The sequence below is a fragment of the Erithacus rubecula genome, assembly GCF_903797595.1.
Source record: "Erithacus rubecula genome assembly, chromosome: 3".
Taxonomy (NCBI): domain Eukaryota; kingdom Metazoa; phylum Chordata; class Aves; order Passeriformes; family Muscicapidae; genus Erithacus; species Erithacus rubecula.
In genome coordinates, this window is record NC_136689.1 from 75,176,477 (window position 1) to 75,320,655 (window position 144,179).

Here is a 144,179-nt window from a genome sequence, read left to right on the forward strand (position 1 = left end):
GAGATTGTCTCCCTGCTCACAGCTCCAATCCTTCCAGCCAAAAAGTTCTCCACAGAGGGAACCTCTCTCAGGGGACTGCTGCAAGGCTGTGCTTGGCCATCTGTGCTTTTTTTTTTCTTTATGTTTTCCCTTGGGGGATTTATTATTGTTGTTGTTGTTGCTGTAGTTTTCTCTCTCTGACTCCATATCCCACCACTCAAATAAACAGCCCTGTGCCAGTCGACCCTGTACACAGTCCTGAGAGGTGCTGGGCACATTTTTAGTTTGGAGACCAGTTCCATGCCATAAAGCAATTTGAGTTTTTGCACTCAGTGGGTTATTTGCACTTACCTACTTCTGTCTGCCTGAGCCTTGATGCTGCTGGGGTGGGGATGTGCAGGGCATTTAGCAAACACTTGCACAGGTCCCTTCCAGGCTACAGGTACTGAGCAAGCTCCTTCAGATCCCCCTTCCCCAAGAGCTGCCTCTGCAACCAATGTGCAGCTCTCTGGCCAACTCTAGCTGCTTTCAGAGCAGTCAAAAGGATTGCACACACAGGTTCTTTAGCATTCTGCAGCTTAACACTCTACCTGTAAAGCAGCAGTCATATACCTCAACCTTCCAAAGGTTGTGGGACAGTAGCTTAAACAATATTTGTGAAGCACACAGAAATGCTATTATCAGCAGCAGAGCCCACACAGAAATTAATAATTGTTTGCTCAGAAAGGCTTAGCTCTGAATGTACAGAAACAAAGGGCTTTGTAAAATGAAGGCTACTGATAAAGGGAAAAAAAAATATGGCCACTTCATCACCATCTCATGCACTGAGGCATGAGGAGCAAAATACCAACTGATTAATAATTAAAACATCTGCTATATCATGTATGTCCTGGGATAAATTCTAGACTGAATAGAGGCTATTTTTTCTTAAATTATCTTACTTCTACAGTATATAAATTTTGCAGCTATTGTTTAAATGCAATGCAAATATTATTTGCAAAGTATATTTTGCAAATTCAATTACTTACTAATGGATTTCACCACCCAGAGTGTCAACCAGTAGTCTTGCAGACTCCCTTTTGCAAGAAAGTCTTACAAGTGCCAGATAGTCATATTCTATTTCCTACATTGGCATAGTTAAGACTGAACATAACAAACCATTTGATAATCTCAATAAATATAAAAGAGCTCAATGAAGAAGAGAAACAGCAAGAAAAATGTCAGTGTCTGAGGGAGAAATTAGGGGAGAACATTGCAGCAGAATGGGGGATACCAAGTAAGCAAGCAAACCAGAAAGTCAATTTTTTCCTCTTCCTCTGCCAGCTGCATGCCAGCTCTAATGAGAGCAGAGCTAAGTAGTCCTGCCAGCCCTCCAGGTTGGAGACAGCTATGGTGACAAGGAATGTGAGGAATGAAGCACTGCGACTGCTGCTACATCTGTTTTAAAATCTGACATCAGCCTTCCTTCAAAGCAAACTAACCCAGGGATTTTTGCAGCTATTAACAGAACACATTGGGTATTATTGATCTTAAGGTGCTGGAAGAATCAGGCCCAAATCCATCCAGTCTCACAGCCAGATTGTTGTTATTTTACCCCTTAAGATTTTGCCCTCCATACCTTTTGATGGAGGTGGTTGTTTGTCTTTTTTAAATTAAGTCCAGGCCATTAAAAATGGTAGAAAACAACAACTGTGAGCACAGTCTCCAAAAATGTTGAAAAATTTTTAAAAATTGGCCTCAGTAAAAGACACCAAAAAGTACAAAGAATGAGCACAAAAGGTGGGAAATGAATGGCTGTGAGTGGGAGTCCCCAGCCCAGGATGCCTGTCACTAGTCATGCATAATGTCATAACAAAAAAATCAGCAAACTGGAAATTCCTCCTGCTGTGCACAAATGAAGCCAGAAATTACTGTCCCTGCTGCCTGTACAGAAAACATCAACTTCTATGTGATTCTTCACAAGCTTGGTATGTTTGGGTATCTCTAGACAACAGAGAATGAGCAGCAATTTTCATTATTTAGCAGCACACTTAGGCACAAAGTGGTTTCATTTCCATTCTGATGTGGATCCTGTTAAAAGATCTGTTTGTAACCACAGGAGGATCTGAGATAGCCAAGGGGAAAATAGTAATTTTTTGAAGTTCCAGACAGAAAAGGACTGGATGTCACTCACTGATTTTGAGCAAAAAACTAAGGCAAATTACCATTTTTATAATGCTCTTTTCTCTACTAGTTGTTCATGTTTTACCCAGGGCTTTTTAGAGGCAGAATGCTGCCTTTATGGTCAACAATTCTACATTTCCTAATCTGTACATTTGTGTGAACAATTGTTATTGACATAACTATAAAACATCACAGTCTCTTCTTATGATGTAATTAAGTATTAGGCATGATAAGAGTATTAGTAATGAAAATTTATTGCCTTTCAGTATTGTTACCAAAAGTGAGGTTATTGAACTCTCATATTACCTGACTGTATAAAGTGCAACAGCAAGCTTTATGTTTTGTATAGGCTCCATGAAGAATTAAACAGAAAATTCAAACTATCAAGCAGAAACTGGTATTGCAATGTTACCCACTCTGTGATTTAGTGTCAGACTATTATCTGGAAGAGAAATTTCAAAGACTTTTTCCTTGATCTAATTAGAAAGTAGACTGTTTTTACCATCTGGCAACGTTTATCCCCAAACAAATTTCAAATAGAACCAACAGAATGGCTGACAGTAGAAACAAATGGAGAAATCACCATTTTTTTAAAGCAAGGTAGAGGATATTCTTAAGTAAGGGACAACAGGAGAAACTTAAACAGAGCAAACCAAAAAATAAACTAAAAAAAGTAAAAAATAAATGACCAGGATTAAGATGATATTAACCCCAAATTTATAAAGGAACACCAGCAAACTGCTGGGGGAAAAAATTGCAGGTTTTAATTTGTCTTCTATTAGTCTTTTCACCTGAGGAGTGAGAGGTAGAAAACAGGATGTCAATTTTTGAAAGAATTTTCACAAGGCAGCTGCAGATTTCTGACTCTGGCCATATCTATGCTGGGGAAATCAGTAGAAATTATACTAAATAACAGAATTAGTAGATATGTGGATAAAGATTATATATTTGGGGGGGGGGGGGGGAACAGCATTTTTCACATGGTTCTGCCTAGCAATTTATGGGAGTTCTTCACAGGGTCAGCAAGTACATTTATCTGCTATAAACTACCTGGCTTTCTAAAGGTGTGCTTTATAACAGTGTCCCTTCAGCACACTTTCAGAAAACTAATTAGTTGGGGCATTGCATGGTGAATACCTCATTAAAAGTCAGGAAACACAAAACAGAATAAAAATAGAACAGAACATCATTAAGACAAAAAATCTTATGTTGATGCTGCTCCATACAGTGACAATTGAACAGAAAGGATGTGAGCAACAAGTTGAAAACATCTGCTGATGATATGAACAGATTTGAGTAAGAATAGGAGAGAATGGAGGTGAAAGAGTGCAGAGGTGCTTTGCACACTGCATAATGAAAAGACAGTTTTAGTTTTGTGGAGATAAATGTAAAGGAATGTAGAGAAGCGCACAAGGGCAAGAAAAATCCTAAATTTGTATATAAAATCATGGGCTCTGAGCTGATTATTAGGAACAAAATAGAGCACAAAACATTCCACTGTAAGGAATCAGGGTTCCCTACCTAAGCTCTGTAATTGTGTCTCTGCATTTTAAAAAGGACACAGCACAACCAGAACAAATGCATGAAGAAGATAATTAGAAATGTGAAAGGGCTTCAGTAGTGGTGATGACTAAGTAGAGTGAGACTCTCATATGGCTCAGAGGGAATCCTGGGGAATTAAGATAAGAGTCTCTAAAACCACAGGCAACAGGAAGAAGAAACATAGAGATCAACCATTCATATTTTCTTTTAACTTAAGTACTAAATGTCATTGAGAACATTGAAGGAGCATGCTTCAAGACATAGGTAGTGCTTCACTTAGGTGTTGTTAACAATTGGAATTCCTTGGCAGGACAGCTTGTGAACCCAGAGTTTACCTGTCTTGATGAGAATATTAGTCAGGTTCCTATGTGGGAAATCCCTCAAGAATTACTGTCTGTCCAGAAACAACATCTAGCTCATGTCTTTTTCAGGTTATTCAAGGGGGAAAAGTCCCTTTCCCGTTACCACTTTTTTCAGACAACCTGGAAGTTAATAATAAACAATTTGTCTGAGAGGTCTCTCTAGAGACTAACATTGGCCAAAAAAATGTCTTTGGAGAGCAGCAGGAGAGGAGAGGGATTTTGAGATATATAACACTCTAGTACTGAGGCAAGGATATCACTGGATTTGTGATAGAATAAGTTGAACAAATTAATGAACTCTGGTAATATTAGAATTTTCTATGAAGTCAAGGGAAGATCAGACTAGTCCCTGGAGAAATACCACTGCATGCATGTCCTCTCTTTACATTCTTAGCAGTAGATATCTATCATGGATATAGCAAATGGAGCTTGACAGCTTTGGTCTGACCCACTACAGGTATTTAGTTTGATGTAAACTCTGTTTTTATGGCATTGTGCAAGCAGGCAGTGCCATGGCTTAATGCTCATCCTTGTACTCCTGAGGCTTTGCCTGCTGGGCTCAGCTTAGAGAAAGCAGAGCTGCTGACTTTGAAAGCTGTTGCAAAGAACAATAGAAGAAGCTCAGGCAGACACTGCCTCTCCTTCCCTTAGGAGCTGCTTTTAGCTGTTGCTGCCCTTCACCTCTGCCTGAGCTTTGCTGCAGCTGTGTTATGGCCATCCTGCACCTGGCCGTGTACCCCACTGGTCAGAGTTCCTGCTCCTGGCCCACAGGCTGACTGCCCACTGCACCCCAGGAGCTGTCTCATCACTGTGGCTTCACCTGGTGACCACTGGCCCCCAGGTGTCCCAGCCCTTCTGTTTGGCTTGTGGTCAGGGTGAATCTGCACCCAGCCAGGGGCACAGCCCCTGCAGCCTTGGGACACTGCCCATAGCCCATGGCCCCTGCTGCACCCCAAATCACAGCAGCAGTGCAGAAGTTTGGTCAGCATCTCCTGTTAATTTCTACCCTGGGGCAGAAGAACTCATAAATAAAACGTGAGAAATCTGAACAGCCAGGAAGACTCTTTCTTTTGTCTTTAAAAGAAGAATGAGCTTCTAGCACACTGTCACAATTCAGAAGAGCTTCATTTATGTAAAGATATCTACTGTGAAATTCCATTGATTGCATAATACAGCATTTCCTTTTGGAATTGGCAGCTGAAATATAAAAAGCCCTTTATTGTAGGAGACTTGTGTCCAAAGTTAGTATAGAGGAAAAGTGGAAAGAAGGCTAAATACAGGCTGTTCTCTTTTTCTTTGCGTACTTTTAGAATAATGTTCCTCATTCCTGTGCATTTCTTCCTCCAGAAGTACTGAGAGAAATAACTGGAACTGTCTGCTCTAGTAGGGTAGCAAAACTGCAAAACTCTGGCTCTGAACACAAATGTAAAAGTACATTGAAAAAAAGCCAAGAAGAAAAGAAAGGAAAGGGTGAAAAAAACCCTCAACTGACATTTTCTTATTTTCTTGTTTGCTTGGTTCATGGCAGTACATATTTCATTAAATAATAGAATGCATTACATTTTAAAATACTACAATTTTCAAAATGTTGGATCCTTCCTACTGGTTTGCACACCACTTTTATTTTTTCTATACTTATGAAAATTTGAATTTTCTTTTTTATTTTTATCATGGCATCTTAACTCATTTAGTCAGGTGAATCCAGGAACCGAGGTTTTAAAAGTAGAACATTAAACATTGACCAATTAGCAAGAAAACTGTAAGAGCTATAATAATTACAATTGCAAGGACTTTTGCTTTTTAGCTCTTAAAGTTTTACAGTTTAAAATTAGTATAGTTCTATTATCCATAGTAGAAGACTTTTGGTACTCTCTCCCAAAATCTCTCATTTTCAAACTAGGATTCCCACAAAATACTGCCAAAAAATCAAAAGAAGGCTTTTATGCAAAATACCTGTTACGTGCATATGTACTTTAATCCTGATCAGATATTTCATATTTCTTGCTTTCCCCACTCCTTTTGATCATTTGTTTAATTGTCTGTTGCCATTAGGTTTTTTCATGTCTTGGTAAAACATATTGCCAGCATTCAGCCAGTGAGTCTAGAGTTCAAGAATTTTCCTTTACAGATGACTTAAAGTATTAATTCTGTGAAGTCAGGTCTGCATATTTTATAAAGACTAGAAGTTAAAAATAGACATGAACAATTTCAATTTCCCTCAAAAATTTATTTTGTGCTCAAGAAAGTGAAAAAAAAAAAACAAAAAACAAGAGTGACTATTAGGAAGAAAATTAGAGAAGACAAAGTTCAGAATAGTCTTTGTTTTAATACCTGGTATCACCAGAATTAATTCCACTTGAATCCTGTCAAAACCAGAAAGAGATTTCAGGTAAATCTTTCTAAAATGAAGTTATGTATGTAATTATGATAAATTACGAAAAAGGAAAAACAAAGGTTTGTATTTGTAAACCTTGGTCTCCTTCAGGCATTACTGCAGATCAGAACTAAGACTTGTCTGGGCTCAGGAAAAGCTGCTGCTGCTAACTCAGATGAGGAACACAGATTGCTTTCCAGTTACATTTAGATGAGAGTTCACCTGTGGTAGCAACCTTCTGTTTTTGCCTTTTGTCTTCTGTTGCTAAGTGATATTTGGTTCTTTCCTTTAGTCTGTCTCTTGAGTTCAAATGAGGAAGATAGGCTAAACCTCTTGTGAGCATAACTGTGAAGTGTTTAGCAACTAAGGTTTCCTTGTCATTGCCCTGCAAGGAGAAATTCACATACCTGATTTTCCATTCACAATGCCAAACCCTGAACAACATGCCCTCATATAGTGTCTCTCACTCACTATCTTTTAAACCACATATTAACAAGACTAAAAGTTTCTTTCCAAAGAAGCCTGGGAGCATTTTGGCTGGCTCACATAGGGGCTGATTTCTTCACATGTAATAGAAATACCATAGTAATTAATCCACTAAGGGAGAAAAATTAAATATTCCCCCAGCTACTCAACTTCTAAAGGATTCCAGCAGTTTCTGAATTTAATTACTGACAAGTTTAGATATGCTGGGAGATTCCGGGGCTGATTTTATGCACTTTCCCTTGAACCTCTCTTGTTAGACTTTCTCACAGTTCTTCATAAATGAAGGCCCCAATTGTTTAGACTAAATTGGAACACTGTGTTTATGTCCATACAGTGTAATACTAAACATAAACAAAATCACATGAAAATTCTTGGTATGAGAAAAGAACACATATCTCCAGTGTAACTGTTTCATCAAAGAGCACATAATTTATCTTTACATCCAGAAAACAATGTTGTTATTTAAATTCAAACAAATTATACTGCAATGTGAAAGAACATACAGATTTTTTCTCAATAAAGCAAGCAAGCAAGCAAGCACTGATTTTTTCCACCAATTATTCAGACAAGTTACTGTGGTACAAATATGTTCGACACTAACTGAAAATTCAAGACTACTGCTGAGGTTCAATTGCATATAACAAAGAAAATTGAGCAAATTTGCACAAAGTCAGCTATACCAGTGCATGTATTTCCAAGCTGGGAGATGTTTGTATGTACACAGGACCTTTGAATTTGAAACCAGAGTTCCCAGCTACACAGAGCTGGCAGCTCTTTTCTTATGAGTACTGTAGCCTGAAGTCAAATAAATTGTTCAAAGACAGTGTAGCTGCACTTTCATGCTCAGCTACAAAGGTCACATGCTTGAGATGCAGAGATCCAAGAAAAAGAGTGAACAAGATCTTGTGGTTGGAAGGAAAGTTCTTGAAAATATTTTGCCTGTACATTGCTAGCAGAACACTCTGAGTAGAGCCATTTCCCTTTTATTGTTATTTAAAACACTTCGTAATGAAATACCTGAAGTTTCTTTAAATTAAAAAGTAAGATTATTAAAATATTCTCTTTACCAGAAAAAATTTACATTTCTTTTCACTCTTTCCAATGTAATTATAGAGCAGTCCTCTTTATTCTTTTCCTTGTACTTAAGTAAAAATGCCAAGCAAAGGAAGATCACAACTAAACAGATACCCAACTGTAAAAAACTGCAAAAATCAAGGACTGATTTCCTGATCCCTTCTGCATTCATCCTTCCACCTTCCTTCTTACTAAAGCTGTGGTCCACACATCACCAGTAATTACATTTGTGGTCTACTGGTGTTTGAAACGCCAACTAGGGACAATGATACTCAGGAAACATAGAAAGGTTGGGGTTGGATGTGTTTCTGTTAGATACTGTTTAATTTGCCCTGTCTGGTTAATAAATTGTCAGCAATCACAGTATTACCAGTGAGCTACTGAAAATACTAGGAATAAGTGCAAAAATTTACGTAGCTTGAACACAGGATTTAAAAGTGTTACCCTTTGCTAATGCCAGTAGTGATATTTTCATTACTAGGGACAAGAGGTCTAAGTGGATGTCTCTCAATGTCACTTGTGACTTGCACCAAGCCATAATTAAAACCAGCACTTTCAACTCTGAAGAATCAATGGAGCATGCAGACACACACCACAAGAGAGAAACCAAACCATGTCTGTATTTTGAGGCATTTTCACAAGATGCTTGACATATCTACTACGGGGTTATTACAAGGAAACAAACAACCGAACACAAAAGGATTTTTTTGTTGAAAGAGTAAAACTCAAATCCTTGGCATTTCTTACATTCCCATGTGTGAGAACTCATAAATCATTGCTGTACTTCCAAAAACCTACATTTTCATCCTACTACACTGTGTCTTACCCTCAGTACACAAATGCACCCATGAATCTATTTGGAGGCATTGGAAACACGCTTACGCATGTGTAAGCATGTTTCAGATTTAATGAGCAGTGAAATATTGAGTGGCAATGATAATACTTCAACACAGTTTATAAACTGGTATTCAGGAATGTAGATGCACTGTAAGGGCAGTGCTATACTATTAATTGAAACAAAAAAAAAAAACAGCTCTAGTACTTCCCCACACAAAAATACCTCACTGACAGCCGTACTTAATGTTGCGTAAGAACACCGTATTTAGAAAACAGCAAGCAGCAGAGAGCTACTCTGCAGAGGCAGGTCCTCTCAGGAGTTAAATTAGATGCAAAAGGAAATTATGTTAGCTAGGTCTTACCTTGTATACCAGAACTCCTTCACTGTTGACGGGAAACAAAGATTAAGTTTCAGTTTCTTTGTGAAGCTAAACTGCCTTCAGCATGGAGCCCTGAGAAGGAGAGTTGACTCAAATGGAAAATCACCCTTTCACCAGTAACTGCTAGCTAGCTGGATTCTTATACACATCCTAAGTTTAATTTTTCAACATCATTAAAATTCAACCAGTGCATGGCATGACCTCTCTTCACTGTGCTGTGCTAATGAGGCAAGAAAAAGTAGGAGCTTCTCCCCGCTGACCCTCATCACACGGATTACTTGGCTAGGTTTGAGGCCACCAGGTGCTCTCTCATAAAAAGGACTTTAAACAGGTGTTATCATGAGGATAGAGCCAGACCAGAAGATGAATTAACTTTACTTGAAATGCATTAATTTTATATAAAGGAGGTGTAAAATTGAGAGAGCCAGAGTTGATACAGGTTACTGAGGTGAAAGTGGAAAAATACTGCAGGATAAAGAAATCAATTTGTTAAATTTAAGAACTGGTGAATGGAAGGGAAAAAATACTGTACAAATGAAAAAATGCACAGTCAAATGAAAGAGTTAACAGAAGACTTGAAATGGGGAACTACGAAAGTATTTCCTACCGGGGTTAGCTGGGGAGGATATTATTCTAATTCAGAGAAACATGATTATGTTCTCTTTTTCCTTTTTTTTTTTTTAAACCCAGCATAAAACAAACCACTGGACGTTTTCATTGTCCTTGAATGTAAATAGAGAAAACCCCAATGAAAGATAAGGGAACCAGCTAGTATATTCTTTAGGGGGAATCCAAATTACCATGGCTGGGTGGTTCAGCATATATAGCAAAGAGCAAGTAAGGTAGATTGCTTATTTAAACAAAAGGGTTTGGAACTCTGCATGATCCCAGTTTTGAAACTGTAGCTAGGAGACATGAGCTAGCATTTTAACTAAACACAGTAGCTGTTTTCTTGATGGCTTCTCATGGACTGTGACTTAGAGGGAACCAGATAAAAACTGAGCACAATACAACCTAAGAAATAGTGCATTGGGATTTTATTGTAAAACCTCTATGCCCAAGCTTAACACCAATAAAAGAAAATAATAAAGGTGTTGGATGAAAATGAGGTGGAACTCTCCAGTAGGCACGTACTACAGGACATCTTAGCTAAAGAAATGGGAATGGGCATTTCCAAAGATTACAGAAAGAGAGGTGTTTGTACACACACCAACTAAGGTTTCCTTTTACAAAACAAAAGCAAGAAACAGGGACAGGAAGGAAATCACAGGGAATAACTTGAGTAATAGCCAAAACACAGTTTTAGATCTGTGTAAATGTCAAGGTAGAGGAAAGAAAGCAGGGAGTTCTCAGACAGAGAGCTAAAAATCAATTCTCCAATCAAACAAAATTATGTGAGAAAGAGGGGGAAAGAGAGAAAAAGGAACAAGTACTTTAAATAAGAGTTTTTCTTCCAAAGTTATTCTTTTCACCTGTAAAAATAAAACCCCGAGTCCTAGCAGTGCTGGTATAAACGAATAACAAACTACAAACATTAGCTTAAAGAGCAAAAGTGTAATATGATAACTAAAACACAAGGCACAGGAAGAAAAATATTCAGAGTAAAAAGTGGTCAGATGGAGAACACTCCCAGATTAAAATTTTGTAATCTTTTTATCTTTCAGTTCCCAGATGAAAAAGGTTGACTGAAATATTAGAACAAAGAAGGAGGAAGAAACACTAACAAATACTCTTTCCTCCATTTTCACTGCAAGTAATGAAGACTAAAGAAAAATAACTGCCAAAGGCAGGAATTAATGCAAATAGGAGAACCATTTTTAAAGGAATATAAATAATATTAGAAGGAAACACACAGTGTGAAGTCTCTCAGGTGTTAGAGAGACAGAGTGCAGTAGATTCATTAATTTCCTGGGCTCCTTTTAATTTGGGTTTATCAAACAATATTTTAAAACTTTTCAGGCTAACTTTTCTATTTCTGAATTCTTTTGCATGCAGGATTTGTCAGATGTCAGGAAAAAACTAGCCTCAGAAATCATAGCATCATCTCTCATAAGAAACTTTTCCCATGACTAGAAAAACGAAGTTTTACTGCAAGGTAAGAGAAAGAGAAATTAGTAATTATAAAGTGAATATGTGCCACATGACTGTGGTGGCTCTGGTGCTTCCTTCAGTAATAAACAAGAGACACAGAAAGAGCCATTTCAACAAGACCAGGCTGTGTATGTTGCACAGAAACCTCATCCAGAGACATTCTTGTGGAGTGCTGGTGTGGGAGTGCTGTGCTCAATGTATCCTTCTGATTCTGTATCCTTGTCCAATATATAGCTGCTGGCATGCTGAGGCAAAATCTAAATATGGAGAAGAGTTAAAGGGGAAGTACTAGAAATAAGATTTAAAATGAAGGCAGAAGATCTCTTTTACTAGATCTGCCTTTTAGACTTTCAGGGTTTAGCTTTCAGCACAATTGAGAGCCTGAAGCACACTGGATAATCCTTCTCAGGTTCATTCAAACCATAATGAACAAATATAATAATGACCAATATTATGCCAATTTATGTTGCTTATCAGTAACCATATAATATCAGAGGCAGACTATAAAAACCGTTTTGAAGTCTAATTTGAGGAATAGATTTTTGACAATGAGCTCTTAGGATTAACAATGTATGTATGTATGTATGTATGTAACTCTGTATGCCTAAGGTTTCATCATTCTTACACAGGAGTAGGTAGAGTACAGCTTTTTGTTCCCTTAATTTTCATTTCACTATGTGATCCAAATGGTTTCTCTGGAGTGGTCCACTGGGGGATGCACTAGGTTTCCAAATGATATCAAAAGATGTAGAAAATGAGGGTGTGTTTACACACTACCTTCAGAACTGAAAAAGGAGGTTGGCAACGTGAGATGAACATTTGGGCAATCTACACCTTTGGCCTAAATTAGGAGCTCTTTCTGACAGCTGGAAGAAAGTCTGTCAAGAAGCTGAAATCTTCTCATTTCAAAACATTTGAAACTTAGGTGGAAAAAACCCTATGTTTTCTGGAATAGGAATTTACATATGTATTCTTTTCTTTACAAGTATAAGCTTAGAAATTGCCCAGGAACTAGGAACACAGGAGATGCTTAAATCATATTCACCCTTTCTTGAAAATTCAGGTCAAGACCAGTGAAGAAGACTGTATAGATAGCTATTTCTATTTTGAAAGAAAAGATGGAGTTAACAAGGCACTGGACAGAAAACCCTTCTGCTGGAGTTAAGATGGCACATAGGCACATTAATAAGCTTGATTACTTACAGATTTCCTCAGTGAAGAAACCAGATTGGGGCCCACCATAGGTCTCCTAACATGATGCATTTCTGTGATTTGAGAAGGCTGATCCTGACACCTCTGGAATGGCTGCATTGAAGACACAAGCCATGCCCAATTAAAGGTCCAGGCCTGGCAATTTTTAAGGCAAAAGATAAAAGGATGCAATCCTTTCCTGGAAAAAAAAAAAAAAAAAAAAAAGGAAGCTCTTTTGTCAATTAATGTGAAGAATAGTTGTCCTTAAAAGCCTAAAAATGTGTGATAGAACCACTGACTTCCAGGTTCAATTACAGGTGGAACAAACATTATGTGGTGGGAAAGAGGAGTTTCCTTTTCTGCTGCCTCTCCTTTCATAAAGGCACCAATAAATGAAATCAGAATATGATGCACAGTTTTTCAACATTTGTTTTTTGTCAGTAAAAGGTAACATTTTCCTCAATTTTGTAGAACAACACGGGCTAGAGATTTTCTACTCAAAAAAAAAAAAAAAAAAAAACAAAAAAAAAATCTTAAATCTTTTTTAAGCACATACAAAAGTTAAAATAAAGACAGTCTGGAAGATTCTTTTCCCAGAAAGGACACACAGTGGCTAGTGCTACTTCTATCCAGTGAAAGGCTGAATTGTGTCTCCACGTGAAACTGCTCCTTGCACACTACATTTCTTTCCCTTTTCTCCTCAGAAACAGAAAGAATCTACTAAATTTTCTCCAACACCTCTGATGAAATATGCTCATTTACATGCCAGTGTCCCATCCTGATCTATTTTACCCAACCTTGGTGTCTCAGCAAGGGTTATTCCAATGCCTAATAACAACAGCACTTCAGAAATTCTGGTGATGGCTGAAATGGGATGAATGGTCTTTTCTGAACCTTATATAATAAGGAAAGAAATTGTTGATGAGTCATGCCTGTCTGAGTATAATTTGATATTATACAGATATGAACATGAGCATTTATGGCTGTTTTGGCATTAATAGCAATTGAGCATCCTCAGGAAAATGCAACCTACTATGGGAAAGTAAGGATCACAGGACCTCAATCTCTTTTTCATCTCTGGCTGACATATTCCAAGTAATATGGGTTTGTAAATTCTTACTGATCTCCATCAACACGTCTCTTTGATGTTTAAAGTCTCAGCTGGAGTCACATTTGTAAGCCAATAGCTCCTTTCAAAATATTTATTCTAAGTTCAAAACAGGGCAAGATTCACTTTGCATAATCACTTTGAGCAAGCACAGTATTTCTTTTACAACAATTTGAGGGACAGGCATATTGAGTATTTTAAGACATGATACCTCATGCAAATTTTGGCACCGGTGCCAAAGAACTATAAGCTTTAGTGAAAGATAAAATAATGCCCAGTTCTTTGCAGTTTTGTCTGTGCTGAAATCTGCTTCAGTGATCTGTAAGTTTTCCATTACAAGAATCAAACTATAAAAACATTCTGAAAATGGTAATTGTGTGCCTACTTCACTATTGCTCCAATCTATACAGAAACTATCTATGAAAAAAATACACTGGAAAGAGATGGTGATTAAGTCAATGGGATTCATTAGGCCTTAATCTCATAGAATTTTCTAAATAATGACATCCTTTCTCCAGAATTTTTTAAGCCACTTGTACTTTCTCTAGTAGGGAACAAAATGGTGGATTTCAGTTTGTAGAGCTCTCTGTAGAATATATATTTTATGTATATCACCACAGGATTTGCTTTGCAAGACTTAGATTTATGATTCCAGTGCCCTTCTGCTTCCTAGGTATTCTTGGCAAGATGCTGAAGCACCCAACAGGATGTCAGTAATTGGGCTAGATGATCCAGAGAGGGTGTGAGACAGATAGAGAGGAGGAGTAGTTCCTTCATTCCTCATCTATTTGCATAGCTCATTCTGTCTGGGCTGCAGGGCTCAAACCAGCTGCTACACAAGAGATGGCAATTGCTGCATAGAAAGACACACTCCAAATCATTCCATAACCCACATTCCAGATACCCCTGCTCTCAAAGCCAGAGTCAAATAGAGGATTATGTTAAACATGGGTGTCAGTTTCAACCTCTTTGCAGCTGAGCCCGAGAGGTGCTGCTGTCTTCTCTCTCTCATTTGCATTCTCCCATCTGTTCCTGCTTCATTTCCTGACATCCCTCACAAATTATTACACTCTTTTTTCAGTCCTCCTCCATCTCCTTCCTTCTCCCACTACAGCCTCTGTCACTGCCTTCTCACTTGCCCTTGCCTTTCCAGACTGTCAGAATCCTTCCTCCTTCTCCAGCTTCAATCACCACAAGTCCTTCCCTCCCTTGCTCTGCCTTACCTGTCCCCATCAGCAGTTGTGCCAGAGTCCAAAGCTTCCTGAACCTGCTGACTTTATGACAAATCTGTAAAAATACAAAAACATGATATTCTATAATACCTTTATAATACCTACTGCCTTTTGTGACAGTACATTGCAGTTTCATCTCTCACCAAGCATATATATAACCTTGAAAATGGTGGTATAGATAAAAGATGTGTCATTTAAATGAGATGCGTATTTTCTTTCCATTTCAGTTAATTATTTTTTCATTCATTGCAAAATGGAATAAATATTTGGGTGTTCTCCCAGCCCCAGAAATTTTGCAGAAAATTCAAGTGAATTTCTGGCTAGGCTATTTGAGGAACATGGGAAATTACCAATTATCTTCAATATTTCAGTTTTTTTCCATTTGAGAACAATCTACCACACACAAAAAACCCCTAATGCAACATGGCTGCTTATTAAATAAATACCTCCACATTGTCTTTCCTATATGAAAATCCATTAAAGGCAAGCAGAAAATGCCTAGATGATGCAACAGAGATGTCATGATTCACAGAGGTGCCAGAGCAGGTCCAGATGTACTACATTGACTGCTTTACATTGAAACCATCCCCTACTCTCACAAGGGGCCACCTTAGAAGACTGCCCAGGCTATTGAGGATTTACCCTGCCATGCTACAAGACAGAGCTTTTCACCACTGGGAAAACTAAGCTGACAACTACAATGCTGTGTTTCTCACATCCTACATACTTCATCCAACAGCAGCATCCACAGACAAATCCACTTTTCAGGATCTGCTTATGCTTCTGTCCTGTTACATCCATGTTCTTAATGTTTCTAAAGTAATAGCATGACACAAACCCACTGTGAAACCAATGGGCAATTTTTTGCAGTGGGCAATTCCTGTCATGCAAATTGCCCCTGCTGTATTTCAGGAAGGCTTGTTTGAATCTTGTGATCATGTGGGAAGGGCCAGTGGATTGATGCTCTGTGGAACAGGTGGCAAAAATAGAGGAAAAAAATGTCTCTTCTTAAGAAATTTCTTCCCTCTGTGATCTGAAGCATTATTCCTGGTCTTCAAGGGTCTAAAGACTATTAGGAAAAATTAATCACCTTGGGCTTCACTTCATACCAGGATTTTACTGCTCACCAAAGAAAGTTGAAAATCACTGCTTTAGATCACTTACAAGTAGGTTTCGTCTGCATGGTTGCATTCTGCCAGAACAGCTACATAAGAGGAATTAACTGCATTTTCACAGCTTATTTCTCTGTACTGCCCTATATCTGTGTGTCACTATTCTTACCTAATTTTACCACTAGCAAACCCTGACTTCAGATAGGGTCCAATGACAGTGTGCAGAATCCACCCACACAGAACTCCAGCAAGTTTGCTGGGATTCCCCACACTGAATCAGGAACAGAAAATGTATGTGATGTGCACAGCTGGATGTATTTATACTCCTCTGACCAATCACACATTTGGGGATTTTGGTGTTAGAGAAGTTACTACACTCTTTGGTTTATATTAGGTATCAAGGAAGAAATTTGTGCTGGGTTGTAGAAATAAGATGGCATGAGCATCTACACTAAAAGCACAAAAACAGATCCATTGTCAGAGAGCAGCCTTGAATTAGGCCCTCAAAAGTAATTCTACTTTGACATCTTGAATTTTTGCTTTGATTCCAAGTGAGGAAAAGAGGACTAGCATGCATGACATAATTTGACTATGAATGCCCCAAAAAGAATTTATTCTGGCTATTTACTTGTATGCAGTCTTGCATAGGTTTATTTTTATATTCTGTGACATCTTTATTTGCTGGTGCCTCTTCCTAAAAACAATAATCATTCCTGTGCTTTTGCAGACCATTGTAAGAAAACAATTTCTCCTTTTGGTTTTTAAAATCTCTTTTGCACAAGAACATTTGTCTACATAACAGTCAGTTATAACAGCCATTAAAGAGGATGTAAGTGGGAGATAATCTGTGTATAATACTATTACAGAAAAGGTTTTATAACTTCCTACATTGTGGACTTCTCTACTATTTACTGTTGTGGGCACAAGCTATTTCTGGAGTGATCTAGAAGCCAGAAACTTCTCAAGTGTCATATTGACAAAAAGAAATTACATATGCATTTAGTGTGTATGTAGATCTGGACCTTCCTCACTTCCCAGTCTCTTCTTCCACTGGGTTATGGACATAATTTTCAAAAGAGAGTGAACATGGTAGTAGCCTGTCTTGAAGACCTGACCAACAAACCATATAACTCTTGGAAGCTAAAAAACCAAACACCAGAAACTTGGAAATCCTTATTCTATATTCTATATATTCTAAATCGTATATTCTTATATTCTAATCTTATATTCTAGGCTATCTCTTTTTGGAAGTTTTCAAAATTACTTGCAAAATCTCAAGGAAATTGTTGAAACTGTTTTTGCATAAGTCTTTCTCCAGCTATATGGGATCTTTATTGTAGTTGAAGAAAAGCAAATAGATTTATCCAAAATTGCAGCCAAATAGCTGTTTGTGAATTATTTCTCCTTAGGGTGTTTCTCTTTCCTGCATCCTCACCAGCTTTCCACCCACTTTCATCCTTCTATTCTTCCACTTGCATCATTCCCTCGCTACCTACATACTGATAGTTCTCATTTTCAGCCCACATTTTATTAAGTCCTTTACTAATGTATTTCCTCAGATTTTAACAACTGTCATTACAGTCTTTAATTTCTATCAATCAGGCATGAAAGGGACAATTCTGCTTGGTTGAATATGGTGAGGAAGAAATATTTGCTCTTCATCTTTCATTCTCCTTTCTGCACATGTGGAAGTGGAGAGACATCTCTGATCCATGCTTTGTGCTTGTTACAAATGCTGTCCCAGTTTTTTCCAGTTTGAATAATAGCAGGTTTGCTGTGCAGGAAGAGACATGAAGGCAGCCTTGTGCTTAGAAGAGAGACAGAGGGTTATGAGACCACTGGAGATCAGTTTTGTTCTGATTTAAAAAAGCTTGATAGAGAGACAACCTGTGAGCAGAGACAAGGCAAAGACAGGCTGACAGAGCCAAGCAGACTGTTGATGTACAGAAGCAATTATCAGAAAGACTTTGTGAAGAACATAGATCAAACAGAACATGCAGGGCTGGGAACAGAGAAATCAGGCAGTGAGCCTGGGTGAGAAGACAAGATGCCCACTGGCCAATTCCACAGGTTTGTGCTCAGGGGTTGTCAGCACAGATGCAGACCAGGAGTGACAATACAGACACTAGCCATGGAAACTTGACTTTCTAGGGCTCTATCAAAATCACAGAAGGTTTTTGCTGACTACTGGAAAGTAGCTTCTGAAAGAGCCATGCCCTCTCATACCAGCCAGCTTGAGCAGGGGGTGGGTCCTGGCAACATATCAGGAATTCAAACTTACTGCCTATATCTGTGACTTTTCAGAACAAAAATCCATCTTAACATATCTGTCATGGCTTATCACAACATACTCTGTGGTAACACACCAACAGTATAACAATAGTCAGTCAGCACTGGTATTTTATCAAGAACTTCTTTCAAGCATTAATTAGGTGGGGAAAGGGAGAGGAGAGTTGCAAAAAACTGATGCATTTGAAATTTTTGTATTATTTTTGTTGCCTTTGAATACATTCATCAGCTTTTTACTTCTTCCAGTTTTGTTCTCAAGTGCAACTTCCCTGGTACATATTATCACATACTGTGGTATGGAGTCTGAAAGTTTTTGCAGAATTAAAAGTCACGAACACATGCAAGCCCAGAACACATAAGTTAAAACTAGAGGGTTGTATGGGGAAGAGAAATGAAACATGAAGAGATATGTAAGAAGGATACACCAGTTTGAACAGCTCTGGCCTTTTCTGTTCATAGTTTACTGAAAGTCCATCAAACTGCATGTGGTTTACTAACAAAAAAAGTAAGAATGTCACAGCTTAATGAAATAATGGTCCCAGCTTCAACTGGATTGAAGCCAACTTCATTTGTCCCTGGAAGCCTGACTGACAAGAGGAGCAGCCCCTTGTCCAGGCCAGCTACCTGATCCATTTAGACCTGCCCTATGTTAGTAACTCAGACCAGAGCTTAACCTCTGGCACTGAAATGGCAAGGGGCACAATGTGACTGACCTTCAAATGGCTAGCCTGCCTTCCCAACACACAGCTCAGTCCCTCATCCATACTATTGTCAGAAAAAGACCTCAGCATATGGTCCTCTCCAAACCATGCCATGGGTCAGACAGGGACATGGACACAGGTATGCACTGCCAAAGCTGGTCTCAGCACTGAAGTAGTCTGGTACTCCTTTTACAGAAGAGCAACAGGAGCCCAGCTGAAATGTGACACAAGGGAGGCAATACAAGAATTGGTAGAAACTGATTTGGCACAACTGAAAAAAAAAAAGAAACAGCTGTGAGACCAGGGATGCTCTTTCCATTATATGTTCCTGTGACAGGCTGCTATCATCATCTTATTTCATGTACCAAGTTTCCAAAATAGAAAAAACCAAACTAGTCATAAATGCAAAAAGTGACACATTCCTTGCAGTGAGTGCATCTTTCCTACAAAAAATATTTTGCCCGATGCAAATTTCTTTCCTCAAAGATCTTCTGTTGCCTTCCTCCTGTGAAATATATTCTATGAAAGTAAAATGGGGCCAAAGGGAAGAAACAAGCAAACAAAAATTAATAAAAACCTATTTGGGTCATTTATCCTTCAGATTTCTACAAAGTCCAAAATAATGTAATTTTTCATTGACTATCTGCATACAGTAAGCCACTTACTTTCACATAGCCTGAGGTTCTTGAATGTTGAAAGCAACAATTCCCAAAGCATTTCCCATTAATTTCATCTGATGAAAAGGAGTTTGAAGTTGTGGATGTCCCATCTCTGGAAGTACAAGACCACATTGAATGGGACTCTGAGCAACCTGGTCTAGAGGAAGGCATCCCTGTCCACAGCAGGGAAGTGGAAAGTAGACAATCTTAAAGGTCCTTTCCAATCCAAACCGTTCTATGATTCTATTCTTTGACTGTATCAAATGGGCCCTACATCAAGGACAGCAAACCACCCTGGGGTAAGTCTGGAATGAACTTGTAAAGCCTGCACATTAGTGTAAAACCTAGATAATCTGTATAATGGTGTTATCTAAGAGGCAAACTGTTTTCTTTAAGCAGCTGAAGATTTCAAGGGGAACAGAACAGAGGGAATAGTGCAGGGGACAAAGTTTCAAGATTTTTCCTGGTTCAGGCAGAGCCTTTTTATCTGTGATTTCTCAGTCAGAGTCAATGCTCAGAAAATACTCTCATGTTCTCACTCCATTTCATACACAGTGAACCTGCCCTCAATTTGTATCCTCTCTTAGGTTTAAGCAGTAGTGTTACTAAACAAAACAATTATATTTTCTTTGAAAGTTTCATTTAACAGCAGAAACTATGAAATGAAAAGGTAATGGCCTTTGTATCAGGAAAATGTGCTTTGCAAATTTGCATTAAGATGGATTGTGCTACAAGCCTTCTGGTGCTGGGGGAATCATCCCATTTTCCATATGTATAGTAGAGGTTACCTAGGGTTCAATAGATAAAACTGCTGTTCCACATTTTTCTGGGATAAAGCGACATCTTCTTTGCTACCCCAACTTCACCCCAGCATGTGCCAGATCACAAGGAAGGAACAGGAATCTATCTGAGTCCTACACTAAAGAATGAAACGTAAGGTAAGTAGATATGGCAAGAAGAGGTGACAAGAGAAGGAGCAAAAAGGTGAGTAAAAGCAGCAAACCTGCACACCAGCAGAAAGATGTCCTAAGGGACAGGTGAGACAGATTTGATAAGTGTAGATAAATGGGGCATGGATCTGATAGGGCAAAGATACCACAATACAAAATGGAGAGAGAAAGAAAAACCACAAGAGGAGCAGATGGGTACAGTTGTCATGGGTGAAGGGTGTCTTATACTTAAGTGACATCCCACTACATCAGCAGCAAGCAGGGATACATCTTAATGCTCCTGAGCATTTCAATTCATTAAAAAATCCTGTTACATGAAAGACTCCTTTCTGCATAAATCAAGAACCATCAATGCAGAACAAAGGGTCAGAGCTTTGGCAAAGTACACAAAGATGACTGATTCATGCAATTAGCAAACTGTATGGGCTGAACTAATTGGTGATAGAATAATGACAGGACAAAAATCTAGGCACTCAAATGTGAATGCTTAGAGATCCTATTAACTCTGCAGAGAACCAGAGATGTGCACAGCTAGTGAACAAACTCATATCCAAATAGAGAACACAAACAAAGCTGTCACAAAGATATTTAAGAATGCAGAGAAAGGAAAACATGAAAATGTACTGAAAATTCAGCAAACAAAGATACGCAAATACAAATCAGAAGAGATTAAGAAAATCCAAAGGCCTATGGTTATTGAGGTGGGTAAAAAGATAATAATGAAATTCCTTTTGCATTCAAAAATTCTGAAGAGTCATTATGCAAAGGAGGGCAGACAAGAAAGAAATGCCCCCATAATGAGAAAGTCAGTGACTCAGAGGTTTTTGCATGTGACATCAGTGAAGCACAAAAGAGAAAAAAAAATGGACTGTGAAGCTCAGACTAACACCAGATACAAAGACAGGGCAGCAGAAGAGAGTAAGAAAGAGAATGTGAAGGAACAGTGGGCATCAGTGTGTGTGAAAGGCACAAAGATCTCTTCAGAAGTGTACATAAAGAGACAGAAAAATTGCAGAACCAAGTTTTTGACATTCTGATAATATAACCACAATTCCATGAGAACAAGTAAATTAAGATAGAAAATCAACTTAGAAGCAGATAACGTGAAAGTTCAGGTAGTACACACATCAGGAAGACATTTAGCAAAAATGAGAGAGTTATTACACCTGCTCATGAAACCTAAATTACAGATGATTCCTGTGAGACACACGCCAATAAAAACCCCATTTTATGTGGCCAGCACCCTACTATATCCATGCAATGAAGCAATAGACTTCTGAGACGTGAATTGAGATGCTTAGAGACAATAAATTATCAAGTGGCCCCTCTTAAGACAATAAAAAAAATCTTTTTATTTATTTCAATATCACATATAAAATAGCAAAATTTCAGAATATGATAGATATCAGAAACCCAAACATATATAAAAATTCAAAGAAAGAGAATAATTAAAAGAATAATTGCCCACAATTTAGGAACTTATGCTAAAGCAAAACTTCATAATAAAATCAGCACAGATTGCCAAATGAGAACAGCCACCTATTTTGTGGTTGCCAGCATAGAAAAGAACAAGTGCAAATTACTCAGTGCATAAATTCTGCCCTTTCACTTGGAAGCTCAGAAACTTGCAGGAAAGCTTATGCAGGAGTCAGTGATGTACCACAGGGCAAAAAGATCATGCTAGAGCAGAGAAGTCTCTGTCTCTGAGCACCCCAGCCTCTGAGAGTGAAGGAGTGGAGCCAATATCAGGAGAGTGTGGGGAGCACACAGCCTCCGAACCTGGTGGTGGGGATAGTGGGAGGAAATAAGATAGTGCTGAAAGTAGGAAGAGAATTATATCAAAGTCATTCATTTTTACTTAAAACATGAAACAGTAAATTATGCCTTTTATCATTTTCTCCTACATGACAATCATCTGTAATTACACACCCAGACAGCACATTTGCAGTGGAGGGAAAAGGCATGGTCCAGGGATCAACAGCAGCTGGCATCCCTGTGAGGGGTGCTGTGGTAACCCCACCAGCAGTGGGAGCTGAGAGGGAACATGGTTCCTGTTATGACATATCGCTGACCTATTAACAGGTTCTCATTAATAGATCCCTTTGGGCAGATGAGAGTGAAATGACACTGCATCGTTGGTGCTTATAAACAAATATATTTATATTTATTTATATGCATATACACACACACACACACACATATATATATATATATATATTATTTATATGCATATACAGGATTTACATTGCCCAGCCATGATCCATGACTGTGATGAGACAGACCACCCCTTGGGTCCATGTTCCAGGCTGGTCTTGGCCCTTCCTCAGGGATGCCCTCAATGCCAGGGCTGTGGCTGCCCCAGTGCCCCCAGATGCCCAGTTCCTGCCTGGAGAGGTGCATCATAAGGCCTGTTTAATTTACCACTACCAGTGAAAGCCCATTATGTGCCACTCAGGTGGGAAAAGTTCAAGCTGTGTGTTCAAGGGGAGGGACCTATTTAAATAACCGTGACTACAGATCATTTTTAGACTGGTGCCTGTTATTCAATCAGTGTTAGGTATTTGATGCATGGTACACAACAGGTATGTGTTTAGCAAATTATGCAAAGCAGCCTTACACCACAAAATAAATAGCAACTGAGTCAGAGCATGAGATCTGCCAGCTAGTATTCTTTCTGTCCTTCTGTAACACAGAAATACAAGATGTAAGGCTAAGGAACTATTCTACCATGCTGCCAGTGCAAGGGGATAGAAAGAGTCTAGTAACAAATCCTCCAGAGCAAACATGAATACACATTCACAGTTGTTGTGTTCGACACTTGCAGAGCAACCTCACCTGTCTCTCCAAACAGTAGGATTTCATGCAAGACAAATGTGGAGTATTTTTCCCCTATATATTCTCATAATATCCACACTAATGAAAGCAGAAGATCTCCTAAGAGATCAGAGCCTTCTGAAAATAGGCAAAAAGAAGGACCATGCAGAAGCCAACAGTGGAATTCATCTTCCCCATCTGTAGGCATAGAGAAGTTACACATGTCCTCTAAACTACTTGGTTACTCTGATATTGGAGTCATAGATAGCTGTCTCTGGATGAGGTAACTGTCCTGAAGGCCCCTATTTCTTCCAAGTGATTTAAGGAGGAATCTTATAGTTAGTTAAGAGTACAGAATGGCCATTTTTCAAAATAAAGAATCGGCAAAATCCCATTCTCCCAATGCCAGTCAGAAGAACAAGCTAATTAAAATTTATTATCTACTTCCAAATGAAAGGTAAGAAAGCAAAATTTGCAAGATCACAGAATGGCCAAGGTTAGAAAAGGTCTCTGAAGGTGAACTGGTCCAACCCCTTGCTCAAGCAGCTTGCCCAGGATCATGTGGTTTTTTAGTACCTACAAGGGTGAAGACTCTACTCTTGCCTCTGTGAAACCAGTGCCACTTCTCAGGCAACCTCACAGTAAAGAGATGTTTCCTGACTTTCAGGTGAAAACATCATATGGTATCTTTCTTGTATTCCGAGACATAATAGTAAAAAAATCATGGGTCAACCGCTTTGTGACAAACTCCCTGTAACAAATAATGGCCTTGATGAAACAAGGTAGTATTTGATTAAGCCTCAATTTTTTTTCTTCACTGCCCACTGCACCAATGTATCACAGCTGATTGTTTGAAATGCTTGAGGCAACTTGTGGAGTTCATGGGGAGTTCATGCCATAGTAATTTATAAGACTGTTTATGAAAGAAATTTTGCACTGAGCAAGAAGAGACTGAGTAAAATAGGACAAATGGCCTAATTAAAGACAACAAGTAAAACCAGAGTAAACTCTCGGGGAAAGGAAAGAGACCACGTTCACTATACACGCTCTGTAAGAGAAGGGATTTGATGGCAAGTGAAGATAGATCACTTTAAAAGGAAAGCAGTACATTTATATTCACAAAGTCTCCTATATGAGGCAACCCAGTATTAAATCTGTATTTTCACTGGCAAATAAGACTGCAACATGACTGAGAGGAATAGTGGGAAAAGAGAATAGTAGGCTTTAAGGTGTTTTTCTGAAATTCACTTTCATTTAGTCTTTAGCAATAAGAAGGACATCTTCAGTAAGTCATGATTAAAAAGGGATCCAGACCTGCAAACTAAAAAAAACCCCACAACAAACAGGAAACTGTCGTCTCAGTAGGACTACTGATAGACAGCATCTCAGAAAATATATTTCCAAACAACTCACCAAGTTCCAAAAGCTTGAGGGAATACTTTCACTTAATCTTCTATAGAAATAAGACCTTTCTTAAAATGGGCTCACAATTTCCAGATGTTACCTTTTTTCCCATTAGCAAATGACTCTGATTTGAGGAGGGCACAGATACAATCCTGAAACTCTTCTGCCTTACAGGTCCATCTTGACAACCTATAAAGCAGGAGCATGGGACAGCTCTTCTTTTGCTGCTTATGAAGCTCTTTGTCAAAAAGCAACTGACAGCTGTTAGTTTCTAACTTTTAAAAAACCCCAAACATCTAAGCACAAAAACTGGGTATCAAAGAACTATAATAATGGAAAACAGAGCCCAGAATTTAAGGAGGACAACAAAAAAAAGGAAAGTGCTGAGCTCTTCTCCCTGGTATCCTGCGATAGGACATATGGGAAAGGTTCAAAGCTGTGTCAGAGGAGGTTTATACTGGACATAAGGAAGCATTTTTATTACAGAGGGTGTGGTCAACCACAGGAGAGGAATTCCTAGAGAGCTGGTTGATGCCCCAAGCCAGTGTTGCAGAGGCTTTTGGACAATTAATAATACACTTTAACTTTTGATTAGCCCTGAAGTGGTCAAGCAGTTGAACAAGATGTGCATTATAGATCATTCACAACTTCAAATAATTTATTATGTTCTATTCTAAAAAAACACATTCTTCAGACAGTCCACCAGTCTGATGAGAACAGAACATGAGACAAAAAGCAATAGATGGCAAAATAAATCTAACATACCCCAGCACAAGATGAAGCAAGTAAAAAGCAGTAGCTAGTCCCCAAAAGAAAAACTTGATATTTTTTGCAACATCTTGCTGAATAAACAAAGGCTTTGTACCAAGACATAGAAGATATTATTCCCAGAAAAATCTATTAAACTGATGTGGTTTAGGAATGGTATTCCCCAATCTAGCATTCTTCCCCAATTTTGTGTTTCCCTGAAAACACTCTAAGCCATGCACTGCTCATTAACTTCCTTTTCCTCCTCCCTCTCCCTCTGCAAAGGGCTGGAGAGAACTGGAGGCACAAAAGTTAGAAATCACTTGTGGAGATAGGAAAAATTTGCTAGAAACAGTGACATGAGAAACAAACAGTAACAACCACAACAATATTAATAACAGAGTGTACAAGAGAGATGAACAATTCACACACAAGAGCCCAACATGCAGAGTCTGGCACTACCCTGACCTGGGCTGGGTTAATTGGTCCCAGGGTCAAGGAGAGCACCATGTATTCCATGGAGTGGCACAAGGTTGATCTTAAATCTTAATCTAGGTGGACTTGACAGCTCTGTAACAGAATTTTAATACAAAGAATCTGTACCTTTCAGCTCAACACTTCTTGAAATTTTCCCAAATGTGGAAGCAAAAACCGAAATGAAATACAATTAAATATGCATGCAGTAGGAAAGAAGATACCGGTGAGAAAAATCTCATTTTCAGTTCAATGATAAAAGAGGAAGCAAAGCATGGAGATGCTGAAGATTAAGACAAGTGTAATGAGAAAACAGCTTTTAATGGAGACAAAAATGTCAATGTAAATGTTTACAGTCACAGAATTTTGCTTTTCATTGCTGCATGACAAGCCAATATTTGTTCAAATAGCAGGAATAAGCCAATTCTGCAGCTTCAAAGAAGCACAAGTGAGGAAATTAAAATAATACCACGGAAAAACCCTATAATCACCTCAGTTAAATGAGATTGGATCCCCCTGAATCACTATGTGAACACTCAAGGTATTGACACAGAAATCCTGAAACTGACAGAACTGGGTTTAATGCATTGCTTTCATTTTTTTCCTTGTAGTCATTATCTAATTAGAGATGGGACAAGTGAGTTTGCCCACCTTTCTACACTGCACTTTCTCTTCATGCCAGAATTCCTGGTAATTGATACAAAGTTTTTTCAGACCTGAATTGTTATCAGTTACAGCCTGGTGCAATTCTAGTGTACGTTCATAACAATCTAATATATTTTTGCAAGACCAATCAACATCACTATTCAAAGTGAAGGGTAAAAGGGAAAATGTCAATGTTGTTGTTTCTGGCAAAATAAGAACTTAAATATTTTCTCTCAAGATTAGATGAGCTCATATATGCTGGCAAGGGGGTGTCCAACATCAGAAATCCAGGGGTTCAAAACTGGAGGCAATCTGCAGGGGTCAGCAAAGAACAAATGTCAGTCAGTCACATTTAAACACAAATAGACTGCAGCCAACTTCTGTGTCATTTATGGAATTTGCCTTTCACCTGCATGCCTCAGTGATCACAGCACCTTCCCTTTCCTCCTGCAGGAGCCATAATAAGATGGGGTAGCTCACTCACTTCTGCCTAACTGAAGAGCCTGGCAAAAAAAAAAAGAGACCTGACCAGGGCTGAGACAAGTAGCCAATGTGCCATCTCAGAGCAGATGACTCAGCTGAACAGATGCTCATGATTGATTGGGTGCTTCACATACCTACGTCAACAAAAGGTAAGATCAATGAGAAAATGAAACAAACCCTGAGATCAGCTGAAAAGTTGTACTTCATGACAAAAACCAGAAGCCTTAAGATGTATCCAGCCTGAGAAAAAAGCCTTTTGCTCATTCAGCATAACCACTTAATTTTGAAATAGACTTCGTTTGATTGTGTGTGTCCACACCATGATCCATACATTTCCTGGCTTGAAATGGGTCTCCCTGTTCAATATGGGTAACTCTTTATTAGTAGCACTATGAGGAGTGTGGTTACTGTCTCTGTATTGCAAATCAAAACCCCATGTTTACAGGGACACTACAATGTTACAATCTTTGACTTCTAAAATCCATGTTTTTCATTGAAATTAGTGATTCTCTCTTCTCAATAGGTAAAAAAAAAAGTCCTACTCACAAAGAAAATTCATATTCCTGAAGAGGGTTGCAGATGTTCTCTAAATTAAAAGACACTGATTTTATTTCTTGTTGTGACTACAGGAGTTTAAAAGTACTCTTCTTCTAAGAGTCTTAAGATTATTCTCCTTTGCATAATTTTGTCTGCATTTACTGCATAACTGTGGGTGCTACTGAAGATAAGTATTTCACCAACAGATATTTTAACTTTTAAGGAAGTCAAGAATTAAAAGATAGGTTTTTTGCTAAAAGCCCAAACATTACACATCCTAAAACCTTTTTTTTTTTTTTTTAATTGAATATACACTGATTAGAAATTTGGGGTTTCAGTTTTATTTTACTGTCTTGGCATTCTAAAGCTGATCTATGAAAATCAAAAAGCCTACCAAAATCTATCCAATAACTAACACATTGAGAAAGGGAAAATACTAAATAGCAGTTATTATAGTCCCACCCTCTAAAAAAAAAAAAAAAAAAAAAAAAAAAAAAAAAAAAAAAAAAAAAAAGTTTAATATTCTATTGATAAGGCAGAGATTTCTTTTGCTTTCAAAATTTAAGTGATCCTATGACTGCTACACTATGTTAAACACACACATTTCTAGCTCCAGCAGAAGGATAAAATCTAGGAGAGTAAGACAATAACATCCAAGGATTCAAGATTTTGTTCAAGTAATTCCAAAGAACAATCATCTATTGCAAGTTCTCCCTTTTTTGAACAATTTTTTAAAATTAATAGTCAGTCAAAAAATGAAAATGACATAGTAACATTCACTTCCAAAAAAAACAAAAATTGTTGTTTTCAAAATAAAAGAGATTTCACATTACAAATTTGCATTTCTAATATATCAGACTATATTGTGCAGGATTTGCTGCTGTCTTGATGCAGCTTTTATAATCATATGGACTGGGATCCTCGTGATATCCTAATGTTTACAGGATTCTTGTAATATATGCCCAAATGGAATCCACAGCCCCTGAAATTTATTGAATGCTCCCATATTAAATTATTTTACCTTAGCTGGTTTTTGATGGATTGGTGGCCTTTTGAGAGACGTTCCTGCAGAAAAAATCCTACAAAACTACACATTGTAATATGAAGTACTGTTACGATGTACAAAATTTTTCTTACTTAGGAGGAGTGAGCTCTAGCAGAGAGGCAACATTTCAGCTGAGATTCCTGCTTGAAGAACTGCTCATGGTGAATGAGAGTTTAATTTCTTACAGAATTGTTCTTTCTTCTTTTTTCCCTCACTCTTCCCAAGGCACCACCACAAACTCCCAAATTTCTCTTATTTCTTCCAAGTGGGGACATGATGGAAACCAGAATGTGAGATTTGGAGGATATGGATTATTATCTGCCTATCAACAACAGCTGCCCTTGGTGTTTTGATTGTGCAAGCTCATGCTCTCAAAATGTGTAATTCAAACTCCTTTCTGTATTCTCATGGTTTCTCACCATGACTACATTAAAGGTTTGTTTTCAACTCCTCTTCACGTCCTTTAGTAAATATATGTGTGTTAATTAGTAGAGTAATGATTCTTCTGCTTGGAGAAATTGCTTTCATCTTTTTAGACCACCTGTGTCATCTGGAAATAAAATGTGACTAAATGCAGACTATTAGCAAGCAAAATCTGTGGTTTTTCAAGGGAGCTGGTAGTCCAAAATAGTATTATAAAGTCTGAGATTGAAAAGGGATAGAAAATGTAAGAAGTACTTTTTCCACCAAAATATGTCTATTACGTAGTAAAAAATCAACACAAAACATTTTTTCTTGTGTCTATTGTCTGAGTATTACTTCAAAACAAAGAAAAAAATTGCAAATTTCATTAATTTTCAGCATAGAAGTGAGGTTCTGTTCCTGCTGGCTCACATGGTGCATCTGCAAAAATATTGGGGTAGACAATAAACCAAGCACAATTCACCTTGTTGCTTATTAAAAAAATCACAGAAATACTGCCTTCTAGAAGGACAAAAACATTAAATCTCAGCTGAAAGAACACAGAAAATTTTGGCAGTCTGCTTGAGCAATTGAAGACCACTAGAAATACTTTTATTACTTTTTAAAAAAAATATTTTCCACTGGGAAAAGGTAATAACAGTTAATTACCTCCAAGATATTTGGAAAACAAAATTCACACTGCAGTTCCACATATTAAAATCTAATGAAGGAAACATAATCCAACAAACATAATTTTACAAGGAAGACAAGTACATTGGAAAACAAAACACATTCTCAAATAAATTTTGGATTTAATTCATGGTTTTACTTCACCCATTAGTTTCAAGACACCTGTATTTCTATCAATCAGTGTTTCTGAGGGTCTTCAAAGGAAACAGAAACACCTTCCAGAAGTTCTAATGGGAACATGGCAGAAGTGAAAAGCTGTTGACCCATAAACACACTTGAAGCAACCATGATTGGTCACCATTAATATAAAACCAGTTCTTTACTTAATAAATCAAATTTGCCAGAGAAGATTGTGGTTTTAGTCTTGGAACATAATACTTTGCACCAGGTGAAATTTTTTGGTTCAGGCTGAGTAGGAGATGAGATGAGATAAGTTTTTAAGCTGACTATTAATTCAAAGAGAGTGATTCTTGCAAATCACAGACAGCCATGAAATTGAGGCCTACTTTGAATTCATGGGCAAATATTTCATCACAGAAAAACTAGAAAATATGACTATGTAGAACTACAGCAAATATCACAAACACCGTTAAATTCCTTGTTCTGTTTCTCAATGCCCTCTAGGGAAAAAACCGCAACAACAAAACAGTTTGGAACTGATGCAGAGAGATGGAAAAAGACCCCAGTATAATTTTTGGACATTTTGGGTGTTTCTCTTCTCTTTGTCAAAAGCAATTAATTAAGCATTTTTCAGACTGATACAGTATTCTAATTTTACCAGCATTATTTTCCTATCAGAGAGTGAACATATTGATGTGAATATTTACAATACAAAGTATTCTTCATATTCTAATGTCATGTTCTAATAGTTAGGGGTAAAACATCTAAGCTAACTACAAAGAAGGAGACTACTGCATATGATGGTGTTGTGGAAATTAGTTCACATTGGAAGGCTTAATTGTTATCAGAGAAGGAGTCTCCTGAGTATCATATTTGTCTTTAATCTGTTGCAAGAGATACACTGACTTCATTAAAAAGACTGCTGCCTATAGACATGGCTAATAAAAATGAGTTTATATCTGATAAGGCTGTTGAATGCAGAACCCTATCCCACCTTGCTTGCTTTGAATTTATAAATATGTGCATACATGTACCTCGGCACAGATGTATTTACTTTTACATGAAGTACATATGTTCACACATGAACTAGGGGGCAGAAATTCCTCCCATTCTGTTTTCTTAACATGCAACAAATACTAAAATAATACAGAGGGAAAAAAAAGACAAACAAACAAACAAAACAAAAGCCTTTACAGAAATCTGAAAATATAAATATATATTAATCTGGAGATTTTCCTCTCTGCTAATCCAGGATTGAAGTATTTTTTCTATCTTTTCTACAGTAAGATTTTCTAACAACTACTTACATGTCTTCCATCTTTTACTTGTTTATACTGAAGCATTTCTCATGCTTGTTTTTCAGAAGTACATAAGTGATTCTCTCAGAAATTAAACAGTATAGTGGAATCACCATGTTAGAGCTTTTTAAGGACATTTTTAGGTTTCCTCTCTTCTTTTGAGCAGGAGCTTCACATGGATCACCTGTAATGTGGTTTTTTTTCTGTTCTGAATGTCCACTCAAACCTATAAAACTCTATCCTCTCTGCTCAGATATCTACAAAGCCTGAGGGATCAACAGGACTGTGCCTGGAATTGCATCTGCCATGGCACAGTACCACTGCAGTGGCAGAACGACTCAGTGGCTGCTCTAAAAAGACCCAGGAGACAAAGTGGTGGAAAAAGAAGCAGGCTATTTTAGAGCAAATTAGAGAAGCAGAAGTTGAGATGCAAAACCAGAACAGATGCAGTAGGTGTGTGAGATAATGTGATAAGAAAGTAAATGAGCAGCAAGGAGTTGCAGAGCTTAGAGATAAAAGCAAGATTATCCCACTGAATATTTTTTGTGACACTCAATATACCACAGAGCCAAACATTTTTCCCACTACAGATGATCAATGCACAGAGTCTTTTAAATGTCTGTTTGCAAACTGATTTCCTCCACTCCTGGGCTCTGATCTGAAGAAATGCAAAGTTCTTGATAACTATTGAGGGCCATGAGAGCTGTGTTCTGAGCAGAGGAGCTGCTCTCAGGGAAGCAGATGCCTAACTTCCACAACTTAATTTGTCTGGGAACTGAGAATCTAACCATCCTTTTTTGACAACTTTTTTTCATTTGTTTGGTGTTTTTTTTATTTGTTTTGCTTTTGTTGATGTTCCAAAAAAATAAGATATCACCCCCAGTTCCATCTGTCAAATGGCCCAGACTTTGTATCTAGGACTGGTCTCCAGGTGTGACATATATTCTTTTCAATCTTTTTTTGCAAATCTTATTAGTAAATAATTTGTTCCTAGAAAGAGTTAAAATACAACCAGAAGGGAGAGATGAAGCTCTTGATCACACAAGGTTTTCTGAATCAGCAGTGAGATCCTTTGAATACATTAGACAGCCTGAAAGTCCTTACTGTTGGAATGTGTTGTTTTGCTATTTCACAATATGGAAGGCAAATTGTATGAAATTCAGCAGATGCTTTAATTTGAGAAATATATGCTGCAATCACAGTATCAGTTTACTCATTTTTATAACAAATTTCTATTTCACATGCTTTACAATCTAATGTGACCAGATATGCTAGAAGAAAATATTCCTCCTCTACTTGTCAGCTTTGTTGTATTGCTTCAGTTAAAAAAAAAAAAAAGAGGGGAACCTTGTCTGATTTAGCACATGACTACTGACCTTTATGCTATATATATTTTTTTTTAAAACAACACAAAAAAAATCCCCCAAAAAACCCACTTAAAGTGGAAACTTCCTCTGTGATTTCACCCCATACCTAAAAAGTCCATACAAGAAGGATGAATATGAAGAATTAATTATGTACATAATTATCACTTCATTGACTGATACCATAATCCTGGCAGGAGGGAAAAGAATAAACCACTGGATAACATTGTTTCAGTTGGCAGCTTTCCCTAAGGAAAGTACACTAGCTTCCACCACAGGACTTTTGCCTAGAACCTAAGCCATACAAGTGAACTTCTTTGTCCTACAACCATCCTCATTCTCTGGACCCCTAGATTCACTTATTTTGTAGTAAACAGCTGTTTGGAGAAGCAGAACTCCAGGCAGGTAGCTTATAAAGACTGACTTTAGAAAAATGCTTCAGCTAAAGCAAAAAAAAACCTTTATTTAATTGATCTGGGAGTTTGCTTTTATTTCTGTAAAATAAGACCTATCTAACTGTAATAAAGAGATATCTAATTATATCACTGCAGTCAGAAGAACACAATAAATCTAATATCAGGAAGCACTCCAGCAAAAGGCTCTCAGAGCTTTCTCAACCCCTTCCTGAAACACTATTCAATCAACTAAAGCATTATTGTGACTTACCCTTCAAAGAAAACCACTTCCTCTTTTACTGTCAGTAAGAAAATATGTGAGCTTTATTATTTAACAATTAGCAATTGAGTTAAAGATGGAAGCTGTTAGCTGAAAAAAATGTTCAAGGATTGCAATGGGCTTTACTGAATAAAGTAACAGCTTTTGAGTGATGATGTGAGATGCTTGGAGATTCTGATGCTGATATTGTATTTAATGACTATACAGTTACCTACAGATTCTCCTAATTTAAATCTGAGCAGAATTGTATACTCCCTAATTGTCCCCTTATCCTGAGCCATTTGCCTCTGACAAGGTGTTTGACACTATCCATATCCCTCCTTCTCAGCCCTACATATTCCTATTGTTATATGCTTAATTTCAGACATACTAATATTCCTGTGTTGTATATTAATCATCCAGTAGAAAGGACTCAAAGTAGTCTAAATTAATCCAGAGTGTCAAAGCTATCACATCAGAAACATATCATAATGCAGAGCTTTTTCATGTGATAGTTTCTGGGGATAACATAGGCTGTTTAGAGGAATGTGAGCTTATGTGGATATTTCTCTCTATTTCCAAAGTATAGTGTGCATATAAAACTAATGTAGCTTCATCTCCACTTTTATAATTTTTCCTTATTATTATAATAGTAGTGATACATGTTTCCATGTGCTTGTCAAGATAAGAGGTTAGCTTTGTTTATTTGAAGGCTTTACTTAATTGATTTTCTGATACATTGCTAAATTCTCTTCTGGCTCTAACTAAACAGCAGCAGTGCATTTGATACAGGCATTTAGAGGGTCAGCAGAGTTTATTGGTCAAATTCAGCTTTCAGTTGCCATAAATTGAGAGTGAATTAATTGATTTCTGCTAATGTATTGTAGAATTGCACTTGTACATTTGGGGGCCAAATTTAGGCCAAGGACAGTAAAGACTATAGCCAAAAAATGATTGTGACAGAGAAAGAGAATTTAAATTCAGTGGTTTAGGGGTGGGTAAGTAGCAGAAAAAGGCAACATCAGGCTGGGTAACTGAGCTGTCAAAAAAGCAGCCACAGTTACTCTGTAGTTGGATTACTGATAGGTTGACCCCAGCTCTAAATTTCTAGCACTACCTGGCGTATTAAGCTATTGGAGAGTGTTCTGTGTTGTACCTGCAGCACAGGTACATCCCAGGTCATAAGATTATGAAAAACCCCCACTGATTGACCACTCACCAACTGCTGATAACATTTTTTCAAATTAACTCCAAACAGTTTGTTACCACAGCTCCATTTCTAAAAGAGAGATTACCACTTTCCCATGGTGTCATTTACAAAACAGCATGAAAACAACAGCCTCCAGGTGCTGTGAATTTCAAGCTGTTCCTTGTGAGATAAGTGTTATCAAGATTCCTTCATTTAGTGTTGGCAATCCCATATTTAACCATGTTGTTGAGTGTGGTGAAAGAAAAATCTTAAAGGGTTTTTCTCAGTGTTCGTGTGAGTGTTGCTAGAGAGGTTACAGAATGATTATTTTTCAAATTTCCTTTGAAGTACACTTGTTATTTGAGCTCTTCTCTTACACAAGAGCTGTTTCTTGGTTTCATTTTAACCTTAGCTGAGAGCAAGGAAGGGCTGTCCAAAGTTGCACACCAACTGTGTGCAAAATTTCTAAGACTGAGATATTTTGAAGCTGGTTTCAGATTTTAAAGGGTACTTCAGTAGGGTCAAAACAAGGAAATATAATCCTGTGCTTGAAAAACATGCTCAAGTATAGTTTTATAGATACAGGCCCTGAGTTTAATATGAAATGACGTGTTTTAAATTCACAATTGGCTTTTGGGGTCCCACTCTGCATTAATTTCTGTTTTCTTCTTGAATTGAAATGATCCAAGTATCAATGAGCCATGTAGAACTAAAATCTATGCTTGTCCATTCATAATCATAACAATGATTTTACCAAAATCTCAACACGATGCCCACTCAGTTTACTGGAGACTGACTACAGTTGTTTGACTTTGACTGGATTCCAGATACCCACCAAAACCACTCCATGAGTGCCCTCCATGGGCTGCAGATGGATCTCTGCTCCCCACGGACCTTCATGGGCTGCAGGGACACAGCTGCTTCACCATGGGCTGCACCAGGGGCTGCAGGAGAATCCCAGTTCCAGTGCCCAGAGCAGCTCCTGCCCTCCTTCTGCACTAACCTTCGTGCCTGCAGAGTTGTCCCTCTACATGTTCTCACTCCTCCCTGGCTACAATTTCTTCTTCACAACAAGCTGTTTTTTCATTTTTAAATTTGTCATCACCAAGGTGTTACTGCTGCTGCTGGTTGACTCAGCCTTGGCCAGGGACAGGTCCCTCCTGGAGCCAGCTGGCACTGGCTCTGTCAGAATGGAGGAACTTTCTGGCAGCTTTTCACAGAAATCACCCCTGTAGCCCCCACTGCCAAAACCTGACCGTGCAAATCCAATACACTGATGGAGAGTATCAGTGAGCACAGAACACTCTGTGAAGACATCTGGCTTCGGGTCAGTAAAAAGGGAGACCTTTTGGGAGCAGAGAATGAGGGATAAGCCAAGATCTAAAGGCAATCCCATTATGACCATGCCCTTGATGAGGTGGAACCAGGCTGTGGCATCTCAGAAGAACTAGGCTATGTCAGAGAGGCCCCATCGATGGCCTAGTGATCATCTAATAAATGCAGGTGGGTCACTTGAGACAAGAAAGGGATCATCCCATGAAGTCATAACAATTCAAAACAACCACATCGAAATACACCTCTTTATACAGTATACACTGTTACAACCACCTGTAACAGTGGCATCTCTTGCACCTTAAACTTGGCATGTTACATGAAAATTATTTGATCACAAAAAGATCTGCTCCTAGCAGATGGAAAAATGTCCTGTACCTCATGTTTCTGAGCCAGTGAAATTGGTGAAACCCACTGAAAGCCATCTCAGCTAAAGACCTGCCATTGAGAGATTCCTCATTTCTTCTTTATACACTGTGCCAAATTGAAGCATCATTTCCCAAAAGTGCTCCAATTAGGAGGTTTGGTAAAATTTCCAAGTCACATTTCTGTGGGATGAGGAAGTAAGTCCAGCATAATGACTCTCTGAAACAGACACAGCACATCCATTGAGCTATGAATGCTGCTTCCTCCCCTGCTTTTCTTTGACCACTATTCATTTATTCAGTAAAGAAAGCACTAGTAACTAGTATTAGCAAGTGCTGTGCTTTCAGAATTTGCCACTCCATGGTTCCAGATTAAAATCCCCTTTTTCCTTTCACACTGGGTAGGAAATATTTTGGTATCTGTCTCCAGGTGATTTAAGGTTGTTATGTAAAGCCCACATACATCCAAGGAGTTGTTTGAGTGCCTTCAGTCACTGCACACTGAGATGGTGGTTGCTTCACTCTCTTGTGCATGAAGGACACAGAAGGAGCTGCCCTGCTTGTGTCCAAACCATCATATATCACCCATAGGCATTTGCAAATTATTTTGTTTTCTGTATAAATGTTCACATGTCACTTACTCTTGAACTGGTACAGAACTTCCACTTCCATATGTGTATGACATAATGATATTTACTATACATTTATTATTTATTATATCGGTTATTTGTTAGCACTTATAGTTTTGGGTTTTTTCCTGGAGAAACTATTGATATCTTTAGTTTTATTCATCTTCTTTAAATAAATAAAATTCAAATGTTTCTGATCATCAAGCAGTGGTGATTCATCTGCAGCAGTGTAAGTCACTGTGGTTCCTCAGAAAGGGAACTGCAGGGGAATTACGAATCCGTTCCTAGGCTTTCCCAGCCTCATACTGTACACAAAACCTCCTAAACAATTTAAAAATGCAGGACTGTGATTTAGAGCAATGCAGTCATGCTTCCCTTGCTGCCAGAAGCATGAGAACAGGACAAAGGCCAGAGCAGAGAGAAAGTATGGGTGCATGAAGCCAGCCATGTCTTAAGCTGCCATGGTTAAATTCACAAGTATGAACTATGATCCAGTGCCCTTCTTAAATGAAATCTGATTTAATCAACTTCATTAAAATTCCTGATTTGGAAATGGTTTGAGGTAAAAGAAAGCAAGGCAGTAAACCCAGCCTGGAGGAATGTCTCATCCTCTCAGTGGTCTGGCAGGTTGCTTCCTGGGGATAGAAGACATAAGCCAGAACTGCAGTACAGACTTGTGAAATGGAAAATGGCAGGAAGAAACTAGGTAACTTCATAGAAAGTTTCAATCTTAAAATAGAGTTGTTTTAAGCAAGCAGTATCCTGCAGGGAGCAGAGACTGTGTGTGTGCTTATTTCTGTTTCTAAGACTTCTCTGCTGCCCGCCACAGGAGATCTGTATGAACATGATTGCTAAGGGCTGCAATTTAAAACCCAGAACAATGCATTAATAAATCTGACAAAGAACACAATGAGCACAAGTCAGACTTGGGAACTGCAGCAAATGCTGGAAAGCTGATGTGGCTACAAAAACTTTGTCTCATGACTGCCTGGATTGCTTTTACATGAGTCACCCGACCTCAGAATGTGGTCCTGCAAGGGCTGAACTTTCCCATTTCCCTTATTAGGGGTTTATTGTTTCTCAGGTTTCACACTACAGGGCTGTCATTCCAGAAAATGACAATGGCTCTGATGGAAGCATCCCCCGAGGGTGGCTAGTGATTCATTTTGAGTGCTGTGATAAAATTGCATAAATATTTTGCTTACAAGATGAGCAGGATGCTAATGTGGTGACTACACTTACAGAGCCCTCTAATGTGGTATCAAGAAAACCTAGTATATATTTGTGATCATGTTTTCACTACGTATTAAGCATGTCTGCATCAGAACAGTAAAACTTGTCCCCAGAACCAAATCACTGCAAAATGGCTAAACTAAAACCAGGAAAACAATATACTGACTTAAGACTCCCAGTTTGTTGAGGGACATGAAAAGATTACACTTACTAATAACTAAAAAAATGTATCCCTTCAGAATCTCAGTTCCACCACTGAATTCAAATCCTAACTTACTCAAGTGCTGTGTCGTCAGACTTCAGATTTCAGCCTATACCATGAGGTTTGAATTCTGAAGTCTGCCTAGATCCAGATCTGGGAATTCAATTCTAATCCATCTCAATTTATTATCAACTTCATATCTATTTTTCTCCCCACAGGGCCCAAGACTATATTTTCTTTAATGTCAGGAAGGAAATGTTCCCTTTGAAAATTTCAATCTTATTTCAATAGCTTCTAGCTGCTGAAATCCACAAGGCTGCATTTTAAGGTTCATTTTAATTTCTATAGGTATTTAAGCAGCTCTCCTACTCCTATTTTAAAAATGAAAACTATAATCCATTTCTCACTTGCAAATAGATCTACTGTTGGTAAAGCAGGCTTTGGCATGGAAGTGACTACAATCCAGAGGCCAAAATTTTGATTACATGCTGTTTCACATTTTTTACCACTTCTGGAGCAGATGCACTATGAATCAAACCTTTAATCTGAATGATTGATATGCCAATTTATACCTTCTTAGCTTTGATCTTTTAGTTCTACCACAGAGTAAATTTGGCCTCGTATTTAAGACTTGGAAAATCCCATGGTTATAACATCTTTTTTTTCTCATTTCCCATTCTGAAACAGTTGACTTTTTTGTGGTTCCTTTGAGAAATGTAGCCCAGCATCTCCCTTGAACTTTGTTTCTCTTTGTATTTAGACAATTAAAGACCACTGCTTCAAGATTTCTCTTACTATTACTTTGCAGCAAATCACACGGTAGAGATAATAATGAATTTTAAAAAGCTGTGCATGCATTCAAAAAAATTGCAAGAGTGCATGACTTTTAAGTACCTGTTAAAGTCTCATTAAGCTCATGCCTGAAGTAAAATCCACCTAAATATTTTGCTGAACAGAGCCCTTTTGGATCTGATCCAATGCACATTGCAGCAAGTCAAAAATTCCCATTGACTTCAGTGGGCTCCCAGCCGATTCCTGGGAGGTATTGTGTGTGTGAAGTTCAGCACTTCTGCCAAACTTCAGTTCTTGCTCTGACATGTGTTCTTTAGCTTTTTTACACTGTCTCCTCACAGCAGAAAAATGTAGAAACCTTAAGGCCTCCCTGAAAGGTCAAAGGAGTTTTTTCATCCCTGCTTTAAATGCACTCTGATCAAAACTGAGTTATTTAAAAACCATTCCTTTCATTCTCTGCAAGGGGAAAAAAAAAAAAACGTAAATAATTTCAGGTCTAATATATAATTTTAGATCTGATAGGTGTCATTGCAACTTTATAATTTACATTACAGCTTTATGGCATGAAATGTTACGGGTTACATCAGTATTTTTATACAAATATTCAGGATAGTCATTACAAATACCATATACGTGCATAAACATATAATGCAAACTCTCATTATTGTACATAATCACAGTCTTCTAATGGTTTAAATAGTTAACAAAATATTTTTTTTTCAGAATTGCAACTTTCATAGGTTTATATTCTGTTGTAAATTTTAAAATAGAAACATTTTCAGTTCAGATTAAAACCAAATTTCTAATTGTTCAGTTTTCCACAGAAGAAAAATTTAGGTTTTTTTCTGATGACACAGAATACTTTTAGAGTATTTCAGATGATATAATCTTCTACACTTCCCCCTGCAGCCTTTTACCAGTAAACATGGAAATCCACTTTTCAGCATTCCCCTCTATTAAATATATTTCTTCTTTATGTGTACAACCAGTACCAGAATACAAAACTCAACTTGCACAAATGAATCTTTCAAGAGCACAATTTATCAGACATTAACGTTAAATGGGAGCTCACTCTTAATCATAATATAGCTCAGACTTGCAGATTTTTACTGTGCCTATTCTATTAATTAGTGAGTGTGAGTACACATGGCACTTTCATTTGGTTTGCCTGTTTGAAGCAACTTAGAAATACTAATAAATTCCTTCTAAAATAACTTTGCAGCTAAATAAATTTACTTTGTACACAATGTGACAAGCTAAGATAAATTCAGCAGATGAGAGCTCTGGTTTCTGGGAATTGTGTTAATTTTGCAGCAGTTTCATTAAATACAAAAATTGAGGCCAAAATCTTAAAAAGTCTTAAGGCCAATGAATGTCTGATGCATAATAAGCTGAGAAAGAAAAGAAAGAAAGAAAGAAAGAAAGAAAGAAAGAAAGAAAGAAAGAAAGAAAGAAAGAAAGAAAGAAAGAAAGAAAGAAAGAAAGAAAGAAAGAAAGAAAGAAAGAAAGAAAGAAAGAAAGAAGAAAGAAAGAAAGAAAGAAAGAAAGAAAGAAAGAAAGAAAGAAAGAAAGAAAGAAAGAAAGAAAGAAAGAAAGAAAGAAAGAAAGAAAGAAAGAAAGAAAGAAAGAAAGAAAGAAAGAAAGAAAGAAAGAAAGAAAGAAAGAAAGAAAGAAAGAAAGAAAGAAAGAAAGAAAGAAAGAAAGAAAAAGAAATACTTTCTCCAAGAGAATTTAAGTGTCTCTGTGCCTGAGTTGTCACTGTACTGGCTTTGGATTGGTCTTGCACCATAGCAAGGATTCAAAGTGTGTTTGTCCTGTGAAAAGAAAAGTTTAAATCATTGTTGGTCATCCTTTTCAAACATTTTTCCTTCTCCACCTTCTCTGCTTGCCTGTTATTTTAGCAATGACTCTTCCAAGTTGAAGAGAAAATCAGAGAAAACTGTAATTTGGAAGATCAGCTGTTGATACAACTTTGAACTTGTCCTGTCCCACACTAAAATCAGAGGTGGTGTAATTAATTATTGCAGTGTTTTGCACAAGCCAATGCCTTGTTCTGCAAGGACCTTGTTCTTTACTCATTACTAGTCAAAGCAAAACTTCCCTCACTTTCATTCAGAACAAGATTAGGAAATATATTTTTTTTCTTTCTTTGTTTTTTTAACATGTGAAGCAGGGCTTGGTAGGATAAACACAGATAAAGGAGAGAGGTTATTGGAACAAGCAAGAGTAGTGACTTCTTCTACTCAATAACAAAATCAACAGATTCATTGGGAACTTTGTTCTCCTAAGAGAAGGTGGTTGTTTTCTTTCTGTCAAGATTTCAAAGTAGTTGAAAAACAACCAACCAAACAAACAAACAACCAAAATCAAAACCAAAGAGAAATAAGCAAGCCTTTAAAGCATATAAATCAGACCACCACTGTAGAACCTGCAGCATGGGGAAAGTGGCGTGCTAGTATGTAAGAGGAAAAGTGTAGATAATTTATTTAGATCATACTTAATGGATTCTTTAAAAGAAACCATGGTCGGGAGAGATACTGATTAAAGCAAAAGTCCACAACAGAGACTCTATACTTACAGTATGTCAGCAGTGTCCACCTGTAGAAGATCATAGAACTATTGCAAAGAGACAAGTGCCAGAAACTGCCGAGTCTATAATAGAAAATTAATAGGAGAAAGCAGAGGAAACCTCCACCATCCATGTTTTTCTGACCTCTTAAGTTTAGGTAGTGCTTTTAAATCCTCTCACTGACTGTTTCCCTGGTGCTTCTCTGGCAACTTACCTCTCACAGACAAGGTAAACCAACAGACAGTAATTTATACTTCTGTAATTCACATAATGACTCTTCATCGTCCCAGGATAATCCAAAACATTTTCTTTCTTAGTGGAGCATTAGCTTATGTTGTACAGATATCTACATAAAGGCAGCTTACCAAAATACCCAGTTGGAACAGCATTGTACACAGAGGTTTAATAAATCTCCATAGTTTTGGATAATTTAATAGAGTTGGTATTATTACAAATACATGAAAACATAAGCCCTTAAGCTTTGCATCTCACCAGCATTATTCCTCCCCCCGTTTTATCAGCAGCTATACCAGTGGTACAGCAGAGCAGCCACATCACCTTCTTTCCCCTCATTTGACACTGCCTAGTAAGGATAGAGTATTTGGCTGCAAGTCCCCTGGACTCTGAGAGGCAAGGGAGGTGAGAGGAAAAGTGGGCTACATGAGTAAGTAGAGCATGCTTGATTCCAGAACAGCAGATAATAATGAAAAGCACAGATATCTTCTCCAGGACCAGGCTGTGTTGTTTTCAGTTTGATTTGCCAAAACTGAAGTGAATAAGGCTGTCATTCTGTAATGCACACTAGTCCTTTACCTGCTAGGCAGTTGAAGCCCAAACTAGGTGTGACTGCTTTAGACTGATTTCAAGCTTTGTTTTAGAGTGAGACCAGGTTTTTAACTTTCTGTGTTATTTTTCCCTTCATTAAAAGTAGAAAATACATTTGAGAACATCTACAGAATGCTTCAGGCTTTATAATCTTGAAAATAGAGCTGTTCTCCTATAAATAATAAGTATTAATAAAGCAGCTGCTAAGTGCTGCACAATAAGAAATCAATAATAACAAAAATTATTTTCTCTCCCTAACTTTCCACTGCCTGCTTCAAGCCTCTGGCATCTCTCAGGAGCTGCTCTGATTACACTCTTAGGCAGTTGCTTTAAAACTAAGCAAATCAAGGGGAGAAAGTTTTGAAAAACTGTTTTGTCTTTGTCCCAAGGTAGGAAAAATATCTCATTAAATATTGAGTCATGATAGAGTGGGGATATCTGTGATTGTCTGGGTTGCCAGCCATAGAATGTGGCTGTCCTTCACTGTGTAAAATTACTTGTCTCACTGTAACAGCTACATGTAATGGGTATACACACACTGCCATTTCTCTTCCACAGAGAAATCAGCATATGAAACATATCCTGTAGTCCATGACTGGAAAATGCCAAAGTATGTGTTCTATAGTTCTATTCATTTAATGAATAGAAATTACATCACTTTTGAACAGTTTGTGCAGATAATGAGCATTATGAGCTGTTGCAGTCATTGTGATACCAAATACTTTACCTATAGAAGAAGTTTGGAATACTTCCCTAAAAGAAAATTATGAGAACTAGGAACATTGAAATTTTCCAGAGGGGGGAAAAAAAGTAATTAAACCACAGTGGTATTTCATCTCTCTTAGATCTTTGTTAACCACACCAGGAAAAGAAAAAGGAGCTGTCTTCTCTTCATTAACCATGTTCAGCTTTGATACAATGGCTCAAGGAACACGGCTCTCCCCTCTAGTTATTCAGTAACGTCCTACGACGATTCCAATTGTACAGTCTGTAAGAAACTCATGTTTCTTATTTGTAGAAGATAAAGCTGTTCAATAAAGATTAGGGACTTCGTGGGAGTATTATAAATAGGGATAGGCAAGTATGAAAGCACTTCACGCCTGCCTGTATCTGCAAGATGATAAAACAGTGGAGAAAACCTGCATGGTAACAGGGTAAGCCATCCACTGCTTCAGATACCAGGTGAGAGGAATCTTTGGGAACCACCCTTGAATAAACAGTCCAGACCTTGTGGAAGGGCATGGCTGATTGCTTTACAATTCAAATTTTTCTTATGGAAAAGATGCATCTTGCCTACATGCAGGTGGGCCTGTTGAAAAAAATTTTTCTTTTTTTTTTTTGTATTTCATTCTAATAGCTTTAATGATTATTTTAACACCTTAATTTTTCTGACAGCATAATTTTCCTGACTAAAATCATGGGAAGTTGAATGTGCAGTCTGGTCCATAAGTATCCTGAAATATGGAAGAATTTTGACAAATTAAGAGAGGAAGTGTGGGAGACACATGAAATTTGTGGTGGTTTCCAAAAATCTTGATATAAAATCCAGACGTTTCTGCAGATATTTTGCTCTGAAACTTTGATACTGATAGATGCCAGAAGTGAAGACAAAGGTCAGAGGGAGAAGATCCCATGGAGATTTCAGCTGGAAAGAGTTTGAAAGAATCCTCAAAATTGTTAGTTCCTGGGTTTTAAATGGACCAAATTCCTCTGATGCATATGGCTGAGTCACTTATGAGCAGCTTCTTGTGCCCAAAGTTGGCAGTGTGGAGACACACAAGGACTCAAGAGAGTCTGGCCTAGCTTCAGTTTCTAATCTTGTTACTTCCCTCCCCAAAACAAAAATGAAAGGCTTAGAAAATAATTTTCCCTTCAGGATAAAAAGAGGGAATTTAAAATTTTGTGGTTTCCCCTGCATCTATCCCAGCTCTGAATTAACAGTACTAGTATATCTATGCACAGTCCAGCACAAAGGAAAAAGCACAGAACAGCAATGATTGCTCAGCTGTCAGCACTGTACATGAGGCAGGGATTTTCCAGGTCATTTTTATCCAGTTCATCACTACAATTTGCTGGTCCAATTCTGCCATTTCAGCAAAAGTACTTCTTAAAAGAAAGCCTCACCCAGTTCTGCACAGGCAGCAGTCTAAGGTTTTGCAGGGTTATTGGCACTTTTCATCAGAGATCAGTTGTGAATTGCACTTTTAAAAAAGCAAACAAAGATTAGAAAATTCTCACTACTGCTGGACATACTCATATCCCCAAGGGGATTTATAATGACTGATAACTTAGCCCAGTTGAAACAGCAACATTGTCCTTGCCTACAGCAGGCTGAGACATGAAGCGAAGAATGTGCGAGGAGGCTTGTGACAAAACATATGCTGTTGTTTCTCATTTGAGGAGTGATTGATGTACACAGAAAAAAAAGTAAACAGTTTTGTCTATTGATGGCCCGGTGAAGAAAAGAATGACTGGAATGAAACCATGGAGGTGGGGGGGTGGGGAAGTGAAGTAAAATTGAGAAATATTTCATTACAGGCACTCACACAACACTTCAAAAATCCCTGTAAGAGTACCTTGTACTGCCCTTAGTCCTGCTGAAGGCAATGTAGAATGAATTATTACTCCATGAAAGCAGATACAGTCCAACTCTTATTCAGATGAAGAAAAACAGTGCTTACTGGCACAACCTTTGGTAATCACAGAACCATAGAAAACTTGAAAGACTTTGACTTTCAAAGTATTTTAGGGCTTTCCATTCCCTTGCCCTAAGGGAGAAACAACCACATCCATATAAATCCCGTCAGAGTTCTTCTTGCCATCCTTAAGCTCCCTCAAGGTGGTTCCATGGCCTCCCCAGATAATTTACTGTCCTCCAAGCCAAGTCTCTTCAGCAGGAGACTGGTGCAGCTATGTCCCAGGAGGAAGGAAGAGCAGCTGGAGGGCAGACAGGGTCAGGAATCCCTGGGGAGCTAAAGGTGGGCAGCTCTTCTTACCCCATGGTCAGACCTGGGAGCACACAAGACTGCCAGAGAAGCTGCTCATATAATGGCCTCACTAGCTTAATAGGACCATTTCTTAAGAAAAATTACTAAAACATTACGCATCTGCCTGTATCTTCATAGTGATAAAACAGTGGAGAAATCTACTGGTACCAGGGTAAGGCATATGATGTTTTCGGCTACCAGGTGAGCTGGTACATTTTTGTTTTGTACATGGTTTAAAGGGCAAGGTTGTATATGGAGCCTTTTCAGAAGCACAGGAGCTCTCTGGAAGGCTTGTGATATGTATCACATTCCTTTTAAAGGGGTGCTTTGGCCACTTTAGGAAAATCTGGCCTATTAACTAAAGCATATACTGAGGAAGAGATCCTTGATGGAAAGGTTAGCCTAAAAGAGGAAGTAAATATCAACATGGGAGAGCTGGAGTGAAAGTAAAATTAAGAGCAGTGTGTGACTTTCTCTGTGCCTTCTCATGCAGGAAAACCCTTCTGCTTTCTTTTTACATACTGTCGCAAACCTGCAACCCATGTTATCAAGACCAGACCAGCAGCTCATGTATTCCTCCACATTAATTTAAAGAGTTGCTCTGAAAATCACTATCCTTGCCTTTCACACTGATTGCAAACTTCTGCTGACATCCCCTGGTGACTGACTCCTTCCCAAATGATTGTCTGACCTTGTAATGTCTTTTCAGTCAGTTTCTCTATCTACACATATCCTGTCACTGATTTGTCACAGACAGATTGATTCTTACTTTCAGTGTCATCAAACTAATTCTGGGATTTTAAAATTGGGCAGCAAGGTATAAAATCAATGGAAACAGCCATTCACATAAAAGTTGTTCCCTTCAAAAATACATATCTATGGTGAAGGGTTATGACTAAAATTGACTGCAATTGGATCTGATTAATAGTACCATTGGATCTGACAGTATCACATTACACCAATGCTAGAACAGGAAATTCACAGAGTATTAGCTCAGATCGCTGTGTAGAATTTTTGCCACAGCTCCATCTCATCCTCTCACCCTTATTGGAAACACTGCATGTATTCAGGGTGCTGGAGAAGAACTTGAACTTCACTCACATCACAGTACATTTCTTTTTACACTTCTATATCCTGCTGTCAAAAGGTTTTGCTTGTGATGCTAAAAAATTTTATGGAGTACATCAATACATATTTTATTGCATTTGTCAACTAAAATCAGTTTCAGGAATATAAACATCACCAAAAAATCACAAAAAAAAAATTTAAAGACATTACAAATTTGATCTCTTCTCTAAAAATTAGTGCAAAAGCAGAAATGTCTTTTGGCCAAACTAGATGCCCCTCCAATCATTACCAGCTTTGCTTTTGCCTGAAAGTGATATTTGTTCTTGTGGTAGCTACATTTTTATACTCAGCTTCCTCCTCTATAACACTGTCTGAGACTCCATTCCTAAGATGCTGCTCTTCTCAGGACACAGTCCATGTCTTTGTCAACTTAGTCCTACCACAAAGTTAATCATCACTTTTATGTTTATACCAGCTCTCAAGCTTTCAAACTCTTCCATTCTATGCTCATCTTGATCAAGGAACTGAGCAGCTTTTCCCCAAGTTTTCAAACTTCCAGCTGTGAAAAACACCCTCCAGGTCAGCATGCTAGAATATATCAGCCACATTTACTTTTGGGGCACGTGGAAGACAGAGAACCAACACACATTAAACCCTCTGAAATCTTTTCCCAGTCCCTGCCATTGGTACTTGCACATCAAAGCTAAAGGTAACACACACAGATGGACCCCAGTACCACAGAGCTTATCAGAATGTTTAAGATCCGTGTTATAGTTTGGGTCATCACCTGTTGAGATCTCCATTAACATAGGCAACTTGGTCCTGGCAGATTAAGCAAGAAAAATTGATATAAAATTGGGTGAGGTATAACTAGAAAAAGTGGCAGTGGAGTGAAAAGTCTGGTCCAACATGTGTGTGATACAGCTAAGATGGAACACCAAGATGAAAGGCAAAATTCAGCCCAAGATAAGTGCAGCATGACACACCAGTTTAAATTTAATATTTACCAGGAAGTATAAACCACTTGTCCCCACTAGCATTAATTTTTATCTTCATTTAATTTTCATGTGCATATGTAGAAATATATCAATCCTTATGTTGCCCCCTATGACTACCAGAAACACTCTGAATCATTAGTAAAATCTGACTACCTAAAGTCTTCAATAAATTCTTTAAATGTGCCATTTCAGTACTTGTCTTACTTGCCTAATTAATATTCATACACTACCTCAATTCAAATTCAAATCTGTCTATTATTAGATTGTCACTAAGGTTAACAGTTTAATTCACTCATATCTGACCATTCAGTGCTACATAATACAATGTGACATTCTATTGCTAATACTTTTTTTTTAGTCTTTATGGCATTACTGAAATAAAATTATTTTCATTGTACCTAAATCAGTAATTCTGTCAGCTGATGATCTGCTCTGCCATGTTCCAGGTTTTCTTTACTTGGCCTGCAATGTGGGGCCACATTAGATTATCCATTTACCATCCATTAACAGTTGTATTATAAAAGTATGATTTTATGAATATGTCCTTGAAAAACTGGATATCAGAAAACTACTCAAAATTTATTCTAGATAAAATGGTGGAAAATATTTCTAGGTAGTTTTGGAGCTTCTTTTACTGGTAAACGTTACTCAAGTTTTAATGGTATTGAAATTTTCTTTTGCAATGTAGTCATTATGAGATACTGTTGTTCACCTTTTGAAAAAAAAAATACTAGCTTAGGAATGCTGTCTTTTATTTAAAAATTTTTAAAAAATGAAGTGCAGTTGACAAAGTTCAGATAATTGGACAGAGCAGCAGAGCTTAAACCAACAATGTATTCAGCATACTGACATGTGATAGCTTTTGAAATCTCTGTAGGATCTTTTAGCTTACAGTGAGCCATTGCAGCATCCTGGACTGTCGCAGAACAAAGGTTTTGCTCTTTCAGGCATGCACCAATTTCCAGTAACATAATTATTTTTTCAGCTTCTCCTTTCCACTAGATCAATTAATATTCTACTTGGCAAATGTAGACTGCCACCTCAGCCCAGAATCCTGCAAGTAATGCCAGAACCCTACAAAAAAATTCAAATCCAGAAAAAATGTAATTTGGGTCTGTCATTACTGCACACTATTCTCATTAAGGCATAATAAACCTATCACTGGTAGAAAGCCAATAAAACAAGGAGGGGGAAAATGGGTGCTAAATGAGAGCTACTGGAATAGATAGAGCAAAAGACCAGCAGCTGTCCTCCTGCCACACTGGGTGCCTCTGGCAGCCCTGCTTCTCAGGAGTGTGCGCAGCCAGTGATTAAAACACCTTCTATTCAAGTGTAAGGCTTAAAGTACTAACCTTAAAGTTTAAAAGGCCATTCTGTAGCTAGAAAACTTACAGTCTTGCTGCTGTGAGATTTGCCTGGTTGCCAGAGTGAAAAGGACAGCTAGACCTTGTTTCTGAACAGAATGAACAGTTTAAAAAAATTGTTCTATTACTTTTGTATCTCCTAATGTGAACAGCTCTGTTTCTGTCCTTGAATTGAGCCCAGTATAATTTGTTTGATTCTCAAGGGAGACTGAATGTCAAACTTTACCAAGTGTTAATCTAAAATTACTGGCCAGCTGAACCAGCAGTGATGTTTAGCAAGCTTTGCATTCTGCAGCAACCTGATGACATAACAAAAAACAGACTAATAGGACTTGCAGGAAGATTTCTCTCTAACCTCAGCAGGAATATCCTGCAAAGCCTTTAAATTTTTGCTTAGTAAATGAGACAAACTTGTAACTCCATCAAGTCTGTGTCTCGCTTGACTGAATAATCTCAAAAAAATCGTCTTGATCAAGCCAAGACATCAAGAAATTCAGTTAGCCTCCTGATGCAATAGGAGGCTCAAAGATATGTCAGACCTAAATTGTGGAAGGAAGACTAGCTAAAGATAGAGACAGTACATTTAAACAGCCATGAGAATAAGAGCTGAAATTAATATTTATTGCCTAGACAAGCAAATATGCTAAAAGAGAGACAAGAATCCTAACAAGTTGAAAAGACTTGGTAGCCCTGTGGTGGCCAGCTAACATACAAAAGTGCTGTCTCCAGGAAACAAACCGATTGTGTCATGTGTTCTGTGTCCCAACTCCCGTGGCCATGTTTCAAAACATCCACTCCCTTCCTCTCTTCCCCAACAAACAACACAAACAAACAAAAACAGAACCTCCTTCTGCTTACCTCACTCCATAGCCAGATCTTGACCTCACCATGATAAATGCAGCAAGCAAAGCTCTGCCAGCTCTGGAGTAGACACTTTTTCATAGCAGTGGAGGAAACCACAGGTACATTGCTCTTCCTTTTGCTGGCTATGTTTTTCCCACGGCTGGAGTGCCATGGTTTCTAAATCTGACCACTTAACAGCTGATATGCATGCATGTTGCATGAAATATGGTGGGGAGGTTAAATATAAAACAGGATGTAAAAAATTTATATGTATAAATAATGAAATGAAAGACAGAAATTCAACCAAATCAAAGTCAAGATAAATGTCAAGAGTTTAATGCAGAAAAGAAATGCAAAAAAGAAAATATGTGTTGCTAAATAAAAACAGCAAACCACATGATTAGCATCTCAAAAATCTCGTAAAAGAACCTTAAGTACTGTGAATTATGTGCAATGAGACAACAATGAAAGCATAGAAGATCTACTAAAAAAATGTACTGTTAGAAAATGCTTTCTTGCAGCAGTGGCAACAAATCTGTGGCATTTCTTTGAGACATTCCCCTATTTGGTTAAATAAGGATAAATTCACAGAAATGTGATGTAGTGATAAGAAGTTCCCAAAGGAAGACTGAGGACTTGATGCACCCACTGATTCAGGACACTTACATGAAGCTGGAGTTCATGGTGATCTGGAAAAAGCAATGCTCAGGTGAGACAGAGACCAGACAGATCTCCTAATTAAATGCTGGAAAAAAGGAAGCTCCAGCAGAAATTCAGAAGCCACTGAAGGTTTATATACTGGCAGCCCCACAGAATGTGCCTGGAAATGCTATCACATAGGACACTAACACATCCTGTAATGTTGTGTTGTACTTTCTTCAAGGAGGTGACTTACCTTGCACAGACACAGAAGTGTCCAGAACCAACTACAGGGCAAGTGGCAGGCATTGCTTCTAGCAAGCCATTTCATTATGAATAATTTAACATAACTTTAGGGGTTTTTCCATCCCCAAAGTTCACTATAAAAATAGTAGCAGGAACATTTCAACCACAGGGGAAAAAAAAGAAAGGGAAGGGAAGGGAAGGGAAGGGAAGGGAAGGGAAGGGAAGGGAAGGGAAGGGAAGGGAAGGGAAGGGAAGGGAAGGGAAAGGGAAGGGAAGGGGAAAGGGAAGGGAGAAGGGGAAGGGACGGGAATGGAAGTGGAAGGGAAGGGAAAGGGAAGGAGGGAAGGGAAGGGAAGAGGGAAGGGAAAGGGAAGGTAAGGGAAAGGAAAGGGAAGAGGGAAGGGAAGGGAAGGAAGGGAGGGAAGGGAGAAGGGAAATGGAAGGGAAAGGGAAGAGGAAGGGAAAGGAAGGGAAGGGAAGGAAGGAAGGGAAAGGGAAGGGAAAAAGGGAAATGTGAAGGGAAGGGAAGGGAAGGGAAGGGGGAAGGGAAGGGAAAGGGAAGGGAAGGGAGAGGGGAAGAGGGAAGGGAAGGAAGGGAAAAAAAGGAAAAAGGAAAAAGAAGGAAAAGAAAAGAAAAGGAAAAGAAAAGGAAAAGAAAAGAAAAGAAAAAGAAAGAAAAGAAAAGAAGAAAAGAAAAGAAAAGAAAAGAAAAGAAAAGAAAAGAAAAGAAAAGAAAAGAAAAGAAAAGAAAGAAAAGAAAAGAAAAGAAAAGAAAGAAAAGAAAAGAAAGAAAAGAAAAGAAAAGAAAAGAAAAGAAAAGAAAAGAAAAAAGAAAAGAAAAGAGCTGCTGTACATTTAGATGCATCTGAGCTTCTCTTTGCTGTGCAAGTGCAAGCAAAGTATGAGCAAAGTCAATGGCAGTGACCTTCCTATTGTTGAAGGGAAAGCAACAGATTCTTGACAGTTTCCAGGGCAAAACAAGGGAGACCTGCAAACATGTCTCTGTAGGGGCCCTAAACAATAGCAAAGGCTCTTTCCCAAGGCTGAATTTCTCTATTCCTTTGGCACACTTTCACAAAAGGTTTGGGTCCTTTGAGGTTATCTGCAATGTGCTTACGCTCAGAGCATTAACATGCCTGTGAGCTCTGTACCCTCAGCATACTTTTACTGTCATTAAAGAGTGACTGTAATGCAGAAAAAAAGAGTATCTTGGAGATGAGGCGCTGGGCTGAAGAAAAGCCAGCCTCTAGGCTCTCACCTCTTCATGTGGCTCTTCAGGCAAGCAACATCACATTTCTAAAAACCATATATGCTTAGTTCATAAGCTCTTTGAACAGAGATTATTTCTTTCGTTGTGTATGTAGGTATAGAATAGCAGCATATTGGAGCAGTGGCCTTGGCCAGAATGCTTTTCATCATCAGCTATACACTAAGAAATTTACCAACTATGAAAAATAAATTTTTTTGCAGGCCTGTCTATTAAAAAAATATTTAAAACATCATACAGCAAATTTCCTTTTATATTTTTTGAGATTACTGAAGACTTTCAGGTGCACAGATCTTTGGCTGTGCTGACTCCCAGTGTCCCAAACACAAGTGCATATTTCTTCAGCCATATGCTATTGATTTCCAGCATGTGGGGCATAACATTTCGTTGCAGTATTGACACAGTTGGGACAAAACTGCCATCAGCAAGCAGGTTGTGAGAACCTCAACACATGTGTTAAGATTTTGCTTTCCACAGCTGCAGAGGCTGCTGGGTTTGGATACAGCTGTGGAGCACAGGGGTATTTTTAATTACCTCACAGAATTAACCTGCAGACTGCATTCAGCATCACATTCAGGATGCAAAAGCTTTAGGGTGGTGCAAGATTCATGGAGGTGAATGACCTGACCTAAACCCAACTGAACTACTCCTACCTGTTCCAATAAGCTTCTCCCAGGTGCACAGATGCATGACAGAACTGCCAGCATGGTATAGGATATTTGTATTTCTGAAAAAAATTAGGATTACTATTATGCAAGTCTGTAGAGTGAATCATCTTCACTGCATGGAGAGAAAGTATTTGAAATAATTTATACCATTTTGAAACACCATTTTCCTTATTTACTAAATACAATCCTGCTCATCCCTTTGGTATGTGTACCAGCTGTGTTTCTATTTACCACTGCCCACTTCTTTCAGAACTTCTGCTCTGCCCAAAAGTTTACTAATAGGCAGGCCAAATAAGCTGTTTTAATTGGTTTTGTGAATTCTGGGCTCTGCACTGAAATCGTTGTCATTATCCACCAATGACACCACCCAGCAGAAAGTGCAATTACTCAACTGTTCTGTTAAATAAAAATGAAGCAAATAGGCAAAAGTAGTGAAAAATGTTTATGCTGGGCTAAACTACTCAGCTACACAAGGTTATCCATATCTGAAATACATAGGACTGGCCTTCTGTGGCACCGGTGGTTTATCTCCTACACAATAGTAATGGGGAAAAGAACAAAGTGTATCAGCACTAGAAATATTTTAACAGGAATAGGATTAAATGTAATTGCCTCCTTTAAAAAGATCACTTTATCAAATCCACTGTCTTAGTCCCAATTAAAACTCAGTCAGCATGCCTGTGGCTCTTCCAAATAACTATAGAACTTTTATTTTTCACATGTTGGGGCAGGCAAAAGCCATTTCTACTTTGACTGGGATAAAGCATATGAGATACACTGTTCATTGGCCACTTCTTCCAACCTCACCTAAACCACTTGTGGCTGTTGGAGAGTGACTATTTATAGGAAAGTAAGCAACTCCAGAAGTAATGCTTCTTCTCTAAATATCAGAACCTCATTGGCCTGTTCTCAAGGGGTGAAAATGAAGATTTAATCAGTCTTTACACTTATATATTTTTTAAATTATTTAACTTTTATTACTGTTGCACCATTTATACAATTACATATAATTTCAATGCATCCATTGTACATTTTGTTTTTTCATTTGTTTTCCAATGAGTGTGTGTTGGTGTCTGTGACACAGAATGGAAGAGAAACTGGAACTGCAATGAACGCAGACTTTTTCATTTCCACTGACCAATAAACAGAACTACAGGTGCACCCAACCACGGACATGCATTAACTCGTCATGAGAAATCTAGGTAGGCTAAGTAGGATGAGAATGCTTTTTACTCCCAAAAAATATTTGGAGAGGAAGAATTGGAGGATTGGCATTGAGAAATATGTGGACAGCTAAGTGGGTTTTGTCTGAAAGTTGGCATTCATCCACTGCATTAAAAAAATATCAAAATAAGAAAGGCTGTAAATAAAATTAAAAAAAAAAAAACCACAGAAAATACTGCTTTCATAAAGATCTGATTGCCTTGGCACAAACCTTGTGGGCAGAATCAAATGCATCACTCCTAAACCCCATTACAGAACAAAAAGAAGATTTTGATACACTGGTGGAGTGCATTTACAGCAGTTCAAATACAAAAGATGTGCTGTACTTTCAGACATCCGTTTATTTATTTATTTATTTTAATCCAGGACTTGTGTCAAGTTGGCAGAAAGTATATTAGATATTTCCCCACAAAAATACTATTTGGATTCTCCCCCCTCCCTCCCTCCCAACTTGATGGGACATCCTTTTCACTTTTTCTCATTATTTTTTTTTTTCTCCTTCTTTTCTGGGCAATACATATTTTGCTATTTCAGATCTGAAACGAGTTAGTATAGCTGAAAAAATAAAAAAAAGACACAGGTTGTTTTAAGTGGTTGTTTCAACAGGCTGTCCAGTTTAATCTTGCACTGCTATGGTTTGATCCGAATTAGTGGCTGGGCCTTCGGAAGGTTTCGCTTCCTCTGCAGGGGCTGCAGGGTCCGAGGCCTTGGCAGCGGCACTGGGTGCTGCGGCTGCCGCGGGCTCCTTGCAGGGAGGAGCAGCCTCGTTGCTGCTAGGTTTTGAGTCTGAAGCTGGGGCCACTTCACTTTTAGTTTCTTGGGCTGCAGGCGCTGCGGGAGCCTCAGTCTTTTTGGCTTCCCCTTCCTCTTTGCTCTTGTCATCTGCTTTACTGGGAGCTGTGGCTTCTGAGGGCTGGGAAGCTTTTGCATCGCTGCTGGGCTCAGAGGGTTTGGGCGCTTCGCTACTGGCAGCGGGAGCAGAGGCGGCACTCGGCTCCTCTTGCTTGGGTGCCTGTTCAGTGTTCTTCTGTGGCTCTACTTTTGCATCCACGACGGCCTCTGACTTCTCAGGTTCTGTTTTCTGGGTTTCTTCCTGGGTCACTGTTTTCTCCTTCTCCCCTTCTTTTTCTTCTGTCTTATTGGCAGTGACCTGAGTATCCTTTTCTCCCTTCTCCTCCTTGTTGTTCTCCTTCACTTCTGTGGTCTCTGTGGTTTTCTGGGCATCCTCTGCCTCCTTTGGAGTCTCCTCTTCCTCAGTTGCTGCTCCTTCAGCCTTCTTGTCTTTGTCTTTAGCTTTTTCATCATTGACACTGTATCCCTTCTTCTTCTTGCTCAGTTTGCCTCCCATGTTGGAGCTCTGTAACAGAAGAGAGAAAGGGTTGATTACTCAGAGCCCGGTGTTCATCACTGAGACAATCAACAGAATGCAAAGAAAAATTGTTTCTGACTGCTGAAAAGGAGACCGCATGTGAGATGTTGTCAGATGAATGTTCCCATGCTGCAGAGCACCACTGCCACCAAATTTACACCCTGCTCAGCCCTGAGAATTTCAGCCATCAAACGCCCTTCTGTCACATTCCCTTACAAACAGCCCTGCAAACACTTCTAACCCTGGCTATAGGTCAGCAGGGAGGAAGGGGAGTAGCAAGATGATGGAGGACTAACACACAACCACAGTCTTTTGTGGCCTAAGAAAGGGTGGAAGTAGAAAAGACATACTTATAGACAGGTTGGGAATGAACAGAATTTGACTGTCAATCATGTGTCATCCACCCCTGGCTAACACAAAGTCTACCATGACTTTAGCAAAGGTTCTGAACCACCTTTTCATTAAGGTTTGGAGAGATCAGAGGAGCCTAGAGTCAGTGAGAAGGCTCACATAGAAGCCTAACTCAGGGACAGTTTCCCTTGGATATACACCTTTGTAGTTGACTGGTGGTATCAGGGGCCAGAATCATCTGCTCCCTCACCCAGAGGCACGTGGGCACCCACATCTGGCTGCCCCAGAAGCAGGAACAGCTCCCATGCATAGAGTCCCACCCAGCTTTGCAGCTTCCACAGGGATCTCCCACCCAAAGCCCTGCGTTCCTCAGCAGGATGGGAGGCACAGAGACTGAGGCACAGCAAGACTGTGACCACTCCACAACACAAAAGAAACAAATACTGGTACTTCTGACCACAAGCTTGCACTTGGCACATGACATGATGCAATAAAAAAATGGAAGAAGAGAGTGGCATATTTGTAGCCTTGCAGTTTTCAAGCATGACAAGTAATCAGGTACACTGCTCAGTTATTTAAAAGAAGTTGACCACGTGTGTAACCATATCAGTATTTATATAGCCCTTATGTGGGAGTCTTAAATAAAAATATACAAAAGCTTTCACAGTACTTCAAAGCAAATTTTGTCTATGAGAACAGGAGACAGATATATTGGGTCATTAATGAAAACAAAAACCTCTATGAATGGAGAAAAAAAAATACATTTCTAGCATTGAAGGAAATATTTAATTAATGATTAGTAAAAGGTTAAGAAAAAATATTTCTGTGTTTCCTACTATTTAAAAATAGAAGGTGATTTTTTCAAAGAACTGTCAAACAAATGTTTAATGTAAGAACTTCCCCAAGGTAGATGAATCATTTTAATTTTCTATTTTGCAAAGGTAGATATAATTACAGGCTGCATATTTTTCACACACTTGCTAAAACTGTGAATACAAATCAGTAAAAATTCAAAAGGTTGCTCATAGCAGGCTGAATATAAAGTAATATTACATACAACTAAGAACTAGCTGCCTCTCAGTAGATTATCTGCTACCACAGATACAAGCCCCAGGCCCAGCCCAGCAGCCAAATATCCACATCTTGGGCAAAACTGAGATATTATGGTTAGCAGAGATCTTTCTGACTGCAGCTTTCAAAAGGAGTAACAATTTGCAGATACTGTTGAAACGCTATCACACAGCCCTGCAAAATGGTAATGTGATGTTACTGAAACACTGCTTTATTGTCTGAAATTTTACAGGAACAGCAATAAAAGGATTAACTTCCACAGAGTCACAGCTGAGCAATCTAATCTCCACCTTCATGACAGAGTTATCAGGTTTTTAGGCATTTAGGGCAGGCTGTGGACATTAGTTTGTTATCTGACAAATGTATAGCCTTCTTGGTTACTCCATAAATATTGCCCTGATTATTGTTTATGTGCAGTAACAACCAAATACTTTGAAAGGACTTTTGCATGTCAGTCAGATTGAAGATTTATACTGAATCCATGGATGTATCCCAATTTGTAATGCCTAATTAAGCATTTATTTGTTTTCCAGCAAAGCCCAAGTATAGCAAACTGAATTTTATTTGTTGTGTCTTCTGTATTTTTCAAGATTTTGCTATTTTATGGATAATAGTAACACACCACATTTTATATTTCCTTCCAAAACAGTCTTTTGACCTCAGTTACAGTTGGGTTCAGAATGTCTATGCCAAAAGACCTTTAAAAAGTAGAGAAGCATGCATAGGAGAAATGTGCTCCCAAACCAAGAAAAGAAACACGCACTGCCTTTGCTTGGAGCTACACCGTGCATTCTCTGTGCCTCACTTGGCATCACAGCCAGCTGGCTCAAGATGCTGGAGCAGAAGATGGAGAAGAGGTTCAGAGACTACCATTATGGTCTGTTAACAAATATTTACACTTACAAATGGACTGCCATGTTCCAGCATAGTTTCAACTACTTTATAACAGAGTAACCTCACTCTTTGGGACACTGAATCTCCTATCTCCCTGTTAAAATCTGCCTAGATCACTGTGATAACAGCTGTGCCCAGCTATGATGCAAAAGCAGAGCAATAATTTAGGTCATCACCCAGGCAGCAATGCTACAATGTCCCTTTTTCCCTAGATCTGATTTACAAACATTCCTCCTGTCCCCAGACTTCTGATAACACATCTGGACTTTCCTGTAACCTTTTTCAGAAACAGCTTCACATGCTCCACTCCTTCAAACAGATGCTGTTCTTGTCCCTGCTCCTGCCTGAGGCACTGCTCTTAACCATCCAGTGCAGAGTCCAAAGGTGTGGCAGACACAAAGCAGGCCTTAAAAAGTACTTTAAAATTAGAACCAGTTGTACCTGCAAGAACACCAGCATGTGGACCACTACACCTAAGCTTCTCTGTGAGTGCTCTGAATATTGTTGTGGGGATAATCCTGGCTGGTATTAAATGAAAGTGAATGTCAGTGAAATGTCTTCCAAGTGAAGAAAAGTGCAAGAAGTCATTGAGATGCAAACTCATACACTATTAAATCCACTCGGTGTTACTACCTACATGTTAACACTTAAAAGAATAGAGAAGTCTTTCCCACTCCCCACAAAAGGAATAAATTATGAGAAAAAATAAGGAGGATGCACCCTCTGTCACAGTGAGACTGGGGTCCTGGCTCCACTCCTCCAGTACCCCTGCCCCTCCCTAAAACCATAGTCATTGCATTCACCTTGTGAATGACAGGCCCAGGACCAAAGTTTGCCTACAACTATTGTCCACCATGCACAAGCGGAAGCCCACTAAGCCTTCAGTTATTGACACCTTCACTGACAGGTTCAGCTTTTGAGCTAGCTTGAGCAGCTGCCAGCTGAACATAATGCAAGCACATGTAGCAAGCATATCCCAAATGAAGATCTTCGAAAATTTTGGTGCTGAGCACCATTCCTGTAAAATGGCACAGCATTTGATGGCTGTGGCTTCTTACTGCTGGAAAGAACAGAGTCTACTGAGAGAGAGTCCAGAAGCCAATATTATATAAGAAGTTGCAATATAGCAGTAATTTTCAGGGAAATTTGGTGAAGAACTCTGCAGAGCAGTACTTCAGAAGGATGAGGTAAAATATAACACTTGGAAGCTACAATAGACTTTGCTTTCCAGGCTGCTCAGTATTCTTTGTATTGCTCTTTTTATGGAAAAATAAACCAATCCAGAGATTACCAGGTCTGACTGTAGAAGAGCTAGTCTTTGCAACAGGATCAAGGATTTCTTCAGTTTCTAGAAGCTGCTATACATTTTGCATATCCTGAAGTTTCCATTCTCCTGCAGGAAGCAGGAACAGAACGAGAGAGCTTGCATTGTTATCTTTCTTATTGTATAGTAGAAATAATCTCTGGAGTGGATTATTTAGATTAAAAAATATAAGATGTAGAAGTCACTTGGAGAATGGTAAGCACTTTGAAATCTGCATATTTGTGATAATCAGTACTCAAAAGATTCAATGTCCATAAGACTATAATGCAAAAGGAAGAAAAACTCATGAAACATTTAAAATTTTCCATCTGAAGATTCACAGACATGAGTCCCTGGAACATGGGCAGCACACATTTGTACAGTTTGTAAAAATTATTATTTGGAAGTTTTATACTTTGTACTTCTACATTGAAAACGTCCCTAGAATTAGACTTTCACTATCTCTTTTGTCAGTAAAGGTTTGTCTGCCCAATTAGTTTTATGTGCTTATAAACTTCCAAACTTTAAACATTTCATTTAGCATAGGTTTTCACATGCCATGATAGAGTCTGACTATTACAAGAACGGGCTTGCTCTCACCTTCCCTCGCAGTACTGCGAGCAGGGCAGCAGGGAAGGACAAACACACAGATTGCACCTGATGTTACCTCTGTCCCGCTGCCAAAGCTAAACTTCCAGAGCTCCTGTTTGACTGCATGCAAAGCCTGGGGAGTTCAGTCCACTGCCAGAAAAACCAGTTCAGGAGCACAATAGGCAATTCTGAAATTCCACTGCCTGCAGCGCAGGGCAGGCACGTGCGGTGGGTCAGGCCAAAGTAGCCCTTGCACAAGCCTGTTCCCAGGCATGGCTTAGCTCACACTGCCTGCAGACAAGGGCTGTGAAATGCACATCCCTCACAAGGCAGAGTTTCAACACTCCGAAACAAATGAAATCCCAGAAACCGCCCCAACCCCCAGGTGCTGAAAAAGAATAGAAAGATCTTGAAGAAACCGTTGCATCTCTGTACCTCTGAGTACACCCTATGCCTTCATTTAAAAAAAAAATAAAATTAAAAGGGCGAAAAGTTTTAATTAAGGGATACATATGGGAACTGAAAGAAACAAGGGGTATGCAAATGCTGTTTTTGAAAGATTTTATGAAATTTTTATGAAAGAAAAACACCCAAACCTTGCTACTTCTCAAAACATGCAATATAATTTCATGCTCCCCATTACACATCCTCTCACACACTCAGAGACATTCCTATCCTCGCCAGGTCAATCAGTTTTCCAGGTTAATGTTAGAAATTGTCTATTACCATACCCCTAGATAGAATGAGACTTGCTAGGCTTGCCTTTAAGCAGCAAAGCCATGTTTTTCTATTCTTTCTCCATTATCTTGTCTGATTTTACTCAGATTTCACAGAACAGAAATACTAGGTCTCATTCAGATTCATGCCTCTTCAAAGCTCAGAATCAGTGACTTCTTGCCTTGCCTTGCCTTGCCTTGCCTTTGTCTTTTCCCTACCCTACCCTATGCTCTTGTTCTATGTTATTTATGCTTCAGAGCAGTGATGGGAACCAGCTCTTCTATGGTCAGGCAGGCTGGTGTGAGGGAGGCAGAAGGAAATACACCCTTGGCCACCTCTCCTTTCTGAGAAGATGCTGGGCTGGCACAAATCTGTGCAGGGAAAGGTCGAGCACATCATGGAAATCTGCAACTCTGATGCTGTGAGCATCACCTGCACACCTGCACAGACCCCCAAGCAGCAAGGTGCTCAGACATGACGAGCACACAAGAAAATATGACCTGGTTGCTCCTTAGCACCACACAGTTTTGTGTGTTTTGTGCTGTGAGACACAAAAACTGGGAACATCTCAGCCTGGCACTTGCGCTGTTTTCTACACGGAACACAGCAAATCTTCAATCCCTCCCTCAACATGTGCACAGTCCTGTAACTTCTTTCCTTCTTCCAAAACCTTGTGAATCTCAAGGTTTAGAAAAGGGGTATAGACTAAAAGAATAGTGAATGCTTAAAACACAAAAATTATACTCACTTGATTTCATAACCCTAATCTTAAAAGAAGCCAATTCCAATTTTGGGACCTACCTGTTTTCTTTTAAAACACAGACAATAAAGGAGTTCTAGGAAATAATACTGCTTGGTTTAAGTGCTTAATTGTCAGCCAGATTTCAGTTCTAGTCTTCTCAGGTGAGCAGTGAAATACATGTAATGCAAATTTCTTTAAAAAAAAAAGGACCTTCAATTTTTATATTACTTTAAATTTCTCAGCAACATATGCACCACATAAAAATTGGAAGCATGATTTTTAATGTGAGCCATTTGTTACTAATATATCTAAATTATTATTGCTGATATTAGACTTCAATTATGAGAGTTATAATAATTTAAGCACACTTCAGGCTGATATAAAATTATCTCTGTCTATTTAAGAACTCATACAGGAAGAACTGCTTCATTTGAGAAGCATAACTGCTACTAATACAGCAAGTTAGAAAAGTTAACAATCACGTGACAATTTTTTTGAGAGCAAATTTAAAAAAATTTACCTGAGATATTGCTAAGATTTATGTGATTGTGGTCAAAAGTATGTATTAATTAAGCAAGTAGGAACCAAATTTTCCAAGAACAGATGAAGGGTGATGGTCAGCAGTTTCATAACAGGTACAGATTTTGCCAGAATTATCAATTCATAGAGCATCAGCCCGAAACCTCAAGTACTTCACATGTGTAATTCATCATTGCACCCTGTGTGTAAAAAAGGTACCTAGCTAGGCAGAATTCCCGAATAAAAGTAAAATTTGTCCATTATTTGATCAAAGAGTGAAAAGATTTTATGAGTTACTTTGACAGCCACTGTTGGAGACTCTAGACTTGCACCCTCCTGACTTGCAGGGCAATACAGATGAAGAACCTGGGTGCACAGCAGAAGATCCACTACTCAGCCTAATATGGTCAGACACCAGCACTCCCTTTGCTGTTGGAGGGTCTGTGGGACCAAGTGCATGACAGCATTGCCTTGCTGTCTGTGTGTGTGTGTGTCACTCCATGTGAGAGACACTAGAGTGAAGCCCTGGCCTGTGTGCTGCCATCACCCTGTAGGAGCAGGTTCCCATATATAATACACCTCATTTCCACAGCACACAAGTAGCCTCTCCAGCTACAGAGCCATCTTGCAGAAGACATAAGCTGAAACATGGGCCATTCCTGCCTTCCCGAGTCAATGAGCAGCAGGGAAGAAATGCTCTGCTGTGCGTGAATTCCCTACTCACCCCAGGCGAGGCTGTGCTTTGTAGGCAGAGATAACGTCTTTTATTAGACCACTTAATAGGGATAGAGATAACAGCACCCCTATTCTCCTCAGACAATTGCCTACAACTGACACATTTTGTGTTAATTTTCTTCATTACTTTCCTATTGCTGGTTTCAAAGCAGAATTGCAATGTTTTGCAACGTATGGGCTTTTTTTACTGATCCAACACAGTATTGCTTTGCCCAGCAGTGCAGATACAACTTCCAGCACGTTCAGTTTCATCCCTGGCAGCAAATCCAAGGCTGTTTTGCATTGTGTATAACAAAAACGAGTCATATTAAAAACTGAGCAAAACAGAAACAGCATAAAATACATTATTTTTACAGTGCAGTGGATGTATTGCTCAGCTTTGCATTCAATTCATCTGATGCTCTGATTGCTTAAATTAAAAATGCTGCCATCAATTTCTATTTATTTGCCTCATCTGCTCCATTCTGTTTACCAGTCTTCTTACAGATTCAAGACTCATTCAAAGCATTTCTCCTATATTCAGATTAACTGCATATGTTCTTTTTGTTGAATAATAAAAGCAGCTTGCAGACATGCTCGTGCAGGCACACACATGCAGCCAAAAGTCAGCCTGCCCCAGAGTGAGATCTTAATCACACTATTGTTAGGCACATGGTTGGAAGAGGAAACTCTGCTGTAAACACCTGCTTTGCAGAGATTGAAATTAACCTTACAAGAACACCTCTTGTAGAAACAGCTTGCAGGATTCAAATAACCTGAAAGAGTACACCAAGACATATAAGCATACGCTGTCTCCTTGTTCTTTGTAAATTACCACATCATTTTGGGGTTTGGGCATGTCTCCTCAACAGCCAGTTTAATAAATATTTTGTACTAGTCAGTTTTCTAACCTGTATTCAAGAATCAAGTTCCTAAGTAGGAAATGATGCAAATTTCAGAGGTGGTTATTACCCACATCTTTGAAGCTGTTTAGGTCCCAGGACATGCAACACTGAGGGAGAGGTGAGATTCCACGCATACTATTCCAATTATGGCCAGCCAATTTTTGCCTCCCTCAAATACCTAGAACACCATCACCATGTGTAATTACAAAAACACACAAGGTGATAAAAGCCTAGATAATGGCATGATATCCCTTTAAATCGTATTCTGCTTGAATTCTGCCCCTCCAGTGCAATCCCTACCATGGATCTCAACACCACAAATATGCCTGGCTTGTAGACCCTGGAACTGTTCCTCCTTTGGGTGCCTCCAAAGGCTACCTTAAAAATATAACAGTCAAATGCTAGCAAGCAATGAAAACACTATCCTCCTCCACACTACAGTCCTACAGAAGAGGAATGGTGGGAAGACCTCATTCCTGGAGGAGACTTCACACTGGAAAAGGGAAGCAAACTTAACACCTATAGCTTATATTTTTCTAGCCTCTTTCTGAACAAATAACAAACAGTTCAGGGAACACGAAGAGAGTTGAAACTCATGCTTTCTATACTGAAAAAAAGAAATGATCATATGATCCTAATTTACATGTTTTCTTCAATAGCCAAACTTCTTGGTTACTGTTAGTATAAATAGTATATTTACCTGTCGTTTCTTAAAATAGAGAGCCGCATTCAAATTTTAGTAAGGTATTTATCTAGGGAACTCTCACTTGAGAAAGTTATATATGGTGATCTATATTTACATTTCATTTGTCTAACATTCCACCTTTATTACTTTAATGCCCATTTAAATGGTCAAACTAGTTTTAATCCAACTTGAAAGAGTCCTGAGAATATAAATTATGGCATGCTATAAGAAATGGATGCATTAGCTTTGAAATCCAGGAACTACCAGTTTTACTTTGAAAATGGATTCCCCAAGTCATTGCTAAATTCTTCCTCATTTTTGTTTTCCATCTTATGGTGCTGCTCACTGAAAAAAGCAATGGTTGAAAAAACCATTCTTAAACCTTGGCTGTAAGAAAGCATCCTATACCTAGGAACAGAGCTTTTAACAGCCAGCTCAGACCTAGGATAGGTCATGGCAATCCTTAGACTATATAGTTCCCTTCTTCAGTTTGCATTGCAACCTCACCACAAGGAATGAAACCCCATTTACAATTTTAAACCAAATCCAGCTCTCAGTTTTGTTTTTCAGTTTTAAATATGAAGCACGTGGACTGCAACACACTATTTCTGACTGCAGCACACAACTGCACAATTGCACCACTGAAAGCAGGAAAACAGGGAAGCAAGACCAGCTGCCACTGAATTAATGCAGAGCCTGCTGCTGCTGTGCATGTCATGGCCTTCATGAGAACACTGCAAGCTCTTCCTTCCAAAATACACAGTATTTAGTTCACCCAGCAAAACAAAACAAAAAAAAAGCAATTTAAATGAAGTATTCATTGCTGACTCCTTTATTCCATAACATAACTATTTAAGTATCTTAAGAATTAGTATCTAGTTAACATATTCTCCATGTGCTTTTATCTGTTTTTGCACTATATTAAGCTACAGGAATAGCTTTTCTCTCCTTTTCCTCAAAAATAAATGATTGCATATCCACTTGATGCTCCTGGATGTACCACGTTTTTGGGTTTAGACATTAGAAGAGGCTGATTTTAAAAGAGCACAGCCATCTCTTTCTCCCAAAGAACATGCGCCTACTTCAGTCACTGATGATGGCCCACCCTCCCCATAACCTCAGCCCTGAACATGTGAGCAACAGCATTCCTCACAAATTAAGGCATATGAAAGAATCACAGGATAAAACCAATTTCATCCTCCAGCTGATGCACAATTGCTAATGATAGTTAAATTAGTAATTGAGACATTATTCCAAAAATACCTGTACGTCTAACATGGCATTAGAAAGCTGAGCATGCTTACGTCTTTAGGATAGTGTTACACATCATGCCTCTGGTGGAATTTAACCTCCTGCAAGCAACCAGCACAAAACCTACTCACCACCTCAGCAGCACTCACAGGGTATTTTATACCAACTCCCTGAAGAGCTGCTGCATTTCTCCTTGGAATAAAAACTTCTGACTTTCAATCCTGTGTACAAAGTTTCATTTTAAACAAAAAATGTTGTACTGAAGTCAACATATTCAAGTCGAGTCATGCCTTGTGCAACATCAAAACTACCTATAATTAAACCTGGGAGACTTGGGGCTGAATTACAAGTATTTCTCATGTTGCTAAGAAAAATTCTTCCTCGTGATCACAGTATCAGTGTCAGCAGGTTATCAGCTTCTCACAGTTCTGTTGTAATAATGTCTTCTAGTAAAGACGTGCTCTAAAGAAATCAGGAAAATGGAACAGTGGATGCTCAACACCTTGGAAAATTTTTTCCTGAGCACTCATTTGTGCCATATACATTTTCTACCAGACTGCAGCTTGGTCCATTATATTAAGTTTCTCACTTCAGTTTCTCACTTCCTGGTTCTCACACTAGCACAATATGTGGGCTTTTTTTTTAAACCAGCATACATTAAGACAAAAGATAATCTCATATTCCAGGCTTTCTTTTTGATCTTATTTAGAATGCATGTTTAATACTGCATTTTGACTTTTTCTTTTCCCCACTCATTTTTTAAACAAAACATTATATTCAAGATGGGTTATCAGTTTCACTTTAGTCATTGGAGGAGGGTTATCAAAATAACATGGAATAGCTACTCAAAAATGACTGAAACAAATGAGGATTAACCAGCTAATTTTTATTTGTGCCTCATCCCTCTCCTTTTCCAGCACTACTCATTTGCACTCCTCTAATGGCTGTTAAAAATACCAAGACATCTTAGGCAATTTTTAATTAAGATTTGCAATATTCTCCAAAACTTGAGAAATGAGAGCTGTATTTCCTGACACACAGGGAGAGGCACAGGAATGCATCAATGAGAGCTGTCAGTGGAGCCTTTTACCCTCCTTCAGTGCCACATGATGGTAACGAGGTAAAGCATGTTCTGTGTGTGCCAGAGGGTTGAAAGGACCACAGTTTCCTTTTTTATTTCAGTGGGGCAAGATGAGAGTGGGAAATGCAGAACAAAACCAACATTTGTTAGAGAGTTTAATCTCCTGATCCGACAGGATAATGGCCAGCTTTAAAAAATTCACTTTAAAAACTTAAAGTGTTTCTAATCATGCCAAAGTAAGAGCCATGGCAGGCAGTAAGATGTACCATGCCACATTTTAAGCCACTAGACATCAGCTTGGATTCAAGACTCCCAGGCCTAGACTGTTTGCCTAAATTTCTTTCTGAAATCTTCACTGGCTGTACTTTCTCTTTTCTTTTTGCTTGTCTTGGTTCGGGTTATATTGGGATGCCTGATCAGCTCTGCTAGAGGGAAGGTTACATAAGACCAGAGGCTAACAAGTCCATTTGGACATATGAAGTGAGCAGCCAGTGCAATCCATGAATTGCACTAAGAGATTTATATTCAAACCAGGAAAGGCAGAAATCCAATTTAATAATTACTCAGCCAGAACCATACCAAGCTAGCAACTACCCAAAAAGAAGAATAACATTGCAGCAGCAATGAGAACAAGAAATCAGGAAAGATGATCAGATGCATATCTCCTCTCTTGGTTTACATTTCTATTTAAGTAAGCAGGAAATCTGTCCATAAGAGCTATCAAATTTAAACTCACTAAATAAAAGCAAAAATAACTTTTCAGGGATTGCTGTGGGGTTGGATGCAGTCCCTTGTCCACCCCCTCACCTGAGCACTAACTTGCATTTTATGTCAATGAATTTAGTTAATACCTAATATGGCCACCATTCAATTTTAGCAGTTTAGAATCCATACCAATTGTCTTTGATGATGTAGCTCTAGATAGACCTCCATCAAGGCTGTATGTAGGCCAAACTGCAGTTTTGGTCACCTCATATCATATAACAGAAAAAGCTTACTTTCCAATGCCCATCCGCTATTTATAGAGAATTCTTACAGTCATTCCTTCAGTTTAAGAAGATTTCATCCCGTGGCTATGTGAAAAATTATTTATTCTAACCAAAGAAGGTAAGAAGACATCAATATAAAATATAACTGAGCTATTTCAGGACTTAAATGAGAGAATTATATCAAAGCAATGGAGACTTCAGAAATATGGAAAATTGGTTTTCATTTTCCAAGACAGAGCCATAAATAAAAAGAAAAATACCCCTAGAAAAGTTCTGCTAGCTGTTTCAGCACTGATATACTTCTGTAGTAGCCCATGTTTCAAACCAGCACTGTGGTCCCATTTCTTTGTCCCCCATGCTAGCAGATACATGGAACCCATGTGTGCCCCAGGAAGCTCATGCTGCAGGAGTAAAAGGATAGAAATTTGTTTTAATTCCATTAACAGAACACAGCTGCTACAACACCCAGCAGTAACTGGCTTTTCCAGAGGCTTTTTTTTATAATCAGTTCTCCTGGCTGGTGAGGAAGCAGTGTCAAACTGGCCAACACTCCAGTTAGAGGATTTTTCCCTTCTGCTCTGGCAGGTCAGCTGGTGGGACAGGGCCCCTGCATTCCCCTGTGAGATCACATCAAGAAATGTGAACTGAGTTAATGCCTCTGCCCTGCTGCCTCAGCTCTGGCTCCCAGAGTTTGGCAATTCATGTGCTTGGGCGTTGGGGAGAGGGAGCTGCACTTCATAAACTTTAAGATGTTGGCTGTCAGGAGCCAAGAGGCATTTAGCTCTGCAGAAATCGTGTTCACAGTTCTGCTCACTGCAGTTTTCTGGGTATCCCCCCATATGCACAAGTTGAGCACTAAATTCACACATCCCAAACAAGGGGGCTGGGTTGAAATATGATTCAAGTGCATGAAAGTCTCTTTTCCATATTTGGAAATATTACTTTCAAAGGTCTCATGCTATCTCAAAAAATGCTAAGTGAGCCAGTTTCATGAAATACGTCACAAGGAACACCTAACTATTTTAAGAATCTTTGCAACCCCAAATATATTCATTTAAGTCTCTTGCCTACCACAATCTCTTACTTTCTGTATTTCTTTCATTTTTAATCACAGGTAACTGGCAAGCAATACCACAGGTAAGGTCATTCTGTGATTTATGCATAAACCAAAATAAAATCCTTTTTTTCCTGAAATGGCCAATTTCCCTGCCCACTTTCAATTCAGCAATTCTTCATTACAAGTGGACAAATATTCTATTCAAGTATTTATGAGCTTTTGCAATGTGGTGATTTAAAAAAGTTTTCTTTTCAAATTCTACTCTGAGTGAATATATGAGTCTAAAAGGTGGGATTCTTTTATGTTATTTGCCAATGACTGCAAACTTTGCTCATGTCAAAAACTTCTCACAGGATCTGACATGAGCCACTTCATTCCAAAACAGATATTAGATACAGAAGGATATTACTCTCCTTACTCAGGACAACTTAGATAAATAATGAAAAATGGCAACCACCTCATCATACTTTCCCTAAAATCACAACATACTCATTTAGAGCAAGAGGCATCTGATTCTCAAGGTGAAATAGCCATCCTGGAGCAGTGGGACAATATTCTTTGGTTTGAGCCTCTGGGATCTGTTACAGTAAAAAAGTGTGCCATGGTAAAAATGACAGATGAGATCTTCCCTTTCAAAACAGACACAAATCACTGCACTAAAACTGTAACACGTCACAAAGTCACAAGGCTTCATCTCTCCTTTCTGTTTTCGGGGATCCACAGCAGCCTGGGGTAGGAGCAGGCAAGAACCCAGAACCTACTCAATCTTTCCCAGTTGCTCTTGCATGGAAGGCCATCTAATTTGCAGCCCAACTTCCCCATTTGCAAACTGGCATAATATCCCTTTTCATTCTCAGATAAGCTCTGCCTGATGCCAACAGGTGCTGTAAGGGCTTGGAGATATTTCTACTTGTTTTAAAAAACAAGCCCATCCCATATGATTCCTTCAACCCTACTCTCTGATAGAGAAGGATGTTTTTCTGCATGTTGACACTTGCCAATATTGCTCTCCCTGAAGCTTCCCACTGCACACCACATATGAGAACAGCATAATGAGCAAGTCACTCATGGCGATTTTATAGTACTATGTCAATATTGCAATAGGCAGTTGTAAAGCATCTCTGACCAATTTCAGGTACTGCTGAAAAATCCTTCTGGAACCAAGCTCTTTCTCATTTATGCCTCTAAGCTGAGAACATCTGTACATGGACATTTTGATGTACAGTTCTAAATATGCACATTTTGCTCCGTTTTGGATGACTTGCTGAGAAGGATTTTTTTCTCAAGCTAAGAAAGCTCCGGTGTATCCAGCTGGATGAAGATGAAGCTACTGCTTGGCAGCCATCTTAGTGCTTTATTGAAGACAGATGTAAGAAAACAAAGTCATTTTTTCTTAAATAGAAAATTTTGAATGTTTGAAAAAAAACCATAAGTCCTTTTTAATTTGCTTTCATTAGGTTCCCGGGCACTGGGCACATTCTGGTCACTGCTATATTTATATTATGTTCAGATGCATGTCTCTGTCTTTTAGGAGTGATTATTCAAATTTGAACAGACAAAGAGGAAGTTCTAAATTGGTTCACTAACTTTCCAAGACCTTTTTAGCGATGACACAAGTTTGAAAATTCTAAGTTATATTTGTCCGACTCTGCAGAAGCTTCCTTTCCTACCCACAGATCTGAGCTGTAGTGATTACATTATTACAGTCATAGAGAGTCATGAAAATCGGAAGTGTCTTCCTTTAAAGTGTGATTAAGCATCAAGTAGACACAGCAACATGGCACTGCTGGAGATGAAATTCAACAGAGCAGGATATGAAAGGTTTATCTGAAAGAAATGGCAGAAATTAGGGATTTGAAGGGTGACACATTTAGGTATATTCCCTTCTCTCACGGCACTCAAGCTAGTTTCTAGTCTGGAATTTCAGAACTCTTGGTAAGTAAATCAAGACCAGCAGTACAAATTTGACCAGGTCAATATCAAGGGAATGAAGAACAGCCCCAGAGCTCTCAGTTCTTAGTACCTGCACTGAGTGACAGCTACAAAGGACTGCAGGCCTGGCTCAGAGTCACAGGCTCAATTTGTGAACCACTAACTTTGTACCTTTTGATTTGTTTCTTTTTCATTATGAGCAGATGATGTGGCACTGAGGTTTAGTGCTGAACTTTGCAGTGCTGGGTTAAGGGTTGGGCTCAATGATCTTAGAGGTCTTTTCCAGCTTAAATATTTCTATGAGTCTATGTTTCTGCAGGTTATATGTCAGAACATTTACATTACATAAACCCAAGTCTTTAGAAAAGTTCCATGTAAGAAGTTCAAAAGTTACAATGGAAGAAAGAAAAAATGAAGAGGCTTTTTTTCCTTTTAAACTAAAAGAAAACTACTTTCACTATCATATTTGTCAGAGACCAGGCAGGAAAATATTCATGTGTGCCAAAAGACATTAGAGATTCTAGCCTGAGAAAGAAGAGAGCTTAAAGTAAATAAATAATATGGGATCATAACCAAATGACACTCAGCTTCAAATTTACTGAGTTTCTATGAACTCTTGTACTTGTAAGTTTCCAACTCATAATTTTATCATAAATTCAAAGCATTTGGATTTTTTTTAAAGCATCAGCTCTAGTACTGATTACAAAAGTAATCTAGATTTAACTTCAAGTCTTGATATAAGCAAGAAAATCTTCTAACCCATAAGGCAATTTTTGTCTCATGATTTCTTTCATCATTCATTTTAAGTGTTTATACCTGGCACTACTGCATGCTTGCAAAGAAAGTATGTGAAACACCTACTTTAAAAATGGATGTCAATTTATTTAAATCATTCATACCCATTAGGCTAGAATTCAGATAAGTTCAAGAAACACAAGAGTCCTTTAAATTTATTTTTTAATTTGTGTGAGTGTTCTTACCATGATTTGTTCTAGCAAGTTAACTGTATGTACCCAGAAGCCAAGAGGTGCAGCACCATTTGAAATAAACCTAATACAGGACTGTATCACAAGGCCATAGAGAAGACAGAAGAATTATAGATGAAAAGTAGAAGTGAGTCTCTGGTAACCAGTATATCAGGAGTACTGAGACTGGAGTCTGTCAAAATCAGCACAGGTAGAGAAAGAAGATATCTCTGGCATTTTTCCATTTCAAACCTACACATAAAATCCAAAATTGTCCTAAAAATATTAAAGTAATTTTATAAAGTCGAGAATAATTTTTTCATCTACAAGCTAGATATAGTGAATTACTGTAAGACAATCTATGCTGTTAACTCTCCAGATACTGAGCATTCTTACATAAATTCCTTTGGTCGTTATCACACAACTAATATTTTTATTTTTGATGCTCTTGAGTGGTTTTCCAGCTGGAACGCTATGGCAATCATTGGGTTTTGTTAATTTTATTTTTAGATTCAATTAATCCACAAATGAAAACTTGGAGATTTCACCTGGCTGCCTGTTAGGCCATTTCAACTCTTCATCCTAGATATTTTTGAACATCATTTTGTATCTCATTCTAATTTTTAGCAACTGGAAAATAATTATTTGCTACCAGACCAGATTGAAAGAGCATTTCTAAAACTTGTTCAGAGTAATGTGGTAATTGAGATAGAAATCAGTGTGCAATTTCAGTATCGCTGAAGAGATGAGGACTTCCTCACACTTTTTTAAGTTCCAGATTTTATTTGCATCAGTTGCATTTTCAAAATTTAGTTGAGTGGCATTGAGAGTTTTTCCTTATGATCTTTTCCTCAAAGATAACTGTAGATAACAGCGCAAAGCAAGAAGCCAATCTTTACAAAATACCATCATCATTAAGAACAATTTTACAGTTTGACTCAACTACAAAATAATGCTTAGAAATGCTAAACAAAAGTAATCTGCAATTAATTTAATTCAGTACTCCCACAAGTATTAAAAAACTAAATTTTATATTTAGGAACGTGGAATTTAACCGGGATCCTTGATCTCATCTCCAGCATTTACTAGTACAATTCTCAGTTTAAAAAAAAAATGAGATAGAAAGAACTGTTTGTTTGTTCTATGAATGAAATTATGAGCTGGAGCAAAGAATTCTTAAATAGAGGCTTTGAAGCCAGTTGGCTTTGTTGAATTTAAAATTCAACAATTTTTTTTTTCAGAAATCAAGTGTTTCATATTTAGCCCAACTGTATGACATCTACAGTTACTCCAATGCAGTGCTCAGTTGCCAGAAATATGCTCATACTGGCAAGCAGCAGCTGGAAAACATTAGTCTCAATGGTAAACCTGGGTGGATATCAGTATCTGCAAGCTAATAGCCAGAGAAAAGAAATATTGCAGCTATACCTGACCACCTGCCTATGCAGATTGAAAGCAATTAAGTCTCTTCTCAACTGAGTGCCACTCTCCTCAGATCACTGTAATGACTTTCAAACAGTGTTTAGAAAGCTAGTGGAAGCAAATTTTTTGGATTTGCAAGACACACCACCATTTCTCCACTGTAAATTGCTGGGATTTTCAGCCTCCCCTTGACTTGCACCTCAGCACGATGTTGAGTAGCAGAATGCTCCACGGAGCCTATGAAAGCTCAGCACATGGAATTAAACAGATGGAACAAAAGACTCAATGCTCAGCTGCAAAAACATTCAACAATTAATTAAATATTTAACTGCAGAAGGATGAAATTAAAAGCCTGAGTTTCCATTAGCCCTCTGTAACTCTACCTTGGAGTTATGTCTAAGAAAATATAAAGGCCTGTCATCCCTCACATGACATGATCAAACACTTTACAGCTCTGTTAATAAGTAGACAGGACAAGAGAGCAATAGGAGAACAATTTTGTGCATGTATACATTTGAAAAAAAAAAAAAAAAAAGAGAGATATTAGAGTATGGTTGCAATTTAATTTGCCAGGAAACAAAGTCTGGAGTTTGTAAAGATGTAATAAGATCTGAGAAAAGAGTGGTTTTTCCCCTTCCCTTGGTACTGGAAATGTAGAGGGGAAAAATAAAAAAAAAAAAGAGGGGAAAAAATTCCCATTCAGATGTGGGACTTCTGAGTCTGTCAGTCTGTGCTTATTTTGAATAAGCACAGAAAATACCCACAGAAAATAGGAATGCATCACTGAAATGTTTATTTTCCCTTTCACACCTCATATGGAAAGCTTGCAGCACTGAAAGAGTCCATGCTCCACTGCTGATCCTGCTAAGGTTTGAGACCACCAGCACTCCAGGGCTCTGTGCAGATTTATAAGCACTATGGAATGAATAAACAGTCACAGCCTGAAACAATGATGTGTACATGAAGATACATCCATAGAATTATTGTATGAACATCTCCAAGCCACACTTTTGTTCTTGGAGCATGATATTGCTGGGAATCTTCTGTAGCACTAAGGAGACCTTTCTTTCAGATATAAGCATAAATTTGGCAGTATAAATTCATGGAGGTTAATATTCTTGTTGACCTAAAGCCTCCTAAATTTTCAACTCTACTTTAAATGCAAAAAGCAAATAAAATATACACTAACCTACCACATTTTTTGTCCCTGAGAAGACACAGTACTTTGCATCTCATCTGGAGTTGGTATCATGAGGTCACTGCATAGGACACCTAGAAGCCTGAACAACCTTTACTTGGCTAATGCATTCCATGGAAATGGGATATAACCTTTGCTAAACAGTTCTTTCATTCCAGGCTATGTTTTAACTCTTTTCTACAGCAGTGTTTTAGATCTCAAAATTATTAAGGAATTAGGGCACTAATCTGGACATTACAAGCATAGTTGGCAAGGAAAGCTCTTATAGAGCTTTTCGTAGAAACCACAAGTTAAAGGTACAGAGGAAAGTTAAACCACAGATTTAAACTGAGACTACAAGCCAGAAAATAAGGTACTGAAGCATGAGTTATGATTGTAATTCAGAAAACTAATTACTTGATGAAACTGTCCATACTGAGCATGGTCTAATAGGAAATGTTTAGCAAACAATGCCAGGGAAAGATTACTAAACTGGCCTTTATGCTTTTCTGATAATTCAAATGTTGCATATTTGACAAGTGGCAGACATCTCTGCAGCCCCCAGGATTAGCAATCATTTTAGGATGCCACTTATTATTTTTGAGGTCAATCTGTGTAAATGTTAAAGAGTGAAACTGCTTTTACAACCGAGTTTACAAAAGAAGGAGAAAGGACAAAAGGGTGACCCTTTCCCCTCAGAACATTTCTGAAGAAAGAATGTCTTTTATCAGCTTTTAAGTAGACATTGGAAAATGGCAGGTCACCTACCTCTCACTGTCTTTCCTCTGTTTTTTTACCGTGTTCCTCACTGCAGAAATATCTAGCAAATTATTCTAGCATGAAAGGTAGTGTGGACCCTCACACAGAGAAGGCAAGATGCTTCTTTTCTAACCAAAAACCCAAATCATCTTGTATACAGGGTCAGTACGGTTCATAACATTCTCTATTATTATGAGAGAGCACCTCAGCTTTAAGCTGTCCTGTGCATGTTCGGTACAGGATGTGCCCTGTTTTTCTTTTCCTGGTGCCATTTAACATCTTCCTGCTTCCTCTTCTTTGGCATGTAGCAAAAGATCCCATGAAAAGCTGGAATTGCGAGATGTAAATGCACACTTTTCCCCTGGGAGAGAGGGGAGGAGACAGACAAGACAGAGAATAAAAAACTGGACAAAATTATATATGAGAAATCTATGTTTTTCACATGTTCAGAAGGAGCGTGAATATGCTAACACAAGATAAACCTTCAGTTGTTTTTCTGTGGGATCTTTGCAAACAGAAAGTTCTCCCCCAATAAGTGGAAGTTAGATACCCCAGCTGTTGTACACAGGTGTAAGAGGATGCTCTGGACTATATAGGCAAGGTGCAGCATTAGCAAAACACCAAAACAGAACAGCCAAGCAGCAAAGAACAAAAGCTCTCCCTGACCAGTAGTAGCAGCTCTGGCAATGGAGCTTGGCATCTGTTTGGACACAAGGCTGGCTTGCCCAAGTGCCCAGTGTCATTGGGGAAGTGGCACAGCTTGAATGCACAGGGTCAGGCCCAGCAAGGCATCAAGTGAAATTTAAGCAAAGTGTACAAAGTGCTCTACATAACCCATTCTTGGTAAATGGCTCTTCAGGGCATTTGGACTGAGATGTAGGGCTGACCCAGGAACCTGAGCAATCTACATTTGCCATAATGTTCATCAGGAAAGGAGCATGAAATTGTTAAATGTTTTGAAAAAATCCTCACTTCCAGTTTAATTAGAGCAGACAGAAAATAGTAGAGTTACCTAGCAACGTAATTTTATTTTTTTTTTTTAGGAGATAGATGAAATTAGAGGAAATAATCTACATTTCTAAAACTACCTTTATAATAGTTCATATTGCTATAGTTGCAAAAATTTATTTATATCCTGGAAGCAATTTCTGTGCATGTTTTCTGTGACAAGCAGGGATAAAAAACAACAGTCTTCTGTTCTTAACTGTCACCTTATGCTGTATGTCAGGCTTTGGTCTGTACAGTACTATTTGTGATATACCTTCCCTTTTTACTTACAGTGCCCCTTCACTTTCATAAAACACACTTGTCAAGATCTTCAGTAACAAAGAAATTCCCAAATTCTCTCATTCCCAATCATCTTCCTGTCTAATATACTGTCTATTACCTCAGAGTGGTATTCTGTGGAACAAGGCTGCCCTAAGAGTATAGCTGCCACTATCTATTGACACAGGACACTTTAAAATGAGAATGTAGTAAGAGACAGAGTTCAAGAATTGTGCACCCAGTCCAGCTGGAGAACATACAAACATCTTACAACTGTCTCATTAAATGAGTTCAGGGAAAGGGCATTGCTAAAAATGAAGAACAAATGTCTTGATTTACAGATCTACAGAGCATTTGCTGCAGTACATTAAACAGCAACAGAAGTTGTTTTAAATTCAGTCTCTTTCTCTGAGAAGCACATAATGACACCACATCACTGCTGCCCAGAAACAGCATGTACAGAGTAAGTAATTTGTGCTACCTTTTACTTAAAGTCCATTTCAGTAGAAGGTGATGATGGCAGAATGATTGTGTACAAAATATTGCTACAGTTACTAAAAGCAGAACCTGCAATCCCTGCCCTTGCTTTCTGACCACTGCCTGTCCAGCAGCCAGGAGATGCTCTCAATGACCACCAAGTCACCAAGTTTAAGGGACTCAAATTCATACATATAAGCAGTAGGACAGAAGATCAGAGATTGCCCGTATTTTCACAGTAGGGACATACAAAACAGAATACTGATTTACCATTTGCCAGCAACAACCAGCTGGTCCATGGCAATTATACTGGTTGTTGAATAAAGGCAGTTTGTTGTCTGCAGTGCACACATACCTCTGTGTCAGGGCAATTGCTTCTGAACTGCTATTCCACTCTTCCCAAAGATGCCTAAGCAGCTTCACACATATGTTTTATTTCTCTGTTACTGCAAAAGGCCATCCAGCACAGGGCACAAAGCCCAGATCCCACTTGGATGGATGTGCAGCATTGTCAAATGCATCTGCCATGGTGAAACCAGGTCAATATGTTTGTGGCTAATTTAAAAGGGAGCTGCTTGGATTTAGGATTTTGGGAGAGGGGCAGCAGCTCAATTCTTTTAAGCACAGCATTAGTTAACTTTCTGCAGCTAAGCAGACAATCATAAAAAAACTCACAGGATTATAAGGATCATGTATCCATGGTGATTTTAATAAGAAATCTTACTTGCTGTAGAATAGATAGAAGCAAGAAGCAGAATCAGGCTTCAGGGATGATTTATTTTAGCTCATCTCCAGGAAGTAGATGTTACTGGTTTGATTTGAAGCCAAAAATTGTAAACCTGGATCAAGTTCCTGAGGTTCAAACTCAGCTATATTCTGCTCTCAAATAACAGATCACTGTGGCTGTCTTTATCTTGAATATACCAGTTCTCTTAGGTAAATTGCTTATAATGTACTTAGCCAAGTTTTGACAGAGTCATGCTATGGACATTAATTTCATCAGCACAAGTATCTTACTTTAACTGCCCTGTTTCTTTTCATGTAGCTTTCTGACAGAGGAATATTTATGGTACTTCTGTTCCTTCCCAAGGCCACCAACATTTTAGAGTGCTCAGGTGAAGTAGCCTAATTTAGATACACCTAATTTTGTTAATTCTTCAGCCAGGAAAGAGCAGGAGTTTTGCTGGATATGTCAGGATGCTGTGTAGGGGGAAAAAAAGCACTTAACAGTTATAACTTTCATTTGTATTCATATTTAAATTATAGTATTATAACTCCTTGCAACTGATTGCAACATTTTCTCAAACTAGTTCATTGTTACTGTTTATTTTGACAAGCTTGTCTATCAAGCATTTTTAAAAAGCTCACTGCCACCCTGAGATCCACTAGTACCAGAATATCTGGATTTCCAATACCAATGGGATTCTGTGACTGTACTGTCCAGCTGCAGGTATGTCCTAAGCAGTGAAGTTATTTGTGATGCTATTCTATGCCCATTTGGTTTCTCCTGTTGCTTACAGCTATATTTTACTCACTATCCTAGTTCAGCCAAAAAGTAGAATTGATAGAAAGGCTAGTAAGAATAAAGAGAAAAAAGACCTGTTTGCATTGAGATTGACTCTGTAGGAGGGAGATGCCATGGTTAGAATTCTAGGCTTGAATGAGCTAAGACTGGAATAGAAATTATGTTAAGACATCTGAGAAAAGGAGTTTGACAAATGGCAAACCAGCAATGAAATGTTTGCATTCCTTTTGCAAGGTCCAATAGCTCTGTTCCCATAGCTACTGTATGTTGAGATGGATGATGTAGCTACGGCAACAGAGCCAACATCCATGTTCAGTGTAAAATTCCTAAGTCATTACTTAATCCTTCTTTTACCTCCCTGCAAACTTCTAAAAGAGGAAAAGTATAGGATTATCTTGCTCTTTGAATGAATTAAAGCTTTGCTAAAAATATTAGAATTAAAAGATCCACTGCAGACAACTGGTGCCAGAAAATGCCTCCCGGACAGAAAATGCCTCATCCCATGATTCTCCTCTCCACACTGACTGAAGACCACTGCTTTTTTTCTAAAAGAAAGCTGTCTCTGCCTTCCTCAATGGCAGTCTGCAGCTGCTCCAGGTCCCACTATATTCACGTGAACCACACAGTCACTTATAAGATAATCCTTCCATTGGTTGTTTCTTATCTCCCACCACCCACTATGATTTTGAAGATAAACTTCTACTCAGAAATTCTGCACTTCTTCATAGCAATTATTTGCTTCCACTTAACAGTGCTAGCTCCCGACATAAAAAGGGAAACATTACATCAAGCACAGAAAGTGTTGTTTAAAGCAGACTTTTAATCTTCAGCGTGTTGTTTGCCATGTGATTGCCAGCTGGATAATGTTTGGCAAACCAAGGGCATATTTTGTTATATGTACGTACAACTAAACAAAAAATAGTTTAAAGTTCAACCCAGTATAATGATTTCTGCTTTAATACTCCAATTCAAGCCTCACCAAAAGCAAGGAGTCTCATCTAGGGGGATTTATACTGGGTCCATAAGATGAATAGACAGCACAAGCCTGGATCCTAAGGATCCCATACAAAAATGTGCTTTAACATTGCAAAACACCAATGTGAAAATACCAGCAAAAGCCAGCACCCTGGGCTCTACCTAATTTTCTTCAATGTCCTATTTCAAACTGTGTTTTTTCCTAAGCTACATAATCTTAGTCAAGTGGTCAGTCTTTGCTAGAACTCTAAAAGGATTAAGCAACACTTAAGCCCTGATTTAGTATAAATTAATCTGTAACTGTTGATTAGAAGAGCACTAAAGCAGTTTTATGTTAAAGTCAACTTTAGAATATTCTGATTTAGAAAAAAAAATCCTCACTGTTTAGAAATAATCTCACAAGAGTCCATAAGGCAGCATATTCTCAGTGTAAATATTTAAACTTTTAATAACAAGATGTTTAGGCAAGCTCATAAATCCATGTGTGGCATAACTACCCAGCATCTACACTGACATTGCTAATTTTGGTTTGTGTGGACAGAAGAAAGGCTCATGTAAATACTGCAGAGCATTTTTTTCATCCCCTGTCTTTCTGTCTGTTCAGAATTGTTAGGCCTTTCAGAGACATTCGGTTAATATCAGAATAAGTTTTTTTCTGTCTGAAAAGGTACAGCACAGGTAGCAAAGGTATTCAAAGTGTTATTAGTCAACAACCTTCCATAAACAAACAAACTAAAAAAAAAAGTGAAAAATTAATACAAACACAGCCCAAGTTTCAGCATTTTCAGGGGAGAAGATGACCACACAGGTTCTGAGAAATGACCATTTTGGATTAGGCTGGTGTGCTTTTTCCCTCCTCCCCAGCATTACAACACATCTTTCCCACACTCCGGGGCACAGCTTCTGAAAGAGGAAAGTTTCACAACAGGCGCCGGCATACCACACACTGGCCTGGGACAGCAGAAAGGCTGCAGGAAGTGAAACTACCTTAAGTTCACAAGTTTTCATATATACAGCTGAATACAAATACCATCTAGCTGGAAGGAAAGAAAAAAAGTAGAGGTGATTGGGAGCAATGAGAGACAGAAGAAGAGCAAAGAGTTTATGGGGTTTTATGTCATTTCACAGGTAACCAAGCTGGATGATATTCTGCATGTATTAAGTTTTCTCTTTTTTTTTTTTTTTTTTTTTTTTTTTTTTTTTTTTTTTTTGGTTTGGGTTTGGTTTGTTGTTTTTTTTTTTTTTTTTTGTGACAAACTGTATGAGCTTTGGGCAATCTAACAAAATGAGAACCTTGCAGGTCACCAGGTCATCACTAACCGTGGTGTTGTAATACCTTTGAAGTACTGCAGCAAAACTCATTTAAACATCTAAGGCCAGCTATCAGGTTGCACTGACAGAGTTCTCAATATCTACAAATTTAGGATGATTGTAGGCTCTGAACTAATTAACAGCAGAACTGGAGATAGGCTGCTCCATACAAGACCTGCATACAAGCAGGCACTCAGGCATGACTGGAATTTCAATCAGAACCAGGAAAGGCTTCCTAAGGCACAGAACTATTTGCCACTACCCTGAAAGTAACAGTTCTGAGGTCAAAAGGAAAGAGTAGGAGATCATCAACATTTTCTTTCAACATTTGGGATTCTCCCTGCATACCACAATAATGTGAAACGTGTCTGGTACAAGCCTAAGCAAGGAGAAAAGAGGATTCAGAGGGCATCCTGCTTCTTCCAGACTGAAACACAAGCAGGCTTTCACCTCAATTTTAACATCAGATTCTCTAAGAACCCATGAACTGGATGGCCAGGACTTCTTCAAGCTGTGTTTATTCTATGAAACCAACAGCTACACTTTATAAGGAACTGGGTCTAACTTGTCTGGATTTGGCTTCCTCTATCGCCTTAAAAAGAATTTGACGCACAGAATCCCCGTGTGACACAAAGCAAGCCACAGCTCCAGAGAAAGCCAAATTCCCTCCTGCACACTGTCCACTGCAAGGGGATAGACAGGAACTCCAAACGAATATAACCTCTCCAATACAGTGACAAAACCTGTAAATTTGAAGTGCAAAATTGCAAAATAATTTGCTGTGGGATTGCCCTGGACACACTGAAAGAAAGGAGTATCACCTCTTTCTGAAGGGCAGATGGAAATAACTGCAATAAATTGGATTTCAATGCTAGAATATCACTATGGAGACTAAAAATAAGGAATAAATTTTAAACTCAGTATCCTCAAAAGTCAACATTACCAAGATGTTAGTTTTGTGCAATATAAAATAAATCTAGAAAAATAAATCCTTCAAATTCAAGAGAATCTAAAGTGGCATTCTCTCATAGAGGCACCAGGCTTATTATTAAAAGCAGTTGTGGTGTTTATTTCACTGCACACATTAAAAATGCCAGATCCAGGATAATATTTCTTTTGTTCCTCATAAAATCTATTCCCTGAACTTTAGACACTGATTCCTGGCATGGTTTGAAGGTGTCCTGCTTATCTGAATTACACGTTCTTCTGGTGTGTTCAGCATTAGGCAGGGCTTTCTCACAGGAGTGCAGTGGACTTCTGTTGCAGCAGCAGAGACTCAGCACAGTGATCTGAATGAAAAAGAAAGTAGCACCTCACAGACACAGTCAACCCTATGACTTCCATCCTACATTATTTTTAAGAAATGCAGTAACTTACTCCACTCTACTTGTAGTAGGAGAAAGGTGTTTTACATGTTTTACACTTTTGCCTCAGAGCCACAGCATTATTTGATAAATATTTGCATGCCTTCTGGAGCAAGAAATTGTCATCCTCTGATCAATGTGTCAAAAATGAAGCTTACATAAATGGAAATGAAAATTCAAGTATAAACAGCAGGTGATGTGCCCCCATCCATAAAACTAGCAAGAGTTTTAATCAGTATTCTGGTAAGGAATCTGCAAATGAGAGAGGCAGTGTGGAGGATCATCCCAGAGGCCATCCCAGTAGTTGTGACATAGTTCTAAAAAGTTTGCAAATTTAAGTGATTCAGCATTCTTGTGTCTTCAACAAAGAAAAGTAAAATTTTAAAAGCACAACAGTGATGGGGACAATATTTGATCAGTATTATTTTAAAGGAATCAGCCATATTGTCAAAACAAAAAAAGAACTCCACTTTTATCTCCACTTTATATATTCTTCTTTTTGTGTGCACCAACAGAATAGAACAAAATAGAAAGTCTTTAAAGAGTCAAATGGATGCAAATAGAAGCTGTTTACAGTGAGCGGTCTGAAGTGACTGCAGGAAAACTCATTATTACTCAGTGTTGACAGTGGTAGCCATGAGGTGTTCCAGGAATGGAAAGAAAAATAATTAGGAGTTGCTGATATGGGTGAAGTCATTCATGTATAAGAACATATTCCAAAAGGCAAGATGCAAAAGTGATAGCTGAAATTGTTCATTAGAGAGTGAAAAGTATCCTAAGAAATGACAGTGGGGAAAGATCATAACAACAGATCTAGAAGCTATTAAGAGATTACTGGTCTGATACACTTTCTATGCTTAATTTAAAAGGTTAAAACTAGAGAGCTTCATGCAGCACAGCAGGGCTGAGCAAATTCAGGTCTCCCCACAGGTCTGTGAAACTGTGTTATATAAGTTCTTTCCATTCTACATACCTCAGTTATTCACTACTTCCAACATACCAAGCACACAGGATATTTTCTCTGTATCCAAATGAATGTAGCTGCCAGATAAAGTAATTATTTTCTTCAGCAAAGGAAGTAATCCAGAGACAGAGACTTCTGCTTTGAGGTACTCATTTGCACCTCCCACTTGTCGGGGGAGGCTGTGGGGGTGTAAATTATCACAGAGAATTTCTTAACCCGTGAGAGGATTTCAACTCAGTGCAGCTGAAACCGTGGCTGATGGTCAAGGAGCAAAAGGAGCTCCTTGCTCAGGGATGTGCTGCACTTGTGCACTTAGTGTGTGCCTCCTGGACTCCACACATTCCTATAGCCCACAGTGGAAAAGCTGATCCCACAGAATTTAAGACATGTAAGGGAGGATTTTAAATAAACCAAAAGTAGGAAGGGCCTGTATTTTTTTGAGATGTTGCAAATACAAAAAAAAAAATGCTGCCAGCTGGCAAGCTGGTGACCATACAGCCTGCCAGAATAAACTATCCTGTGCCCTGGCACAAGGCTTTGGTAAGCTTTGCCATGTCTATTGGAAGTACAGTTCCCGTGAGCCTTGGCAGCACCAGGCAGTCTCTCACCTAATCTGCATCCAGCCATGAGTGAACATAGGGAGAGGGGATGAAGAACAGATGAGTACAAAGGGAAGCCCATGATCAGTCAGGGGTCTGGGACTACCTTGCAGCATGTGGGAGGAAAATAGAATTTAAATGGGATCTGAGTGCAAGAAAAGCCCTAGGATCCAAAGAAATGCTGGATTTGGGAGAAGCTTGAGGAAATGGCACAAGAAGAGATCTTAATGGTGGAGATGCTTGTGCCAATAGTTCATTAGAGAGGGTTCAGCACAATAAAACCATGTATTTCAAAGAAGTTGTTGCTGTGATAAGGAGTAGGACAATTGTGACAAATTGTAAGGGCAATGTTCACGGAGTGGAAACACAGAAACCCCAGACAGGGGAAAATCATCCAGAAGAGATGAAGTTCTAGCCTGAGACCCCTGGGTGAGTACAATCTTACCTACATTCTTTTGGTTTGGAAATTGGGAGGTGGAAGGGCCCAAGGGGAATGAAGATAAAAGAGGAGGCATACTGTTCAAGGTAGCAAGGCAAACCTTGATTCATACAAACAAATTGGTCTGTGTTCCAAACTCCATAGAGAACAAGAAATAAGTGCTTGTGCCTTGTAAATATTCATGAGGTCCTGGAAACAGCTAGATTGGGTCTGGTATTGAACAGGACTTAAAACCATGGAGTTCTGGACAGTCAAACTTCTCTCTACCAAGCCTTTCTCATCTGTGGTTTTTTTTTCCCATTATCTGAGCTAATGAAGAATTGTCTATTATGCTGGTCCAGTCCCAAAGCAGTTGCCCAAGAGGAACAGAGGTGAAACAATCTCCAGTACTGCAAAAAACCACACATACTGGCAGACAGCAATGGATTAAATACAAGCACAGGGTTCATCTGGTTTTCTATTCACTCTAGTATTTCATTCTATTATGGTCATTTTAAATAAAGAGCTGTCACTGATACTGTAGGGGGATATTTTTTGAAGTAATTCCAGGATATTTTCACTGTGCTGCCTTTTTGCTTTTTTTCACTCTAATGGGAAATCCTCACACACACATGCACACACACGTGCATATGCCTCAATTATAAGAAAATATGTCAGTTCTTTTATGTCCTCAAGGACTTGCCAAACAGGAAGATTTTTCAAGCAGAGGAATGGCCAGGCAGAAGCTTTTAGGTTTATGGACACAAAGGCCAGTGACATAAGGCACATACAGTCTGTATCACAACTGCCTGCTACTGAATTTTCACAGTGGGTCAGTGACTTGATTACATAAATAGTGGAAATAAGAGATCAAACAATCCCTAACACAGCCAATCTATTAATAAATTAAAGTCTTCTTGTGTATGAAAAATCAGGAATTGGCAAAAGATAATCTAGGAAGGTTCTGGGCTTAAAAGAGGGAGCAAACCCAAACTTCAAGTTGCTGGCTCCAGTAAAGTTGACTTAAATCAATTTTCATTATCTACAACTTTTTGAAATATGTTCAGCTTCATTGAACACCCGGTGTTTAGGATCCGGCTATACAAAGAGAAAGAGCAGTAACTTAGAGAATTTATTTCTAACTCACACTTCTCATCTTTTCTGTGCTTCAAAGAAATCCTCAGATCATTTTCATTGCTGTCATAAATGACTTATGATAAACATGTCCAAAAATGGTCAGCAAATTATCTTCAGTGGGTAATTAGGAGTACTGACGGACGTGACTTTCTCAACCAGTGGTAAATGTCAAGGCTTCTCATTTTAGGCATTTAAGTTTGCTTCTTAAGATATTTGGCAAGAACTGCAACACTACATTTTCAATTTTTGTAAAACCTAAAGAGCAGAGTAAAATCTTTTATGTAACACTGACGTGTTTCAGAGCACTAGGCCTTTGGTGCAAGGACCTTCACAGATGATGAATCAAGGCTTCAAAATGTCATCTAACCCAGGCATGTCACTGTAACTGAATTCAAATACCTGCTAAGCTAAGTTACAATCCCCTACTGAGACCCAGGTCACCCTGAAGGGATAAAAAGAAGCAACAAAAAGGTAAGAGTTAAAACATCTTCTATAACAGTCAGTCAATATCTTTACCGATGGTTTGTAATGATTTGTTGCTTAGCCAAGGAAATTAAACAAAAAAGTCAGGGCTTCATTTGTGGTCTAGGAAATGAAATTTCAGGTGTCAATATGCAGCTACCTTCAGATGTAATAACATGATATACTTTTCCTAGAAGCATGGTAAGGGAATTGTAAACTGCCACCAAACTTTGTCAGACAGGATCTTAAATAGCATCTGTAAAATATCCTGTGCAATCTTGAAGTGCCCCACAATTGTTGAGGTAGCAGCTGGTTAAAAAACAAAACATCCTCTCATCATTGCTTTATTCTTGAAGTGTAGTATATCCTTCTACTTTATGTGTTGTTCTGTGCAAAAAAAAAAAAAAAAAGAATGGACTATTTTTCTGAAATAGAAAGTCTCTGTAGAGTGAAGAGATGTTTTAATTTTTAATTTTCTTTTATGATGTGAGGAAATTATTTCTGAAGCAGCAGGAGTTACATGTATAGTTGAAATGGAAAATAGAAACATTGTTCCAAGAGAAAGAGGAAACAGCCTCAGAATACTTAATGAATTTTCCATGTATTGCTTCATCTGGCCAATTGCATTACTGAGACCATATAACATGCACTGCACCCTCTCACCTCCCAAAACTGTGCATATTTTAGACAAAATATGAAAAAGAAAATTAAACCCATGTGAAGTAAAGAAATTGCCAGCCCCTGAAAACAGGTGATTAACGAGTCCTATCCATCACTCTCATTGGCAGTGCTAACTTTGGCTCTTGCTTTTATCTTAAACAGATATTAGTGAAGGATTTGTCTTTGACATCCAGCTCTATTTTTTTTATTTCTGTGCTGCAGTACTTCACAGGGGAAATATCTGTGCAAAAATTGTACTTGTTAGCTAGGACAAGGCACACAAGCCAGTTGTTGAGGCCGACAATTCCCCTAAAGCAATGCTTCAGCGCTAGACTGCGGAAATGGCAGAGCAACCCAAATGAACCCAGAATTTCAAGGGAGAGCTCTTTATATCCCTCTAATTGGGTGGACACATCAATCCTTGTTAGAGCACCTCAGTGATTCATTTGTTGTTTACTGAGGCATGTTCTGGAAGAGTCCACTGGCATGCCTTTAAGGGTCACAGAGAAGCCTCTTCCATTGAAATTAAAAATCTAGTTGTCTTTAGCAGCTTTTTAATAAACAGGATTTCCATTTGACCCACATTAAAAGCTTGCTTTGTTGAGATTTAGAAAGAAATGTTTGTCCTCGCAAAAAAGCAGAGGGAGCTGTTAATATTCAGATTAGATTTTTGCAGCGATTATGTATTATTAGCATTTGAGTTTCAGATAGAAATTCAAACAACTTCTTCTTTTTTTGGGAAGAAGTTCTCAAAAAGTCACCTTTCTCCCTTTCAGAGGCAGGAGCTTTTATGCCTGCTGGAGTCTTTTTAACAGGCAGCTTTTCAGTCAGACATGCTAGTGCAGGTAAGGAGCTGCAGTGCTTCTGCCTGGCTCTAGCACCAGCTACACCAGGTGGTGGTGGCCATGTGGCTACCCAAAGCACAGCATGGGCCACAACCTTTTTGTGTGTTGGTGGTGCTGCTTGTGGTTTCTGCAGGTTGCTGAGTCCTGTGCTGCCATGCAGCTCTAGCATGCACCTTGAGCTAACTCAGCAGCACTGGTGCATCAAGAGCCATCCCAGCAGCACCAGTAGTGTAGTAGATGGGCAAAGGAATTCACAGGCAGAAGGAGAAAGAAGCAGATTTTGGTGCAGCAGGGCAGCTGTGCAGCTTGCCCAGCAGGAGAAAGCTCCCAGGAACTGTTCCTCACACCCCCAATGCTGGGAAGAAGAAGTGCCACCAAGAAGCCACATGTCATAGCCCAGGGGTGGTCAGGTCAGAAAGCCTCATGAGAACACAACTTCACTTCAAGTAAAAAAGTGCTTTGTTTTTCAGCCTGTTCTCCTTGACTGTTTCAGTATTTTTATATCAGGGATGATATGCTGGCCATACTCTTGTTATCTAAGTTACATCACAGTTTATAGAAGCTTCATTCTTTCACTCAATGTGAGTTTGCTTTACAGAAGCAAAACCACTAGAGAACAGGGGTCAGTGTCCAGCTCCCTTTAACAGAGGGAGCACTGATGTGCTTGAACCTACATTTATGCTGACTATCTGTGCTGAAGGAATGATACTGGGCCCATTAACGCTTGTGGGATGGATTCAGTCTCTGTAGTGCCATTCATATGTAGAAGAGTGCAAATGTAAGGCAGCAGCATCTCCATCACTACTGTCATATCTCGTGTTGCCATTTGGTAATTACTCAGCTTTCTAAGACTGAAGAGGATCTGTTAGATTTTAGGAGTGTTTCTGAAAAGCTGTGCATGCAAAAAAAAAAAAAATTATGATTACCTCTGATTTTTTATACATTACTTTTATTCAGTTTAATTCAACTGAAAAGAATGGAACAAGGGCACTTACTCCAGGCAAAGCAATACTAAATACTGAAACATGCAGTTGGAAGGCAGAACTATGGGGCACAGAGAAGTATAGCATACTGGTGTCCATGCTAGTGGAAGCAGTAGGGCATAATGCATGTGAAATTCTACAGGAGGAGTTTAAAATTCTCAGAAGGATAAAATTAGCTCCCACAGAGCTTGCTCATAAATGTGGCTATGGTGCTGCTGTGAACAGAGCCAACTCCTGCAATTCTAAAGCTACCAAATGCATGATGGACAGACTCCCACTTTTATGGCTGCAATATAAACAAGCAGAAAGCTGTAGATCTGATGGATGAGGCTGGTCCAACTACTCTCCACTTCCAGATAAAATCAGAAAATGCATTTACTTGCAGTTGGTTTCTCAAAAATCCCATCAATAGGCCTTTCTTTTTAGTGCATTGCCTCAGGACATGGCAGAAAAGACTTCTCCGGGAGTTGGGAGTTTCAGTAGGCAGGAAGTGTCCAGTGAGTTACTGCATGAAAAGACAATATGATTGCTGGGCTCACCTCATAAAACACACAGCTTTACACAAGAATAGCACACTTACCTTGCTGTCCTGACAAATTGCCTCATTTTTGGCTAGCAGTGTTAAATTCCCCTTCCTTGAGCAAGTGGTACTGTTCTCCTGCAGCCAAATGGCTGACACAGTAGACATAAATACAAAACCCCTGTACAAAATGAAGTGCAGATTTACAGCAGTTTCATAAATACACTAAGTGAGAAATCATAAATTATGCTGAGCAGGTTTCCACAGGCTAAGACATTGCAGAAAAAGTGCTAAGTTCCTGTTTACGGTAAAAATGATTTCTTAAACCACCACTGGTGTAGCAATTTGTTATGTGCAACATGTTTTCATTGCTGCTTTACTGAACTAATTCAATTGAGGAGTACAGCCTGTAGTCTGAACAACCTGTTTTGTAGTGGAAATCAAGAACTACAGATGAAACCATCAAGCTAAAATACCCTTTATCTTTTGAAGCAAACTAGAAGTGATTCTTACATTAAACAGAAAACTGAAACAAAAACCCCACAACTCCTTTGAAGTGATCATAAATATGTATTAGTAATTAAAATATAGGCCCCTTGATTAAAACTGATGGAAATCCCCCCAAACCTTCTCCAACCAGCATTAAACAAACATTAAGAAACTTGAAAGTATGAACCCAAATTTCCAGTTCAACATAACAGTTTGATAATAACAACCTACTCACTATTTTAATTATTCAAATCAAAAGGCAACATAAAAAGAGAGTTTAGTGAGACTTCTTCAGCTCTATTGCAATGCCAGGATCACAATATCCCTGAACAGTCTGGCTCCTGGCCAAGACACCAAAGGGTCAATGGTAAGAAGCATCCCTTTCCTCACTCACACCTGAGTTTTACACATCAGTCTTCACTCAGATGTAACCAAAAGGATTGCATGATAAACCATAAGGGTTGTTGCTCGTTTTAACAGGAAACTATTTTAAAAGAGAAAAAAAAAAAAAAAAAAAAAAAAAAAAAAAGGCAAGCTTAAGACTTGAGTCAGTCTTCACTTACACAAAATAATGGAAGTAAGAGATGCAGACAGTTATTAAAGCTCTGAGTTAACTCAGTTCTGGTTTCCCACACTGGAGCTCCCTTGCAAGACATACAGTGGTCTTTGGGCATATTTAGCCCTTTGTGACTGAAGTAATTCACATATTATATTTTAAAGCAGATGCTTTTTATTGGAAGACTTCACAATTGGGTTTAAAGCACAATTATTTTTTAAATTTCATAATTTGATGTTTCCATGTTCTAGTCATAAGATGAATCATCTTACAAATGTGGGATTAAAAATCTTTACAGTCTTGGAAAGAGGGTGTATTTAGGTGATACAACTAAGCCAAATGAAATAGTTTGCTGTCAAGTGGGACAGTCACTGCCAGCTCCGCTTCCCTTGCAGCTGGTCTGGCTCTTAGCTGAGCCTTGTGTGAGGTGATTCAGTTCACTGAGCTGTGAAGAAAGGAGCCCAGCCAGAAGAAAAACAAAATAAACAGGGGAGAGCATGAAGCCAGCCCACCCTGTGGAGCTGCTGGTTCAGGTCAGCTGTCATACCTGCACCCTTCGGGTGGAAGTATCTAACACCATAGATGAGATTAGTTCTCAAATAAGGAAAAAATTGCAGACATTGTAATGTAAATTTTAATTTTTCACACTATGTTTTCTGTCTTTAATGTAAAGAGAAAAATGTCTTTACTGGGACCAACTCTGTGGGTAAGATTCATGCCAGGCATGTAATTGGCAGCTGGGGACTTGAACATCTTCCCAGTAACTCCTACAAATAAAATACTGCAAAACAGCATAAGGAGTACATATTTAATTACGAATTCAAATGAAGACATTTTCTTTATACTAGAACTACACGGTAAAAGCCTGTTCCAGTCCCCCATAAGATTGGTATTTATGGCATTTTTATATAAGCTTTCACAGTGGAACAGGCAAAAATTTAGCTCCCCTTTGCTTAAAGAGGGCCACTTCTTCTGTGAAAGAGCATGTTTCAATTCTCCCCTGCTGATTTTAGATTTGAACCTGAGCTTTCAACACCTTGGTGAAGGCTCAGACCAGAGACATTCTCTTGCCAGTTGTTATTTTGTACAGAGTAGACAGCTCTATCAGTACAGGCTGAGCCCGACCCAGCCTAAACAAGATAACAGCCTGCTGAATATGTTTTATAGGAGACAAAACTAATACCCCATCTGAAGTCAGCAACAGCAAGGGTTTGCATCCTGACTATCCACGTTATGTGTGTCTTTATTTAATTAACACTAATTAGTCCATAGGCTTTGTGTCATATTGCCTGGGTTAGGTCATAAACCCAGAACTCTCATGAACTGTACTCTTTATTAAGTGGCTAATTATCTTACAGTAGAAAATGGAAATGTTTTTACTATCACAGAATGGTTTGAGTCAGAAGAGACCTTAAAAGATGATCTAATTCCAAACCCCATGCTATGGGCAAGGACACCTTCTACAAGACCAAGGGCTGGGGCATCCACAGCTTCTCTGGGCAACCTGTTTCAGTGCCTCACCTCCCTCATAGCCAAGAATTACTTCCTAATATCTAATCTAAATCCATCCTTTTAGTTTAAATCCACTCCCCCTTGCCCTATCCCTACATGTCCTTTAAATAAGCCCCTCTCCTGCTTTCTTATAGGCCACTTCAGGTACAGGAAGGTTGCTCTAAGGTCTCCCTGCAGCCTTCCCTTCTGCAGCCTGAACAACCCGAACTTTCTCAGCTTGTCCTCATAGCAGATGATGCTGCAGATAGAAGTCTCAAAAATATGCTCTAGTCCTGAAATACAAACTTGAGTGTTGATTTGAAAATTCATGCTTATTTTTCTTGGCCCATCTGTTCAGTAGAAAAGGTTTCTTTAAAAGTGACTGATTGTGTCAATCATATCTGACTGATGCCTGTGAGATATTTCTCTATGACAAATCAGACCAACTCTAAGTTTAAGCATCAGCATGCGCATAATACTTAAAGACAAAAACTGTTTTCTGGGATTTATCAATCTGTAAATGAAGTTCCAAAATGTCATTTTTAGTCCTTCATCTTGCTTACCTGTTGCTTGCCCTGCAGAGCTCCATAAGGCAGCTGATGAAACAGGCTTGGTTGGATAACTTATGAGGTTTTAAGAAAACCAGATTAACCATCAAAACACAGCTGAAGGCAGCTCTGATGCAGAATGCTGACTCAAACCCAGGACAAGCAGTGAAATCCCCACAACCACTCTAACCCACAACCCTCATTCAATATCTCCCACGCAGAGATCTGCAGAGAAGAGGGCACTGCCTGTGTCTACACTACTACACACTCCCTACCTACTCTAGTACATGCTACTGCATAGTAGTGCACACTGGCAGAACCTGGTTTACCTAGGGCACAGTCCTTTTCCTCACTGCCATAATTACTAGATGTGCTCTTTCTCATGTAAGGGCCCATGAACTGGAAAAAAAATTTCCATTTTGCAGTACTTTTTGTCAGTTTATATGAGTTTATTAATATTAATAAGATCTAATGCCAAGGATTTAATAATTCTGACCTAAGGCATATTGCTTTTTGACCTATTTTCTCAGCATGAAAACTGCACTGCTGCACACACTTACCTTGCACAGATTAAAAAGATAATGCTTCTTCCTCTTCAGGCAGTAGAAAACTCGCCTTCAATATGGATATTATTCAAATTAATCTACCACTGGTTTTTCAAAGGAAGCAAGGAGAAAGACAGGCAGATGACAGACCACTGGGATTTAGTGTTCTGGTAAATGCTTTTGATTTAGGATTGCAAAAACAAGTGTTTTATATTTATATATATATATATCTGAACATCAATCCCAATCAGTGCTGCCCACTCAACCATCCAAATTACAGTGAAATTCTGGTGGCTCACAGCTCTGACTTTATTAGTGCAACTCAATTAGATTGAAATCAGATACTCACTGATCAACATGAATAAAACCAGAATCAGGCCCACCACTCTAGTTATGCTCCTAAACATGCTTCCCTCTTGGAAAGGTTCACTTTAAAAAGTGCCAACACACTGCTCTGTGTGACTTGACATCTATACATTGTTGAGTAATCTAGCAATCAGCAGCTAAATGAAGGTGAGCATTCCCTTATCTGTAATAACACCAAGACATGGGCAACTAGCCAAGAATCTGGCACATTACACAGAAAAAACTAGGCAAAATCTGCACCTGCTTCTTAAGAGCACACTACTTTTAGTAAGCATGTATGGAAACTAAATGCTTCTCAGGTTGCCCTCAGGTAGGAAAAGATTGATTGATTGATTGATTGATTGATTGATTGATTGATTGATTTCAAACACAGAGTGCAAAGCATGGATAGCCCCTGGTATTGAATCAGGAACTTCAGTGGCAGCTGCCCACCTGCACACAAAAGATAAATTGCACAAAGGTATTCGTTCAGCTAAATGTTATGTTTATTTAAAAGCATTTATGACTACACTGTGGATTTCTTTAGAAATTATATCACTTTCCAAGCTATTGTTATTAGACCGTTAAGTTTCAATCAACATGTGTTGAAAATCATGTGAATAGCCTTCTCCACTCATCTATGGAACAACCCAGCAAACGTTTCTGCAACCTATAAATAAAGTAACAAGGGACACCCTAATGTCATATCAATCAGAAGTATGCAACTGTCCTCGGATGCAGTCACAAAATTTCATTCAGGGCTTGAAGAGTAAAGTTTTCAAACATACACACACTATTATTTATCACTGTATTGAAATAAAACTTAAGAACTGTAAAGCCTCAATCACTTTTTGTAAGCTTTACTCCCTTTCTTGCACATCAGCCTCATTTTGAAGAATTGCCTCAAATTTACAGCCCATTTAAAGAATTCTGTCAAAAGTACTGTGAGAAATCTCTGTTTAACAACATATGCTGTTCAGCAAGAATAAACTAAATAGCCTCTTGCCAGCTCTAGAAAAGCCTAATTTGTGTATTTATTTCCAGCATATACTATGTCCATAAAGCATCTTATCAGAGGGTTCATCTTTGGATCTCAATATTAACAGAGCTCAGACACACTGCCCAAAAATCAGCACACTTGGGAAGGATTTTGTTTCAAATGAACTAATTGCTGTGCACTCAAAAACCAGCTCACTGCAAAGGCTCCTCATGTTCCTGATCACACAAACCACAAGACTGAAAGATAACTCAAGAGAAGACAAGATATTCCCTCTCCTTGCCCCAAGGCAGAATGAGTCACATTTAAGTCATCTCTCAATGGTTATTTCTCACCTAGTCTTAAAAAAAATCATTCGCTTCTCTACACTGCACAAAACCAATGTGTTCATTATTCCCTTTCATAGGTCCTGTTTGATCACTCTTATTGCTTACATGTGCATCCACTTGAACAGTAGCTCTCTTTTATGTGGCATATGACCCATGCAAGTAATATCTTTAAATGTTCAAAGCACAACATTAAAAAGGGAATTCTTCTATGTCCATTTTAGGATAGTTAAAAGGCAATTCATTCTATTCTGGTTCTAAACACTTAACACTACTAAGGAATGGACCTCTGTTATATTTGTTTTCCCTTTCTCATCAACAAAATCTTCTTTATGGTAATTCTGACCACATATTCCCAACTACCACATACTGTCTTTATTAGAAATTATTCCACAGATGATGAATTTTTATTATGATTTATTAATTAAAATTTATTTAAAGAATTTTAACTCAGCTTACTGATTATCTGTCATCTGTTACAGAGCAAAGAGCAACTATTTTCTTCATGCAGTCCAAAGCTGTCTATATGAACAGTAGAAATCCCATTTCTTGTGTACAACTCAGTTACTTGCCAGTCCTAAGTGACAGAACACAGAAAGATGACTCCTTGTTTCCATGAAAGGCTTTAATGTGATTGCAAGCTCTGAGGTGTATTGCTAAGATTAAAAAATATTCCACTGTTAGTTAACACGAACTCTGTATTTTTTATTTCATACGAAGGTATTCCTGGCTGTGACTGCAACTTTGAAGTACAGTCTCTTAGGAACCATGAGCAGATTTAACCACAAATAGCTAGATGTGCCTAGATACATGAAGTTATATTTAACTATCTCCCTAGCTCATTTGATCAAGGGACCTGGATCATATGGCTACATTAATTAAGATAAAACAGGGCATTTGCAATAATTAAGTCACCTCTTTGGTCTTTCCAGAGCAGGAAATCAATGAACATCACTAGTGCAGCAGCCAATGACTGGCACACTGCACTGATGCAGTCTCACCAAAGCCACTGTTTCTGCAGGACAGCCCAGAAGGCTCCCTTGGACAGTCTGATTTTATTTGTTTGCTTTAAGAAGATCAGAGGAGCTCCTTCCCAGGTGGAATCCCTAAGGCTGCTCAGAGGTGAGGTTTCCAAAGACAGCAGGGTGAAACAGGTAAGAGATTCATGTCAGGAAGTAGAAGCTTAAGGAAAAAAGACACTTAAAATGGTGAGGACCAGGTAGTAGACTCTTAGTCAAATTCCAAGGGTGTTGAAAAGGAAGTTCAGGACTAGGCAGGACTCCGGTTTTTCATTCCAATGCACAAAACTTCTGTGCATTTGAAACATGCATTAGTATTCAAAGCTTGAAAGGGCTTGTGGGCAGAGATCAGGCTGTGAATAGATCTTATATTTATCTATTATTTTGGCTCTATCAATACTTTAAGTTTTATCTGTGCACTGAGTCAATTAACTGAGATGACTAGCAGTAATTCTAATGAAAATAATGTCATTTAATGGTGTTTTTTGGGAGCACAACTTATAGTAGATGATCTAAATAAATATCCTTCAATTCCCTGGGCCCCTACCTGGGGGCCCTCCAGAGAGATGAAATGCTATTTTGTGTCTTCACCCTGTAGCTTCAAACTTGTCCTTCAGAATAAAAGACATAGATATCTGTCATTGTGGACCATGACCTGAGCTCAGTCCTCAGCTTGGTGGCATCATACACAATGTTCACAGCAATCACATTGTCATCTCCATCATTCATAGATGTTCTGCTTTATTTAAACACAACTACAATCCAGAACAATTAGAAGTGGATCCAAAGAATGGTTCTCTATAAAAGAAGCCCAGGGAGTATGACTGTGACAGATACTGGCCTTTATGCAATATGCAGCCCAGCACAGCCACAGCATGACAGACAAGCTTTGTCTTTTATAATAGCAAATGTTTCCCTTAAAATTGTGTTCTGGAAGGTTTTTCAACTCACTAATGCAGTCTAATTATGAGTTTCAGCATTTTAATTTTCTACAGGAATCAAACAAATCTAGTTCTTCTTGAAAATGAGACTGACAAAATTCAAGCTATCACAAAAGGATTGCCTTTGCTGGTGGATTTATTTTTTTTTTCATTTAGCCAAGAGTCATTTTTTAAAAAAACTAAATGTGTAAAAAGGAAAAAATCTCTCCTCTTTCAGTCAGCAGAGGAAATCACATTAATATTTCTTCATCTGGTAAGAAGTTTAAAACTGTTGAATGCTTTCAGCTGGCAGAGCTCCAAGTTTTCCATATTGTTACAGGATTTGCATGAAACTTTGTTTAAGACCAAGTTCTCATGTTGATAGGATCTCACTTTGGTGAACAGCTAGATTTGGGAGCCATATGCATGCAAACCATTGGGGTCTAGTAGCATGAATTATAGAGTTCAAAATTAAAGTTTTACAAGAAGTGGTTCTGAACTCCACTCATTACATATGAATTCCAGCACACAATTAAGGTGATGACACAGATCTTCCTGTGTTCTGCATGTCTGCTAGTGCACACACTGCATGTTACTGTGTGATTATCAAGGTGCTCCCTGGAACAGGCTGAGTTAGTTCATTGCTGAAAATATGTGAAAATACAGTTCATGTGAAAATATGAACTTCTAGAAAGGATAAGGAAGGGAAATGGCCACATAGCCACCATGCTAATGTAATTTAAATACAGATAAGTGAGCTACAATAACATGGCAAGGAAGGGAATAGAGCCAAAGCTAGATGAAACATTAGTTTGAAGAGGCCAAACTGTTTCTAATGGGATACACTTACAAATATGGACAGAGAAAATAGAGTATATCCTAACAGGTTAGGATACAGTTTGTAACAAGTAGCATTTAAAATAGATTCTTCAGTCAGGAGAAAATGTGCCAAATAACTTGTTTTTTAAGTAGAAAGGAAATAAAAGCTGCTGAGATAAATATTTCTATTCTCAGTCTGTAAATTTACTGTCATTGTTCCACAGAAAACTCCTGGACAGACATTTTTCTCAGAACTATAAATCTGTCAGTGCAGAATTTCCTTCATTCTCTATCACCTCTGTGTTTCAAATGGTGAGGCACTCGGATGTTCCTCACAGGGTCAATGGCTGTGGGGGAGCATGCAGCACCAGCTCATTCCCCTCAACACCATACCCCATACATCAACTCAGAACACACATGGCAAGTATTTAAAGACACAATATTTATCCTGCTTCAAGCGTTTGTCATCTGTTAACTGATATGTTTGCTCTTCTGCATAATGTCTTGGTAACAGTGACATTCCAAGAGATGTTTGCAAAAACACCTGCAGGTGATTTGCAGTCCAGCTTGAGCCCTTGGTCACAGAAGGTACCTCAGTACTGGAGGCCACTTTCAATACGTTGTGGCCCAGTGGATTGTCAATACAGTGCTGTTCAGTCAGGAAAGGAGCCACATTCCTATTGCTAGCAGCACCAGTAATTTCTTCATGAATCTGTCAGTCACTGACCCATCCACAGAAGAGGATGACAGCTGAACTTTCAGTGACCTAATAATCATTCTGGTGCTTATAAAAAAAATACTGTAACATTAGTTTTCTTGAGCTCTCTTGAGGCTTCTACTCACTATTACACAAACAGGAAAAGAGTGCACTCCAGTGAACTATCATATTTCAGTGTCCATGGCAGCTCTTACTTAGCTTGGCTCTAAAAGTATTATTCATTAAGGTAATGTCATCCATTCAAGGAAACTGGAGGGAAAGGATGGGCCACTATGCAGAAAGCTGAATGTTCCTCTAGATATCACTAGGGAAACTAGCACTGAATAAATCATTAAGATGCACAGTACTGTTGGAACATCAGATGGCTGCAAGAAGCTTAAAAGGTTTCTGCTGGTACCTGTTTTCTGGAGAATGATCTTTTTCCAGATGATGATCTCCAAGGGTAGGAAATGAGAAAAGGGAACAGCATACAGAAGTGGAGAATGGATAAATTCCTCTTACTAAAATTCTCTCCTGTGAGTAATACCAGATCCTTCAGAAAAAAAGATATCTTCAACTTGTCACTCTCCTTGAACTCTCACATCCTACAGGCAGCATTCTAGAGCTATCAGAAAGCTCTTAGCTGTGATTGCTAGAGTTACACAGAGCATGTGTGAACTGCAAACAATGAAAGGGTTTCCACATTTGCATCGTTCTACTAATTTAAGCATTTGAATTACAGGCTCAGGGGCTATCCTGAGCACTCAGGTACCCTATAAAAGCCTCACATACTCCTAGTGAAAGCTCCAAGTGAAATAAAGTTACAAGCCAACAGTACTCTCCTACATCTCCAGCAAAGTGTGGAACAGAAGAGCCTGAAAAATTTGGCCTGATTTTGAATTTTATCCTCTGGAGAATTTCTGTCTCCCTTGCTTTGCAAGTTCTGTAGATCTGAAAAGAAAAGCAACAGCCAACACAGATCTTTCACCCTTTCTTCAGTGACACCAGCTATTCCCAGTGTGGACTATACATTCACTGGTGCAGGGTTTACATTCAGGGCTGAGTGACGGTGCTGGAGGAAAATGAGCTCCACTCTCTCAGCACATCTAGTTAGGAAAAGCTGGCCAGAGCAGCTAGCACATCTTCCCCATTTCCTTCAGTTTTTCTAGTGACAGCAAGAAACTCATTAGAACTGCTTTCACCACCTCAGATCTCACTGAATTTGTCTCCTCCCACCAGACCTGCACAGATAGCAGCAAAAGTCAATCATGCACTTACCAGCACTGGCCAAAATAAAGCAACTTTATGTTACTGGAAACGGTGTAGAAAGGGAAATGTAGAAACAATCTGAACACTTCATGCAGTGGTGACAGGATTTATCCTGTCCTTTTCCAGAGTCTTAATTTTATACCACCTCTACCCTGTTTTTGTTTTTGTTTTCATTCTCCACTAATGACGGCTTCACTGCCTTGAAGGGTGATTACAGGAAGCTGATGTAGCAATTCGCTGGCTCCAGTCTATCTCAGACAAGCACATACCAGAGCATTTCTCATGGTGTAACTCTTCCAGGTTGACTGTGTTTGTAATTGAGTTTTCACTGTTTTCTACATCCTGATTTGTGCATGCTTTTTTTCTAAGGTAGGAAGATGAGAGAAACTTGCATCAGTTCTATCATTGTTGATCCATTCTTTGTTTTGTCTAACTTTGCTTCATTTCTTCTCCATAGTTCAGCAATCATCTTAAATTTGTCTAGTAGATGCACATCTACAGCATCCCACTATGTGGCCATCTACTTCATCCTAAAATAGTTAATCACATCAAGATGTAATTTTGATTATGAGCCACTCCATCACCAACCAACCACACAAGAAATGCCATAATAGCAGAAAATAAGGTCAAAAACTATCAAAACAGCAGAAAGCCAGCAGCCCCCTGATCTCACTACTTGTACAGAACTAGCTTCCATTTGTCATGCAAAGTCATGATGGCCTAGATTTCCGTCATTAAAATTAATCCTTGGGAAACCTTGCTATTATAGCTACTAGGTTTTTGCCTGAAGGAAAAGGTTATGCTTCAACAGTGCACTCATATCCTCTTCATGCCAAGGCATCAGTAGTTTTACAATCACCATCATGACATCATCCATCAAGGTTGGTAGCTCAGGCCCATCCTTATTATACATTCAGTGTTGTATCCTTTGTAAGGACAGTAAGTTCCTAATCAAAATGAAGATTCTGCCATCAGTACTATGATTTACATGAAGTATCAGGTCATGCTGCTCTGAGCAACAGCTAAGGCAGTGTTCACAAAATAAAATATTTTTAAAAGACCTCCAAATTCCTAAAGGTAAAAAAATTCCCCTGAATCAGCAGATCATAATCATATGTGGCACCACTTACCAGGCTAAAATCTAAACTATGCAACATGTGACTGAAAAGCATGTGGCTTTCCCAACGCTGTCGCACTGGTGGGGTTCTTGGCAGTATATACCCAGCAAGTCAGGCAACTATACAGATTACTTCATTCCTATTCTGCAGAAGACAATACCAAACACATCAAAAGAGATCAGTCTATGATTTATATCCCAAGACAGAAGGTTTTTATTAATAAAACTGTTTCCTCAGAGTTAAATTCCATTAACCGTACTTAAGAGAGAATTACTACGCATCTTGCTCCCAGGCAAAACCTGACCATTCCACATGTGTTACAAATCAGTATCTCTTTTCATTTATTGGCGTGCAGAAGAAAGTCAAAGGAATTATTTTCAGATTCTGGCAAGTCAGGAATCTTACATGTTTGAGGAATCACATTGCTATCAATCTATTTCTATTTTAAATTTATGAATTTTCATACCAAATAACCAATACATACATTTTTATATTAATCACATTTCTCCATCTTGAAGTAAGAAGCTTAGGTGGCATGACTTTCAGGGAAGAGAACTGTGAGATACAAGATATTGTAAGGAAGATTTTTAATGTCCTTTCCATTCTGCATGAGGTTTCCCCCCTTCTTCTCCCTGCATATTTTTTTAATCATGAAAGCATTTCCTACTAATGCATGAAACCCCCATTATGTTGCATATGGTTTCTATTATCAAGTCTATAATGCTTTCAGGAATTTCTTTGATTTCTCTGGTTGATACCTCATTCTTTTCATTCCTGGTTGACACAGAAGCAGCAACCAAAGTCATCCATAAGTATCTTTCTTTAATTATAAATCAGTCTCCATACTTCTGTAGCATACCTCAAAATGGTCTGCCTTTATATCCCAGTATGAATGAAGGTAAGGCCTTGAATACTGGTTGATTGTTATACTCTTCATTATGTATTTGAAGATCATCCAGTTTTCTTGCTTGAAGAACTAGATTTTGCCCAATAAATTTACATTGCACCCATGGACACTAGTTACACACCTAAATCAAAATCTGGGATTTGTTCACAAATGTGTACAAAAAAACTGAAGAATATCTTCATACAAAAAAAAAAAAGAAAAAAAAAAGTAAATTAAAAAAAGGAAAAAAGTACACAAAAACTTTCAATATTCTTGTTTTCAAAATTAGAGCAAGATCAGCTTTCCATGGCAGATTTCCAAATAATTACTAGCTCAATGGTAGCTGAGTGTCTGAAAATTCAACCACACAAAACTCTCCCAAGACTTCATGGGAAGGTCTGTTTCTACTCTGCAACCAGCTTTTTTTTCTCTTGTACCCTGCTGAGTGTGTGCCATTGGACCATGGGTGGGTGCTGGCACGAGGCAAGAATCTACCATTGTTCAGACAGAAGCCGTCGTGTATGCAGGAGGTTCTGCTGCAGGACTTCGTGGTTCACTGCATGGGGCAAAGCTACCAGTGGAACACAGCACAAACAGAAGAAGCTTCACTTAGAAAACACAATTTATTCCACAGTCTTGATTTTGAAAGATCAAAACACAAATACTCAAGGACTGGAGACAGCTCTAGACATAGTTCAGAAATTATGGAGGTTGCATACCCTGTACTCAGGGTAAGCATGTGCACGAAAGGTATTCCACTTTCTGAAATAAATCAACCTTGTATCACCATGTTGCTTCAGAGGGTGTTGTATTTTAATTGCAAAGATGTATGGAAGAGGGCGGAGGGGAAAGAAAAAAAGTTCACCTGATTATTGCTTCAGGCAATAATTTGAACAGTGATTCTACCATTTTTACCCTTTTAATGTTGATTTTTACTAGATATAATATACTCAGAGGTTCAAATCAACAGAAAAAAAAAACCAAAACTGCTGCATAATTGTATTTTGGCAGCTTCATACAATTTCCCTGTATTACACAATCATCTATTTCATACATGAAGCATACAAGAATAGACAGAGCCACCACGAATTTCCCAATGTTTTGTATTTATTCTGTCCACAAATCAGAGTTGGTACTCCCTGGCTAAACTGAAACAGACAGACAAAAAGAAAATACCCACTGCATACAATCCACTAGCAAGGAATATCACAAAACAAAGCCTTTCCCTCACATGCAGTTCTGTGAGACAATGAGTAGACAGTAAGTGCAAAAACCTTTGGCCATATCCTTGCTTCTTCTTTTTTCCCCTAAAGCTTGCCCAGAATTCTCAGAAACATCCTGAATACAAAAGGATTTTGTGGGATGAGGTATCTCCCCTGGAGAGAACAGTAGCAGCAGATGCTGCATCTTCCTTCAGTATGGCACTCCCACTCCAGACTCTCCCTGACTTAATGGGGAATGTCTACCCAGGGAAAAAAAACCCTCAGTGTTTGAAGCCTGGCCACCAGTTTAGGTGGTGCCTGGCAAGCATCTGGCAAGCAGAGAGGGGACATTTAGACATATTTTAGGGCTCTGATGGCTTCTTCAGAAGAGACCTTAATTGGAAACACTGGAAATATCAAGTAAATGCTATGCAAGGGACTTTGGGGTGTATATTTTCTAGTGAATGTTCACCACCCTCGAGGGGGAAGCAATAAAATCCACTGTCATCGCCTGTTTAGCAGCCCACTGGCAATATTCTTTTGTCAGCTTTGACTCCAGCCTGACTAACACACCAGTTGTCTTCTGTTCGGAAACTATCATTAGCTTAAGAATTATGCATTTCAAACAGGTTTAAGCATGGTCCCTCTAAAGAGAGATATGCATGCCAATTTTGGACAAGAGTTGGGAAAGAAGAGTGGTGAAGAAGGAACAGGCACCAATGCCAGCACAGAGAAGCAACAATTCGAACAAAAGAGATCTCAAGATGTCGCACTACCACGTACGCACACAATCTTCCTGCCGACAGATCGCTTCCCTCGGCAGAGGGAGATGCTCCAGGAGCCCGCCTTCCCGGGCGCAGAGCTCGCGTCTCCCGGACGGATCCCGGCGGGAGCGCGTCCCTGCGGCGCGGGGCTCCCACTGCGGCACCAGCGCGGCGCCCTCTGTGCTCACAGCGACCCTCGAACGACCCCTCACTGCCGCAGAGGGACCCCCTGCCCCCGGCTCCTGCGCCCCAAGGCCGCTGAGAGCGGGGGTGGGAGAACTCTGGGGACACCCGCGGGGGCTCGCCTGCCGCCGGCCGAAACCCGCTGCGGGCGGGGCGGGGGCGGGCAGCACGGCGGGGCTTTTCCCCTTCCTAAATGCCAAATTTTGTGGGGGGGATACGGGCGGGGGGCAAGGGTACGCTCCTCCATCGCTCACAGTAACACACGCCAAAGCCAAGCCAGGCGCGGGGAAGGAAGGGTGCCGGGGTACCCTGGGTCGCCCCGAGGAGCCACGCCGGGGCTGGCGGGGGCTGGCGGGGGAAGCGCCCGGGGGTCTCGGCGCAGCGCGGAGCCTTTGTTCCGCCGCCGGCCCATCCGCGCCGCCGCCTCCGCGCATGCGTCGGGCACAGACAAAGGCGCGGGCAGGGCGGCGGGGGCTTCCCGCATCCCGCTCCTCCCTGCATCCCACTCCTCCCTGCATCCCCCCTCCGCCCCGCATCGCCCTCCGCCCCGCATCCCCCTCCACTCAGCATCCCCCTCCACTCCGCATCCCCCTCCTCCTCATCACCCTCTGCCCCGCATCCCCCCTTCCCCACATCCCCCCCTCCCGGCATCACCCTCCAGCTCCTCATCCCTGTCCACTCCTCATCCCTGTCCACCCCGCATCCCCCTTCACTCTGCATCCCCCTCCGTCCCGCATCCCTCTCCGCATCCCCCCGCGCGGCGCCCACCCGGCGCGGCAGGAGGGTGGGGGTGTCCCGAGGGTGTGCGTGTGTCCGCCTCCCATTCCCCGCTTGAGCCGCCACGCCCAGCTGAGGCGCGGGGAAAGCGCCCTGCGGGACCGCGTTTGAAAGACACGCGTGTGCGTGGGGGAGAGGCGACACGGCGGGTCGGGAGGGGAAAGGGAAAAAAGAGGTCGAGGGGCATTGTAGCTTCCTTTGGTGGAAAGCCAGAGGGGTGATGGGGACCTGTGGGAAGCGGAGGGCGGCAGTCGGTGAATATTCATAGAATAGGCGCAACGGGGTGTAGGGCGGCGGCGGCGGGCGGCGGCGGCGGTCCCTGTGGTGTTTGACGGCGGGTCCGTAGCCCCTGCTCGGGCAGCCGAGCCCCCGAGCCCCGGCGTGCGCTGCCCCGGCGAGAGCAGCGCTTCAAGCCCGCCGGCGCGGCCACACACACGCGTGACCGCGGAGGCAGCGCCGCTTCCGCGCCCCTCGCCGGGGACAATCGCGGTGTCGCCAGCCACAATGGGCGAGCGCCGCTTCCCCGCTCCTCGCCCGCCCCGCCGCTCCCCGCACCCCGCGGAGCCCCTGCCAGCCGCCCGGCCCCCCGCGATCCCCCTGCAGCACCGCCGCCCCCCGCCCAGCCGCCCTGCCATCTTCCTGGCGTCGTGCGTGCTCTTCTCCCAGCGCTTCCTTTCATGGAGAGCTTGGGGCATCTTCCTTTTTTCATCATTATTTTTTTTTCTCTTTTTTTCCTTTTTATTTTAATTAATATTAATAATTAAGCAGACTCCCTTTGGAAACAGGCTAAAAGCACCGAAAAGAAATTCGGCATAAACCACTATTATTCCCACCACACCCATCGCTACCCCCACCCTTCCCCAAGAGAGCCTTCCCGGGCATTTAAATCTCAGGGAATCGCCTTCGGTCCGTTGTGTGCCTCGATCCCGCTCTCAGGTGGTTCCCTCTCGAGGAATCGAGCTCCTCGCAGCGATATTCCTAAAATGTGCCCGGGCAGGCGCCTCCCGGGCTGCTCCACTCTCCCTGCTCTTACCGATTCACACGCACATCTCCTCTCCCCACAATCGAGACACAGCGGAAAGGGGAGAAAGTATAAAAATGGCAAAGCTCTCGCTGGCTGCTGTGTAAATGGCATTAAGTGAGACACACCGCGTCTTACCTTTATGTGTTTTTCCTCTGTCCCTGTCGGTGTGTTTGTGTGCTGGGGTGTCACAAAGAGAGTCCCAGGTAGCCCAGAGCCCCCTCGCCTCGCTCGGAGCGCTCTGGCTCTCGCCCGCTCGCTCGCCGGGACTGGAGTGCCTAGTGCCTGCTGGAGCACTGCCGCCGCTACCGCGGCTGCTGCCTCTGCATTTCTCACTCTCTCCCCCTCCCTCTTTCCCTCCCTCCCCCCTTCCCTGTGACAGTCTGTGGGCAGTTCAAAAGACACACGCTTTATTTATTTATTTTCGGGGCTCGCGGGCGGGGGATGCGCTGCTTGGCGCTGGCGCTTAGGGGGCGCACGGACCCCAGGTTTAAATATCAGCCGTGCAGGCTGCAGGGGGGGGCTGGATCGCGGGTCCGCGAACGCACCATGCAGCATTACCCCCCCACATCCCTCAAAAAAAGGGAAGGGAGCGGCCAACCTCCCTGGCCCGAGGAGAGCGGGCGCGGCGCGGGGTGCACGCCGAAGTGCGGGGCTCTCCGCCGCCCTCCGCACCCGAACCGCGGCCGCGCACCTTGGGATGCTGCGCGGCGGAGGGAGCGGGCAAGCCGGGCCGCCTGCCTACACCTGCAGCCCTCTCGGGGAGCGGGAAAGCCGCTGGCACTGCGGAGAGGGGCGGCACGGCCGAAGAGGCTAAAAATTCCCGGGCCTGGATGCTCTTGGCACGCTTAAAGAGAGAGTCTGCCGGTTAAACACAAAAGGCAGCTAACTAAAGGAAAGCAACACATTTCTCAGGAGAATGGATCTCTCCCGGGAGCTCCTGGAGCTGAAGAGCTGGCCTGAACGTCGCTGGGGCTTCAGGACTGGTATCCCTCCAGCTCTCCCCCTGTTCCAAAGCATCCCCGAGGCCGCCACAGCACAACCGAGGGTGCTGCCCGCACTTTCCCACCGCCCTCTTTTTCCAGCCTGGCTGTGGCGGGGGCCGGGTCCGCCCTGCTCGTCGCTCCTCGCCCGCTGTACGCTGCGGGATCCCGGCGGCGGCCGGCGATGCGCGGGGCTGGGGCGCCCTCTGCTCCCCGAGCGGCGGCCGAGCTGGGCTGGGCTGGGCTGGGCCGGGCTGGGACGGGCCGGGCCGGGCTGGGCTGGGCCGGGCCGGGCGCTGGCTCCGCCGGGGGACCGGCCCCGGACCCGCAGCCCAGGAAGGCCGGTGGAGCGGAGCCGCTGGGAAGGGACCGCGGAGGCGGCACGTTTTTTGGGAACCTCTGGCTCAAGGGGCGCGATCCGGCTACGCCGGGGCTTCAAAGCCAGCAGCACCATCTTTCAGCAAGAACAATGGAAGCTGTTTCCCATGTATCTGGGGACAAGGACCGAGTGAGAGACGCGTAGAAGGCTCGTGATAAGGTTGAGTCCGGTTTGCATTTTCGATGGATGTGGAGCGAAAGGGGAGCAGGACGTGTGGAGAGGGAGGGCGCGGCCGCCAGGGTGTTCTTCTGAGAGCCGTGGTGTGCGGTGTGATGTGCGGTGCGAGGAGTCACGCTTCCTGGACATTTCCATGAAGGAAAACTGTCGGGCAATAAAATGCATTTGAGTTTGTGTTCCACGCACCGCACCCTGCAATCTGTAGCTGTGCCGAGGATCCACGTAGCCGCTGCCGGGGCGGGGAGCCGGTCCGAAACGCCAAAGGAGAGGCTCAGAGCCGCCCTGGCAGCGTGGCGGGAGCCCCCGCTGTCCCCCCGCGGTCACACAAAAGCCCCGTGTAGGAAAGGAGCAATAGAGGAAAGGGGGAGCGCAGACACGGCGGGTTCACCGGGCAAGGACAATTCCCTTTATTTTCGTGAAAGTGTTCGCAAGCCAACCTTTTCCTCGTATTTTTATTAAATGGGGTTTTATTTTCCTAGTTCTCCTGGCGTTTTCCTGGTGGTTTAACCCTCGCTCTGCAGCTGCCGGGGCGCAGAGCTCTCCATGCCACACCTGCCCGACGCATCATCCCCCCTTCCCGGGGCGCGGTGCGGGCTGGCTGCGCCCTGCCGCAGCTGGGTGAGGGCAGGAGAGACCCTTTTCCCCGCGCCCCCGGCCGCGATATCCCTGCGCTCACGGTAACCGGGCTCGGGCGGAGCGGCGGCACCGCACGGGCGAGGCACGCAGCAGCCAGCAATAAATTGGGTAATCGAGGAAAAAGAAGAAAGGGAGCAGAACACGCCCTGGCACGTCCTCGGCCGTCGGAGAAGGAGGCAGCTGGTCCCCACGGAGGCGAGGCGCGTCCCGCCCCGCGCTGTCTCCGCGCAGCCCGGGGGAGCGGGGTCCGCCCGCCCGCGTTCCTGGGAGCATCCCTGGAGAGGCGGCAGCAGCGCCGGCGCCTGCCCGGGGCGTGCTGCAAGGTCAAGGGAGAAAATCTCCCTCCTCGGTTTTATTTCTGAGCCGAGAGTGTTTGTGAGGCAGGGCTGGCGAGAAGTGAGAGGCAAGATGGGTCCAAAATTTAGCCACGGAGTAAAGCAGAGGCGGGCAGAACACAGCAGCATGTCCGCAGAAGGGCTCAGTGAGGGGCTGAGGGCCTGGGCTGAAATCAGTCCTGCACCATGGCTAGGGCTCAGAGGGAGCCCCAGGTTAGACTGGGCCGGGATGGTCAAAGCTAACAGTGCCCGGGAGGCCATGGCATTCAGACTAACGAGATTGTCTTGTAAAATTGCCCAACCAACACACAATTAGTGTGAAGCAATGTTAGAGGGAAAGCTTGTGTTTACATGTGGGCTTAGGCAATGAATGCTCACCTGCTCGAAATTGAGCACTATCAGACTTCGTAGCTGAATTGCAAGTTACACAGGGTTCACAATATATCTCAAAAATAAAATTGTGTTCTGAGTCATTTGTTTGGAAAAGCCTGTACAACTAAAAATGGCACAGAAATAGTCATTGCTACTATCAGTTTGTGAGGGGTTTTGATCCTTTTACTGTTTTCAGCAACTAGAGGGCTGAGATGACAACCATGGTTTACCAGCTAGTATTCTTTTAAATACAGCTACGTGCTAAATTATGTATCTCAGAAGAGCCAAATTCAAAATTCGTCAAATGCTCATTTCAGTTAGCTGCATCAAACTAAGATACATATCTATATGTCTTGTTTAATAAAAGTTATGCTTTTAGGCAAATGGGTATTCTAAACAGCCTTTTAATATCTTTGTCTTAACTAAGGGTGTGTAAGGTATTCTCCCTCTCATTTTTCTTCTGAAATGAAAAACAGTATCTGGAAGAAGAAAAAGTGCAGAACAGAGACACCTGCAAAAAGATGGATAACCAGGTCTATTGTGGAAACAGGTGAGCCTAGGTCCTTTTTTTTTTTGTAATTAACAGCTGCTTTTCTGAAATCCACACTTTTACTCTGTTTTCACAAATACTCAAGCTTACTCCCTCTTCTTAGCCAGCTCTTCCTGTCACGTATTGCCACTTACTGTATCTCAGTGTTCTTCCCTCCAGCTTCAGTATTTCAGGCCCAGCCTTGTTCAGTCCTGTCTCTCTTACAGGTGTCACCTGCTGGAGCATTTCCATCTTTTCCAGATGGAAACAAATCCAATCCTAAATACTTTTTCCTCATCTTTAGTTTTTATTGTTCGTAATCAAGTCTTTGTTCTGTGAGTATATTAAGTCTGACAAGAGCCTCAAGCCACATTTCCTAGCCCAGCATTTCTACAGCACAAGTCCAAAATACTCACAAGCCCACCTTCCATCTCCTTCCACCCCTCTGTCTCTATCCCTGTGACCAACAATTCCATTTTTGTGTCCAATTGCTCTTTGGAATTTTTCCTCAGAACAAGCTATGATCAGTAAAAAGTACCTATGCTGGGCTAGCAGGGGAGTTTTCCATTTTACTCCCTAAGAAGAGAGATGACAAACAAACAAGAAAACAAAACAAAATAAAGCAAAAAAAAAAAAAATACAAAACAAAAACAAAAAAACCCCACCAAGGTAAAACCCTCACCTGTGCCCCTCTTTCAGCCTTGTAAATCAACCACCACCTTCCTCGCAGCTACAATCACAACAAAAGAAGCAAATCCAGGCTTCTCACAGATCAGAGGGCTTCCCAAACCTGCCAGTTCCTGCTGCAGCTGCAGGAACAGCCGCCCCTCTCCACGGGCATCCAGCTGCTGCCCTGTGCTTTGCTATTCCCGAGTTTACACCACGAGAGGGAGCATTTTGTTCAGTTTATTGGCAGAACCTGGATTTCCCGGTATCCAGGCGAAGAGAGCAAACACAGTTTCCCGTATGTAGAGATTTTCCCCAGCCCACTTACCCCATAAACGTTTTCATAATAATGGGGTTTTTTCTGTCACCATAGTACGCAAATTTTAAGTGTTTCTTAAGATTGCTATTCATACAAAGTAAATTTTATAATGAATATCTAAACTGCATTTACAGTTTCATTCCCTGTTGATTCTCTTGGTTGTCGTCATTTATTCTGGGGCAAATGAAAGATGCTAGTGTAAGACATATCTAAAATTTTCTCTTTGCAGTGGATATCATTCTCCTCTCCTGTATAACTACTAGCTATATAAATTTCAAATATTGACTGCAATGCCATAGGCAGACACAAGGTATTATTTCATAGATTTGCAGGAGAAGCACAAAAAATAAAGGGCTTTGATCAAATCCTGAAATAACAACTTTGATAAATCACTGCTGGAACACCTTAATCTGAATTTAAGTTCTAACATAAAGACAGATGCAATCCTCTGATAACAATTTTAATCTGGACAACCAAAGTCCTATGGTGGTAGGTGTATCTGAGTCTAGTTTTGCTAGACTGGTTCTATTTATACCATAAGAAGTGGGTGCTTTGTGCCTATAGCCAGGTAGGGATATGTGGGTTAGGAACCCTGCTTTACCCCAACGTTTCTGGCTTCAGCTCAATCTATAACACAAAGCATATGTGCCTCCCAGGAGGTCCTGCACTAGCCATTGATTTTAAAAGGCTTCTCTGCTCCACTGAAGTCTGCATGCAAGTTTTTCCAAAGATGGATATATTTGCTGTTCTGACAGTGCAATCATCTGGGTAATTTCTGTCTCTTACCCCAGTTACCCTAAAGAGTTAGAGTTACTTATGTGCAAAAGAAGCAAATGTGTTCAACTACCATAAGCTTCCCTTATGATTTATTCATTCCAGGCTTCTCCACAACCATCTATAGGTTAGATCTAGGACTCTTTGCTCCATTTTCACTGGCAAGTTTCACCGAAGAAATAGCTGAATAAGGTGTTCACTGTTTGGCTTCTATGGCCACAAAAATGCCTTTCATTAACAGCTGGAGTGACCATATCAATATCTTGATAGTGATCAGAATTGGCTTCTCTTGTAGTATTTTATTTTGTTCTCATTCAGCTACAAGAATGTCAGTAATGCAGAAGCAAATGCACACCTGACTGGATGATCAAACAGATGTGACAGCTACCTGCAATGTACCTCCTAAAAGGCAGGAGAAGTGAGTGCACAGAAAAGAGTGTCAAATACCCTCAGAGAAGAAAAACACAATTCTTTGTTCCAGTACTTGGTGTTCTGATCTCTGCAATGAACAATGCTTACATACTTTACTTATTCAACTAAAACATTACTCTGTCTGAAACACCAGTTTTTGAATTCCTACCTTGAGAGAGAAGTTCTGGTTGTGAACTCCAGCACCATGGCCCCAAAGGCACTGTTAGCCCTGACTGCCCTTGCCAAGACTCCCCTGGGACTTCCCTCACCCCTGCCATGACCCAGTACCCCATTCCAGCCCAGCCCAAGCCATCAGTTCCTGTCCCAACTACACCACTCTTGTCCTTGATCCCATCCCTATCTCTGATTCAATCTTCTTCTGACTGAAACTTCTGGATAAAGAATGGGTCTGCTTTATCTCCTTATCTTGCCCCTTGTCCTTTCCACCCTCTCACAATGAAGCATATCTCTAGATCAGGAACTGACTGAAATAAGGCACTCTGAGAATCTGTGGTGACTGAAGTGGGCATGGAAAAGAGAGTCTAAACCCTTATAAATGACAGCAGGTTTTGTCCTACACCTATACAGCCACCTTTCTCAGTCCCCTTTATTCCTTTCAACTTGGAGACACTAGATTTAAAGCTGTTTCTTTATTGTGCTCTTTGTGCCAAAAGCAGGCTGCATATGGCTTGTGAAGAGTCAAACAACTACAGCCGGGGAGGCTAAAGCTGAAAATATTTGTAAATGCTAAGATGGAAGTGGTGCCCCCAGAAAGAGTCAGACTGTAGTTATGACTCTAACCCATTATTCCTCAACTAACAACATGTCCATGGAGTTGTTGGGATGACTCCTGTGTGCAAAAACACTCCTCTGCTTCCAATCAAGAGCCAGTTGTGGAGATTTATCTGAAATCAAAATGTTAGCAGTAGATGGTCACACAAAGGACCCAGTGCTTCAGGCTGCCAAGAGCAAGTGTGAGCAGCTATGTGGTAAGTTATGCACCTCACACCTAGAGGACCTGTCTTTTCATACCAGAGACAGGTACATTCTCAGAGCATGGGCCATGCATTCAGCCACAGGATTCCCCATGCTGGAGCAAGACAGGCTGTCTGCTTCCTGAATGCTTCTTTGAAATGCTATACTACACTGATATTTTTATTTTCACATTTTTACGTGCCAAGTTTAGTTGTAAGAGAGGATGGGTGAAAGTGCTTGAGCTTTAAATAAGCCTTATAATGTGCACTACCAGCTGTTTGTAGCTGAATGACAGAGGGTCTGTAGCCAGGCTGTACCTTTTGCCTTTATTGGGTGAATCTTGTAGATGCTACAAATAAAAGAGCATATGGGGATTCCTGACATATGGTAGGATCAAGGTTGTCACGGTACATAAATCTAATGCTTACTTACACACACAAAATGGTTCAAGCTTTACTGATAAACTCAAGGAAAAGATGAAAGCCAGTGAGATCTGTGGAGGTGCAGAAGCTGATAACTGACTGTACCCCAGCACAGAAGTATCAGACACTGCCTGCTTTATCAGCCACAGTTCACTGACCAGTGTAACTGGACAAGTTCATGTAATAGAAGCAGGTGCTGCTTTTGCTTGCCCAGCAGCTCCTATTTGTTCAGGGATTGGTAGCAGCCTTGGTGACAGGCATGGCTGCAGTTGGCACCACACTGTCATTCTGTCTTTCACTGAAGATCAGTTAATTTCTGTAACAACCACTCAGACAGTGCAACCAGCACCTCCAGCTTCTCTTTAGTGAGTTAAAAAGCTGATAACTTTCCAATGGGACAAGGAGGGCATAATCTTTTCTCATCAAAATCACTAGAGGAAGTCTTACTGCTGGTAGGTCTGACACAAAACTCAGAGGACAAGTCACCTGTTGGAATGGAAAGTTTTAACTTTCTGCAAGTCTTTTCCAAGTGTTCTTCCTGGAACACAATCATTTCCAAGATGGTAAAAGTCCCAAGCACCTTCCAGAAGAGTGGCCAGCAGTCCGTGGAAGTCTAGACTTCCTCAACATGGGATTTTTGTGAAGAGGAATATGGTTTTACTTCTGGTCAGTCAAGTTCACAAATTCCAGCTTATATTGACCTAATCTGCTCTTTGGTCTTAAGCAAAGTTATGTGTTTTAATTCACCAGTCAGGATAAAAAGGCTAATCCCACATCTGGAGTTAAGTGCCAGTTTAGTAAATGTGTCTTGGGTTCCATGAGCTCCATAATCTTGGGACTGAGTTGTTAACAAGCAAAGGTTACAACTCAAATCATTAAAAGGTTTTTGCTCCAAATGTGGTAGCCACTGCATGAGCAGGAGGACTTTCAGGCAACTATTTGTTTGAATGGAGAAAGTGACCTGGGAAAGGAGAGCACAAAACAGTGGCCAGTGAACAATGAATTATTAGCATTTAAGAGATATTTTAGCTCTTCTTTGTTTTCTCCCTTTCCACTCTCTCCCCTTCCTATCCTTACAAACCAAACTTTGGCTCCTTGGCAGAGGTAGGGATTTTAAACCATTTTTTACCAATGTACAGGGATTGTAAGGGGTCTAAAGGAATCAATAATGTAGATAAAAATGAGCCAAGATTGACTGAAAATCAAGTTACAGTCATTTTGCTTCCCATCCTTCCACCTGCACAGTCTGTCCTGTTGCAGTGTGGGGCCACTTTTCCCAGTCATACACACCTGTGTGCTGTAGGTGCTAACCAAGGCAAGTGGAGCAGCAAGGCTGTGGTGCTCGCTAGGCTGCTCTAGGTGTGAGGATCATAAACAGCACAAGCATGGGTGATACCCCTTCAGTGGGAGTTAAAGAGCCTAACAGGCAGCAAGGCTGGACTTAGTGGGGCTGTATCCCTCTGTTCTATTTGTAGCTAATGGCTGTGATGTTGGCTCAGTCACCTCCTGCTGCTTGCCCCAACACAGCCAGATGCCTGAAGTTATGCACCAGGGAGGAAATGCTGCTGCCAGAACTGCACCTAGAGGAGATTATTTCCTCCTTGCAGAAGAGAAGAAGGGTATTGGAGAGGTTATCAGATCAGTTCAGGAAAAAGCAAACCTACACACATTTTTTGGCATGGAAGTTACCAATACTAAAAATAAAAATCCTTACTGTTGATGTAGAAAGAAAAGCTGACCACGGCATTTTGGGTCAGTCATATTCTGAGAGAATATTGCTTTCCCAGAACAGATGTAACAGACTTACTTTTGAGGATTTCATGGTGAATTTGCAGTGATGTGCAATGAATGCATAGGCATGTGCACATTCTGAAGCTCCGGTCTTGCTCAGTCTGCAATATACATCTGGTTTCCTTGTTCTGCCACTTTTCCTTAATGTCTGTTTATTTTGTGTGTTGAAGTTGGTCACATAACAAAGCAAATCCTCTTGCCTTCTTTCTTTGTATATTATTTTATAAAAGCCTATTTTTAAGAAAAAGTATATCCTGGACTAAATAATTCGTCATCTGAGCACAGTAGAGGACAAAATAGGAGCTTTCCCATGTTGCCTTCTCAACTGGTTCCTTCTATCTATAGAAGCACATACTTGCTAGCCTTTTCTATGACACGTTGGAAATATTGAAATTCTGAAATTATTTGCAAAAATTACCAGTTACAGAGTAGGCCCTTCTCACAGATGAGCAAGCCTCCACCCAGCAATTTATTTTACAGCCATGAAGCAACTTAGTCACAAAAGCCACAAGATGCCCCAACCAGACAAAGAAATTGGAAGCTTGAAGGAAGGCTGACTTCTCCTGTTCCCTGTAACCACTGACACTTGTAAAGCTGCTTTCAGCACAAAGTGCTAAGGCACTTGAAGCTGGTACAGCTCATTCCCAATACCATGTGATGAATGACAGCCTGCTGCTTCCACTTTCAGCCTGCTGCTGAAGATAGAACAAGATTTACCTCAGTCCACAGCAGGAATGTTGAGTTCACTACAAGGTCATTGGCCTGTAAGGAATCATGGGAAGAATATACTAAAATCTCCTGCACTGTTATGGTACACAAAGGCTGAACCTGACTGTGTTTTACCATGGCATACTAAAGTTGATACTGTAAACAAAAATTTCATGTCAGCTGATTGACTACAGGTTGCTTTCCATTTGATTGCTTAATTATCAGTTTCTGGATTTATGTGCAATCCAATTTTATTGATTACTGAGACCTTTCAAAATAAAGTGCTTGAATATAATATTCCCTCTTCTCTCTCCAAACAAACAACTCTAAAAAATATCTGCTTTGAGATAAAGGGAGGGAAAAAGGCCATAAGCTGAAATTACTTCCTTACCAAGAAGTTTTCCCTGACAATCTGAATTGCTTATCCTTCCCTGATACACAACCCAGTAGCAAAATAAACTCCTGGAAATACCAGATTATAAAAATAGAGACACATCACAACATATCACAAGAGCTGTTTTGAGGAGTTATATATTTCTGTTTTCCACTCAAATCAGGACAATCATTAATACAGTATTAGGCCTGCCATGGCTTCATCTAGAGAAGTCTTGAAAACCTATAAAGTTAGAGACTCTACAGCACCTTTCATAAGTTCTTCCAGTGTTGCATTAACATCTTGGAAAATAATGTTTTCCTGAAGTCTTATTTTAATCTCCCAAGTCACAAAATGTGTCCTTTACTCTTGTCTTCTTTGTGCTTGCTACTGTAAAAAGAAATCTAACTCTGTCATCTTCACAACTTTGCTTTGTGTGTTTTTAGACTGTTCAATCTCCCTGTTGTCTCTTCCTTACAAAACTAAACAAGCCCAGCTCCCTAAATTTTGCTTCACAGCTTGTGTGTTCTGTGTCTCTTACCACCTTGGTAACCTTCTGCAAGATCATCTCTCTCATGAGGTGTGTCCCAGAGCCAGCCATGTTAGTCCAGCTGTGATCTCCCAAGCAGCAGATTAAGCAAGGAGTAACCTCCCTAGATCTGCTGGCCATGCACCCCTGAGAGAACCCTTAACCATTTTATTCATGATGGGAGCACACAGTTGTTACATGTTTAGCCTGGCATCCACTGTCACACCAAATCACTCCTGCAGTCCCAGGACTTTATCAGTGAGGCTGCTGCTCTTCCAGGCAGTTCCCTGCTAGTACTGGTACATTGGGTTGCTCTGCCCCAGGTGTGCTTGTCAGTACTGAGCCCCATTTTCTCAGGTCACCATGAACCTGTGAAGAGCTGTGAAGTTCTGCTATTTGAGGTGTCAGTAGCTGCCCCCTAATTTAACATCATCCAAACTTTGCATCATCAAGACTGTAGGTGAAATTCATGATGATATGGATTGTAGTGTTACCCTCTGAAGAGCTGCACTAGTTACAGTCGGACCTCAAGCCATTGAATTCTATCCTTTGAGCCCAAATTTCTATGCTAGTCAAGTCCAAACTTCCTGAGCTGGTAGGCAAAATTCGGGTTATGGTAGGAGGTGATGCCAAATTCCTTACTAAAGTCAGATGTATTATACCTATCAATCTGCCCTTGCCTTCATAGTCAGTCATTTTGTCAGAGAAGGTAATTGGCTAGCAGAGAAGGATTAACACTTTGGAGCTGCTGACTAGCCCTCATTGCCTTCTTGTCCTTGGTCTTGGAAATGTCCAGAGGACACAGTCCTCAGCTACCTCACCTGATTGTTGTTATTTTCTGTGGAAAGAGGCACCACAATCACATCAGCCATCTCTGTCAACATTCACCTCTTCCCAGGAACTGAATACTTCCTCTAATATGTTGTGCCCCCTACTCACCATCTCTTTCCAAATATATGCTAGGACACACAGGGCTCTGAGAACAGGCTTTGTTTGTAAAACAAAAGGCATTTATTGCTACTTTCCATGTTTGTTACTAGACCCTCTCCTCATTCATCTACTGACCTACCTTTTCTCTGAGCTTCATTTTTCAGCTAATGTTAGCCTGCAACATCTCATATTGCCCTTTCTGACTGCGGCCAGTTTTAGCTCCAGACCCACCTCCTGTTTTGACCATCCTAACTTTGTCTCTATAAAATTGTCCTAATGCTTTGCTCAGCAATATTGTTTCATTATTTCATTATCTTTCTTTGTTTCTACTTCTTCTGCACTCCATTCTTCTGTGTGTTTTAGTTCATTGAGAAACTCCTGACTTAGCCAACCAGCCTTCTGCCAGAATTCCCAATCTTCCTGTCCAACAGGATGGTTTGTTCTTGTGCTCTCAAGTAGTTTTCTTTAAAAATTAGCCAGCTTTCCTGGGCATTTTTCCCTTCATGGCTGCTTCCCAGGGCACTCTGCCTAGCAATTTCCTAAAAATAAGCTGAAGTTAGCTCTCCTGAAATACAAAATCCAAATCCTACTGCTATCCTTCCCAGCCTTCCTTCAGATCCTGAGCTCAATCATCCTGTGGCTACTGCAGCCCAAGCTGCCAACCATGACAGCATTTTCCACTAGCTCTTCACAGTTTGTGAGCAATAGGTCTGGTACAGCTCAGCCTGTGGCTGGGCCTCTGTATTGTGAAATTATCACAATGCAGTTTAGGGGTTTCCTGAAATGTTGCCATATTGTTGATGTCTAGAGGGTTGAAAAGCACAAGGGTGAGAGCATATAACCAAGACACCTTTCTTAATTTTAGAAAGCTTCTTCTTCTATTTCTTCCTGGTCAGGTAGTTCTTACAGACTCAGTGTACCCACCTCCTCTTGGCATAAGGGACATGCTCCAGCTTTGTGCTGAAACACTGGACAGTCTGACTCTTAATAACTCTCTCTTTCCCTGCTTTTCCCCTCTTCTTCTGTTCATCCTTGCTACAAGACATGCCTTTACTCCTGTCTGATCATGGCCTTTTAGCTACTGTTCAGCAGGGATTTATGCTGTACAAGGGAGGAATACAGAATCTGCATTCAAGTTGTTGAACCTTGAAGCCTGTTTCTAGCTAGCTACCTGCTCACTTTCACAAATTATGCAAAACCTGCTATGTTAAATACTTCATATTTTGGAGTTAATAAAATTCTAGTACCTGTCCCTCTTACCCTTCTGCACTCAGAGGCAGATGTAGCTGTGATCTGAAATGGAACAACACAATTTTTCCCTGTGACATGTTTCACAAGGTGTGAAATTAGTCTCCAGGCAAACCCAAGCACTCAGATTCAGTTTTCTGCCCACACCTGAATTTGCACCCTTGAAAATGCAAGAATTGTTAAAATAGTGATGACTTTGCCTACACTGTGATACTACAGTTATGCTGCACATAAGAACATTTAGGCTGAGGAAAAGGATAAAGAGAACTTGCTCTCAACTTCAAAGTAGTCAGCACATTCCCTTAACTCAGGAGACTCTCATAAAAATGTAAATATATCTTATTTCCTATTGTATTCAGTAGTGCCTATATACATACAGCAATACAGTTCACAGCAATCTTTCATAGAGCTCCAGCCAAGCTAAATGCTTTTGAAATGCTAATGGACACAATGAAGCAATTCTTCATAACCCAAAACACTTGAGTGCCCTGCTCTCAATAAAAGGAAGCATCCTTAGGAAAGGCTGTCTGTCCCCCTTCACGTGGGAAACACTGTTCAGGTTTGGTCCACGGAATTTTTCAGTGAGAATCCAGAGCCACCTTCAAAAACTCATGTGGATTTCATTATATGCCTGATCATTTATAAAGCAGCTATTTTAAAATGTGTTTCAGTTACAAATAAGGAAAATTATACTTGTAGTCCATGTAATAAACTGCAAGTAAGACTGTATGGGGCTTGTATATGCCTCTTGAATTTCTGATGCCAAACAAATTTCCTTACCAATGGACTTAGGAATGCAATTTCCTAATGGAAAAGGTATGTGTGAATAAGCAGATAGCCCCCGAAATATTAAGAATCACTAATGTAAATGAAACTACATTTTAGGTTACTTTGGATTTGTCTCAATCTTAGGGCAAGTGCCAGTTGTGGAGAATTCATGTTTTCTGCATTTGCTATTTGCTAACAAGACAAAGAGCTTTCTGGACTCCAGGTTACAGGACAGCGTTGACAGTGCCACTGTTGATGTTCTACATGAAGGAAGGTATGGAAAATAAAATGTTTGCAAAACAGAAATGTAAAATCTAAACTTCTTTCCCCCATCCCCTTCACTGCTTTGAACCTATTGGGTAGTTTTATCCAACAGTAACTACAGAAATTTCACACAAAAAGCTATCATGTGTTCATTTCTGGAGGTACTCCAGCTTTGCTCCACATTAGGGAAAGGTTTTGATGTCAATTTTCACCTCAAGAACATCAGAAAGTATTGATATGAGCATCCTGAATGCCCTGGGTTTAGGAAAATGTTGGACACATCTTTAGACAGACAATTGAGTCAGGAGGCAAAAAGTTATAAAAGACACATTAAAACGTTTCTCTTAAGGCACACGTACATAGCAAGTCAGCACATAAACGAGACCAGATGTGCTGTGCAGATGTTGGATGGTCTGATTTCACTGCACACGTGCTTTGCAGTTGCTGTGTGCACATGCAGCCCAACATGTGTGTGTGTGTGGTAGACACTGGACTCCAGCCACAGGGATCTGGAAAACAAACTTCCACTTGTTACAGTAACTTCAATTGCTCACAGAGTTCCTTGTTTCCTCGCACAAAGCTGTTTCTCTTGATACTTTAAATCTAGCAAGGCCAGCAGGAGGATCGCTTCCTCCAAGCGCTGTGAAGCTCTGTAGTGCGTAATTCTCACAGCTTCCCCATGGGCTCCTGCCTTTTAGAAGGGATCACAGAGCACCACAAACTTGTGTGCCACAAATATCACCCACTGCTGTCAAAGGAGTTCAAGGCAGTGCAATTTTAAGTCCAAGATGGTGGGTGGTCTTCCTAGACTCTTGGCTTTCTGCAGGATGTAAACCCTCTTCAGTAGTGTCTTAAGTAAAATAAATTATTTGTCATGTGTCTAGTCCCTGCTTTGAAAAATCAGGCATAGCTTTCAGACTGCCTCCCTGGGAATAATCTGAACAGCACTGTTTGCTGCAGTAATGTGTCCTGCTCCATTAGAAACTCGGGATCTACCCAGTTGATTTAATGTTGGTGACAGATACCCTTGGAGACAGTAGATCAGCACCATTCTATGCAGCAGGCATTGCTGAAATGCCATTATCAGAAAGCTTCATGTTACTGCTCAATTACAAATCAAGCAGGATTCCCTTAGGGCTTGTTTTGATCAGAGGGAAAAGACTCATTTCAACTATTTACAATTTGAATGAACTTTTGAAGGACTAGAATGTTTAATTTATCCTTCAGTTCTACAAAAATAGCAGATTTAATAAGAATCAGACTCTCAGACCATGAAAAGGGCCATTTTTTAACAAGTAAAATTATTTAGTCTTTCCTAAAATGATTGTTGGCACTGCCATTGGAAGAACATTTTATGCTACAGGAACATGGTGTTATAGTCGGTCCCTCAACATTTTTATAATTTCAACCCAGCTAACAACCACCAGAATAAACAAGATCTGAGGGTCATAATAGTACTTTCATTAACAGTACACGGGTCTATTTGAGAAGTGTAAAATACGTGAGATTTCTCAATTGTAATAAAAGCATTGGAACACAGAGTGTTATTTTTGTTGACATTTGTTGGGCTTCTAGTGAACAAATAGGCTAGAAAGATACAAACAGGAAATTCTGTTCACAAGATAAGCAGCTGCTAGCCCCCAAAGCTTCAAAAGTTCATAAGGGCCAACAAATTTTCTTTCTGTGCCTGATTTAATGAATAGTCAGCATTCCACAGCAGCCAAAGGAAATGCTTTGGGGACAGTTTTTACAGAGGCAATCAAATCTTGTGTTTGTGTGAAGAAGGACAGGGCTTGCCATTTGTTTGTGAAATAACAGTTTCAAAGGTTATGCTTTCACCACAAAAATCTTGAACTGTTGTCATTTCAAAATGCTTGGGAATCAGCCTATTTTGTAACTTACTGTTTAGTTTCTGGAAAGAGTTTTAGTCCAGAACATGCCATTGTTTTCACTTTGGAAACTCTCATGATTTTAAAGCAGTTTTCTTGGAAAGTGTTCTGGTCTGGCTTATGATCATTCACAAGCAGCTAACAGATAGCTGCTTCAGTCTTTTGGTCCTTTCTTTGTGGCCCATAGATGCTACAGCTTTCAAGTAAACCCAAAAAGGAAAGAATAAAAAGCACACAAATAGTGGATTGCATGATCCATTACTGAGGTCTTAAAATGGGTATGTCTTCAGTAAATTTCTCAGGGCTGTGTGGTAAAACATCTTCAGCTGATGTAGATGACATAAACCTCATTTATTACTTCTCTGCTTATTTGCATCAGTCAAAGCTTCAGACCTCATGAGTCACTGTTAACTCTGGAAATCCTATGTTTCTTTGGAAATATTTGCTCTTAGAAAAGTGGTGTTGGATTTTTATACATAAAACATGTTCAAGGACTGTCCTTAATAGCAAAGAAGTGATAAATTTAACTTCAGACAGTATAATTTCATATGAAATTGTGAAATAAAGATGAAATTCAACAAGTTAATGCAGGTCCTGCATGATCTATTTGTAGATGTGTGGTGACATTTTAGAGCCCTGAATTCCTTCCAATGGAAAAAGCATGCTGTAAGGAGCTTGGCATTCATGAAATCTTAGTCCAAAAGGTAATAAGCTGTGCTCATTGCAGGGAGATTGACATAATAACTTCAAACCTTTCAGAAGTCTAATGACAGAAAACATGGTAGGCTTCAGTCAAATTGCTTTTCAGTTCTTTTCAATGTATAAGAAGAGAAATTATAAAATTTGTGTGCTGTTAAAGTTTGGTAATCTGACAATGGGATCTGACAGCCCAGACAATAAAAATATTTACATAATGCAGCATTAATTGATTTCATAAACACTATAATTAATAAACTGAGAATTTTCTCGAGGCTTATGGAATGAGGGAACAGAGGACCACACAGCTGCTCTGACCATGTTGCATTCAAGCTGTTTCTGGGCCATGGCCATTCCAAATTGACAGGCACTTGAGGATCCAGCTGGCTTGGACCAGAATGGATCCAATAGCTCCAATCATTTTCTCTGATTTTCCTATCAGTAACACAGTCTCAGAAGATGGAGGTGTAACTCATTTTGGAAATGACACTGTGAAAAGGTAGAAAAAAATTTCCAGGAACACCTTGGTTTCAACATGACAAATTATAATTTTTTTCCTCTATATGTAATACATTATTTTCTTAATAATACCCAAAGTACACAGCACTAGAAATGAGTTGTAGCTCATTTTAATACATTGATTTCTGTCTGCACATTTGGTAATATATTTTCCCTGGAAAAGGTTGAATAGTTTTATTTTCTTCTTCTCTGTTGCTTTTTTCTATTCTTTTTTTTTTTTTTTAATGCAAAAATGCTCTTTTCAAAACAGAATAGATGTTTAGATGTTTCTGTTTTGTTTGAGCTTGAAAGGTTTAATTTTATTGGCAGAGAGGATGTTCTTTGAATTTTATTGTATTTATGTGTATATGCATTTCAATATTGCATATTTATATAGAAAAGTGTGTATAACTTTCCACTAATTAAAATTCAATGCATTGCTTTAGAAATATATTTAGATGTCTAGTCTACAGGAAGCTTGAATTTCACCTGGATCATATTTTAAATTAGTCATATATATCTTGAATTAGCACATTTCAAGACTGAACCACTGCACTAGATCATACCTCACTGAGCTTGGACAGAAATGATATCTTTTACTTCATGCCTTTTTTCCTGACCTGAGCTTTTGTGCTGCTTTCATTGCTTTCCTCAGAGTCACTGCTTGGGTAAACTGGAGTTCCTGCCTTCCTGTTGCTAAAAGCAGCCCTCTGGGTTTAGTTGAATGCTAGCACATGGCATCTTCTTACAGTACTCTCACTGGATTAGGTCCATAGGTTCTCGTGCTTTTATTTATATTGTTTTCATTTGTGTCACCACATAAAAAGTGTTGAGTGTTTTTGTCTGTATTATACACTTTGTTCAATGGGACCCAAACACAAAACTGAGCATATCACACTCAGCTGAGGCACTGTCTGAGGCTGCCTGCCACTGCTGTTCCAGAAAATGCTCTAATTCAGCTTTCCAAGCTGTCCTTCAAATTCATCCAAACAGCTGCCAAGAAGCTTTTTAAAGCAATGGCAAGTCTAAGATTTGCTGGGACAGAAGGGGACGGCAGCTGGTTTTAGTCATCAGAGATCATTTGAATGTGACCAGGTTTTGCCTGCCAGGTGTAGAGAGACAAACCACCATGGGGACAGGGAGGAGCAGCTTTCACAAACACATCAGTGCTTGCTTTGCTGTCACTGAGCACAGTTACCTGAGTTCATGCCATCTTTCTTCACACAGGGAATCCAGAATATTTTGAAGTGGCATACTTCAGCCCACACTGAAATACTCAGAGACAAGTCAGCTTTCCCTCCCACTTAGTTGCTCCTTCTCAAAAACCAATCTGGCATTTTGTAGGGTGAATTGTCCCTTCAGTGTGGCATCATCCATGTCACTACTCCATGGACAGTCACTGAGCTAGCCCATGCTGTGCCACATCCTCAGCCCCCGTTTCTCAGCTGACCTTGGTAAACACAGTCATCTAGGGGATGCCACTTGCTCCAGCTCATGAATAAACTTTCTGCATATAAACTTTCTGCATCCATTTGTTAAGACAACCATGTCAAAAGATTTCTTTTTCCCCTTCTCTACTCCTGTTTGCTTATACACAAGCAAACACTGTCTGATGTTTTGATGTTTGTAGACCACTTTCATTTGCAACTTTGAAATTTGTTCTTGCATTATCCATACAAATGTGGAATTAGAATAGAAAAGCAGTTGTAGCTGTGAGGCTCTTTGTGATGTAGTTAGAAATCCAGCTGCTCTCCTGCCTCCCAAACCCTTTTCCCATTGCTCATAATTCAAATTCCTTTTGGCTTCAATTTTCCACACTCAACCTCAGCCCAAAAGTGATTACATTGGACATCTGAGCAAAATCTGTTGAGCCATTTTTCAATGATTCAAGTGTGAAAAACCTCTGCCAAATGCTCTGACCATATATAAATAGAGAGAAAAATTAGAGCTTCTTTTTTTTAATAATTTGTAGATGTCACTAAAGAAATTTTCTCAAATCTTTTCAGAAGGAGAAGTTTAGAATGGGAAATTTTGTCACCTAGTATACAGCAACAGCTTCCTAACCCAGCCTCATATCTCCTACTTTTCCCCAGTTCTACAGCCACACACTGACATTTTACCCATAAGTGTATATGGGCACACAAGTAAAGTATTTCTTTCCTTTCTTTTCTTCTGTGCTGTCTGTGCTGACACCAGCATAGTTTAGGCTTCCTCTCTGCCTGATGGAAGTTTACCATTGTGCTAAAAAGGGAAACCCAAAGCAACACAGGGGTTTCTGTTCCAACTGAACTTTGTTCATTCAAACAAAGTGTCTGAAGGGAAGACAGGGCAAGGACACTACCTGGCAAAGCCTCTCTCTCAAGGACTATATAGAGCTGTACCCCAAAGATCAAGAGGAGATGCTAGATGGCCAAAGACCATATGGCAAAAACCATATGTATCTTTAAAACATTAAATGCTGAAAGGCCATCCCAAAGAACTACAGGCTAATCTGTCCCACTTTAATGGTTTCTGGGGGGAAAATTAAGCATGGATTTTCCAAGTGTGAATTAGGCCTGACCCATTTGATCAAGATCTCCATTTCTGGATAAAGGCAGTGCACTGTATATCATTTCTCTTGACTTCACCAAGGCTTTCAACACACTCTTGCGTAATATCCTTGTACTCAAGTTAGAATGTTGTGGTTTGGGTGTATGGGCAACTATCCACCTAAAAATTTTTCATGAGGCTCATAAAGGTAGGGGTTAGTGGGGCATGTTTTATCTGGCAGCCAGTGACAAATGGAGTCTCTGGGTCTTTTTCTGCAACCTGTCCTGCTTCACAGCTTTATCAATGGCCTGACTGCACTTTCATCCAGCTGAGAAATAGCACCAAATTTGGAGGCAATTTTTGATATATTCAGGGTGTAGAATTCAGGGGTGTAATCCATAGGGAGCTAGACAGGTTGGAGGAATAGGACAGAGGGAACCAGCTGAATTTGTCAAGGACTAATACCAAGTGCTGTCCTTGGACAGGAAAGAAAACCTGGTGGAAGGACACAGGGTGATGCCACCCTGACTGGGAGCAGCTCTGCAAGAAGGGAGCTGGGGCCTTGGCTGGCACCAGCTGGGTGGACAGCCAGCTGCACTCTCAGCTGTGCCAGTGGCCAGGGCATTGAGGGGAGGTTTATCCTTCTCCTCACAGCATGTCTTAAAGCACATCTCAAATACTGCACCCACCTTTGGCTTCCCAATACAAGAGCAACATTGACAAACTGGAGCAAGTTCAGTGGAGGACACCAAGATGCCCAGGGTCTTTCTGGGGGAAACTGAGGGCCCAGGGCTTGTTCAGCCTGGAGAAGAGATGGCATTAAGGGGACCTAGCAATAGGCTGCCTGTACCTGCATTGAGGGAATCAAGGAAGTGGATCCAGTCTCTTCAAAGCACAGTGTGAGAGGACACATGCAATGAGCATAATACGAAACAAGAGATGTTCAGGATGGAAAATTGAAAAAGAGCTGGGAAAAGAACAGGAAAAAGGACCAAATAGGTTGCCCAGAGAGGATATAGTCTCTCTCTCCATCCCTGGAGAATCTCAGGACCACACTGAATAAAGCTTTATAAAATTTGTTCTGATCTCACAGATGATCCTGCTTGTAACAGAAGATGGAAATACAGATCTCCTGAAATCCTCCCAGCCTGAATTATCCTATGATCCTATGTTGTATTAAAGAGTAAATGTAGTCTGTTTTCTGATGATGCAAATCTGTTCTGCAGCCTGAGGGTACCAGTACTGTAGGAGGCAGGGAAAGAAGCCACGAGAACACACTGTCTGGAGTGGCATGTGCTCAGCACCTGCCTTTTCCTTTTGTCCCCCCTACAATGCAGGATTTGGAGAATTTTTCAATCTTATATCTGAAAATCATCACAGAAAATTATTTTGTAATCTACTAACAAGCCCTGTTAATTCCACCTGTAAGATTAAGATCCAGCGATTTGAAACTTGGGGTATACATATTGATGCTTGTTTCAAGAAGAGTAATTTAAGCTTGACTTCTATTATTTATAAGTCATCTTCCCCTCAAGATCAGAAGGTCCGAAGTAGATTCTGTCAAATTCAGTGATACAGCTCTCCCTTTTTTTTCCTAAAATCAGCAGGAAACCACATTAGTCTAAGAATCAAAATGGGACTTCTAGGATATGAAACATTAACTATCATAAAACATAAGGGTCACTATTATTCTTATTTGAATATAAGAAATTTTAATATGTGAGCAAATTATCATTTTTCAGACTCATTCAGAAGCTGAGTTAAGTAATTGGGTTTTCCCATCCACTGCCATCTGGCACTGAATCAGACTTAATGTGCAGTAGTGGAAGTAAGGCTGGTAGGTTTGAGTCATATTTCAGTCATGACAATAGATCAGCTTGTATTAGAGAAGCAGAGGACAGGGCTGTAAAGAAGGTTAATTCCCAGGCATACAAAGTGGAAAAGGATAATGAAAGACTGTAATAATGAAAGGCTGTGAGAGGTAAAAGGAAACCAAAGTTTCTGGATGAGTAAGTGAATGTCATACCAAAGATAGTTGGAACCTAACATGGATGAATGTCTGGAAGCAACAATGTAAGGAAAAGGTATGATCAAAAGGTAGCATGACAAAAACTTGAGTCCCAAACTGGAGACTAAGTAAGAATTTAGGTAGCTAACCAGGAAGTCTAAGCACTTAAGAATTTAGGGATAGTGTTGGATCAATGGTCTCATCTTCAAAATGAGATCTGCAAAAAACTATTTCAGCAAGAGGTATGTTTGCATGCAGGAGCAACAAAGCACACTTAGCAGAAAGCCATATACTGCATGCAGTAAGTTTCATCAGTCTTATACAGTCCAAAACATTATTGACTCATAGTGGTATGTGATGTGATGATTATGGAGTGTTAGTATTACCTATTTTTCCATAATACAAGAACATCACAGGACAATTAATAGAGCAATAAAATCTCTGTAGCTGTGATAGCAATTTGTTTTCTCTTAGTTCTTTTTCACTTATCCTGTATTTAAACAAAAGACTTTTTTTTTTACTAAAACCAAGAAAAGTGAAAAATATAAATTATCTGAATGCCCCAGCAAGTGAAATATAAGCTTTATATTTGCATCTGACTTTTAAAAGATGCTTACTCTCAAATGAAGTTGCTTTGTCCTATAGGTCCTCCTCATTATCTGTAGAACCATCGTTCATTACCAAGACACTACTAAATAATATAGCTGAAAGAACAAAGCCCTAACAAGTAAGACTATATTGCTTTGGAGCGTGTTGTTGCCAGATCTGTTTAAATACCTCTTAAAAAGGAATTTTGACTTGGAAAGTGAGAACCTACAGGTATGATGTGAAGTCTGAAAACCATGGCTAGAAATGAGAAGAGTAGATTCAATCTGTTTAGTGAATTTAAGTCTACAGAACTTAATCACTGTCCTGTGATGTATAAATGAACTCCAGTGTAACAGGACTTGTAAACAAAATTGCAAGAGTAATTGGATATATTTTGCTTAGTGTCAGGATACATACTGATCATTTTTGGATGTTGTTCCTGACCCTGGTTTTGTTATGTTTTCTTCAGTTTTACAGCACTGGAATGAGGCTGAGCTAGGAACAGCTCAACAGAAAATCAGTTTTGCCTGAAATCATCAAGAACTGTCAGTCATCTTATCAATACATATGCTTCAGGTACCCCAAGAGAGAACAGGAAGGGAATGAAGGCTGCAGAGCTCCTGTACTTTATTGCTTAGCTCCATTTAAAGAATTTACTTATCACTCATGTAAATGTGATATTGAAAGTAAAGTGTTTCCTCCTGGGCATAAAGCCTTAAGGAATCTTATTGGCAAGAAAAACTAGAGCTAAGCTTAGATTTTTGAAAGGAAAATGGCAAGCATTTTGGAGGGGGGAAAAAAAAGGAGACCTTGTCATTATTGGAAGTCATGACACTCTATCCAGTTTGTGCTAAGGCTAATAGAGTAGGTACTGATAGACCCATGCATAAAAAGGTATGGCTGATGAATAGAATTCCTTGTACAAATACTGCAAGAGGGAGGATGACAGTTCATGTCATCCAGATGGATGCACTATTCCCCAAAAGCTGAAGTACTCCTCTTTAAATTACTTATGTCCCTTTGCTCTCCCTGCTTTTTTCTACATGGTGAAGTTCATTTTGTCCCAAATGCAGAGGTTGGACTGCCTTGTTCACCAGGAAGGAAAAGTTGCTCACAGTTGTGACTGAGGTGGGTGGCCTACAGTACAGCCTGTGCAGAAAGTGGCTTCAGACCAGGATTTCACCTTTCAGTTGCCCACAGGTTCTTCAGCTAAGTGATCTGACAGGGAGACCCACACTGAACTAATTGCGTTAGCAAGGTTGTTGGGATTGAGCTCATCTTATTCCTGTGCTCCTCACATCCTCTTGCACTGACTTGTTTCCAGTTGCAGAGATGGAAGAACAGGAATGTTCAGCCCAGTAACTGTGGAGTGATCTTAAAGTTAAAGCCATTTTAGATGTGACAGAATTCATATCTACGTCCTTATTCACATATTGATTTACATGAGTAATTACTTTAAGTAAAGACAAAAATAAACTTGACAGCAAGTGAGTACATAATTTTGAAGGCCATCAAATGAAAAGGTAATTTATATAGAATGAGGGTCCTAGAAAATATGTTTACTTGTCTAGAAGTGTTGTGGGTGCCAAAACCTCATTTTTAAAAGTTAAATGGCTCTGCAGGAAAACGGAAGGACTGTGCAGGCCATGCACTTCCCTTAAGCTGTTACAATGATTGACTCAAACAGCTTGTTAGTTTAAGAGACTTCTAGCAGGAACTGGAGCATGCTGAATACTGTTTATGTTTTAAGAAAACACAATCTATGTTGATTTACAGCTCTCCAGGTTTCTTCTTTATGCAAAAATACAGACTACAGACAAATTCCATGGAAGGAAAAGAAAAAATAAAAGAAACACAAAATAAATGAACCTACCCACATTTCATAATTCTAGAGTTAGAGGACATTAACTCAGGCAAGTAGCAGCATTCAGTTTTCTAGTTTCACCATCTGCTTTTCAACTTCACTCCCTATGTGCAAAGCTAAAAGTTTTAGAAGGGCAGAGGGTCACCATTACTTCAAATAACTGGTATTTTAAATATGTCAGAAATACCATGAGTGCTGGCAGACAGCCATTAGCTACAGACAAGGAAGCAAAATTTGTCTTCTCAGATTTATAATGAAAAGTCCATGCATTACACTAAATCCCCACAAAGGAAGAATCTTTAGAGATCAATTCAGTTCCTCAGAGTTTCACATTTTCATCAGACTGTTCCTCTGCCTTGAGCATTTTAAATAGCTGCCTGTGCAAGAGAATTCATAACATAGAGGAACAGAGCTCACACTGCATGAACTCTCTGGGTTCATGCTTTTGAGAACAAGCATGAACTTAAATCCCTGCTTTCAAAAGGCATTTGCACTGGGTTTTCATTTTGTCTTTATTTTTCTTAAATTCTGTTAATCTTGTCATTTTCCCAGTTAGTAGCACAAAATTTTTCTTTAGGTTCATGAGCACAAAGGCTTCAATTTTGACTGATTGTCAAGACACACTCTTAAAACCTTTAGCCACTGTATCACAGAGTGCAACTAAGCCTCTGAAGTTAAATATGCCACACCAAGATACTTTTCCACAAGGAGCTTAGAATTCAAAGGGAAATCAAGCTAAGCCTTTCAAAATGCAGTGCAAGCCAAGTGAGTCCAGTTAAGGAGAGATATTCACAAGGAACCCAGCAGCAGGTCTTGGTTAACAAATTTATTTCTTCACATAGGCACATCTGAGTGGCATCTAGTGTAGCTTAACTGAAGGAGATAGGAACTCCTGAACATATTTAGTTTGAAGTGAAAATTCTGCAAACATGAGTGAGAGTCATACCTTCTCCACCAAGTCACATCTATTTTGTTTTACTCTGGGGAGAGCTCATCAAATCCAGTTGAAGGGAGAGGGAGAATTTAACAAGAATAACAGCAAGAACTTTTTAAAATTCAACATGACTTCTACTAGTCATTTTTAATTCACTGCTTCTGTCATGAAAATGGTACTTATTAGGTAAAATTTCATTTACCCCATACAATTAATTTGAACTAATAATGCTTAGACAGTTCTTAGAAATGTGATATTAGTGTTGGCAGAGTTTCCTCTATTGTCTACCATGTTCTCTAAAATTATGCCAAGCCACAAGCTAGGTCATCACTGCTTATATAGAGTCAAGTAAAGCTAGCCAGCAATAGTGTGCTTTTGGCAATTTTGGAGTTGCTATTTTAAAAGCTCTTTTGCCTGGAGCTATCTAGTCTCAAGGGCTACAAAAGGAATCCTAGACTTTCCAATATAACATCCCAGACAAGGATGTATCCTGACTTTTCACTAATTGAGAATAGCCATAGGATTAGGCCTCCATTTGATACTGTGTTTGGATAAGACCCTCAATTTAGATGTTATTCATATCAGATGGTTATTTTAAAGTGAGGCATATTTAGGGTTTTAGTAGCACAAGCCAGATTCCACGTTGATTTTCTCCACACTATACATAGCCACCATCTGGCACAACTGCACCAGCACAACCCCCAGGGTTCCAGAGGGAGGCTCTCTGTGACACCAGCAGGGCTTAGCACAGTTCCAAGCAGGTGCAAATTCAACTGGAGCTGCAGCTTGGCCTCTCAGGATTAACACCAGAGCAGATCACAGGTTGCCAGTATCTGATGCGTGACATTGAAGCTTGCATCAGATGAAGCTCAGATATTTGTTCCCTCTTCACTTGCATTTGTCTAAATTATAGAAAAGCTTGAAAGGGGTGCTATCTGATTTAAATGAGCCTGCTGGGCCTGTTTTCTAACAGCACAGTGCTGAGTTAGCTTACTCATGAGAAGGGGCTTGGCCATCAGGTCTCTAGAGAAACAGTCTGGTGTGTTTGAGAACTGTGTTACAAGAATCCAGGTAAGGAGAACAAACTTTAGGTAGATGAAAATATTCCATGGTGGGCAACCTTGTCAGTATTCATTTTATTCATTGCTGATGTCTCAGACTGATAGAGAGTACATTTGCTGATCCCTTTAGGTGAGATTATTGATACTCAAAAGCTCAGACCTTCAGCTCTTAGTATGGGCTCTAGACCACTCTTGAATAAACCCAGCTGCAGATCCAACATTAATTAGTGATACCAAATATTTTATGCAATCATTAAAGATTAATTGTACATTCAATATACACAGCAGTCTGCACAAATATGCTTCAACTATCATTGTATTTCTTTGCAAAAGCCACGATGGACTGCTCATAAAAAAGTGAGCATAAACTGTTTCTCTTTTTCACAGGGCAGCAACTTCCAGCCAGACCCCACAGAGCAATGACTTAATGGGGCTATGGGGTAGTCAACCCACATGACTATATTTACCACATTTTCTTACCTTGTTTGCAAGGATAACTAATTAGAAGCATCTCATCCAAACAAATTAGGAAAAAGCCGAACATGACACGTGCTGTGCATAGTTTGTGTGCTGCATACACAAACAGCACAGAACTGCACACCGGAGAGAGTCAGCATGTGGCTAATGAGTGACTCTGCTGCTGCAAAGCAACAAAGCTTTTGGCATTTCATATATACTGAGGAAAGTGAAGATTAACAGTTTTGATAATATTTATTTTATGCTAAAAGCCAAAACAGTACCTTTTTTTAAAAAAAAATTACTTTTTGCTTTGCATTGTGACACAAAACTGAAACAAAGGAATTAGAGGGATAAACCTGTGTTATCCTTAGAGAAATACTTGCAAGAGGTCAGGGCAGAAAACAGTGTAACACTTCTGCAGGGTTATACCAAAGGTATGGCTAGACTAACAGCTCATACCTGGAAATGAGGGTGGCAGCACACTCATGTTGTGATGCATTCTCAGAATACTTTTCCATCCTTTAACAATTTGCACTTTGTTGGCTTCCACTGGCAGATATTGCAGGCTTGGATGTGATGACCTTCAATGGATACTCTTTGTGCTTTTTGGATGTGTGTACACCAGCAGTGTCCACAGCACCCCTTGGCAAGGGATTTCTTGCAACCATTTAGCTTTACATTGGACAAGGAGAGACTTCCTTTTTGTTTTATTTGAAGTCTGCCTACTTCTAATCTGGGCATGCTGACCAATTCTTCTCTTGGTAGAACAGTTAAACAGCCAATACAACCTCACCATCTCTGGGTACTAGAGTTTTAGAACTCAGTGTCTCTCCAGTTACCCCTTTTCCAAACTGAAGAGTCCTGGTTTTAGTGAGGAAGATCTTGCACACCTTGATAGCTTTCACTAAATCTCTTCTAATTTCACTTCATCCTTGAGTTGAAGGTGCAGAACTGCACACCACATCTATAATGGGGGTGTGTTGTGGAAATATTCAGGGCCACACTGATATAATCTGTCTTCTACATCTTTGCTAGTAACTGTCAACATCATTCTTGCTTCCTTAATGTATCCACATATCAATAAGGAAATTCTTACTTGTGAATTACAGTAATTTGTCCAGAATCCATCACTTAATATTTAAATTGGGAGCATGTATTTTCATGAACACCACTTAATACTGAACTAAAATTGAATCTCAACCCTCATTTGAAATTCTGGTCACTCAGTCCAATAGGGGCTACATGAAAATCATTCTTCCTATCCCCTGAAAACTGACATAATTGGAGGATTTTCTTACCTTGCTGATTGTACCCTTCCTATATCTTTATGATTATCCTGAACAGCCTATCTCATCACATCAGCCTGACCACATTTCACCATAATGTGCTGCTGATATCCTTCTCCATAGCTAAAACCAACCTTTCTCTCCTGTTCTTGTATTTTAATTATTTCATTATCTATAAAGTTATGTCCCCTTTTATGCAAGGCTGCCTCCTTTTCTTAAGAGCTCGCTGGAAATCCAGGAAGACTAAATCAGACTGCACCTTTAAAAGTTACAAGAGATTTCTGAGACATGACTTCTTTTACAAAAACATTGAGCCTCTGAAGTGTGTCATTTATCCACGTGTTGGTTATATAAAGTAGCTCTGCAGCAACAGCCAACTCAGTGATCGAGTTTCCTGAACCTCCTCCGGAATTTATTTTTGTGAAAGAATCAAGGAAGTTTATCCAGTTGATTTTAACCTGTTAGGAAGAACCAGCATGCCAGCCTAAACATGAAGATATTTATAGGTTTCTTGCTGAAATCCTCTACAGATTGTATCAGGAAAATCATATACTAGCATGCAAAGTCTGCTTTGTACTTCCTTGACTCAGAGCAGTAATAAAAGCAGGAGGGATGAATTAAGAAAAAGCTGATAGAAAGGGGATAAAGGACCTGCAGAGTCCAATCTCAGCTTCAAGGGAGCCTGTCTTTATCTATAGCAGTGATTACAGACATATATGTAATGTAGATATGTATATTCCTCCAGAATCAGTATTTTCTAAAAGAGTATATAAGCTGGACATAACTCCTATGTTATCTCACTTTCTCACTGTGAGAAAAAACATCATTTGTGTTTGAGCCACATGGGTGTCCTGTGATGTCTCAAGAGGGAATGCAAGGCACCAGAAAGTAGTAACAGAGTGATAAAACAGATATGTTTCATCTCATAGTACAAGTTTAATATTAGAAAACAAAGTATTTGGGATGTATTTTCAGAGGTCACAAGATCCCCCCACTTCTGATCTGGTGGTATTTCAGATGCCTCAGTACCCTGTGAATTGGGCTTTGTGAACATTTGTGAAAATGCTAACCAAAGACTATAAGGTCTTTTCTGAGCACTCAGTTTTGAAAATAGAATTATCGTGTGTCTACACTGTTCTTAAGGCACAGTGGAGATTCTCCTCATTGATTAAATATTTTAATTAAAGTATTAATTGTCACTGAAAACAATGAGAAATATTGCAACATAAAATGACACTTCATGGTATCTCAGACTCAATGCAAACCTATAAGTGTGATTACAATTTGAAAAGAAAGCCATAAGTTTTGAAACTAGCATTAATTGAAATGCTGCTGCAAAAAATGAATGTCAGGTGACTTCAGTGCTGCAGGGATAATGGATCAATGGGGCATAACTACATTTACTGTGGTGTGTAACTAATGCATAACCAACTTTCAGCTTTCAGTAGGGATTACAGTGGGCAATGGAAGCTTTAATATTGGTGAGGTCTTTGCTGTACTCCTCTGATATGTGGGAACAATGAATATGTGCCATGATTGTTCTGGGGATTAATATGGTTAGGGAAAAACTTCAAATGTAAAAAATTCCAGGCAATCTAAATGTATCACCTCATTATTGTTACCCACTGATTTCTTCAGCTCCTGACTGCAACAAAGATGTGAATATTCACCTTGCAAATTTCAGTGAAAATGTCAGAAACAAGGTGAAAAACAATTTCTTAACAGTGATGATTTTGTAAAACAGATTTAAAATCTTCCTGAGAAATCTGAAAATATCAATGGAGTTACTGCCAAAGAAAGCTGGATGATGCATACACAGGGTTTACCCTGCATGTATGCAAAAGCTTCTCTTACTTTGTGAGGCCACAGTTCAACTAATTCTGATAAAGCATCTCTTTGAACAAGCAAATTGAAAACAAATCCATCAAATTCTATTAAGTAAAAAGACATCTTCCTTCTCAGTGAGTCTCAGCCACAAAATGGTTGAGGCTGGAAGAGCATTTGAAGATGTGTCACTACATAAGGGCCCCACACTGCATTTCCCCTTTGTCTGCCATGGGTTATTGGTTTTCCCATAAGCAATGTAACAAGTGTCCCCAGAAGACAAGGGAGGGTAGAGAAACAGCAAAAGGGAGAGGTAGAGGCAGCAAGCTCAATATAAAGCACAAGTGAATCCACAGAAGATAAATGTTAAAAGGATGGGATCAAGGGTTAAAGGATCAAAAATGCAAAGTAGCCAGAGGAAGTGCTTAGCTGGGATCTCCAACAGTGCCCATTGCTCCACACAATGTATGAGGAAGCAGTGGATTCTGCCAGGGTATTCTACTGGGAGACACAACAGAAAAACAGAACAGAAACAGGATCTACTGTTGCTGAGGTGTCCCCTTGTCATGCTGGGTTTTTTTGACTGCAGTGGATAATAAGTTCAGTTTGGATAAGGAGAGCAAAAATAAGGGTATCAGGTACCTAAATCAAGTGGGCAAGAGAAGACAGAACCTCGGCAACAGGGTTTGGATTCAAAAGGAAGGCTACAGCCTGGGACATTTCTTACACTCAATATACTGCCCTTTCCCAGGATTTGAAAGCACAGCCATGCCCATCACTCTACAGCTGAGTTTTCAACTCCTCTGATCTGTAGGAAAACATACATCAAACTTAGGTAATATTCTAACACCCCAAATCACAAATCCAATAATGAGAAAAACTTTGGGTTATAACCTTGAAAAAATGTAGTGTTCTGTACTCTGTAGTGGTATTTCCAGTCACAGAAAAGGAAGCTGGTCTGAAAACTTGGTTACAGTACATTAAGAAATGCAGAGGGTATGATATATACAAATGCAGTGTGTAAGACGTATCATTTGGGATATTTGTGTCAGCTGCGAAATTATCTTAAGGTTTCTGTGGCTGGGCACCCAGTAAAAATAATTCAAATTAAAGTTCTTCCTGTAATGGTACTCCTGTGTCTTTCAGGAATGGTGGCAGTTGTTTCATTACTATTTTTGGAGCACATCTGGATGTCTTGACCAAAAAATCAATATACTAGGTACTATTTTATTCCAATTCTTTGTTATTGAATGTGACTATAACACCATAACATCTAAATACCTTTTCTTTATTAAAGAGCTCTCCATTTCTTATTTGAAAGTGGCAATACTAGCACACTTTATTTTTATTAATAAGATTGCATTTGTTTAAGTTTTGTCTGTTCAGCCTCCTTTGTTCTGACATCATCTCCACAATTCTTCCCGTTTTTGGTAAGTATGTGCCTGCATTTACACGGCAACACTATAAGAAACAATAAAAAGTTGCATCTTGGGAACTCTGCCATATATGGTAGAATTAGCTGGTAGAATGGTAGAATTGGTAGAATTAACTGCTTCTTCAGCATATTGGTGAGAAATGCTTTCAGTTGGTTGGTGGCTGAAGCTCAGTCTCAATTTAGGCCACTACATTTTAATAGAACATAATTTTCCTGATAGGCTGCAAAGAACAGCTAAAATAATATTGCATCTCCAATATTTACAAATGTGTAATTTTCAGGAAATAACATAAAATGGAGAGGAATTAAAATTAAAATTAATTCTGAGTAGCTTCAAACATTGCAAGTGTTGGGAGTTCAGACTCCAAATTCAGCGTCATCTGTTACATTTGACCTTGAATGTATGAGTTGGGATAAATCCTTGGGGAACCATATCAACCTGGAGATTAACTCTCACATTTCTACTTTTTCCAAATCAAGACCTAGTGCCCATTCCCTCTGCCCTCAAATGTGAATGCTGGTGTACATGTTAGTGCAGCTGTGGTGTGTCTCTCACTGGGAAGCCTTGCCCCTGTGGTCCTTCTATCCAGGGTGCAGAGGAGCAGACGTGTGAGTTGGAGCTTACAGGCATTAGACCATATGATCATTCTCAGCCAGTGGCTCATATGAGCTCACTTTCCTTCTCCACATGAATAGAGTGCTTTGTTTGTACTGCAGAATCAAAGACTACATGCAGGCAGTTCCCATGGTATAGTGGGACTGCAGAAACTTGGCAGGAGGAGAAGCCAGTGCCAAATGTGCCGTGTGGCTCCAACCAGCCTGCACCCTGGTTTGCATCCACAACCACCCACTGCTGCAGGCCAGGAAGACTAGTGAGAATTTCCTTTCAAAGCAGAAGGCCATGGAAAGGAGCCCAAATGTACCTGTCTGCTCCTTGGGGAGCTTAGTAAAGAAAAAAACCAAAAACCTACTGGAAAAGAGCCCAACATCCGCAGCCAGCCAGCCTTCCTCCTCCAGGCTCTGCCATCCTGCTGCTCTTCTCTGCCAGACACATTGCCCTGTGATCACATCCATCTTTTGTCTCCTAAGCTCACCTCCATTTCTCTTTGCTAAGACAGGGAATTAAAATCTCTCTTTCTGGCCAGTGTCTGATGCGTGCTGCCGTTGCCAAGAGAGAGAAGCCCTTTTCAAACACTGCTCCCTCTCTTCTCTGTGCAAACATGGCACTTAATTGATTTTGCAAACAGTTCAGTCTGCATTTCCGAGGGTTATAACAAACTGTAAAGTTTGCACTTTGCACTAAAACTTAGTGAGTAAAAAAATAAAAAATTGATCGTTCTCAGGCCTTGAAGAGTTTCCACACTGGATGGCAAGAGCTGCCTGTGCTGACAGGAGCAAGCATTGCCAGCTGTGTGTGCTGAAAGATGAGGAGATGTCCCACGCCAAAGAGCCGGGAGTGCTCCTCTTCCCAAGCATGTACTTGTGTGTTAGTAAGTAGCAGCTTCTGCTAAAAGAAAACATATTACCAAAGTACACGATCCCAGCTGAGAGTAGGGACTGTTACCAGTCATCCCCAAGTCCAAAAACCTTGTGAAGTGTTTGACATGAGCTGCCACACATGGGTAGGACAAGACTGTACAGTCTTGTCATGGACCCACACTTTAAGGCAGAAGCTTGGGAGTTTTTAGGCTAACAAAATGTTTATAGCAATCCCTTGGCAGAGGCTTTGGAGACTGACTTTATACAGATGAAGAGACTGCCAGTCATTTTTCACTACAAAAAGTTAAGGCAGGGCACATGTGAGTTTGAGAGCAGCTTGGATATCCTAAACTAAACCCGGAGTTTATTTTCCTGCTTCTCAGCTCCAAGTGCAGTTGCATTTCACTGCTGACTTCCACATGGCTGCATGACAATTCGACCCAGATTTGAGTCCTCTGAGAAGTACCTAGTACTTATCTTTAAACTAGAAATTGATTGAAAACTTCTGTTGCACAGAGTTTGCATGGACTATCTTAATCAGGTAAATTCAAAGATTATAAGCCTTGAGAAGAATTTAGAGAATCTGTTTTATACATCTGCTTTATTCCTTTTTTTGCAAATGTCTTGATACTGTGCATTGCAGATAAATATTTCATTCTTTTTGTGGATTATTTCATTAAAATTGAGTGAACAGAGAAGGACAGCTGATAGCAGGTTTTCAGAACAAAAAGGCACTGAAAAATGGCATAAACTGCTTCCCTTTGTTAAAAGCTTTAATAAGTAACTGAAGTTTAAAGATGTAAGTGGTATTAGTGTTTACATTTTTTTTTTTTTCTTTCTAGAATTGTCTGTAGTAGGGAATAGTAACTGATGATACACTGAAATGAAAATGAGCTTGGTTTACAGAAGGCCTGTCCTTGACCCTCATAACACATCTACTTCTTCAAACACTTATATTTACAAAGTGTATAGTTTTAACAAGACAAACCTTTGTCCAGAAGGTTTATAGTGGCGCCAGGTTCCCCATCCTTTCCTCTTTGATTTGAATTTATATTTCTTTGTGTATTAGTTTAGAGACAACAGGATACTGCATCATTACCTTCCCTCAAGGCAGCTTCCTTTATTTTTCTGAAGCAGCCATGATTGCTACCTCTCAGTAAACTGCTGCAACCAGCTCCTAATTGCCTTTCTTTAAAAATAAACATAACATATGATGGCTTTTTGACTTTTAAATTTGACATAGCCAATGGACTTAGCATCTCACTATTTGTGTTACAAAAGGTTACAAAAATTTGGTTAAAGAAATTTGGATTTGGAAATCTCAGCTGTCTAAACTAGCAATGTACCAAGTATCACAGCATGTTCCTGAAAGTGTTGCCCAAACATATATTGGATTTAGACAGGCTTAATGCTGTCAACACTTTCCCAGCAAGCCTGTTCCAGTGCCCAAGCACCTTCTGAATTAGAAGTCTTTTCCTGATATCCAATCTAAACCTCTCCTGACTCAGCTTCATGCTTCTTTTCTGACTCCTGTCACTGATGACCACAGAGAAGAGATCAGTGTCTGCCCCTCTTCTTCTCCTCATGAGGAAGTTGCAGACTGCAATGAGCTCTCCCCTCAGACTCCTCTTCACTGGGCAGAACACACCAAGTGACCTCAGCCACTTCTCATATGGCTTCCCCTCCATACCCTTCACCATCCTCATTGCTCTCCTTTGGATGCTCTCTAGTAATTTAATGTCTTTTTTTATATTGCAGCACCCAAACCAGCCCCCAGCACTGGAGGTGAGGCTGCCCCAGCTCAGAGCAGAGCAGGACAATCCCCTCCCTTGCCTGGCTGTGATGCTGTGCCTGATGCCCCCCAGGACAGGGTTGGCTCTCCTGGCTGCCAGGACACTCCTGGCTCATGTTCAGCTTGCCATGGACCACTCCAGGTCCCATTCCACAGTGCTGCTGTCCAGCATCTCCTTCCCTGTCTATACACAGAACAAGGCTTGCCCTATCCCAGATGCAGAATCCATAATTTTTCCCTCTTTAATTTCATATGGTTGGTGGTTGCCAGCCCCCTAAGTTGTCAAGGTCTCTCTGCAGGGCCATTCTGCCTCTAAGGGAGTCAACAACTCCTCCCAATTTAGTGTCATTGGCAAACTTACTTAGTGTTCCTTCAAATCCTGAGTTGTTGAAAATGTTGAAGAGATCTGAGCCAAGAATGGTTCCCTGTGAAACCCCACTAGAGACCAGATCCCAGCTGATGTCACCCCATTCACTATAATCCTTTGTGCCTGATCCATGGGCCAGTTGCTCTCCCATCACATGATGTTTATCCAGCTGGGTGCTGAATAGTTGGTCCAGAAGGATACTGAGAGAGACAGTATCAAAAGCTTTGCTGAAATCCAAAATATTGCCTCTACTGTCTTTCCTTGATCAGCTAGGTGGGTTACCCTGTTGTAGAAGGAAATTTTCTCCCTAACAGTGGCTTCTTTATTATTAGTCATCAATAATCCACTTCCCTGAAGATATAGCACACAGATAATTGAAGAAAAACAGCCCCTAGAGAAGTAAATATATAACAAAAATGACATGGGAATTCTTAAAATTAAAACATTCCCTTTCCAAGTCGAACAAAATGTTTTCCTCAATCTGAAATCTCTCATTTGGAAGAATTCCTGCAACTTCCAGATCTATAAAAAATGTTTCCCCTGAGCACCACAATAAAAACCTACTGCTCAGAGCAGGATTAGGTAGCTGAAATGGAAGATACACTGAACCACTGTGATTATAAACCAAAGTGTCTTGTCTGACTTCTACCTCAGGAAGCATTAATATCACAAATTAGGAATTCCTCCAAAGTAATGAGGGAAGTGATTAAACTGACTGTGAATTTGCCAGTATACCTGAACAGTCAACATGCAAAGCAGAACAGATGCTAAAATAGCTACAGATGACTCTGGTTTACATTTTCTTACTTTGCTTCTATGTACTTACCTTTTGGTCTGACTGCACCAGCATGCCCATGAAATGAGTTCCTAACCACTGTAATGGAAGCTAAGTAGAATATTAAACACCTGTTTTCATCACTGCTCATCCACACAGAGAGGAGATGAATATTTTCCTAGAGAATGAAATAATGTAATAAAGCAGAGTAAATCCCAGGGCAGACCATTACTTGCTGCATAATAAATAAGAGCTTTGTTACAGATGATCTTCTTGTTCCCAGTGTAAAGACTCTGCATGACATTGTAGAAAGAAAGCTAATTTTGGGTACACCAAAATGAAAAAAGTGAGATGGAGAAATGGATTTCTTCTTCTTTTGTGAAGAAGAAGATCTGCTTTGCTGCTTCCAGGTCAGGAGAGATTCCTCACCCTTTTCCTGCTAATTCAGCAGCTGCAGGGAAGCCTGCAGTGTTGTTCTGTAGCCTGGCTTTCACATGTGCTGCTCCAGAGAATGAGAAGGCACAGGAGAGCAGGAGGCCAACAACAGTTCCTATGGCATAAGTTCTCCAAGCAACGCTTACCTTACCTCACCAAATGCAGCAATTTTAGTTCATTTTTACCATTTATCCATCATCCAAAGCACAAGGAATGTATCATGCTTTTCTTGACAAACAAGACTGGCACTAAGGCAGGTGAGCAGGCTTTACAGAAGACCCTCAGGTAAGCTCAGCTGGTTAGAGCATTATGCTAAGAATACAAAGGTTGTGGGTTCAATCCCTATTCACCTAAGGGTTGGAGTTGATGGTCCTTATGGGTCCCTTCCAACTCAAAATATTCTGTGATTCTATGACATCAGTGTAGGTAGGGTTTAGTTTATCTTAATTCTGACTGTGAAACTAGCTACTAACCATAAATGCAATAATGGAGATTAAAGAAAGGACAAACTGTTTAGTCTGAAAATGCGTGACCTGAGAATTCCAAGGTCTCTGAGGATGCAAGTGTCAGGAAAAAATTGCCAAACAACTTGAGTTCAAAGGTAGAGTAACTTCTGTTTAACAGGAACTCCTTACTGAGCCTCAGGGGAGGCAGGGCTGCCTCCCTTTGTACATCCCTGGGAGATGAGATGTTACACACTGGGGTGCTGTGCAGCTCTGCAGCACCTGCACAGAGCTAAAGGCTGATGGACCTGTTTACATGGAGTGAAAAGGTGATTTGAAATCAAGATCAAATTTAAAAAAATTAAATTAAAAAGTCATGAAATATTGCATTCAGGGTGGCTCAGGTGTTGAACTTGAAGATCAAGGAGTTGCATAAGAACCCTGTTTTCCAGCCCACACTTAAGGGTTAGAAAGAAGACTAAAAAAGTGAGTTTCACTGGACATTTCTACATTGTATTTGCCCTGTTACCTGGTCTTCTTCAGTGGAATGGGAGACATATAATTATCATCTGCTGTTCTGGATAAAAGTGAGGTCATTCCACAATGTCTGATATTTTTACTGACATTTTGTGGAGGTGTGCTCCAACCATACCATTTCTCCAAGAGAATAATACAAGTTTCACAGGTATGACAGAGTCAAACAAGCCAAGGACTATTTCTTAGTCATGCTCATGTGGGAAGAAATTCATAGAAGAAGATATACAAGAGTTATTGCTCTAGTTATCATAGCAGTAAATTGGGCTTGAGACAGAATTCAATCTCATTCTAGTCCATGGAAACTGGAGAGTTCAAGCAGGACAGAAATTGAGCTACTTACTGTAGCTCTGGGCAAGGGAAGAAAGCAAATTATTTTTCAGTAGCATTTTGTGCTGAACAAATCCTAGTGTTTGTCCACCAGTTCCTTTGGGTAATTGCATTGGACAAGAAATAGCCAATGACCCTGAAGTGATTGTTAACCTGAAATCTGCATGGGGAAATGTTGGAAAGTGTTTGGAGACATGCAGCCCAGTACTGAACAACTTTAAGGTGACACCAGGAAAGCCAGCTTTCTAGCATATATTCATCCACAAAGACTAATGTGCAGAAACGGGTACCAAAACCTTTAATGAAAGGGATGAAAATGTTTTGCTCTTTGGTTACTAAGTCTCAAACCCACAGAATCAGGTCAGTGCTACGGCCTCAAAGGCACTACAAGTCCTGAATGTCCCTGCCCAGCCCCTCCTGTGGTTACAGCCACACTGCCCATGGCTCAGGACCTCATCCTAACCCTTCCTGAGGCACACAGACCTTGTCTGAGCTATACCAGAGGAGTCCTGTCTCCAGCCCTGCTTCATGGATGGAACACCTATGCTGCAGCCTCATGTCCACTCCTGACTCTATCTTTGTCCCTTTTTGCTCCAGAATGCCCCTCCTGGATGGACCCTGAGCTGGGCCATCAGCTGCTTTGCTTGTGGCTGTTGATGGACCCTGACACCAGTCTGATGTGTTCAGACCCTGTGAGAAAGGCACCTAGCAGAGCTCCAGCTTCTCCCCTCTCATGGAGCAGCCCCCCTTTCACTGCTTCCTTGCATTCTTGGATCACATTTTGAGATTAAACAGCTCTGGGTTGGTGTAGAGCAGCCCCTCAGCAAGGTTAAATAACAGTAAGATGTAAAAATGGACCTCACAGTGTTAAGGGTTTTTTGCTGAACAGAAAATTACCTACCTCCTAAAAGCACTGTGTTGTGTTCTTTCATAAACAAACTCCTAATCTGAAGATTTTTTTCATAAATCTTTCATTTTTAGTTATTTATCCTGACTATGGGATTTTTCCCTGTAAGTTTATGCACGTGCAACAATAATGTCCAAAGTTTGTCACCTTGGGAAAAGAAAATCATGCTGGATTAAGCTGTCTCTGTCCAACCCATATTTGACACTTCCTACTGTCACTGGACCAAGAAAACAGCTGAGGTGTTGGTGTGTGCAGTTCAGACGCATTTTTCCATTTTTTCCTGTCTCTTGTAACTCAGCATTAAAATTCTCAGGTATGGCTTCCTAGCAGAAAAAATAGTTCCCGTTGAGTTTTCAGGCAAGGGTAAGAGAGAGGCATTAATAATTCAAAGGGATCTGCTGCTTTCAGAGTTTCAAAAGCCAGGTGTGTTGTCTGATATTTTTCAAAAGGTCAAAAGCATGTTTTTACTGCCAGTGAAATATTTCATATTTGGGTATTTTGACTGCACTTTACATCAAGTGGGCAATAAAAATCTGACAGTCAATGCATGTTTAGAAAGTTTGTGTCAATGTGAGTGGCTCTCCTGCAGATGATTATTCCAGCTGTATCTACTAATATGTGTCCAAGGGAACTCTTTCACCAAACTCTGAAACAGCTCAGGGAGAAGAGCAGCCTCAGGTTGACCTTTAGCAATGATTTCCAAAGATTTCCGCTTCAAGAAAAAATATTCCAATACATTTTCAGAGTAGTCCTAAGGAGGCATGGATGGGCTTTTCTAGTAGGATGGGAGTGTGGAGAACAAGAACCAATGTTTGGTCTACTGGTTTGTGTCCAATGAACTTATCTACCTCTAGCAGCCATCTAAAAGACAGCCAACTAGCTAAAAATTTATTCTTCTATGAAGACACAGAAGATTAGTTTTTAAAAAGCAAAAATTGAATAATTTTTTGCAATCTGGAGCATTTTTCCTCAGCATTAAAATACTGCAAATCGAGAACATACTCATTTTTTAAAAAAAAAGGTAATGTAATCTGGGGATAAAGTAATCTTTAATGTGGCATAATCATGATAGCCTCCACTCATATTCATGAATTCTGGATAATTATAGGGCAGAGAACACAAAAATCTGTGCAGCCATTGTTGTAGATGGGTGTTAAAAAACCCAAATAAATTCTGTGCTTTGCAAAAACAGTGAAGAAAGTAAATCTCAATTGTAGGGTTGGGGTAGCTGTAGGATCTGACAAACTGTGGGAGTCAAGATCATTAGAAGTTAGTCTGTTGACTTTATCTAAGTCTAATTAGGTAAGAAATCTTGAAAGATTTGGGTTTCTTGCAGGATTTTCAGTAATATGTTATTTTTGGCTTGGGAGGAATTACCATGAGAGCAGTCTTTTCATGGACATTAGAGTAATAAACTTTGGTTGGAGCCAACCACACAGAACAAGATGATGTGTTTGCCAAAAGAGAATTGGAAAAGTTTAAAAACTTCAAACATTTTAGGCAGAAAAATAGTGGTGAAATGTAAGCATCAGGGAAAATTCAAACTGGTTTGTGTATTAGCTAGGTATGTTTCCTTTCCTCTTAAGGCTCCTGTTGTCTTTGTTATGCTTTGAATTGTATCAGTAGCATTAGCTTGGTTCCAGTACAGTTGTTCATTATGAACACTTTCAATGAAAATTTTGAGGAAAAATATATTCAGCCCCTGTTTTTCTTTCATAACACATCCACATCTTCAACTCCTCCTTGTGCTAACTTTCTGTAGAATTGTCTTGAGCATTTGATCACTTACTCAGGAGCAGAGCCCATTACCAGATTTTCTTTGGGCTTAGCTGCACCACTCTGCCAGAAAATATCATAGCAGTCTATTCGGCTGAGAGATCTGAGAATGTAAAACCATACAATTTTAGAAACAGGTTGCAAATTGTCTTGCAAACAAAGTTATTTTCAGACAAACACCTTTTGTCTCTGTCATACATACGCACATGATAATCTGTGAAAAATGTTATTATTTTGGCCAAATGAGGATAAATGGAATTCAGAATAGTTTGAAATTTTCCTGGAAAAAAAAAAAAATCTAGCCTGAAAATATTGTAATTATAATCTATATAAATTCACTTTATTTTGAATTATGCTGTTGAACTAAGGATCATCATTTGCTTCTCTTAGATTATATCCATACACACACCAAGGTTTGCTCCTCTGGATATACTTATCTACTAAGGAAAAAGCAGCACTTCCAACAACAACATGAGATATATTCCCATCCAACCTCTTCAGTATAGAAAAAAAAACGTGTAATATCACTTACATCAAAACTGAATCAGTGGGTGAAAATGTTTGGAACACTATTACAGAGTATCAGCCATGATCAGTTGTTTAAAGCACTGGGTAGATGGTGTGTATGCTTTTATAAGGCCAAATAGTTTTCAACTCCTTATGTACTTACTTTGTTTTATTTTATGAAAATATTTTATGTTTCAAAGTGCTGGGGGAGGGAGAGGTCTTATTTTTTTTTTTTTTTGGCTCATCTTCAGGAGTCTTTCTGAAGTTATAGAAATTCAGATAAAGGTAGGTAGATGAAACCAAAAAATTACCAATATGACAAGTCACAAAATAGCATCCTGTGCTTTCTGTCATTCCATCAGCTCAAGCCTACCATGACTGTCCAACTCAACAGTGATAATATATTTTCTCACCTCCTGAAAGTGTGTCCTGTTTAATTCCCTGAGAGACTAAGCCATAGGTGATTACACTGTCCTCAGACAATTGTGGCTCTATTCATCCTCCAAGCATTTTAAATACTCCAATCAAATTTAGCACAGATGAAAACATCTACAA

At 39.9% G+C, this 144,179-nt stretch overlaps 1 protein-coding gene across 1 annotated transcript; it reads right to left on the minus strand.

The window, feature by feature from the left end:
- Positions 1-53,370: 53,370 nt before the first annotated feature.
- Positions 53,371-103,973, minus strand: BASP1 (brain abundant membrane attached signal protein 1). Its single transcript, XM_079300607.1, has 2 exons — positions 103,758-103,973; positions 53,371-55,004 (listed from the first exon to the last, which is right to left on the minus strand). Exon 2 carries the CDS (start codon positions 54,993-54,995, stop codon positions 54,264-54,266), a length of 732 nt encoding a protein of 243 aa, XP_079156733.1. The 5' UTR covers positions 54,996-55,004; positions 103,758-103,973; the 3' UTR covers positions 53,371-54,263.
- Positions 103,974-144,179: the final 40,206 nt, after the last annotated feature.

Excerpts from the sequence above, each read along its gene's own strand:
- BASP1 (XM_079300607.1), bottom strand. The coding sequence starts at position 54,995 with ATGGGAGGCAAACTGAGCAAGAAGAAGAAGGGATACAGTGTCAATGAT.